General features: G+C 38.2%; 2 protein-coding genes and 1 non-coding gene across 7 annotated transcripts; all 3 read right to left on the bottom strand.

Moving 5' to 3' along the window:
• Positions 1-163: 163 nt before the first annotated feature.
• On the bottom strand, positions 164-252 carry TRNAY-GUA (transfer RNA tyrosine (anticodon GUA)). The gene is given in 2 exon segments: positions 164-199; positions 216-252. It is a non-coding gene; the product is annotated as a tRNA-Tyr (tRNA).
• A 19,418-nt stretch (positions 253-19,670) lies between these two features.
• On the bottom strand, positions 19,671-29,804 carry TMEM214 (transmembrane protein 214). The gene is made up of 17 exons (XM_051976308.1): positions 29,565-29,804; positions 28,768-28,964; positions 26,331-26,481; positions 25,940-26,074; positions 25,655-25,737; positions 25,207-25,312; positions 24,402-24,483; positions 24,021-24,122; positions 23,648-23,789; positions 23,071-23,162; positions 22,640-22,688; positions 22,309-22,422; positions 21,920-22,037; positions 21,599-21,695; positions 21,250-21,418; positions 20,993-21,138; positions 19,671-20,848 (listed from the first exon to the last, which is right to left on the bottom strand). Exons 1-17 carry the CDS (start codon positions 29,710-29,712, stop codon positions 20,722-20,724), a joined length of 2,058 nt encoding a protein of 685 aa, XP_051832268.1. The 5' UTR covers positions 29,713-29,804; the 3' UTR covers positions 19,671-20,721.
• Positions 29,805-37,607: 7,803 nt separating this feature from the next.
• Positions 37,608-118,875, bottom strand: MAPRE3 (microtubule associated protein RP/EB family member 3). 5 transcript variants are annotated; one of them, XM_051976314.1, is made up of 7 exons: positions 118,741-118,875; positions 42,548-42,675; positions 41,982-42,127; positions 40,645-40,846; positions 39,038-39,192; positions 38,733-38,885; positions 37,608-38,579 (listed from the first exon to the last, which is right to left on the bottom strand). In XM_051976314.1, exons 2-7 carry the CDS (start codon positions 42,666-42,668, stop codon positions 38,511-38,513), a joined length of 846 nt encoding a protein of 281 aa, XP_051832274.1. In that variant the 5' UTR covers positions 42,669-42,675; positions 118,741-118,875; the 3' UTR covers positions 37,608-38,510. The 5 variants fall into 5 exon arrangements, with proteins under 5 accessions (XP_051832274.1, XP_051832269.1, XP_051832273.1 ...); XM_051976309.1 differs by lacking the exon at positions 118,741-118,875 and adding an exon at positions 95,841-95,945; XM_051976313.1 differs by lacking the exon at positions 118,741-118,875 and adding an exon at positions 75,776-75,896.
• Between the last annotated feature and the right edge of the window lie 13,690 nt (positions 118,876-132,565).

The raw sequence follows: 132,565 nt of genomic DNA on the forward strand, positions 1-132,565 counted from the left end.
CATGTCCTATGTTGTTAAATGCAAACAGGTCATTTTTGGCAAAACGTTGGGGTGATGCATGCAAATGCATACTTTGTATACACAAACCCGATTAAATGAATTAAGTTAATTAAGCTGCCAAAAAGTAGTCAAGGAGGGGAAAAAAAAAAAAAGCTTTGGGAAGTCCTTCGAGCCGGAATCGAACCAGCGACCTAAGGATAACCAGAGTAATTCCACTACAGTCCTCCGCTCTACCAACTGAGCTATCGAAGGCCTCGCTGGTGTAGGCCCGCTCTTGATATCCTTTAACTTTTCATCAGCGGTGTGCTCATTCCGGTTTATTTTTTGAGATTTAATCTTCCTGACCGGCCCCACGGACTCGAAATAGCCCGTCTTGAAGGCATTCCTGGCAGAAAGCTCTCGATTTTACGGGCACTGCTTTCTCTAAACTCAGCAGTAGCCCTTAGGAAGACCTTTCCCTTACCATCTACTGAATTGCACATCCCTTTACTTTCTCTTCCTCCCCCATTTAAAACTGTAATTAATTGCAGCTCAATCCAAAGTCACAAGCGCATTAGCGTTTTTTTTTTTTTTAAATAATGCCAGCAACGATTTACCAACTCTGACTCGCGCCCCACAAATGGAGTGAGAGGCCACGTCAGGCCGAGCCAGGAGACGGTCAGTCATGCAGTGAGCATGCGGGACGCAGTTCCGCGGTATGCGTGGATACCAGCGAGCCGTAGCACCGCAGGAGGTGCTCCCCTCCCCCGCCCATTGAAGGAAGAGTGGGGATGGAGAAGCTCAGCAGAGGACGCGGATCCCGAGGGGCCCGGGATCCCGAGGAAGGCGACACTGATGGGCTGCGATCTGGTGGCACACCGGACGCAGAGCCCGCATCGGCGAGGTCGAGGGCGCCCTGTACTACTGCGTGCAAGTTAGCCAGTAAAGTGGGGCGAGGGGAAGGATTGTTTTATCTTTTTCCTGCCACGGGAAATCCTATACCTTAAATCTTTTCTGCTGTCTTTACGAAACATAAATTAACATCCTTAGAATAAGAATGTGCAATCAAAAAGCCAAAATTTGCCTCTTTGCCTCCAGCCTCTACCTCTGTTCCTTGGATCAAACCGAAATAGTCCAATCCTTTCATATGGTAGCCTTTCACCTCGGCTGAAGACTGTCTTCTTGTCTCATTTAATCTTCAAACAAGCGAGGACTTCAAACCCTTCAACATTCTAGTTGCAGTCCTCTGGACATTTTATGACTTAAAAACGTCTTTAATGAAATGCAGTGGCCCAAACTGAACCTAATCTTATAAAGTCTGACCCCAACTATCACTTCCTTGGTCTTATCCCTGAAGGCTACACCTCTTAAGTCAGCAACAGCCTTTTGGACTGACAGAAAACGCAGTTTGATCTTGGTTCTCTAAGACCTCCGGATCTTTTTCAAACGAATTCAATCTTAGTCTTGTGAGATCACTTTAATTCTAAGCATAAGAGTTTACCCGAATACTTATTTTATCTTATTTGAATCAGCCCAACCCCACAGAATAGTTTCGTGTCAATTGATAAATTTGCTCAGCATACCTTATTGATAGAAATGTTTTTTTTTTTTTTAATATGCGTTTTCTGTGCAAAATACCTTACCAAAAACAATATGTTCATCTTCTGATGGTATATATTTGAAACAATTTTGGCATAATTTATTATAAAACATACTTTAGCAATAACTTTGGCCAAGTTCACTCTTGTAGTATTAATAGACATGGATTTCTTTGTAAGGCAGTATATTGGGCTGTTCAATTTAAGAGACATCTTTAAGGTGTTCCATTAAACGAAATATACTTCCACCAAAAAATATCTTGGGAATTTATTGATTTTATTATGTTTCTTTCAGATTTATTTTTGAAAATTTTAGTATATATAAACTGTCCAGTCCTAAAACTATATTTTATTAAGTATTTTGGAGAAATGTTTCTCATTCAAGTTACTTTCAATAGTCCTGTTGTAGCTTCTGGTATTGGTATTCTGTTCCACGATTCCTCTCACTAGCATTGCTGCCACAATTATTACACATATAGCCAAAACCATGAAGAAAAAGAAATATAAATTGCTGAAAGCTGGACTTATTGATTTTCTTCTTCTTGGATTTGATTCTGAAGTATTTTAGTTAAAAAAAAGACATCAGAGACAGGGAAAAAAAGGTTTTTTGGGGGACAATGAATTGCTAGTAGAGTTAGAATTTTTCTAGCAAGAATGACAGTCTATAAATCTTAGGTTCATTTACAAATGCTTATGCATATTTATACCCACATATACATATATGCACATGCATCCATCTATCTACCCAGTAGGGTCCATGCATCCATCTATCTACCCACATAGAGTAGTGAGATGGATAGAGTGTCAAAGATTGATCTTTGTGAATTCAAATCTGGCCTCTGGCACTAGCTGTCACTTGACCCTTTCTTCCTTTTTAAAATGAGCTTGATAAATGGCAAACCACTCCAGTATTTTTGCCAATAATTCGAGGAGAGTCAGTTATATCTGAACAACCACAAACTTTTGAGTTCTACCATTCAGCGGTTTCCAAACCTGGAGATCATATCTGAACCATATCTCTCCAAACTTTCCAGAAGATACTTGATGAATCACTTTGCCAAAATCTAAGTAAATAAACTATGTTTATTTTGTGATCTCTTCTAAAAGAAATTAAGGTAGTTTTAGTATCACTGGTTATTGATGAAGCCATGTTGCTTATATGCAATTATTACTTCACTTTCTAGATCTCTTTGATGCTAGAATTTTCCCAAAATCTGAAGTCAAGCTCATTGGTTTGCTGTTTGTAGATTTATCTACCTTCCCTGAAATTTGGAAAGTTTACTTTTTTCTATTTTTCTTTCCCATTTCCTAGATTCATGCTTCAGGAAATTCACTTTGGCAGCTGTATGGAAGATGGAGAAGAGAAACGAAGCAGGAGACTCATTATGAGGTTATTTTAATAATTCAACTGGGGAGTAATGTGAGTTTCAACTAGGTTGGTGCCTGTGTAAATATAAAGAAATGAGTGAATATTTGCTAGGAATGTTATGAAAGTAGAAATGTCAAATTGGTATGTGAAGTAAAGGAGAGTGAGAATTCAAAATACCAACCAAAATAACAAACCCAGGAAAACAGAAGGATAGTAGTGCCCTTGACAAAAATAAGGAAGTTCAGGAAAGGAGAGAGTTGGAGAGAAATTCAGTTTTGGACATGTTCAGTTGAAAGTGCCTTGAAGAAGGCCTATGTGTGATTGTTATTTACATACCCTCCTAAGAATCCAATGATTCCTGAGGGTGCCTCTGAGATATCCAATTTGAAACGTCTACTAGATGATATGACCTAAGGAGCTCAGGAAAGAGACTAGAACTATATAGATAGATCAAAAAGTTATCTACATAGACTTGGTAACTGAACTCATGGAGAAGATGGGGTAACCAAATAATTATGGAGAGAGAAGGAAAAAAAAAAGCTGGTGAGTCTTTCTTCTTTTCTCAAACATAGAAACAAATCAAAATCCAAACACCTTTTTGTATCCTTAACTTGAATCCTAAGTTTTAGAATGTCTGATATTTTATAGAACCATGATGCACTTATATTTACTTTGCCCTCTTTTGTTCACATCTAAAATCCAAGTTGGTTGGTGTATTTCTTTGGATGCATATCAGTCACCTCTGATAATTTTCACTCTCTTATTGGAATCATTTCCTCATAATTAATATCTTCAGAATTTAATTCTTAAGAACTTCTCATTCTTCATGGGTTAATTTCTATAGAATTTTAGTCAGTGGGATTGTTATCTGTGTATGTGTGTGTGTGTATGTATGGTGTATATCTTGTATGGAAGTGTGTTTTAAAAAACTTCCTTTTTAGTAAAATTTAAAACATTAAGAAATAATATTTTTCTCTAACATCCTTTTCCAGGTTCCTGGACAAAACAAATCCTTTAGAAAGGTGAATGATAAATTGAGGACAAAAAGGCCTTTCTTCTTAAAGAAATGGATTAAGGGCAATAACAAATTTACTTCTTGTTTCATTTACATTATTTCTTTCCCCACTCTCCTGAAGTGATTGGTTAACACAAGGAGCAGAGAATCAATCCATACTTTGTTGCATCTCAGCTTCAGAGGCTGCATTGGGTGCACAATCATCTGCAAACAAAAAAGCATGCTCCAACACTCCCTCCACTTTAGTTTTGGCTTATCAAGTCTTTTCAAGTTGAAGATTCACCCTAAGTGCTGAAGCTGACTTTGATTACATGTTTGTCCACATCAAAGGTGTTTGCCAACATGGCTGAAAACTTCATGCTAAAAAGCATGGGAGCAAGCACACAGCTTGCGTCACTGCCCTGGTGACCGCGAAAGCTGTAGAGCATCGTCCATTGTCCAGAACCTGGACAAGCCTCCTGTCGCGAAACTGACATACTGTACTGGAGAACTTCTCTGAGTAACCAAATCTTGACAGTTTTCCATAAGCCCGTGTGACTGACAGTATCAAAGGCCCGGGCAGGTGCACAAATGTTGTGTACAGACCTCTTCTGCTCCTGGCAGAACAAGCATTCCAACTCTGCGGCAGAGAGCACAGCCCTGCTGGGCCGGTCACATTGTTCGAAGGCTGAATGTATCCTTGCCAAAAAGATTATTTTATGGAGAACTCACACAGGGCAAGCGCTCACAAGGTGGACAGACAAAGCGATACAAGGATCCTCTCAAGGTCTAAGAATTTCAGAATCAATTGTATGACATGGGAAACCCTGGCCCAGGACTGCCCCACATGGTGTGCCCTCATCAGAGGAAGTCTGTGCTTCATGAGCAAAGCAGAAGTGAATTAGCCCAGAAGAAACTCAAGATGCAGTTAGAGAAGCCACCCCAAATGTTCATAGGGACTATTTGTGTCCAACCTGGGCAGAGCATCCTGAGCTTGTACTGGTCTGATCAGCCACAGTTGTAACTCTTAACATAGTGATGTCATTTTGGTCCTCTTAGGGAATGAAAGACAACCAACCAAAGAGATGGCTACTAGGATCCACCCTTATCCATTGAGAAATGATTAAAATAGTGATCAAAGGAAGAATACCACTTTGCTCGCATAAAGAATGAAGTGAAGTGATTTTATTACTCTTATTACTTTGGACTGTTGATCTAAAATTGTATTTTCACATATTACTATGTTTTCCTTTAAGATTCCTATAAAATTTACCATCTTGGGGACAGATAATGATGTTAGATGGCATGGACAAGACAGAAATGGCTTAGATACTAATATTAAATAAAATTGTTTCTTCCAGACTATTTATTTTATCTTCAACATTATGGACTCTTTGAAATTTGCTAGATAAGACGAACCCCTGATTGATCCACTTTGAGCCTCTTAGGATAACAAACTACCTAAGAAGAGTAGACTGCCTCTTCATGATTTAAAGAGAATGGTCATAAAGGAAATGAGTAGTATATAGAATTGTTCTGGATTAATGAAATAAAATACTATTTTTTATTTTATCTTGACTTTTGGAGTTATGTTTTATTATGAAATTTCCTTGAATAAGAATCTCATGTTATTTTGGGTAAGAAAGACATATCCAAGGACATGAGGAGATTCTGTCATTGTGCATATTTCTCTCTCCAATTAGAATGCTTGAATGAGAATAATTTAGTTTCAGCACCAAAATCATGTGGATGATGTAGACAATTTTGTGGTCCGAGCACCAACATGATGGAGGTGATGTAGACACCAGATGATGGCAGGCACCAAAAGCTGGCTTCCGTATGCTCTTAGCTGGCAGGCTAAGTCCTGAAAGGGACCTAGCACCCTAAAGATTTAGATATAAGGAGAAGTGGGCTGGGAAGCCTAGTGGAGTTAGGAGAGACACCATGAGGCATTTGGGGGGGGATAAGGAGAAGGACACCACAAGGCAGAATGCCATGGCAGACTGACCCAAAGGAAGGCTGTGGCTACAGGATGTCCCTGAAGTAGATTTTATAGGAAAATTTAACCTCAGGGACATGACTGAGATTTCTGACAGGGCATGGGAAGGTGAGACTGCTTGGAGACCCCTCCAGAGGGTGGGTCTGAGGGGTTTGACATAACTTGGATTTCAGACTGGATGACCTTCAGAGGGTGAGACCATGGAGCTAAACTGCTCTCTATCAGAGCCTTCTGCCTGCCTCAGGGATTAATTTTTATCAGTTCCTCTGCTAACCATACTTAATGGTGAAGACCTCATCAATGATAAACTCATTAACATTATTCCTAGCATGCTTGTCCATTATTGATATTTTTCCCCTACACCTAGCTTTTTTTCTCTATCCTACATTCTAGGAGAGCACGCTGTGCATAAGTGCTTCCAGGAGTACCAGCCTTCTGGTATAAAGGCTTGCCAAGCCCTTTTCGAGGCTGCTCATCTGCGTTGGCTGTCCACCTGTCACCCAGTTCTCACCTGTTGTTTCAAGAAGCTGTAGTGACACAGTAGCCACATCTTGGCAGATGGGTTAAATCAGATGGAGCGTAACAGAAACCCTTAGTGAGTTAGGAGGGAGTCCTAACGTGAAGAGCGCGTGAAGACTTTCCTGGAGGAATGGGCTGATGAGAACAGTTTGTTCCAGCGGCCATGAAGATGACTGAAGCAGGTGTTGTGGTTCCCTTAGAGCCTGGCCATACACGAAGACCCAAGGTCATCCACTGCATCCTGGGAACTCAAGTCTCTTGACTTTTGTCCTGCCACTGACTTCAAAGAGAGATTGAGGCTGAAAAATTTGTGCAGTTCTGATTCACTTAAACCCAGTTCATGCCTGAATCAAGACATCACCCTGTGATATTTACAGTCCTTTTGTAAATAAAGGAAAAAAACAACAAGAAAGTGGTAGTTAATCCCACCCAGCATGGTTCCTATCACTTCTCCTTCACATCCAGTTTCTATCTGTTTTTTTCTGAGAATTAGATATAGAATAGCATTCCCTCCTGTTGATTCTTCTACCTTTTGAAGGCTGAAATGATCATAAAAAGGGGATTTAAGAATTAATTATCTGCTCTGCTTTTGCCAGAGATTTCCAGGAAATGTCTAACTGCAAAGCTCTCCATTACTATTATATTATGCCTCTGTGCTAGGTTTCAGACATTTTCTTCTATTTCATTTTTCTATAGAAGTAACAGCTTTTGCTTCCATTTGTTTCTCTACTGCTCTCTACCCAAATGTTCTGTTCTGATTCCTTTCTACGTGAGTAAGGCACCTTAACATGTAATGATTCCCTGCCATCCGTTTTTACCAGTCCTATTCCATTTGAATAAGGTAGCCTCATCCAGAGTCATACCCAAATCATAGTTCTCATAACAAGTCTCCAGGGTCTCCATGAAGACAAATTTGCTTTCTTACTTTTCTTGCCTGTTCATCCTTCTTGAGGTTATAGGCTTTACTCTGGGCTCCTCTCCTAAGGAGTTTCTAGGATACTTCTTCCTATAGTTTCTTTCTGTGGAATCTAGGTGGGTGATTATGTAATTTGCAAGATATGAGGCAAATATATTTTCACCAGAGTTTGTCAAGGTAATTTTACTTAAGAAGGCTATCATTCCTGTCTTTGAAATTATGGTTCAGAAATAGAAGTCTCAATTTTCAGATACTATCTTTTAAAACTGGTTGTTCACCTATAAAATTAGCTTTAATCCGATCTTTTATGTTGCTGGCCTTCAGTGGGCAGTGGTGATGAAAATATTACTTATGCCTCCATGTTTTTTTTTCTTGACCAAGAGTCAATCAATCATCTTTGTCAATGCTGTGCAAGTTCTTTCTGGCGGTTTTATTTATGCCCACAAGGTTCACCAGAAGAGAGCAATATTCATTCATGATTACAAGTCTTGGGAGGTTCTTTGATTTTGTCTTGGATGTGCACTCTGGGAAAACAACAGACATTTCTTTTATGAAAAGGCTGATAACTAACCACTTTTCTTCTCTCTTCTAACCTTTACTGGGTGATCTTCCACCTGATGATACTTGTGGATCCACATTGTTCTTCCTTACAGAAGTTCCAATTCTCTCAGACCCTCAGACTTATATATGTGCTCTTCCCTTCTTCAAACCTCCTCTTCTCTTCTGGAAGGTAGACTGACCTGAACTTTGAATAGTCATTAGGAAATAGCAGAAATGCAAGTACTTCATTCACACTTAGTGAACGTCATTGCAAAACTTATTCTGCTCTTTGATCTTATTAATAGTTTATGTCTTTTATTACCTTTTAAACATTATTTTTAATCATCTTCTTACACCTTTGTTTCCCTTCATCACCTCTAAACAACACCATGACAACATTCAACTTCATTTTTCTTCTCTCCAACCTTTTTTCATTACCCAGACTTTTCTTCCCTTCATTCTCTCTCTAGCCTCAAACTTTTTCCTTCGTCAGGTTAAATCATCTTCAAATTTTAATTTTTCCTTAAATTCTTTCAGATTACTCCTCAGATTAATCATCTGACTTTTTCACAACTCCTAAACCCTCCAAATTCTTTATCCAATTTCCTCCTTATTCATCTCAAATTTTCTTCTCTAGCTCCTTCTTCTATACAATTTTCTCTTATGGAAGATGGAAGAAGACTTCTGCCTTTTGTTATTTCTGTATATCTTCTCTTCTATTAGATTTATAAGTTTCAAGGGAATGGACTTTTATCTTCTTGTTGCCTATGTCATTTCAATCCTGTCTGACTCTTTGTGACCCCATTTGAGGTTTTCTTGGCAAAGATACTAGAATGATTTACTATTTCCTTCTGCAGCTCATTTTACAGATGAAGAACCGAGGCAAACAGGATTAAGTGACTTGCCCAGAGTCATATAGCTAGCGTCTGAGGCTGAATTTGAACTCTTGAATGAGTCTCCTGTGCCAGTTACTTATCCTTATATCTCTTAGAATTTGGCAAAGTGCTTTGTCCACAGTGATTGCTCAATGTTTACTGGGTAACTTAAGTTTTAACTGAAGACATATCATTTCCCTTTTGGAATATCATATTCCAAATTCTCTGCTCCTGTAAAGTGGTGGCTGCTAAAGCATTGGTTGAGCCTGATAAGCTCTTCATTACAAGAATTCTTTCCTCTTGATTACTTACAGCATTTTTATTTTGACTTGAAAGTTCTGGCTTTTGGCTTTAATATTCCTGAGAGTTTCTCAAAAAGTGACCAGTAGATTCTCTCTGCTGAGTATAATCTTACAAGAGAGAAATTAGATCTTTATGAAATAGAAGATTTCTAAGCATTTCTGGACCTGGGGCAGCACACTTAACATATGCCTAATAGTGGAGTCTCTGTGTCAAAGGGAATGGACATTTTACTTTTACAATTCCAAAATGTTTTCCCAAATGGCTATAATGATTCATAACTCCACCTACAATATACAGATATACAACAATACTCATCTTCCTGCAAGATAATACCAGCTATTCACATTTTTACCATCTTTGCCATTTTGGCAAGTGGAATCTCAGGATTTTTTGGATTTGTATTTCTTTTCTCACTGGTGATTTGGGATATCTTTTCTGTACCTATTACTAGTTTGCAGTTCTCCTTTTGAGATCTGTCTACTCATATACTTTAACCACTTATCTATTGGGGAACAGTTTTTGTCATGTGTGTGTGTATGTGTGTATACATAATATATACATGTATGTATACATAGATGCATGCATATAAATATGGTATGTATATGTATACACATTCACTGTCTATCTTTTATACCAATCCCTTACAAGAAAAATTCATTGCAAAGATTTTTTTTCTCCATTCAACCACTTCTCTTCTTAATCCAAATGCATTAAATTTGTTTGTGCACAAGAGTTTCAATTCATGTAATCAAAATCATCTATTTATCTTTTGTAATTGCCTTTACTCTTTGTTGGGTTAAGGCTAAAATCTTTTATCCATATTTATAAAAAGTTATATGATCTGTATCTATTTTAATTTTTTTGATATATTAAGTACTTAATAAGAAATTCTTTCCTAAATATATTTTCATTGCTAACCATTGGGTTTTTGTCCAGTTAGTTTTATTATATCTCTTTTAAACTAAAACAAATTATTTTGATGACTATTACTTTGTGATATATTTTGAGATCTGGAAGTGTTATTCGTTCTTCATTCCAACTTTTTCACTGTTTCTCTTGACATTCTATATCTTTTATTCCTCCGAATGAATTTTGTAATTTGTTTTGCTGTTATTTTATTGAGCTTTATAAAGTATCACTAGTAGTTTAACTGACAATATTATTTAAACTGTAAATTAACTTTGGTATTATGATTTTTTTTTTATTATCTTGGCAAAGCCTGGCTAGGAGCATTGAAAATTTCTCTGGTCATTTAAGTTATTCTTTATTTCTTTAAGCAATATTTTATAGTTAATTATTTGTAGTTTGAATACATATATTATTTCTTGTGCTTTGGTACAGCCTCAAACTATTTCATGCATTTTTGTTATATTTTTTCAGACTGAGATAATATTTTTCTAATGTACGTGATAACTTTATTATATATTTAAAAGGAATAAAAAGTTGTACATAATGGATTTGCAGTTTCATGTGGAATCAACTTTTTTTTAGTATGTTATGTTTTTGAAGTGTTTTTTCTTCCATAAATTAATTTTAAAAAATTTTTTTAAAGCTTTTTACTTTTAAAACACATGCATGGTTAACTTTTTAACATTTACCAAAATTTTTTTCTCCCTCCTCTCTCCTCTCTCCTAGTTGGCAAGTAATCCAATATATGTTAAACATGGGCAATTCTTCTATACATATTTCCCACAATTATCATGCTGCACAAGAAAAATCAGATCAAAGAGGGAAAAAATGAAAGGAAACAAAAAACAAGTAAACAACAATAGAAAAAGTGAAAACACTTTGTTGTGATCCACACTCAGTCACATAATTCTCTCTCTGGATGTAGAAAGCACTTTCCAATTCAAGTCTATTGGAATTGCTTTGAATCACCTCATTGTTGAAAAAGAGCCCATCTATCACAGCTGATCATCATATAATCTTGTTGTTGCCGTGTACAATGATCTCCTGGTTCTGCTCATTTCACTCAGCATCAGTTCACTTAAGTCTCTCCAGTCCTCTCGGTATTCATCCTGCTGGTCATTTCTTACTGAACAATAATATTCCATAACGTTCATATACCACAGTTTACTCAGCCATTCTCCAGTTGATGGGCATCCACTCATTTCCAGCTTCTAGTCACCACAAAAAGGGCTGCCACAAACATTTTTGCACACGTGGGACCCTTTCCATTCTTTAAGATCTCTTTGGGATATGAGCCCAGTAATAACACTTCTGGATCAAAGGATATGGGTAGTTTGATAACTTTTTGGGCATAGTTCTAAATTGCTCTCCAGAATGGTTGGATCTGTTCACAGTTCCACCAGTTTTCCCAGTTTTCCCAGATTCCCTCCAACATTCTACAATTCGACATTATCTCTTCCTGTCATCTTAGTCACTCTGAGAGGTGTGTAGTGGTAACTCAGAGTTGTCTGGATTTGCATTTCTCTGACCCATAGTTATTTGGAACATTTTTTAAAAATATGACTAAAATGGTTTTAATTTCATGTTGAAGTTATTTTGAATATTTCCCTTTCTGTTATTTTGCTGAAATGCTGTTAATGTTGATGGATTAAATTTGTAGGCTGCAATTTTGCTAAAGCTATTAATTTCCTCAATTAGTATCTTTTCCTGATCTAGTAAGATTTTCTAAATAAGTCATTATTTCATCAGCAAAAGGGGAAAGTTTTATCTTCTCTTTGCCTATCTTTATGCTTTTGATTTCTTTATTTTGTTTTATCATTTATAGTTTCTAGAACTATATCAAATAGCAGAAAGAATTCTTGTTTTAGGGTTAGGGTTGTTTTTTGGGAAATTTTCTAGTGTATCTTTATGCATATAATGCTTACTTTTGGTTGTAGATAATTTTTAAAATATTTAAAGTGATCCCTCTATGCTTATATTTTGTAGGATCTTTAGCATGCATCAGTAAAGCACTTTGTCAAAGTCTTTTTTTTTTTTTTGCATCTGAGATAATCATGGTTTTGGATGTGTTTGTTTTTGATTAATTATACTGACTGTTTTTCTAATGTTGAATCATTCTTGCAACCTGGATATAAATCCATTTTGGTCACTATGAATGACTGCTTGGCTAAATTGCTGCAATCTCTCTGGTAGAATTTTATTTTAAATTTATATTAGTAATAACATTAGTCTATATTTCTTCTTTGCTTTCTCTTTTGCTGGCTTAGGTATTAGGTCTAAATTTGTCTCAAAAAAGGAATTTGATGGAGATTTTTCTTCTTAAATTTTGAGAATAATTGTACATTATTTGTATTGTTTAAAATTAAATCTATCAGGAGCAGGATTTTTTTTTCTTTAGTAGTTCCTTTGTTACTTCTTTTTCTGAGGTAGGATTACTTAAGATCTCTATTTTGTCTTTTATTAGTTTGAGTATTTTATATATATTTTTAAGGTAGTACTCTACTTGTTCTTAGTTTTCTTAACATAGAGCTGTGTACAGTAGGGTCTGATAATTTTTCTAATTCTGCTTTTGTTGTGGTTTCATCCTTGTTTATGCTGTTTGGCAATTTGATTTCCTGTCTTTTAAAAAAAAATCAGTCTAAAAGTTGATCAATGTTTCTAGCCTTTTCAAAGAATCAGCTCTTAGTTTTTTTTGAACATTTCTCTATATTTTTTCTTGTTTCCAGTTTATTTCTCTCTGATTTTCAATATGTCCTCTTCTGTGATAATTTTAGATTAGCATTTGGGCTTCTAATTTTTAAAAAATTTCATTGATTGCCCCTTTTAGGTACATGCACATAAATGCATATGTACATATATATATATTTATTACACCTATAATTTGTAATATATGTGTGTATGAATGTATATACATTTCCCCTCTCCAAGACTGATTTTTATATTCATTTGCATTATATGTTTCCTGGTATACACTCAGTTTTTGTTTTAAGTTCCATGTGGTATTGAGAAATATATTTTTTAACAGTTCTGAGTCAAGATGACCTGAGTTCAAACCCAGTCTCAAACATAAACTGTGACCTGTTTACTTGTTTACCTCAGTTTCCTCTGCTGTAAAATGAGCTGGAAAAGGAAATGGCAAACTACTCCAGTATCTTTGCCATGAAAACTCCAAATGGGGTCACAAAGAATTAAGACACTACTGCATAGCAACAACAAAAACGGGAATAATCGTAGCATCTGCCTCTTTGAAGATCAAATAAGATATTTATAATGAACTTAGCACAGATCCTGGAACATAGTAGGTGCTATATAAATGTTAGCTATAATTATATGTACTTCCACTCTAATTTCCCCTGTAGTTTCTTCAGTTCTATATTTTTCATTTTATTTTTCTATTAGATATATTCAAATCTCCCACTATTATTGTGTCATTTTCAAATGAGCTAAATGTTTAGATAACTAAATAAAAGGAAAAAAAATAAGTTAAATAAAACTCCAAAGCTAGGAAAAAAGGGAAACAATAAAAAGAGTATTTTAGTGATGAGAAGAAAGCCTGGGAGTAGGAGGTTTTCTTAAGGCAAATTAAGCAAAAACAATGGTAGGAACAAAGCATTGTATTAAAAGAGGAAGAGAAACAAACACTAATAAATCCTGAATTGGAGTAAAGGGAAGAAAAACTAGAAATACAAATGGAGGAAAATATAGATCTAACTCACATAATTTTTAATGCAAATGAATTAAAAAACCTAATAAAATTAAAATGATAGATTGCATAAGAAAATAAAATCTCACAATCTTTTACTTATAGGAAAAACCTGAAAAGCAGACACATATTCAATAAAAATGGGAGGCTGGAATAAAATCTACTATTTATAAGGTGAATCCAAGAAAAGGGAGGAGTTACTGTCAGGGTATCAGACAAAACAAAAACAAAAACTCACAATATAGAGATAAACAAGAACACTACATTATGCTAAAAGAACTATAAACAATAACCCAACATCAAAATTACATTCCAAGTATAATAGTATCTAAATTCATAAAGGAAAAATTATCTGGAAGAAGACAAGGAAAGGAAGGAAGGAAGGAAGGAAGGAGGGAAGAAAGGAAGGAAGGAAGGAAAGAGGGAAAGAAGGAAGGAAGGAAGAAAGAAAGGAAAGGAGGGAAGGAAAGAGGGAAGAAAGGAAGAAAGGAAAGGAGGGAAGAAAGGGAAAGAAGGAAGGAATGAAGAAAGAAAAGAAGGAAGGGAGGAAGGAAGGGAGGGAGGAAGGGAGGGAGGAAGGAAGGAAGGGGAGGGAGATAGGCAGGGAAGAGAAAGAGGGAAGGAGGGAGGGAGAAAAGAGAAAGGGAAAAGGAAGGGAAGAGAAGAGAGGGAGGGAAGGAAACAAAAATGTATTAAGTGCTTTCAATTTATGTGACTTAAAAAATTGTGCTACTCTTGTTCTTTTCTTTAATTCTCTTCCTTTTCTGTCTTCTAATCTTTTGATTTATGACTTTTACATTTATTTATTCCTTTGTTAGTGTCTTTGTGTTCCTTGTGAAATTAAAGTTTCTAAAGTACCAATTTTTAATTCCTTCTACGCAATTTCTATTATTGGTTTGTAGAACTTGTCTTCTTTTTCTGTTCTTCCTTATTTTTAGAAGTATCAGTAATACTTTTAGAGAGATAATAAGGATCTAAGTATTGCCCCACGGGAGAGATTACTCTGATAATGTGGTTCAATTCTACTCTTTGTCCACTCCATGATCATTTGCTTTCCCCTGTAACATGGACTTTTCTAAATCCATACCCTTGCACTTTTTCTGATGCCAGTTGCCCCAACAAACTGAATTTCCTTCTTTTAAGGAATAACACTCTCTCAGAAGACCTGAGCACCAAATCCCTGCAGATCATGCTTATTATCAGGTCTTCATTTCCTCTTATAGACTATATTTCTTAATTGCCCAATTGACATGGTGTAAGGATGTGAATAAGCAATTTTCAGAGGAAGAAATCAAGCTCACAATACTGCCTTAGAAGAAAATACTCTAAATCAAAACAACTGTAAATACTAATCTAACACGCACAGATTTTTTTTTTTTAAATGTGAAAATGACAAATGCTAGAAGGGCAATGGGAAAACAGGTACTTGAAGGCACAGGGCCTGTGAATTAGTCTGCCATTCCAGGTTTTGGAACTAAGCACCGAAAACTATTAAACTGTGCATGCTCTTTGACTTGGATTGCTACTAGATCTATAACCCCAAGGAGATCAAGAAACAGAAAAAGGATCAATATGTAAAAAATATTTGTAAAAACTCTTCTTGTAGTGGCAAAGGAGCAGAAACTTGATGGGATGCTTATCCAGTCAGGAATAGCTAAACAAATTATGGTATAGAAAAGTAATGAAACACTATTGTGTTGTAAGAAGTGAAGGGGATGGTTAAAAAAACAAAAACAAGGCTTGTATGATCTGATGCAAAGTGAAGTGAGCAGATCCAGAATAAGTGATACAATAATATTGTAAACATAAATTAAAGATTTGTGAACTCTAATCAACGCAATGACCAACCACAAATCCACCAATTCATGATATGCTGCTTACCTCCAGATTGAAGGCTGACAGATTCAAGAATGCAAGTTGAAGCCTATTTTCCTTTTTTTTTTTTTTTTTGGACATGACTAATATGGGATTTTGCTTGACTATTCATATTTGTAATGGGTTTTATTTTTCTTGCCTTCTCAATGCATGGGAAAGGAGAAGTTGGGAGGGAGAAAATTAAAAAAACAAAATTAAATTAAATAATAAAAAAGAATATATCCCTCTTTCCATGAGAATCTTGTTCCATTGGTCCTCTCATTAGTGATTTTCCTTTAAAATCTTTTCACTGTTTCAATATCTCCCTTTGTCACATCACTCCAGAGAACTATTGGAAAAAAGATAATGCTCACCAAAAACCATTTTCTATTTTCCATGGGTCTATTTTCCAATTAGGTACTGATATGTCTTCCCTTCCATTCCCTAGATGGTACTGCTTCTATATGCTATATGCTACTTGTAAATTCATTTAAGACTTTGCCACCATTGCATTTCTCCAATCTGTTTTCTTCAAGGGTAGTCTTTGGTTGGTTTTCTACTTCTCTGACGAATCTTATGGTGCCAGAAATATGAGCCACAGCTCAAACCATCTCCCACTGAATAAAGTTCCTCTGGACTGTTTTTTGTCTGTACTTTTGTGTGTACACTAGCTTAGGCAATGCAGTAGTTAGACATATGATACTTTAATTAGCACATTTTTCCTTTATATCCCTATGTCTAATCTCTCAGAGCAGGCAAACATCATCCTAATATTTCAAAAAGGAAACATCAGGCTGGGGTAGAGCTGGGTATAATGTGATGGTAAAAAGCAAAACCGTGTGAAAGGTCAAGAGTTTATATGAAGTGCAAGAGCAAGAACTGATACAGAAGAATTAGATGGGGAGGAAGGCTGCTAGTTTTGGAATCCTGTTCATATCAGGAATGGATTAAAGAGGGAATAGTACATATATATCTAGATGGGTATAAGACTAAATTTATAAAGAAGGGGAAGGAATAGACTAAGAGGGTACAAAAGGGTCTGTAGTTCAATAGGAATAGGATAAAAGAGGGAGGGAAAGAATGAGGAGAGCATCAAGAAGAGATCTTTGGAGAAGGGTATGTTAAGTAGTAGCAAAGAAAGGCAGTGGGTAGAAGCAAAGCAGAGGAGTCAGTAGGGATAGGAAATAAAGAAATATACATAAACACAATGATCTGGAGGAGTAGAATGAGAATAAAAATAGGGATAGTAATCATTGATCTCAAAGTTAAAGCTAAAATAGATTCAATCAAAAGAGGAAAAATGGAAACTATACTATGTGAGCTATATTAATATTGTTGTAGAATGTTTAAAATAACTAGATGATACAAGGTTGGAATATTGCTGTGGTGTAGGCAATGAATTGGTAGATTTAGAGAAACAGAAGAAGACTTGGACTAATGAAGGATGTCACCATCAGAGAAACAGAGGCCCAGCAAGAATAGTACAGACTCGCATAGATATAAATGAATGTATATGTGTGAGTATATTGATATATATACATATACATCAATCTTTATGTAAATATATACACATGTATAGATATATACATATATCTATACATGTGTATATATTTACATAAAGATATATGAATATATTCATGCTTAACTTTAGCCTCCTTGAGGACAGTATTGGGGCAAGGGGAGAAGGAAAGGAATAAAAAGGAAGAAAGTTTTAAAAAACAAATGAAAACCTACAAGGAAGCAAAAATGGACAGCTCTGAGCACAATGTATAATACATACAGGCTTTCTTGAAATGTAAACTTATTTTCTCATATTTTCAATCCTATCATGTTGTTCTATACACATGGCAATTTTTTTTTTGCTTTTTCTAATATTTCCTATTTTGTATTTGTTAAATTAAAAAAGAAATTATGTAAATAAAGTGACCAAAATGTCCAAGTCCTTTAGTCCAGAGATTCCATTACTAGGAATATATCCTCAGGAGTTCATTGATAACAAGAAAGTTCCTATATGGACTAAAATATAACAGCAATTGTATTGAGAGTTAAGAGAAATATATCAATTGTTAAGGGGGAATAACTGAATAATTGTGGAACATGAATAGAATTGAACATTTCCTCTGCTCCAAGAAACACATATGATGAATACAGAGAACATGGAAAGATGTGCATGAATTGAAGCAGAATGAAGTAAGCAGAGCCAAAAAACTCTATGTATATCTTGACTACAATCACATAAATGGAAAGAACCATGAAACAATCAATGAAAAACAAATGTTGTTTAATTACCAATAACAAACAGCTCTAAAGAAGTAATACAAGAAATCAACTCATTGTTGATGTGGGAGGACCATGGATGTGGTACATTTTACACACACACACACACACACACACACACACACTCTCACATGCAAACACTTTTGTTAAATTGATTAGTTTTGTATTTTTCTTTCAGAAATATATAAGAAATGGCCCTGCAAGGGAAAAGAGTGAGGGGATACAGGAAGAAATTAAAAAATTAAAAAAAAATTAAAAAAAAATTCTGGGCTGACCAAGAAGATATTATTTCTGTACTCTTAACAGCAATACAATAGTAATCCAAATATAGTAGTTATGAATCCCTAACTCCATTTTTCAGTTGTGCTTTCAGTACCATGTTCTTCAGTACTCATCTTTTGTAGGATCACAACACTAAGTTAAAAGCTTACCTGATCAGTCATTTCATTTTACGTGGCATTATGATTTTATTTCTTATCTGGCTCATAGTTTAACAAAGTTAATTTAGTTTTAATATTAAAATGTGTTGTCTGTGACTCCAAAGTTCCTGCATATATGTTAGTAGTAGAGACTTGACAGTTTCCAACACGTTTTTCACGTAACAAAAAGTCTTTAAAATAACCCCTATGATCCCAGCTTAAAAAGTGTTTTTGACAGATGTTAAATTATGTCCAATTCTTCCTGACCCCATTTGGAGTTTTCTTAGCGAAAATACTAGTTTGCTATTCAACATTAAAGGACTGCTTGCCATCTGGGAGAGGGGAAAAATCAGAACAGAAGTGAATGCAAGGGATAATGCTGTAAAAAATTACCCTGGCATGAGTTCTATCAATAAAAAGTTATTTAAAAAACAACAAAAACAAAAACAAAAATACTGATTTGCCCTTTCCTTTTTCAGCTCATTTTCCAAATGAGGAAACTGAGGCAATCAGGGTGAATGCTTGTTCAGGGTAACTGCCCTGTTTTGACAGTAGAGGAGTGTTTTATGAGTCTCCCAAGATTGGTTTAGACAGCACCAGGTCTTAACACATTTAAGGTAACATCTTTTTCTCTAAGTTAATTGATTAAAAAAAAGATGAGCCAATTTATTCTATAACTGAAACTCTTACTATAATTGACTTCTCCATTCCAATCTTCCAAGTTGATGTCTCCACGTCTGTAAAGTTACACAAGAAACCAAACCACCACAATACTGCTTGGAGTTGAGTCTTGAAAGTTGATGTACAAGAAGTGTACAGCCTCTATTTCCAACTCATCATTTATCTTCATGTATGGACACGGAAAAACCTCAAGCTCGGTTCTCTGGAGCTCAGACGCTTTCTGCAGCACCCTACGGCAGCAGATACCCCGACGGCTATCCGCGCCAGGTCTGCCTTTAGCAGGTGGGAGTGCAAGGACTCCGGGCCTGCCCAGCTCCAGAGGGAGAACTAAGGCTGCCTGACCAAGGGCACAGTCACCTGGCGAGCAGCTCTGGGGCTCAGGCCACTGGTGACATCTGTCACACAGCAGGGTCTTGGGGCCTCAGGCAGACATGTGCCACTGAATAGTTCAGGGCTATTTGGGATAGGTTTCGGCTTAATCGTGGCCTTCTTTACATAAGCTCATTGTTAAATTTTGTGCCTCTCTTCCAAGCCTGGGCCTTCACCAGGTAAACCTGTAAAACACAGCGCTGAACCATCAGGGCACTTTTCAGCCTGGCGGGGCACTACCCTTCCCTCCCACACACTACTCAGACAATGGAAAGACACGGTTTCCTAGAGCAAGCTGGAAGAGACACAAAACGGCATAGGCTGAGTATTTAGGCTAAATTAAGCAGAAATCAGGGCTGCAATACATCGAGCAGATATATTTATTCCACCGACCCAAAGTTCTTGGTGGTCACCAAAACATAACGGGGAAACGAGAGGTCAAACGTGTGTTCTTTATTCTACTCAGTAGGCATACACAGGACCCAGAAGTCGTTCTGTTGGGATGCTTGAGAGAGAGGTCCTTGGGCCTAACTAAGGTGGGGAGCAGGCACATGATCACTGGAACTCTCCCGAGCCCTGGGCCTGAGGGGCAGCTGGGGACAAGAGAAAGGAGCAGAAGCCCAGGAGAGACCCACCCTTCGACAACCTGCTTTCTCCTTTCTCCTGCCTCACAGTGCTGGGCTGGAGATGGAGCTGGTGGTGGAAACACCATGGACACGGAGGGGCCTGGTGGAGCATAAGGGGAGCTTCCCAAGGGGAGAGGAGTCTGTTTCCAGGGCTGCCATCGGGCCAGGGGAGAGACCTCGGTGACCTTGTCCGGAGTGCTAAGGGGTGTGTGCTTTCTGAGGCCCCCGCAGCTCTTGCTCTCGCGTCAGCAGCCCGCTATCATGTAACAGAATAGGTACTGAAGTCCACTGATCTCTTCTTGCCTTTTCCTCTGGCTACCCAGCTTTCCAGGTGCTATTTCCTTGAGGTCCAGGAGATCAGGAACAAGGGAGCCATGTCAGAGGAGCCAAGAAGGGGACTCTGTGAGTTTAGTCTCTTTGTGATTGAACTGTTTGTATGTTAAAGACACAGGGCAGTAAAGAAAAGATTCCCAGAGGAGCAAAAACTGCCAGATGAATGCATGGAGAGACATAGAGCTGTGTGATACAGGGTCAGAGTTCTGTGGGTCACAGAGAGGAGGTCGAGGCCTGCTGGAAGTGACACTCTTCAGGCTCATGCCTCTGCTGGGGTCTGCTAGGGCAGAGGCAGCAGATCACTTCGAGAATGGGATTAGGCCGGAACAAGGGACACCAAGTTAACAACAGCAAATAAGACATTCATGCAGACACATACTCCCATGCATATCCCCCTGCCCCTCAACAGTCTTTGCTGGCCTGTCCAAAATGGAAACAAGTGACTGCTCGGGCAGGGCCTATTGCTGGGATATCATGGTTAATGCCCAGTCCACAAGGGCAATGGTGGTGTCTTGTAGGCAGAGCCAGATCCAGTGGGCAAACTTACTCAGCTGTATCTTTATACAGTCCCAGGTCACATCACCTCTGTAAGAAGAACGTATAGGGGAGGTTCAGGTGGAAGGACACCAAATAAAGTAAACCAAAATACAAACAGTAACGTGAATTGCTAGGACAGAACAAACAGAAGGAAGGAGTGGGACAAGAAGTCTGAAGTTAAGGGGGTCTCACCTGCAGGCCTCCTGGCAACGCTCCTGGACCTGGGACAATGCAGAAAGCAACACATGCCACAGAGGGAACAGAAAGTCCTGGTACAAGAGCAGCAGCAATTCCTTTAGCTGTAGTAGCAGATGTGACAATGAGTCTGTGAACTGGGTCTGCAGTTGGAGCAGAAAGAGGAGGAAATTAGTTCAAGATTCTCCTGCTACTCTAACGGATAATAGTCTACCTGTCCAAAGGACTCCGTTCATCTCTGCTCTCTAGCTTACCCCGTGGAAAATGTCAGGGAGGTTCTCATAGGCCCAAGAAAGACAGGACACACAATAGGTAGAGATAAAGGTGACTGTTGTGTTGGTCTGGGTCCAGGCCAGCTGCAGGCTGGGTTCTAGCACCGCCATCAGATGGGAACCAAAAACAGGCAACGTCTCCTCCAGCCAGCTGTGGAGGTGGAGAAACAGTCGAATTCCTTTGGACTATTCCAACATTTTATGATGTTTATAAGGGTTAGGGGGCAGGCAGGGGGCGGGGAACAGAGAAGGAAATGCAGTCTCCCTCTGCCCCTTGGCTCCATCACACTATAGGGAAACCCCTCCAATCTTAACCCTTTGGGAGACTCACCTGTAACCCTGGAGCCCGTAGTAGTGGAGCCTGGCACAGGCCTCCTCCCCAGCAGGCAGGAAGCCAGATGACTGCAGCACCCGGGCTGACAAGGAAGCTGGCAAAGGAAGCAGAGCTGGCTTGGTGGGGGTGGTGAGAAGGGGGTGCCTGGCTGACACTGAGGAGCGAGGCCTGCAGAGGGCCAGCCGGAGGACAGCTGGGCAGCACGGCTTGGCCCAAAGGGCCGCCGGGGGGCTAGGCCCTTGGGTCCAGGTCTGACCCAGGCCCTCTCTTGCCTCCCTCCCTCTCTTTCCTTTGCCAGCCCCATCCTTGGGCTCTTACTCTGGAAGGAGCCATGTGACCGGAAGTCATGGAACAAGAAGCCAGCTGCAAACACCAGGAAGACGAGGAACAGCTGGACCCAGGGCAGCTGCCGACCTCGAGCCCGCTGCAGGAGGCCCTGGAGAAGAAAGTGTGGGGCAGTGGGGTCAGAGAGCACACGCGGATCTGAGCACGCTCTCCTAGCTATACCTTGGGAGGGGCAGGAGCCTAAACGAGGCAGTGACAAAGTGCAGGCAGCCTTGGGATTCCTGGGGAGAGGCGGCACAGATGGGGACTGGGGATACATCCTGAGTCAGGGAGCATCTGGGGTGGGGGCACAGGGACACCAGGACGGAGGAGGGAGGAGCCTGGGGATATCTGGGGGTGCACCGATCTCTGAGCAGGGTTACCTTACAGATGGTGTTGCAGGCTGTGGTGTCTTGAGTGTTACTTCCTCCTTTCCTTAGGAGCTCCTCATTTGTCATTTTGAAGGACTGAATTATTTCTTGCAAAGACTTCCTCATCTGGTGGGAAGCAAAAGGCCAGGGGCTGGGAACACAGGGTTCCCTCTTTTTTTCAGTTTTCCCTATTTAGCTTTCCCCACTTGCTGACAGCCCTCCTAGCTCAGCAGCTCTTACAGGAAAGCCAGTTGCTCAGAGAAGGCGCCATCTTAGGACCAGAACTTCTCCCGAGGGGCCCATCCCCCAAGGCAAGCTGGTTCCATCCAGCTCGGCGCCTCACCTTCTTAGGAGTTTGGTCCCAAGTCTCCAGGATATGTCCCAGCAGCAAGCTGTGGAAAAAACAGTCATTTCTCAGTGTGTTCTTGGCAAATCCAAACTATAAGAGCCCACACAGCTTTTCACATTTTCTTGCCCCTTTAAAAACCTGGCCCATCTAATTAAAAGCTCTAGTTCCAATGCATCTTTCTCAAGTCCACAAGGGAAGCTCTGAGACCCAACTTCACTACCCAGAGACAGAGGATCAGGAAAGCCTCCACCCCCAGGCCTCTTTGATTGAAAAGGGATGACTGGGAGCCCCGAAGGCGGGAGAACGGCTTTGCTCTCTGAATTGCCTTCTCCTGGTCCCCAAGACAGAAGGTAGATCTCACTGAGGGCCCCGGAAGGCAGAGGCCGCCAGGGCTCGCTTGGGCTGGCTCACTTTGTCTAGCCCACCTGGACTGTGGCAGGTGCTTGGTGTACAGCTGTCTCCAAACACTGAAGCTGAGGGCATCTAGGGCTAGACACTCGGTCAGGCTTCTCAGGAGCTGTGTGGGGAAGAGAGCAATTGCTAGAAGCACAGTTGGTCTCATAACTCAGTATTCATGGACAGTGGCGTACGAAGCCGGGGGGGATACCTCCACAACGTGGGGCCAGGCCTTGCAATGGATGCTCCAGATAACAGTCAGGAAAGTGATCCTACGGGGGATGCATCACAACTTAGAGCTCTTAGGATCGTCTTTAGATAGCAGCAAGCCCCAAAGAGCTGCAAGGATAGTTATGGTTCTAGAGCCAGCACCCAAGCTCAGTCACCGAGGCACAGAAGTAACACAAGGAGAGGGAGGTCGGAGCCACATATCTGTCAGAGTGGATAGGCAGGTGGGGGTTCGGTTACAACCGCTTTGCTGAGCGTGTCACACAGGCAAAAGGGAGTTATCAAAGGGAAGTTAAAGGCAGGCTTTTCAGGGTGAGGCAGGAAGCATTCCTCTCCAGAATTCTCAGTGATCTGCCTTGGTCTTTTTTTCATTCTTACCTCTTTCTTCATTTCAGGGGGACAGCTGGGGGTGGCTCTGGACAAGAAGGAGGGAAAGTAGGTGTGCAGAGTAGTCTCTGGCTTTGCACCAAATGCCAGCACTTTCAGTCTGGGGTAGAGCTGACAAAGCTGTTCCTGGAGGCTGTGGACAGAGTGGGGTGGAGTCACACACAAGGTATGCAGTCAGACTTTTTTTGCCCCCCAGACTTCCTCAAAGTTTGTATCTTCAGGTTAACATGACCCCGAGGGCTCACTGACTGGCAACTTAAAAGTTCTGGAGTGGGGGAAGGCATCTTCCAATCCTATGACTCTGGCTTTCCTGGGCTGCCCTGCTAGCTCTTTTGCTAGTGTCTTAAACATACAGCTGCCATACCTGGGTGCCAGGGAGTTGTTGGGCATGTAGGCAAAGTCCAGAAGTGGGAAGAAGTCCTTGGGGCCAATCATGCCAAAGCCTTTGGTGAGGTTGGGATGCATCCTGCAGAGAGTGGGGAGAAGAATGTGCAAACTTCACCCTGGACCCAACTTCCTGAAGATTTAAGTCCAATGTCTATGGCAAACGATCCCTGATCCCATCCCACTGGTCCTTTGCTTCCTCAACCTTCCACTGAAGGGATTGGGGTAAATGGCCTATTCTGATTTTCCCCATGTCTCTAAAGGGATCAGAACTTTAACACTCTATTCTGTTGCCTCAATCATTCTGTGGCCATTGCCAGACTTTTCTTAGCTCCCTCCCTGAATCCTCGAAATCACTCACAGAAGCAGTCGATCCAAATAAGCAATCGAGAAGGGAGACAGAGACTTGATTCCCAGGACAGGCAACATGATCCCCAGCCACACTATGGGAGAGTGATGGGGTAAGGCAATGTGATACAGTAATGACAGCTAGCATTTTTATAGCATTTTAACATTTGTGAAGTGCTTTACAGATTATTTGGTCTGATCCTCAGAACAATCTATGAGGTGCAAATATCATTCACATTCTATAGTTCAGGAAACTGAGATTGAGAAAGGTTCCGGGACTTGCCTAGTGTCATACAACTAGTTTTAAGACAGGGTTTCTACTCAGGGCTTCCAGAATTTAAGTCTAGTAAGTCTAATAACTATCTAGTATACTATCTAGCTAAAGAACAATCACTAGAAAATCAGGAGATCTAGAATCTGGTCTTCTAGATTCCAGTTTGGTCTTTAATACATCCAAAGCAAATTCACTTAATTTTTATAGGGTTGTGTCTCTATTTGTAAAATAAAGGGATTCAAAGAGATTATTACCACAAGCTCTTCTTATTCCTAGGACACTAAAGTTCTAAGGCCCTGTAATTTACATTTTCATAATGACTTGGACAGCCATGCTTATCAAATTTGCAAATGACTCAACCCAAGACAGATAGTCCTTAGATAAATGAGTTTTTAAGGCGCCTTTCAATTCACATTTGGTGAAAGATCAGTTCTTTTAAGTAAATACTTATTTCCACTAAGATTCTGGCTAAAGCTGTTTTGGGTTTGGAGATATACCTGAGAGGCACAAGGCAGGGAGGGGAGATCAGATGCAGTCTCATTACCTTTAAGTCCCTCGGTTAGGTTGACAAAGCCTGCCTGCCCCAGTGCCCACATGATGGTCAGACACTTTGCTGGTCGATTCTGATGGGATCTCAGTAGCTCGAGATACTGGGGAGACCAATGGAGGAGGCAGGTTATCAGTGGGGGAAGGGAGTGATGACAAATAGATGTCTAAGTCAAAGGTGAAGCATAATGAGTGCCTGATAGGTGAGAAGAGTGACAGACTAAAAAGAGACTTGAGAAAGAACAATATAAAAAGGGAACTGGAAACCAAAACTGAGTTTATAGGGTCTTACTGCAAGTACAGTATTAGCTCAGTTTAGAATTATGATAGCTGCTTTCTGTTACCATCCTTCATGTTGAACTGAAGAAAGGAAGAAATGGCACGATTCCCCTATCCCATCTCTCTTCTCAAACCTGTAACTTCATGTCCCACCACTTTGAGCTCACCTTGCCTAAGTTCATGGTGGCAATCTTGGGCTTATCTTGTAGAACTGCTTGGATACAGATGCGGTAGCCATGGAGTGACTCACCTACAAAAGTATGAGGTCCCACATCAATGAAGATTATATCTCCCCAGTAAATCTAGATTTTGCAGCTGAACCTACAGGCTACCCTATCACTTCTTGACAGATTTCACCCACAATCCACTTCTGTCCCAGATGATTTTCTGAGTTTATAAATTTCTTTACAGATATCCTTCCACCACAGAGCATTCTTTCTGGCCCTTCTTACCTGGAGTCTTGTCCATTTCCTGCAGCATGGTATAGAGACAATGGTCAAAGAAAAGTTCCAGGACACCAACTGCTTTCCCCAACAATCCTCGAATGACTCCACGAAGTTCTCGGCCCACCAGACAGTAGGGGTAATCTGGAACCGGCAAGAATCAGTTCTAGGCTTGGGGCTCATGGCAGTTCTAAGACTCTTATTTCCCTCCCTGGTTATACAGATGTGGTCTTCCTGAGCAAAATATACTCTTAATTATGGCAGAAAACAAGCTGGAGGCCTCACAGGACTGGTAAGCAGAGTTAGGGACACATTTTGGCTCTGTTACCAATCAATAAGCCTCGAAATGACTTTTTCAGAATTTTCTAGATTTACTGGGTGCTCAGGAGGGTAGACTAACCATGTGTGTGCTGGCTTAATGTAGGTTCACTTTGAGGTGCTTGCAGCTTGTAGTTGAGATATCCAGCCAAGTCCTTCACCCACACAGAGGGGTTTCCAGGGAACATGCTCTGGCTCTTCTCCATTTCCTTTTGCAGTGCTACCACATCTAGCTGCCAGGGACACAGGAATCCCAGGGTTAGTCGTTCACGAAATAGGGAAAGGTAGCCTAGGACTAGTAAGGAGTCCACAGAGCACAAGGAAATGGCAATTATTAAGAATACCATTTATGTGGCATGCTACATTTTTGTTAATTCATAACTCCAGGACATGTGAAATGAGGTAGCTATGAATGAATTATTCAAGAAACATTTATTTTTAAAACCTACAAATGCAAGGTACTGTGCTAGGAGATGGGGACATCAAGAATGGAATAATGTCTATTAGCAAAAAACTTACTTTCTAAGGAGGTCGGGTAGAAAAGTGCATAAAGTATATTTAGGATAAGGATAATAACTACAAATAGAGCCAAAGTAGTAATATCCAAGATAGTTTGGGAAGAAGGATGCTAGCAATTGAGGGGATCATCATGAAAGGCTTTATGTAGGAGAGGTCTGAGCTGAGAACTGAAGAGAGGAATTCTGTGAGGAAGAAATGAGGAGGGAGTGTGTCCTAGATATGGACAGCAGTCAATGCCAGTGTATGGAGATTGGGAATGTGAAGAACAGAGAAAAAGCACGCTCAGCTGGACAGTGGAGGACAGAAGGGCAAGTACTATACAACAAGACCAGAAAGACAGGCTGGAAACGGAATGTGACAGAATTTAAACGCCAAATAGAGAGATATATACTTGGTTTTTAGAGGCAAGAGGATACTGCTGTAATCTGAATTAGGGACTGAGAAGCTGAGATTTGTGCTCAAAGAAAACCACTTTGACAGTAATATGACTTGAGGCAGGGAGGCTAATTGGGAGGCTGTTGCAATAATATAGATAAGAGATGATTAGAGTCTGAACAACGGTGGTAGCTTTGTGAGTAAAGAGAAGGGGGTAAAGAGAAGGTGTTGAATATGAGATATATTGTGAAATAAGAGATATATTTGGTAACTGATTGAAATGGAGTGAGGTAGAATAAAGAATACTGAGATTGGAAACCTGCAAGACAGGAAAAATATTGATGCCTTCAACCAAAACAGGAAGTTTGGAAGAGGGATAAGGATTTTTTTTTTTTTTTTTTGGTAGGGAGGAAACCAATGAGTTCTCTTTTAGACCTGTTGAATTTTAGATGAATCCAGAATATTCAGTTTGAAATATTCAAGAAGCAATTGCTAAAATGGGAGGCAAGTTCAAGGGAGAGAAAGAAAATGAATATATAGATCTGAGTCAACTGCAGAGATAGTAATTAAATCCATGAGAATTGTTGAGATTACTGAGATAGAATACTCAGATAGAAGAGGACCCATTAGAGCCTTGGAGTACACCCACAGTTAGGAGGTATGAGCTAGGTGATAAACTAGCAAAGGAGACTGAGAAGTGGTTAGACAGGTAGAAGAACCAGAGAGAGCAGTGTTACAAAAATCCAGATAGGAAAGAATATCAAGAAGAGGGTGGGGTGGTCCACAGTATCAAATGTAGAAGATCCTGAATGATGAGGGTTGAGAAAAGCCCATGACATTTGGCAATTGAGAAATCACTGATAATTTCAGAAGGCAGTTTCAGTTAAGTGATGAGACTGCTGAAAGCCAGATTACAAGAATGGAGGGCTGAGTGAAAGGGGAAGTGAAGGCAACAAGGAGATATTTTTCTAGGAGTTTATAAGACAGTAAATAAGATGGTAGTATTTAGTGAAATTTTTTTTAAGGATAAAGGAGATGGGACCAAAAGAAATAGGGAAGAAATCAGCAGAGAAAAGGGTTAGAGAGAGAACAGGAATGACTCAAATTACAATAATTTGGAAAAGAAAAGGAGGAGGGGTTCAAAGGCATATACAGCAGTGTTGGGCCCAGCAAGAAGGGCTACTCTGTCAGAAACTGGTAGAAAAGTATAAACACCTAGAAAAGTGATTCCTAGGAAACATTTATTTTTAATTTTTTCACTCAAAGAGGCCACCCTGCCTCTCATGCCCTTTACAGATGTCAATGAGGAAACTGCTCTGATGATCACTATGTCCATGAAACGTAGTGATTTTTAGGCAATCAGGCTCTCCAGCCCCTGTTTCTTACTCCCTTCTTCCTTTGGTTTCTGGGCTCTAGGGGCTTTCTTCATCTTTCTCCACTAAGCTTTCACCTCTTCCGACGAGCCCGGAAGCGAGGTCCTGGCTGGAATGCCGCCTGTCCCTCTGATAGTAGCCGAGTCCATTCTGGACTCTGTCCCTCCTTCTCTCTCCCTCCTTCCAGGCCCCATTTGTTTCATGTTCTCCCTGCAGGTGCCCCCTCCCCTCCTCCTAGCCCGCACCACTCACCGCCTTCATGGCCTCCTCCAGGCTGCGGAAGCGGCCCTGCTTGGTGCTCTGGTCGGCGAGGGCAGCTGCCTTTTTGGTTTTTTTGGCCGTTTTCTTGTGCTCGGTGGGAGCCGGTGGGGGCACTTGCTCCTTGTTGTGCTTTTTCATCACCTTCTGAAAGCCCAGCTCAAAAAGAGTGCCTGAGGGCTGAATGGCAGCTGCGGAGCGGGGTTAGGGGAGGGGGCGGTAGAGACAGAGAAGGAGAGGCAGACCTGAGCCAGGGCAAGCTCAGCGGTCGGGGCCGGGGTCAGTCCTCCCTGGCCAGAGTTCCCCTCGGCTCTCCCGATGGCTCCCGGGTGCAGCCTGCGGTCCGGGGCCGGCCGGGGGAGGGGGCAGGGGGCAGCTGTCTCTCCTTTCCTCCCAGCTGTTGGGCTTTAGCCTCCGTGGGGGCAGGGAGACAGGCACACTACACTATGCATGCATGTAAGCATATGTGTATTTCGGGGGAGGGGGTGTCACGTTTCTGAGACCCGACTGCTCCCTCCTCCAGTGCAATCCCGCAAGCTTTGTAATTCAGCGGTCCCCATGTGCCTAGCACAGGGCTGGGCGCTGGGGTAATAAGAATAAAAATGAAAACGTTCCGCCCCTCGAGGAGTTTATATTCTCCGGCCCGGGCGGGAAGGATGGAGGGTCCTATGTCCCGGCCGGGAGCTCCAGCTGCATCCACCCCCGATGGCTCCGCGCTCCTCCCGACGGGGCTGTCGGTTCGGGTCCCGGAACGCTACGGCCAGGCCCTACGGCCCAGGATCGGTACTCACGGACCAGCTCGATGCTCCGCGCTCGGTTCGCTTCCCCGAGTGCCCGGCGGCTCCCGCCGCCGCCTCCTCCTCCGCTGCCGCCGCCCCCAGGCCGCCGGCCCTTCCTCACCACTTCCCAGCGACCTCCGCCCGCTGCTGTGGCCGCCATGGTCTAGTCTCTCCCTCCGCCACTCCCAAGACAGACCGACAGACAGACTGACAAGCAAGCACTTCCCCCCGAAGCCGGCCCAGGCCCCCAACTCTACGTCCGCGCCTGCGCAAAGAGCGCGGTGCCACGTCTCTCCCAGGCGATAACCGCCCGCGCTGTATGCTGGGGCTTGTAGTCTTGACGTAGGCCTCGGTAGGGGTGGGGCATCGGCCTAAAAGGAGAGGAGCCGTAACCTCCTACTGGAGGGACAGCAGTGAGTTTGCTGGGTTGAACCCTCGAGTCTCCAGGTCACGAAGATGTCACCCCCTTCCCACCCCCCCACCCTCCTGGTCTCCCTCTCCTCCAATCACAGCAGGAGTGCCGTGGGAAGCCGGACTTGATGTTTGCGGAAAGCTGGTGAAAGACTGCCTGCCACGTGCATCGTTTCCTTGATGCTCCTCAGTCTGATGAAGCAGGCGGAGGGGGAGTCTGTCAGATCGGAGTCCCCATTGCCCCAACGGAGCTCAGAGAGCTCACGTGGCTACTCCAGCGCTCCCGCCTCCACTTCTGGGGGTCAGGGCAAGTGTGACGGAGTAGGGAGGGCAGGGTTATGGTTCGGGGCTGGACCTGCGCAAAGGAGGCCGAGCGAGGTCCTTCCCGTACCTCCCCGCCGCGCCGTTGCCTCTGCCTGGCCGTCCCGTTCTCCCTCTTCGTTTGACACATAAGGACGGCTAGCCTCAGATGGTTGTGGCCGGGTAGAGACTTCAAAGGCCGAGCTGGACCCCAGATCCGGCTCTCTTTGCACTGCCCTAAACTGCTCTCCCTCCCATTCCCTAAATAGAGGAAGAAAATGACCTCCCGAAGGCCACACGGGCAGCCACTAAGTAGCCAAGTTAGGGTCTGAATCCATTTCTTGCAAATTACGTGCTTTTGACCCTACCTCGGACGGCCTGATTTTAACTTTTCCTTCGATAGCCTGAACGTCCTTCTCCTGTACAGCTACTATGCAACATACGCGCTGGCCCAAGATGACCCCTGACCCTGCTGAAAGCAGCTCTTACCGCGTCTCCGGGTGTTCCAAGAACAAGCTGCTCTGACTAAAGGTCTGTTGGGAAGGGGGGGGGGGCGCTTATGTCAGCGCGCAGGGGTCAGCGCCCAGCAGAAGCGGATCATTTTTTTACCACTGGGCATCAGTCGTGCCCCCCATTCGGGGTTAAGTGACACAACTAGTAAGTGTCGAGGCCGATTTTGAACTCAGGTCTTTCTAACTCCAGGCCTGGGGCTCTATCCACTGCCCCACTGGACTGCCCTGTATTCTTTGATTACAGTTCTTCTTTCCTGAAGTAGGCTGTATATTTGAGATTAAAGTTCACGGTTGGCTCAGCCAAACTCAGGGGCATATAATGTTACTCCACTGGCCTGGGAATCAGATGATCTGGGCTGTATTTAGTATCAGCTCCAGATGTTAGAAGTGTGACCTTTACTTCATCTCTTTAAACCTGTTCCCTTGTTCCTAAAAGGAGGGCAGCCATGCTTGTGGTCATTGCCTTAAAGGGTCCTGAGGAAAGCATTTTGCAATTCTACAGAATTGTAGAAACACGAGAAGTGCCTACACAGCATAGAAACTGTAATACCGGGGAAGGAGCTCAGCTTCTGGAGTCAGAAGTCTTGGAGTTCAAATCTCTCTGAAACTCACTTGACCTCCTTCAGTCTCAAGTTCCTCATGAATAAAAGGAAGGGGGTGTGCTAAATGGTCTCTGAAATAACTCCATTTCTAGGTCCATGTGCCTCTAATCTAGTCCTGCAGTTGGACTCTTCATTGAATCCAGAAGAAAAGAATAGGTTTTTTTTTTTTTTTTTAATGGCAGTAGGACAAAGAGCACCTAGACTGTACATTCTGTGAATTGAATATGTGTAGGGCATCCAGAAAAGCCATTGTGACCTTTGGCTTTATCAGGAGGACCATACCTTTAAAACACCCCAATTTATTTTTTTAGGATAATCTAAGCTTTGTTTGATTAAGAATCTTTCCCATATCTATAGTTTTGAAAGGTATCTTTTTCTCCTATAATTTGTGATATTATTTCTTACATCAGTTTCACATTTTTATTGACTAGTTATAAAGAAATAAATGGGATATTCATCAGATTTGCAGATGGCACTATGCTGGAAGGAATAACTAATGTATTGGATGTCAGGATCCAAAAATATTCTGATAGGCCAGAGCATTGGACGGAATATAATAAGACAAAATTCAACCAAGACAAATGGGAAAGACATACACTTGGCTTCAAAAATTCATCTTCAGTACAAGATGCAGAAGTTGCTGGAGAAAAAAAAAAGATCATGTTTTAGCATGCTGCTAGCTTAATATGGGTCAGCAATATATGTGGCTGCTGAGAAATGGATATGACCTTGGGCTTCATTGAGAAGTCTAGCTTCTGGTGCTCGAGCAAAGAAGGTACAACTATGAGATTCTGTAATCAGACCACATCTTGATTAATGTGTTCAGTTCTGGGGGACACAATGTAAGGAGACTATTGATAAGTTGGGCAGGGGAAAATCTTGAGTCCTTATCACGGGGAGGATAAGTTGAAGGAACTGGGAATGTTTAAGCTTGTGAAGAGAAGAGCTGGTAGAGTATATGATAGCTTTTTATTGTGTTAGAAGGACTGTCCTATGGATGAGGCATTAGATTTGTTCTCTTTGGCTCCAGAAGGCAGAGGAGGGCCTACCCAGCGTGAGCATCTTGATGTCTGCCCTGCATATAGAATCTCAGAATTGGAAGAGATTGAGGAGGCTGCCTGAACAAGAATCCCCTAACACAGCACTAGGTTGTCATGCATTCTGTGCTTGAACATCATACATACAATGATGGGAAACCCACATGCCTTCCAAAGGGACCCAAGTTAAATTGACTTCCATACATGGTGTTAGGTTCTTCCCCCCAGAAGATCTTCAAGCAAAGGCTGGAAACCACCTTGTTAAATGTGTAGCCACTGAGATCATGTCCATCTCTGAAATCATGTGGTTTTGCTAGTCCACGAGCTTTAACAGCAATTTAAAAGTATTGTTTGTCATATGGCAATTACAGTGGTGAAGAATATTCATGTGAGAAAATCTAGGAATCAGAGTAAAGATACATAGGTACGTGGGGAAAGAACAATGGAAGAAAAAACAGGAGTAATTTTAATCATTGGAGTATGCTACAGAGTATCTAGCACAAATTAGAAATAAAAGAGAAGCTTTAGAAACAAATCATGGTCTTCTCACAGAAGCTGGATATAATAAAAATGAATAACTTCAATTATCTAGATATCCTCTGCAGCTCTCTTTCTACCCAAACCAGCAAGTAATAATAGATAACAGGATTACCAATACCTGACTAGGGCAGGATAAATCAAAACCATCACTTCTCTATTCCTGGAAATTGTGCTTCCCTTAATGAAGCCCCCAGTTATATTAGTTTTCTTGCTTATGGTTTTCCTCTTCACTCATATTGAAATTATAGTCCACTAATATCACAGATCTTTTTCAGAATTGTTATTTAGCCACTCTTCCCCATATTATACTCATGAAAACATTTTTTATAACTTGTTTTTGTCATCTTCATTTCCTATTTCTCTCCCTCCTCCTCCTTATTTTAAACTGAGAAGAAAAAGAAAAAGCAATTTAATAAATCTAACCAAAACATAAACAACCTGATAGTTTATGTAGTATTTTATAATCATAGACTCTCATCTTTTCAAAGAAGGATGATCTATTCAGTGCTGGAAAAGACTTTAGCAGGCATTACCTAACTTTTATTTTACAGATGAGCAAATTCTGGGGCTCTGAGAGTTTAAGTGATTTGCAGGTAGAAAATGGCAGAGTAATCCTTTGACTTCAAATTCAGCATTCTGGACAAAAGTGCATTTTTTTTTAACTTAAAAAAAAAGGATTTTTTTTCTCCTTTTTTCTTACCCTCTCCACCTTGGGAAAAGAAGTAACCCTTGAAACAAATATACATAATCCAGCAAAACAAATTGCTATATTTACCATATCCAAAAAAAGTATGTTTCTGCATCTTATGTTTATTATCAAAAAGTGGGTAGCATCATGTTTCATCATTGGTCCTCTGAAACCATGGTTGGTTATTACATTGATCAGAGTTTTTAACTCTTTCAAAGTTGTCTTTACAGCATTCTTGTTACTGTAGAAATTGTTCTCTTCATTTCACTCTGCATCAGTTCATGCAGCTTAGGGTTTTTTTTGAAACTGTCAGATTCATTTTCTTATCCAAGACTAAGTTTGAGCTGATTGTTTGAACCCTATCAGAAGAATGCAGTCTTCTTTTTAGACTTCATCTTAGTTTTTGGGTTCAAAATTTGGGTCCAAAATTTTAGCCTATCAACTTCTTTTTGATTTCTTAATCTCTAATGACATGTGTGCTAACCTGTTAAGTTCTGTTATCTATATATTTGAAAATCATGCCCTCTATGCCTTTGTCCATATTTTTAAAAAAGCACAGAATCAAGGTATTGAGATCTCTGGGATATACTTTATTAAAGACCACCTTCAAATTAATAGGAAACTCTTTGACTCCAGCCATTCAACCAATTTAAAATATAGCTTAACTATACTATGACCTAGTCCACAACACCACTTTTTCCATGATTTTTGTGGAATGTGACATGACTATCAAATGCTTTACTAAAATCTAGCAAAACAATGTTTATCACGGTTCCCTGAAGTATTAGTCTGATTATACTGTCATATATAGCTTTTTGCATATTCTGTACCTGTAGCCTGTCATTTCACTGCTAAGAAAGAGTAAGACATATTTTGTCATCAGGTTTCCAGAACCCAAGTTGCATGGGTTTGTGAAGATCTATTGACTTTTTGTGAACATTACTTCTTTTTCTACACATTTACATTTAATAAGTTTGTCAGGAATCAAAGTTAGTTAAAACATTAACCTATAGTTTTCTCCTATTTGAAAACTGGGGTATCTGGGGGAAAATCTGGCTTAATGTTGCCTGTTTTCTAAAAAACTTTCAAAGATCTCTGATAAAAGTTGAACACTCACAAATTTGATAATTTGAGAACAGATTACTATTTAGGATCTAGTAAAATTCATCCAAGGCAGCCAGGTGCTTTCTCACTGAATCCTAACTTACCTGTGGCATCAAATATCTATTGGTCTTTTTATCTTTTCTATTCCAAAGAACATTTTCTTTGGCAGATAAATATGGCAAGTAAAAATTATTCCAGTTACCCAAAGCTTCTTTGGGTCCTGTCCTTTCTTTGATCTTCCTCTTTGTCCAATATAGCCAATCTCCCCTCCAAAAAAGAAATCCAAACATGGTCTCATTTGTTATTTCTGGATTTACTCGGTTGCCTTAACTCCATTTGAGCTTTAGCCACTTCAAGACTCTGCCATGCTTCTGTCTTCATCCTTGCTTATTTATTCTTGCTTCCTCTCCCCTTCTGTACTTGACTCACCCCCCCCCCCCAATTACATGTAAAGATAATCTTCAACATTCATTTTCGTAATATTTTGAGTTCCAAATTTTTTCTCCCCCTCCCCCTTACTTCTCTTTTCCCCAAGACAGCAAGCTGGTTATACATGTATAATTATTTTAAACATATTTCCATATTGTTTTGAAAGAAAAATCAAAATAAAAGGGAAAGAACCATGACAAAGAAAATCGACCTTTAAAAAATTGTTTTATTGATGCCATTTGCATTTTATGTGGCAATCATGTTGAGATATACCCTCAACAACCTTTAGTGGTTCACTACTGTCCATACAAATGGCAGCCAATACTGAGATTCCTTCCAGGCACTTCATAATTTCCATCCCTTATATGAGAGATGTGATAATCCCTCCAGATGCTTAGAAACTATTGTATTCCCTGGGTTTTTATATACTTTTTTTTTGTTGTACTTAAAAATACAAGATTTCCCTAGGAAGCCATATTGGTTTCTTTAAAGAACTTCCTTAATTCCTCCCCATTGGGATGTTCTTTTGACCTCTCTATAATGTCACTCTTGAAATCTCTTTCTTAGGCTCACTTTCCTCCAAGAATTTTAGGCCAGGGAATCCTTTTGTTACTTTCTTTTCTCTGAACTCTTTGAAATTTGCTCTCCTATCTATCACAAATTCTAAGATGAAGTGATCACGGCCTCCCAGTGTTCCCATCATTTCATTCCAGCAACTCTTCCTCCGTTTATGATAATCAGATCCAGAATAGAAATTCTTCTCATAGATTATTCTACTTTTGAGAAATGAAATAGCATTAAGGCAAATAAGGAAGTTATTAGTAGTTCTACCTTAGGCAGAGCACTGCAGCAGATGTCCAGATAATTGAAGTTCTTACTACTACTACTACATATCATGTCTCTATAACAGGCTTATGATGTTTCTCAGAAAGATGCCTCATCATTGTTCCCTTTTAATTCATATGACTGTAGTATGCTCCATTGACAATACTACTTCTGTTTTTGCTCTCTGTGCCTTCGATGATCTTTGAGGGCTGTTGTAATAGAAAAATTCATCCTGCAGGCACCTTGGTGATGAGCCTTTCCAGGAGTAACTAGACAGGCTCTCAAACAATTTTAATCATAGCTAGTATTTATAGCATATGCTACATGCATATGCCAAATGATGTCATAACTATTTTATTTCATTAACCTGTGAGATAGTTACTATTATTATTGCCATTTTTTAGATGAGGATGCTGAGGCTGAAAGTGATTTTCCTAGGATCACATAGATAAGATTTTCCAGGTCAAACACTGCACTATCTAGAGTTGTCACTTTACCTTTCTAAGCCTAAGTTTGCTCATCTGTAAAGTAAGGATAATTTTTTTTTTTTATAGTTGCTGTGGAAGCAGATTTCTTTCATTTTACTTTAATAGCTTTCCTCATAAATATATCCAGATATAGTTTTCAACATTCACCTTTGCAAAACCTTATGTTCAAAATGTTTCTCCTCCCTTTTCCTTTCCCCTTTCCCATAGACATGAAGCTAATTAAAAATATTTTGAACTTAAAATATATAACTACAAAAAAAGAACATTTCCATATACATAGCACAACATAAAAAGAGGATTCACTATAAAAACATTTCAGACTTTAAAAAAAAACTAAGTTTTACATTTTCAAAGCTACTTTGCTATGCTTCCTCCATTTGTTTATTTTCTGCTGTGCACTTCTTTACTTTTTTCTCTCCCTCTATAGCTTGCCCTAGAGAGGGCTACCATTAGATAACAAAATCATTTGACAGACCTCTTTGCAATTTCCAGTTCTTTGCTACCCCAAAGAGAGTTATATTTTAGAACATTTAGGTTCTTTTCCTTTCCCCCAATCAAGTTGGGAAACAAACAGACCTAATAATGGAATTGCTGGGTCAAAGGATGTAGACAGTTTAATAACTTTTTGGGCCTAATTCCAGATTGGTCTTCAAAATGATAATTATTAAATAATGGTTAAGATGTCTAGTTTGCTCTTTTATTTTGTGGCTGGATTTTGATTATTTTCAAATATTCTCATCCCCTAGTTTTGCTCAGCCTCAAGAACAGCCATCTTTGTCTCCTTTTATCCATGACAGCTGTATATCTGGGCCCCTCCATCTGTGAGACAAACACCTCCAGTGATAGCAGCTACCATGAAGTAGTAAGGGGTACTTCCTCACAACCACTTTCCTATAGATTTTCACTTGCTTTAGTTTTGTGGCTTGATTTTCTTTGCACTGTTCTCATACGTTTATTTTGCCCAGACATTATTTAGAGGTCTAAGATCCAGGTCAGAGTTGAAATTTTGAACTCAAGGATAGATTGTAATTTCTGGGCGCTGATGAATAGCCAGGATGTTGCTTCAGGGGCATGAAGGAAGCCCAACCCATGGCTCAATGGAGGAAGACATGGCACCAATCTTTTACCACACAAGTTTATTTTAAATAAAAGTGAACACAGATGCAGGCTGGGTGGCCCGAATGGGCAAGGGAGAGGGAGGGAACGATGGGAGGGCAGACATACAGCAGGATCCAGGCAGAGTCCGTGTGGTATGAACTAAGCTGCAGGAATGGGAGAGTCTGGGGGTGGGGAAAGGGACACAGGGGCAGTGCCAGGCTACAGTGCCAGGAGCAGAAGATTGAGGGTGGGCCCAGTGTCAGGTGGGAATAATTCCACCCCTTAGGTGCTCCCCTCCTCCCTGGCCTCCCAAGCCCTTGCCAGTCTGCTGCAAACTTATCCTGTACTCCCCCGTTCCCCACCCTGGACCTGCCCTTCAGCCACTGGGAAGTCAAATGACAAAATAAATAAGGATCTGTGAGCCCTAACCTGGCCCCCTGGCAATGGAGAAGGGGAGCCAAGCCAGGCTCGATGCCCCGGAGCCCCTGGCCTTTATAGCCCTGGGAAAAGAACAGGTAAAGTGCAAGGAAAATCCAGTAAGTAAAAATATACCAATGAATTTGTCTGTCAAATATACAGCTGTGGGTTGTTGGAGGAGCAGGGCAGGTGGAGTGGATGGGCAGGTAGTACCACCTTAGAAAGTGTTGACCAACACAGCAAAGAGACAACGGAAATAAATAGAGGTGAGGAGTGAGCATGGGGTCCTGCCCACTTGGGCCAGCGGCATATTATGTACAGGGCCCCGTGCCTGCTCACCTGTCCCCCACCCACCCTTGCTCTCTGGGGCTCCCCAATGCTGCGGCACTGACACAAAGCACCTGGCCGACTGGCTATGAGGGAAGGGGGGATATAATGTTTTGGGTTGGGGGGGAAGCACGGGGAAAGCCGTGCAATCAACCAGGGCTGGCATAGGCTGTGCTCTCCTCAGTACTCATCCTGGTCTTCTGGTTGATGCTCTTCAATCTCATCATCTTCAGGGGGAGCAAATCCTTCCTAAGCAAAGGGAGAAAAGAGAGTCAGACAGCTTGGAGCAGAGGGAGTGTGTCAAGGACGGGGACTTTTCCTCGAACCCAGGACTACCGCAGGACAGGTGGGGCGGGCCCAGGACCACTGCAAGACTAGGTGGGGTTGGTCCCAAGGGCTGACCTCTGTGGCATAGAGGATGCCGATGATGCCAGAGATGACAGGGCTGTTATCGCTTTCGTGTTCCTGGCAGATGAGCTCAATGTCACGGAGCTTGCTGAAGTAGAAGTCACGCTCCTTCTCCAGCCCATCCACCGTCAGTTTCAAGTCCAGTAGCTGTTTGGAGAGACACTGATCCTCACACATGTGGGCCCCCCTTCCTGAGGCCGGCTTTCTCCCTCCTCCATGATCTTGGCCAGTCCCCTAAGAGTGGAGGGGGCCAGGATCGTGCCTTTGGGGCAGCGTGACTCTACCTGGTCTGTACTAACCTGCTGGTTGAGTTCAAGGATCTGGGCATCAGCCTCATGACCGCCGTTGCGTGTGGAGGGAGGGTTCTTTCGGAGGATGCAGGGCGGCGCCACGTTGCTCAGCCGGCCAGGAGTCTGCATGTTTTTAGGGCCTGTGGGTGACGTCCTCTGGGGAACTGCCCAGAAAGAAGGATCAGAACAGGCCAGTTGTGCCCAGTGACTCAGCTCGGCATAAGGTGGCCTCATGTAGCAGCTGCAAGGGTACAGGCAGCCCATGCAAGAGACAGTCATTTCCCCCTCCCTTGCCTGACTAGGGAGCCAGGCAGAGGGATCTGAACCCCAAACTCTTAACTCTTGTGTTTTTATTTTATGACAGCCAGGGAAACCCTTTTGGAGACTTTTGGAATAAGAGAAGGCAATGAATGAGATAGGGAAAAGAGCTGGCCTGAGAGTGAAGGGGAGAAGGGAGAAAGCAGGAGAGTGGGGAGAAACGAGCCAGGCCCTCCCCTACCAACAGCTGGAGCTCAGGGAGGAGCAGCCAGACCCAGGAAGTAGGGCTCCAGATGAGTAAAATTTTGTCTCTAGTTCTTGACTTTCCTAATTCCAAACCCATCTTTCTGCCTGGCCAGGTCCTGATCAGGAGAGACCCTGGGATTTCCCTCACCCAGGGAGATGGGACTGCCAAAAGAAACTGGGCTCATCCCCATTCTGTCCCTTTATGCTGGCCCCCTCCTCTTCCTCTCTTCTTTCCTGCTGTTTTGCATGCAATAGTTGCTCTATCAGCATAAGAGCTGGGTTCTGGACTGCTGTGTGCCACCATCAGACTGCTCCTGTCAAACTGATGATGTGCCCATAGGCTTTCCCCATTCCTCTGCCCTGAACAGCCTGTGGCTAGCTTTCTTTCTACTGCTGCTCCCCAGGTGGATTTGGCTGCTGCTGCTTCTGTGCAAAGCAAGCGGGTAGGAGGTAGGGAAGGCAGTGCAAGCAGAAGAGATGACTCTGCTATGACGGAGTCAGATGTGGACTCAGGGGAGTCCCTGCTCTTTTTCCGTTCTCATCCCTCTCAGTTCTCCCTTTTCTCTTCCTCCTCCACTACTGGAGCTCATTCAACTTCTTATTTCAAGCTGCTGCTCTGATTAAGTATTCAACACATTAGGCTTTGGGGATGAGTGAAGACAGAATGTACCCAAGGGTGGGCCCCTATGCACAGGGAAAGGGAGAGAAGCCACAGCTGTATTGATTGGGTGGATCAGCCTTTGACACAATGGTGCTCTGGGCGGCTACGTCCAAAAGGGCAAGATGTTCTGGCTGAGGAAAGACAGAGGACCGGCTGCCACCTCTATCTATTAGGGTCCACACAGATCAAGCCCAGACAGTTGAGAGAAATGCCTCATGTTTCCTACCTTGAATCTGTAAGCCACCTTCCAGGTGAACAGCTATTTTCCGGCACCCACCCTTATTCCTGTCCCTTAATCACCACCCTACTGTTGGATCTCTCCCATTACAAGTGTAGATGACATCTGAACTCCGTGATAACAGTCTCCTCCAGGCTGGTGGGCATGGGGCCGGCCCCACAGGCACTCTAGGCTCGGCCCCCCATGTTCCCTCCCCCGGCTGGGGCACGTTACCTGCAGTGCCAATGGGTTTCTTGGGTTTGTTGAAGATCTGATCACCTGGGTTAGGAGGTGGCGCCACATCCTGGCCCTGCCGTGCCAGTAGAGGGTTGTAATCCTTTCCGTCATAGTTCGCATCAAAGAATTTCTTAAACCACTGAATAAACTCAAAATTATCTTGAAATTTTCCTTTCACTAATTTCTCTACAGGAATTATCTGAAATAAACCAGATAGGCAGAGAGTGTTCACTATGGGCCACTGGGCTCTTTCTCTCAGGGGCAAAGTTTTTGCATCATGGACCACCTCCCTGAGGCCATCATGCAGCCCTTGTATTCTCTGGGTTTACTCTCTCCCCACTGCCCAAGCTTCTACACCCCAGTCCCCATTCCACTGACCTCCTGCCCTTCCCACACCACTGGAAGAGGCAAGTCTGAGACAAAGAGGGATGTGTGAGAGAGGAGAGTGGAAGAGAAAGGGAGAGATACACAGAGAAAGAGAAAAAGAGAAAGAAAGAAAGAGAGACAGAGGGAGACAGAGACAGAAAGATACAAAGAGAGAGACAGAGAGATAGAGAGAGACAAAGAGCTAGAGACAGAGAGAGAGGGAGACAAAGACAGAGAGATACAGAGAAACATGGAGACAGAGACAGAGACACAGAGACAGGGAGACAGAGAAAGACATGGAGAGAGAAGGAGGGAGGGAGGGGGGGAGAGAGAAGAGAGAGAGAGGGAAGAGAGAGAAACGAGAGAGAAAGAAAGAAAAAGACAGGAGGGGGAAAAGGGGGAGAGAAAGAGAGAAAGAGAGCGAGAGCGAGAGCAAGCGCTTTCTCCATTAACTGGAGAGCACGATTTCCTATCCCTTCCCAATTAAAAACTCATGTGACCCGCGGGCCCCCCCCCCCCGGCCTTCCCCCCCCCCCCTTAGTTATGGAGGAAGAGGGTCAGACTGAACGAAAATCAATACTCTAGAGAAACAAAAGAGTTAGAATAAGGGTCTGAATTTCAGCCTTGGGCTAACCAAGAAATGACAGCTAAATGGAACCAAACTATAGAGAGCTTGAGTTTCAAGGATATGTTGAGGTCAGATAGGGGATACAGTGGGATGGGGAGTTTGAGTGTCTCAGTATGTAAAGAGGTTTGAGGTCCTCAATATGGCCCTCAAGGCTGGATTCTCTTCCCAGGGAGCTGGGGTGGGAGGGGAGGAAGGGTGAGGGAGGGTGAGGGAAGGGCCAGAGCAGGTTGCAGAAGGACCCAAATGGGTCCCTCAGCCCCTGCTGTGGTGGCGGCTGCCGGACCGTCTTCTTCCCCAGGGCCAGACAGCTCCTCAGGGTCTCCTGAGTGCAGACACCTACTTTGTCAACACCCATCTTCTTGAAGGCAGCTTGCAGCACCTTGAAGTTGTGGATATATTCATGCTCTAGCTTGGCCTGGAACTTCACCTTCCTCAAGTGCACACATCCAGGAAAGAGCATATCCATGAACTGGCAGTAAGCAGCCCCTGTGAATTGGCATGCCTGACCTGAAGGGTGTCCCCATAGTCTAGCTCCTGTCCTTTCCCCACTCTTTCTTCTTCTATCCCTCAATCCATGCCTTTTGAGCCCAAGATTTGAGAGCCAATTTGGTGCTGAGAATAGAGACCATTGGTACCATTTTCATCTTCTACCTATTCTTTTGAATTTTCCCCTTGATCCTGCAGCTTTTCTGACCCTTTTTATCTTTCCTTAATCAAATACTCTATATGCTTAAGTTCTATGAGCAAATGGTAAATTAATTCAGATTTCTGCTGCTTGATTCCACCCCAACCATAACTCTATACCCTTTTCCTCTAATTCTCAAGTTATTTTACTCTCACAATTCCTCTTCCTTCCTTCTTTCTTCTCTACCTCCAGCTCAGATTTTTGCTTTGTCATTTTCTTACCTGAACATAGCTGTTCTATCTTGGTGTAGTTGAGATGCAGGGAATCATTGACCCAAGCAAGCATGTCATGGCGACTCAGGTTCTCACTGGTCACAGATGTGGAGTACACATTGACGGCCATACCCCAGCTATGAGGAGACAGAAAGGAGGGAAGGGAGGTCATTATCTAGAGAATTTCACTCTACCTTGTCTCTGCTTTATCCAGAGGAAAGAGCAGTATATTAATCTCGAGAAATGGAAAGGAAAAAGGTGGTGTTGCCCCTAGGTCACATATGCAAAATATTCTGAGGAGACAAGCTGGGTAAATTATTAATTCAAGGATATGTTGAGTGCTTACCATGTGTCTGGCATTGTGCTAGATGCAGTATGATACAGAAGAGAAATCCCTCCCTTCAAGTAATTTGTAGACTCATTCTACAGAAAAACAACATGACTGAACATAAAAGTGCCAAATGAGGGTCAAAGCCAGTGCTAAAGATTGAAGGGTAGAAGAAGTTGATGGGAAAGCTTCATGAAGGTAGGATTACCTTTGACAGGATGGAAAATCTGACAATCTTCCTTTGTTTCCTAGAGGTTTGTAATACCAAAATATCTAGAACTAACTGAGATAACGTGGCAATGGTCAAAACACAACTGGCTGAGATGTCACAAAATGTACATAGGTTTGTGTAATGATGAAAGCACCAAAGGTATTTCTAATCTATATTTCTCAAGACATGTTCTAGTGGTTGCTCTACTGCTATATATGTTTGCACTGGAGCAGGACTCAGCAAAGATTGTGACGGGGCATTTTGATCTAGTCCTAGGCCCAGAGAAGGGGCTAAGGAATAAGGAATGATTATATTGACTAAGTACCATTGTGCTATATATATACTAAGATTACAAAAACAACAAAATGAAACAACCCCAGCTCTTAAGGAGTTTGCTTGTATTCTATTGAGGAAGACAACATGTACTTCTATAACGACCTAGTCTAAATATAAGCTGGTCAGAGCAGATATGAGCATAGCGATCCGGACAGACTTGTTTGCAAGGTGGTACATCCTGGAATATTCAGAGGCTGACAGCTCTTGTGTGGTATGTATAGCAGGAAAGGCAGCAGTCCTAGATGGAAGTGGATCCACTAAAACTGGTCTTCAAGCACCCTCCAGCTTGAGACCCCACCTTTATTTAGAGTTTCTACAAGACTAGATTAGATTTAGGCCCAAATGTCCTCTTTTAGCAGCAGATATGGTAAGTAGCCCCATGAGGCCCTTGCTGTTGCCTGGAGTCTTCAGGCTTATGTTGGGACTTCCCAGGGAATGTGGTGGGGAGCCAGGGAAATTTTACATCTCTATTTACATCTTATATCAAAAATCCAGCTTCTTTTTTAGGATACAGCCAAAGCCTTTGAAAGTAGGGTTCTCAGAAAGGCCACCTATGCTGCAGTGTTCTTAGGAGAGGTCTTGAGCAACCTTTAATGGGAAAGCCTGATGGGAAGCCTGGGATCCTATATAATGATGTCTGGGGTGGAAACGGAGTGCCTGGACAAACACAGTTGGAAGAACTGATGCCTCCAGAGCTCAGTACCATCACTGTTATATTACTGAGGTGATTTTCTCAGGGACACCAGCTAATGTTAGAGCTGCAGCCTCAGAAGCAGCTCTTGGGACACTTTGGTAGATAAGGGTCTGCTCTGCCTGGTTTTGGAAGAAACCATCCCAGAATCTTAGGGGCCTTTCACAGGAAGAATGAGAGTCCAGCTTTACTTCATGATCGGGCCTGACAGGGATGGGAGTGCCTCAATTGTCTGTCTTCTCCCCCTTTGTTCTTTCCTGGGTTCCTAGGAGACCTTGGCTCTGAAGACAAATGTGCTGTGACCAGCAGATGGAGCTTTATTCCTTAAAAACAGACTTTTTGTGGCTGCATCTGTAATACAAGATTGTTCTAATTCTGATATCATCTCCAGTCATCCTGATCTCTATCTGGCCATTGGATCCACAGGCTCTGGAGGGGAAACTGAGGCAGGTGACCTTGCCCACCCCTCCCTCACTTGCATGTCACGGCATCCCCTCTCTGATGTCATGGTGGTCTTCGAGAAGGAAGGATCACCAACAACAACAGTGCTGGGAATTTTGGCAGGGGGAGGTATGAGAATAAAGAAAAAGAAGTTCAGCATGTTGGAATAGGGGAAGGCATCCCTGATTCTGAAGGCTTCAACAATAAATGTTTCTCAGGTGGCTCCAAAATGTAAGATTTTACAATTTGCAATCAAGTGCAATTATTGAACATCTTTTTTATTGTGGGGCAGCTCCTTTTAGGAACAGTCTTAAGGGTCTTTTGGGTTAGAGATGACTCAAAATTACAGTTCCCAGGATCATTCTTGCCCAGAATGCTCCATCCTTCCTTTCCCCAGCCCACCTTAGTCTGGATAGTTATTGTCACAGGTGTATTAAGACAAGAATAGTTTGAGGTAGAAGAGATTAAGTAATGGTTAGTGCCATACAGGGAGGCTGCTTCTGCTTCTGTCGTCATTGGCAGTGCTGCCTATCCTTTGACAAATGGTGGATGCTGTCTGGAAGCTGTCTATGCAGTTTGGGGGAATTAAATTTTCCATGGAGGTTGACTTTGATTCAACAGCAGTAATACCAACGGTCCTTCTGTTGTGGGTCCTGGATTTTTTTTTTTTTTTTAACAATCACCTGATGGTACATGGTGACTGTTACAAGTTATGACAGATAGCCATTGTATCGTTATTATTACATTGAGAGATTGATACTTAGGAACTGTACTCTAGGATTATTAAATCCTGCTTTATAGTTTCATGATTCCTAAGAACAGGCATAAAGTGGAAAAAAGGAGCAAAAGATTTGGTTTATAATTATAAGGTTCTATGCAACAGGGCACCCTCTGTTCTAGTACTTTTTGTAACTGATTCACTGAGTATAACTTCTTTACCGGTATTAAAAAAGTTTAACCCTGAGAGAGCCCAGACAAGAGGTAGGAACATAGTTAAGGCAGATCAACTGAAACTTGTATGTATGAGTACAATGAAGGATATTTAAATTTTTAAAAAATAGTTGTTCATATTTTTGCATGCCTAGAAATCCCATACTCAAAGCTGGCAGATATTTATTTTGTGATAAATCAATTCACAGATATTATAGTGAATGTTTAAAGTTTTCTGTGGACAGTAACACCTGGGAGGTACAATGTTTAAACATTATCTGGGGCAGCTAAAAGGAGGGGGGGAAGAAATGGGCTTCTGGAATAGTCTCTAAGTAAAGAATTTTAGAAATGAACATTCTAATAGATTTTTGGTCTCTTTCCTTAGAATCTAAGGTGGCTAACACCTAAGTTTAGATATTTAAATTCTTGATTCATGTGGCTTGATTCATGATTTAGAGGCTTTAAATCATTGTTCTGTTCTTTAAAAATACTCATGATCAAGGATATCCTAACATTTTACCAATCTAAAGCCCTTCAGGTACAAGTTCAACCCAATTCCTTTATTCTCTTTTCAGCAAAAAAGGAGAATAGCTTAGTCATCATCCTCCATAGACTAAATCTTCACCTATTTGAAAACAGTTAAAATGTCCTTCATTCTTCTCAACTTTTATCAGTAATTTTCTACGCTATACTTCCCAGCCTCCCCTATGATAATTCTATGAAGAGCATGATTAAAGTCCTCTATTCCAAGGGGCACATAGATTTCTGACCCTTGGCTGTATATCTAAATATTTCAGTCTTGAAATGGTCAGAGAGTAGCATTCCTCCGCAGGTTAGGGTAAATAAGATCAGACTCCAGAGAGTAGAACTCATGGGCTCTCATGTATGAAACAAGGGCTTCATGCAGCTTTAGTTGTTATATAGTATCATGAAGCACAAAGCTTTGAGCCTAGGGGGGAAAATGGCAGCATCTTGGGCTAGCCAAGTGGATGATAAAAACCTATGGTAGTTCTCACTTTCTTGCTGTCTCAGGAAGTTGCCAGATTTTTTTTCAGCCTATAGAGGTGGTTTACCAATTTCCTTTCTCCCCCCTCACTTCTGAATTTCCTATAGGCCTTGCTCTATAGATCTCGTCCTACCAGGTAGGAAGGCTGGAACCACTGATGCTTGTTCAAAGAAGTGAGACCCCTGTACAGCACACACTCAATCTGTTGAATCTGCCAAAAAGTTTCCAGCTTCTGATGTGGGACCATGCCCCATTGTCACAGGGCTGTTGTCTTCCTGCTCAGACACAGTTTGGGCTGAAGTAATGTTTGGAAATTTTATGTAGCCACCACCCCCACCCCTTTGGGTTCCGTCTAGGTTATTCTGGGGTTGCATTAGGGGAGTGTGTGTAGGCCAGGGATGGGGGAGGTTCAGAAGGGCCGGAGTAGCCCTTTCAACGGGTCACAAAGCCCTGGGAAGACACAGCCAATCATCTCCCTCTCTAAGCTGAGCAGTGACCTGACCAGGAAAGGATTACTCTGCCAAATGGGTAAGGGAAACAGGTACAGTATCCTTTAACCCACATTTATTCTTTCATCCACCAAACATTTAAGTATTCAGTTATGGGAGATAATTTTAGATGTGTTTGAATACACAAACAAGTAGACACAGTTTCTGTCTTCATAGACCTTATGATCTCAGGATGTGCCTATCATGAGCTCAGTCTGATACCACCCTACTCGTTTTCCAAATCTAGCACAGGGAGCTAAATGAAGAGACTTAAATGGCTGTTCCAGTGTGCAGTTCTGCCTAGGTGCCAGGGAAAGATGATTGGTGCTGGAACTTATCTGGGTGCTCTTGGCTCATTCTTTCAATAGCTATAGGACAACTTGCCAACTCAGTCCCAAGAACCCTGGAGAGGCCCTACTCATTGCCCCCAACCCTCCACCCTCTTCCTTTTGCTGAAGTTTTAGTCATTAGAGGGCCTGTGGCAGTTCTCAAGGGGATGCTGCCGGACACAGACCTGAACTATTAAGGGTTTTCTCCTAGTTCTCAGGATCAGGTCCTAATGCTACTGCCAACAAGAAACTGATATTATATAAGCCTTTCGAATGGAATAAGTTAATAAACTTAGTAAAATTGGTTGAGTTTTCTTTTTTAGAAAGGGAATGTGGATTGTAGTGGGTAGAGGGACAGCCTTGGGGTCAAGGAGTCTGGGCTCAAGTCTTGCTCCAACACATAATGGCTTTGTGATCCTGGCTAAGTTAAGAGATCAGTAGAAAGAATTTCCATACAACCAGGAGACTCCATAGTAATGAATTCAGAGGTCTGGATCCCCATCCCACTTTCCCCACCTCTCTAATTGCCTCTCTTTCAAACAATGTGAAATAAAACAGGATGCCTAGGAAGGCCTAAAGAATCTTTTACCAGCTCTGCATTTAGTATTTTTAAACTCATTAGATGCTTAAAGTCCAGGGATGACAACAAAAGTACCTTCTATATTAGTTCCACAACTAATCCTTTGCTGGGAGGCTGAGAAAAAAGATGTAATAGAATGATAATTTACACCTATATAACTCTACATTACAAAACAATTCATATATGCATAATTTCACATAAGTTTCTCAACAAGTTAATATTAAGAGCATTTATACAGTGTTTTCAGGTTTGTAAAGCACTTTCCATGTGATATATCATTTGATTCATATGAGAACCCTGTGGGGTATATGCTATTATTATTCTCTGCTTTGCAGATAAGGAGACTGAGGCTGACAAAGGTTAAGTGTTTGTTCAGGATCACACAGCTCTTATGGATCTGAAGCTCCAAAGTCCAGCATTCTATCTGCCTAAGGCATTGGTAGATAGTGCAGATAATGTATCTAATTCAGAGTTAATGAATGAAGGCACAAAGATGTTAATTTTTTCAAAAGTGGAAGTAGAAAAGTTGTCAGTCAGATCCATACTCTTTCCATGACACAATGCTCCCTCTCTTCTTGGTTGCCACCATTGTTGCCCCCTCTTCCAATAGATCTTGTCTAGAATTCTCCATTAGGCACTTTGTAGATACTAGGATCCATCATCTTTGCTCCAGACTTTGTAAAATGTTTTATTTGCCAGGGAGTTACTTTCTTTTTCTTTTTCTTTCTTTTTTTTTTTTTAAATATTCTCTCTTTTGTATTGGCTTCCCTCATTAGAACATAAGCAATTTGAGGGTAGGAGTTGTCTTTTTGTATTCCCAGTGTGTATTTGTATTCCTTAACACAGTACCTGGCACATAGTAGGCCCTTAATAAATACTTGCTGGATCTATCTATCCATCTATTATTCTGCAACAAGTTTCAACTCCAGACCAACTACTCAAATTATCAGTGTTAATTGATTCTCCCCCTTTAACTTCCAACAGGGCTGTTACAGACCTTTTCTTTTCCCCCTCTCTCTTTTCCTAATTTTCAGTCTTTCCCTCCCCTGCCTACAAATATGCACAAGTCTTGCTCAAGTTTAAATGAAACCTTCACTTCACCTTAGCATTCTCTAAAGCTATCTTCCTATATATCTCTTCTTCATTTCACAAACTTAAAAAAAAAATCACTTTCTTCTTATTTAGCAATCTTTTGCAATTTGCCTTCTGACCTTCTCACCCAATTGAAATTGCTCTCTTTAATGATCTTTTAGTTCCCAAATCCAGTGATAATTTTTTTTTTTCAGTTCCCACACTTTTGGACTTCTCTGCAGCATGTGACCCTTCTCCTGGCTCTGGATATTCTATTTTTCCTGGGTTTCTGTGACACTGCCATCCATTGGTTTTTTCTCTTCTTCCTCTGGCCACTCCTCAATCTCAAGTGTGGTTTCATCATCATTCATGCCCCACCCCCTCTAACAGGGAGCATTCCCTACATCTTTGTACTGGGTTCTCTTCTTTTCTCAGTTTATATTGTCTCTCTTGATATTCCAGGTATTTCATTATTGCAAACCTCTAGGGATATGGGAAGATGGTCAAATTTTCCACCCTTCCAAAGGCTAAATCCTTCATGAAACTTTCCTATTAATCTCTTCCCTTGGTTGGCTCTTTTAACATACATTTTAGCAGTTGATTATAATCTTTTTCATAGTTTTGCAGTTCTTCTCTCTAATTGTCTTTTTTCTTTAATAAGATTGACTATGTGAAGGTAAGGATTTTTAGTATGTGTCATGCTACTTACTGTATATGATAGATACTCAATAAATCCTGTTCCAATAAATCCAACAATTCACCTGTTCCTCATGGAATCAGACTCTAGGGAAATGACTCATACTTTTATATATACAGTCTTACTCTCTCACCTAAAATCCAGTTCTATATAATCAACTACCTGTTAGGTAATTCCAGTTAGATTTCAAATTTAACGTGTTCAAAATAAAACTGTTTATCTTTCTCCAATCCTACCTCTTCTTCCTTTATTCATTCATTTTCTTTAAAACAAGGTAATCAGGGTTAAATGACTTGCTCAGGGTCACACAGCTAATAAAAGTCAAATGTCTGAGGCCAGATTTAAATTCAGATCCTTATGTTTCCAGGGCTGGTGTTCCATCCAATGTGCCACTTATCTATCCCATTATTTATTAAAAGAATTTTCTGTGTATTTATTGTTTTAGAGCAGAATGACCAACACAGATCATCATAAATGACAAATATTCAGTTGTATAAAATTGTATATATATTTCTTAAGCACAAGTAGGAGAGAGAAATTTAAAAATACTTAAATATATATTTATGGTCTAGAAAAATAGGATTTAAACTAGATGAGTCTAAGTTGCTTTACTTCCTTGGACTCACTAATTGTTAATTTCCCCCATCCAACTGAATCATCAATTTCACTGTGTGAATAATAGATCACAATAAATGAGTTCTCTACATATATGAATTGACCTAGAAATTCCCTCTCCCCCAAACAAAACAGGAATTTACTGAAGATCAATAGACTAAAATGCTAAGTATGGTTAAGTATTCTGCAAGATCCTTATTCACTTTCTATTTTTAGTTAGGATGTACTTATATAACTTTCTTCAGTTCATCATATAGGACAAGCATGAAGGCTCCATTTATTCCTCTAAGAACATTAGACCAGGATCCCCTGAAAAAAGTTTTTTTGGAACCATCATCTTTGGCAATCCTCATCTAACAGTCAGTTGTCCCAGTATACATGGTTATCAGCTCCTTTGTAATCAGACTGCATCATCATTCCTCACCTTACTACATCAAAGGGTTAAGAGAACACATTTGCCGGCTTCTGAAGTCTCTTGTTCCAGCTTGCACTGAGTGCCCCTCCCTGCTCTTCAGATGGCATAGAATCTAAATTCTTAATAAAAAGCTAACTGGATTGCAAAAAGCATAAGATAGTAACAGTTATGGAAATTTTAATGTTCTTTTTTCTTTTCCCTGAGGTAGTTGGGGTTAAGTGACTTGCACCCAGGGGGTCAACAAGCTAGGGAGTGTTAAATGTCTAAGGTCAGATTTGCACTGACTTCAGGGCCGGTACTCTATCCACTACCTAGCTGCCCAAAACCACGTTTCTTGATCCTGTGTCCAAATTTCTTATGACTTCTACCATGCCATCTAGGAACCACTTATGTTGTCAAATGAGTGGGAGCGAATGGTTTACCATCATGGAGGTTGGAGACCCCTGCCAGGTGATTCAGAGTCATGCCCTACTGGATTAATAGGGAAAACCTAGCTGTAGAATAGGAGAAACAGGCACAGTACTTTTCTAATTATGAGGTAGGAAAGACCAGTGGACATGGAATCAAAGATCTGTCTCTGGCATTTGCTGTGTGACTTTGGTCGGGTCATGCCTACCTCTCTGATCTCCAGTGTCTTTACCTATAAAAATGGGAGCTACTCCTGCTGCACTACATACTTTCACAAAAGAATTAAGAGAAAAGTGCTTTATAAAATTTAAACCTTCTCTATGTATATTTTTAGTAATAGTCTAATGGAAAGAAGAAACAACCAGAAACTTAGATCTGGATTTATTGTTCCCAGGGTAGGTTTATAGGCTTTGAAGGAGTAAGTAAAGGAAAATGGGAAGAGAAGTGATCCTATACCTCTGAACATACCTAAACAGGGATGTTACAAATTGTACAGAACTTAGATTCCAATCCCAGCATCCTTCCAAAGGAAGGACAGCTTAAAATACTTCCCTCTGATTCCAGTCTACAAGAGAATGGGGGACATGGTGGTGGCAGATTTGTTCACACACTACAGGATTTTAGCACAATATTTCAGTGAGTGGAAATTGCTGATGAGCTGGGAAGAATAATATCTGGGTCAGACTTGCTTCTAACAGGGGAGGAAAGGGCATAGCTTCCTGGTCAATTGGTTGGTTCTTGAGCATAGAGAATGGTTTAGCCAAATAATGGAGTTAAGATTACATTTTTGAGCTTTATGGAAGCTGGGCAGAGTCTAAGGACTTCGAGATAGCATGGTTATCCTTCCATGAAAGAAGAGAGATCTTGGAATGGCTTTCTGTTAAGACTTCAGAGACTACATCTGTATTTTTTGAGGGAACAAATAGGTCAAGTCACCATCTACATTTCTCTCCATTACTATTTTTTCCATATTTTGAGGCATCTTATGTCCTATTATTCCAAATTAACCATGCTCTGCAAAACTCTTTGACTAGTTTAAACTTTGTCTCATATCCTGAGGTCCAATTCAATTCAATTTAATCGAATCCATTGTAAATATTTGGTAAGGCCCAAATTGTGCTAGTACTAAAGAAATGAAGTGTAATCTTTGTTCTGAAATTTACAATAGATGGTGTGAGATATGCATGTAAATAAATCAGAGTAAGAAAGTAATGTCAGATGGATGGATCTGAGAGATTCAAGAAGGGATATATAATTTCAGATCTTAGCTTTGCTACTTATTATCTATGGGACTATAACAAAGCAAGTTACTGAATTTCTCAAGATCTCAAAATGAGAAGATTTTTTTTTTCTATTCCCAAATTGATGATTGTAGAGTTTGGATCTAGCCATTCCCAGCTAGGGGGAATCGGGATAAATGATATAGAAGACATGGCACATGAATTGGGCCTTAAAATAGAAGGAGGTCTAATAAAAGGTGTTTGGACATGGGAATGAAGTCTCATATGGAGAGAACAACTTATATCAAAGACTGGAATCAAGAGAGACTAGAATGAAATTAAGAGGCCAAATAATTCATACTGGCTGGAAAGAACTATGAAATTAAAGCTGAAAAAGTATATAGTAGGTTAGATTACCAGAAAGTAATGAGATAGGAGAAAGCATAATAAATCATACTTAACGGCACCATTGATAATAAACATAAAATATTTTACATACATTTGTGAATTATATTTATCACAATTATAGCATCTTAAGGTGTTCAGTAACCATCAAGCAACCCATATCCAGGGAGAATTCCCACAATAACATATCTGACAAGTAATCCTCCAGATTCTCCCAAAGGACCCAATGCTTCTACAAGTAGAATGGGTAGCCTGAGGAGACAATAGTTACCCAATGCTGAGGTAACTATTGTGTCCTGAGGCTACCCATTCTACTTGTAGGTCATTCTAATAGTTAGGTCTTCTTTCCTGAGAAGTTTAAATTTGCCTTTTTGCAATATGTCTCCTTGCTCTGGGTTCTGCCCTTCAGGGACAAATAAAACAAGTCTAATAACTTCTGTCCACATGACAGTTCTTAACATCCTTGAAAACTACTCTCATGTCCGTCTCTCTTGGTCCCCCCACCCTCCAGCCCTTTGAATTCTTTTTCGTTTGGCTAAGGATCACCAGTTCTTTTAAATGATCCTCTGATGATACAGACCCAGGCCTCCTGAGCATCCTACCTGTAGCTAGCTGCCTCTCTCTGGATGCATGACCCATGCGGTCTGACTAGAGTATCTGAGGGCCCTGACTGCCTTCTTATTACTGGAAGTGATATCTGTCTTAATGTAATCTCCAAGACTGCATAAGCTCTTTGGCTGCCACATTGTATAATGACTCAGGAAGAACTTGCAGTCACAACATTCTAAAGTGCCAGATATTTTTCAGATGGATTGCTTCCTTCCTCCATCTTGCAGCCGTATAATTGACTTTTTGAATCAAGTGTAAGACTATATCTATCCCTGCTGAATACTTGTGAGCCCACATGGTACATTGGATGGTTGGACTTGGAATCAGGAAGATCTGGGTTCTAATCCTCCTTCAAATAATTGCTAGCTAGTCACTTAACCTCTCTGGGTTAAGAAGTGGTCTAATTTCCTCAGTTTCCTCAGTCTGTAAAATTAAAGGGCTGGACTTTGTGACTTCTAATAACTAAATCTACAACCTCATGGATTTCATCTTTGTTTTAGTCCTCTAAGAGTCTACCAAGTTTTTCTTGGATCCTGTCAACCAGTATGGTACCTATCCTTCTGAGCTCTGTGTCATCTGCAAATTTGATGAGCATATGCCATATATACAAATATAACCTGCGTTGTTCTCAAACTTGGAGTGTTCAGGCACCTAGGGGGCACCTGCTGAGCTCTAACTACCCATACTGGCAGAGAGAATACTGACACGAAGCAGTCTGCATGGTTTTCGGGTTCTCATAGAGACTCAATCTAGAAACAGGAATGGTCCTAATCAAGCCCAGGTCCCTGAGCATTTTTATCTCCTTTTTACCTTGCCAACAAAACCACAACTATTCCTTGAGTGGCTATTTGATTTATCTGGATTCATATAACTGTATTATCATAGAGTCCACATCACTTTATCCACAAGAACTATGATGTACATTTTGTTAAGAACTAAGTAAATTATATCTACAACATTTTCATGATATTAATTTAGTAACCCTGTTAAAAAAGGAAATAAGATTGGTCTGCAATCATGGCTTCCTTTTCTAGATATTCCCTATCCATATCTTAAATTAAAATCCACAACTTTTCAAGAATAGAAAATTAAATATGAGAGACATACAGCTGGTAGAATGATAAAAATATAAATGATAAATAAGAAAAAAAGTTACAACCAATATTGAAGAACCAGAATTTTATATATTATATATATATGATTAACAATAACAAAACAGGGAATATGTGTGTGTGTATGTGTGTATGTATGTATGTGTATTTGGAACTTAGGAACTATTTAGTTTCAAAAATTACTAAATTTGCAAAATAATTTAACATTTTGCCTTACTAGTGAGCTAGTGTTTTAAAAGATTAATTTTTTTATTATTATAGGAAATACACATTCTTTTTGACAAACTATGGTTTCTTTTAAAAATAAATTTATTTACACAGCATTTATAATCTATCTCTCCCATAGTTTCCTACTTCCCCAAATAAACAAAACTGAAAAATAAAACCCTCATCAGAAGCATACAGAGTTCAGCAAAACAAATTTCCACATTGGCCATGCCCAAAAATGTGTCTCTTTTTTGCATTTTAAGTTCATCACCTCTCAGAAAGGAGGTGAATAACTTATTTCATCTTTAGCATATTTTTTCCAAATGTATATTGAACATTCACAAAATAGAGCGTGTTTTAGATCTTAATGAAATCCTTTTGAAAGGGAGAAATTTATGAATCATAACACAATAAAACTAAAAAGTTAAATATGTAATCAAAAAGTAAAGTTCTATAGTAAAAATGGTCTACTAAGTAAAATGCCTGAGTTAAAAAATTATAGACATAACAGATAAAGACAAGGGCAATATTAACAGAAGTACATCATCAAAATATAATGGCTATAGCCAAAGTTGCATTAGTAGAGACAAATCCACACAATGCCAGGGGTCACCCTCAATGTCATGATCGAGGCATTGAAGTAGGACTTTTGTGAAAATTTTAAAACAATGTTAATTGCTAATAATAATTTTTGTAGTCTTTTAAAACAATTGTTGATTTAACATTTCAAGTGTTCTTTTATTTCATTTTACTAATTTATACTGTAAACTCAATCTTTTTTCTTTCCTTTGATATGGGATTTTCTTTTATTTTAAATGCCAATATAAAATCTGAGACTCTCTTTTTTTTCCTGTTAATTTCCTCTCCAATTTTTCCTGTTAAAAAAACTCCTGTTTTTTTCCTGTTTTTCCTGTTTCCTTTTTTCCTGTTTAATTCCTGTTAATAATACAGCATTCAGCACTATATTTTTGCATGTAAGTGTAGAACCACCATCTTGAGGGAGCTTATTTATACTGACTTTCAAGACTTTCAGAATAGCTGTCATTTTCTTGAAGCACATGACATTTTAGTGTGGAAAAATACATGAATTGAATTTTGAAGAATTATCTTGACTGCTAAATTCTCTGCCATTAGGATAAGTGAACCATCCATCTTACTATTGTGAAATTTTGTTACAGTGACTTTGTCTACTGATCCACTTTTGTATATGAAACTGCAGTTCAATTTTGTTCTTTTTTCTTTAAAAATATTGTTAGTTTCAAAACATTTGTGTTTTTTCTTTCCCTTTTTAACTTCCTTATGTTTTCTCCTGTGTCTTTTGAAAATGCTTCAATGATTCCTTTATCTTTTTAGAAAATTATTGTGGATGAAGTGCTGGACCTGGAATCAAGAAGAGTTGAATTCAAATCCTATTCTCAGATACTTACTAGCAAGTCTGGGAAAATCATGTGATGTGACCACTTTCTGCTTCTGTTTCCTCATTTGTAAAACGGGGATAATAATCACATTTACTTAACAGGTTTGTTCTAAGAATCAAATGAGTTAACATGTAAAATATTTTGCAAACCTTAAAAGCACTATATAAATTCTATCTCACCTATCTAATGACATCACTACTATACTTCTCCCTTTCTTTCATTTGTCCTGAAAATTCTAAACAAAACTTCTTTCTTGTAATCAATAAACAAAGTCAAACAACAACAAAATCTACACATTAGCCTTTTATGAAAATGTCTCATTCTGTACTTTTAGTGCTTTTCTGTGTTTTTAAAGATTCTTTTCTGTATCATGCGCCCTGGCAATTCTGGTGAAGTCTATGGACCCCTTCTTAGAACTATGCTTTAAAATGTATAAAATAAAATACACGGAGTTACATAAGCAACAGTTATATTGAAACAGAATTACAAAATTATTTTTAAAATCCACCATTTCAAAGCTCCCAGGCTAAGAAACTCGTGTGTTGAAGTTTCTCATGTCTCTGTCAAGAGGTAGGAAGCATGTTTTATTACTTGTCCTTGGGAAGTTTGTGTTAGATGTTACTTTTGTTAAATGAACTTTGGCTCTTGCTTTCAGTTTTTGATGTGCCCTTCATACCAATGAAGTACTGTTCAAAGAGAACTGACTCTAAGAACAGAAGACCCTAGCTTCAATTCTACCCCTCATGTTTATTACCAGTCCAATCATGGCAAAGTCACCCCATCTCCCAGCTTCTTTCTTCACATGCAAAATGAGGGGTTGCACTGGATGGTTTGTGCTCCATCTTCTTCCTAGCTCCAAATACATAAACTTTTTGCTACATTTTCCCCAAACTATGACTAGGGGAGTTGAAGCCAATTCAGTTTGATTTGCAATGCACCATATCAGTGGTCAATATGGTACATGCCAGGCATGATTACTCTTGTATCCTTTCTATGTATTATCTTCCTCTATTAAGATGTAAGTTCCTTGAAGACAGGGCCTATCTAGCTTATGCCATGGCACTTAATAAATTATTTTTCATTACATTTCATATGCACTCTGTTTTTACACCATTCTTTGTCACAAAGATCTCAACACTAAATTAAGCCAGTATTCTCCAAGTGATGTTATATGATTGCATATCATGAACTACCAGGATTTCAGAAGAATTAAAGTCAGAAATAACTCAAAAGACATTAAAAGATGCATAGTAGATATAGGGAAGCTAATAATCTGTGTATAAACACATATGTATAAAAATATAATTGAAGATATATATATAAACTAGCATATATTGATAATAAAAGACAACAGAAATCTCTAAAGATACTAAAAGAATAAGATAAATGCCTTAGCATGTAGGGAAGATCTTTTATGGAAGATTTGTGGGAAAACAGACAAGAATCTCATAAGATAAGGAAGCATGGAGGGCTGGCAATTTACTTTGATTGAAGGAGTATCAAAATATCAAGGGAATTCCAGCTTCATCTACAGAAGGTTATTTATAGGATTTGGAGGTAGGGTGACTCAAGCACTACAAGAACTATGAACCCTTCATCAATCTATCAAAGTACCTGAAATCCCCATTAGTCATTCTAATGGGGAACATGAGTGCACTGAGCATCTTTGGAGTAGGGAAAGGAGGGATATTAGGGAAATGACTAAAAAGGTAATGTATTGCATCAAGACAAACTATATAAAATAACAGTCTAACCTTTCCCTGGGTAGGAGAGAAAAGTTCACTTAAAAAAAAACCCTACTTTTCTGACATTTCTCAGGTAAGCATTCAGTTTAATGTCTGAAAGGAAACTTTAGATAAAGTTTACTTTAATTGAATCTCTTCTCTCCAGGCAAGTACAATGTTGCTTTGATAGTAGTAAAATGTGTTCTGAGCATCTAAACAGGTGCTAACTTCTTCTCTTTGTGGGTGATTTAGAAATAAAATATCAACCTTGCCTTTAAAGGGATAATTGTGTAAGTTCAGGAGATAAGATTAATAAAAAAAATCAAAGGGGAACAATATGACAACAGGATATAAGTGAGAATTACATGACATGGTATAGATTAAACATGCTATAAAGGGTAGACACTGGTGAAGACTAGAAAAGTCAGAGAAGACTTCATGGAAGAACTGGAATTTGAAAAGTGACCTTAAAGGATGGAAGACCTTTTAATACACAGGAGGAAAGAGAAATCATTTTGCAAAAAGGGAACAACTTATACAAAGACACAAAGATAGAAATAAACATTTATGGGGCAAGTGAGTGAGCAAGTTAGAGAGTAGTGAGAAATAAGGTTAGATAGGACAGGTCCAGATAATGTAAGGTCTTGAAAGCTTAGGAAAAGGTATTTACATTTGATGCAGGTAAAGAATAAGAAACCATTATAGACTTTTGTATGGAAGAATAAAGTGAAGAAAGGAGTACTTTAGGAAAATTAGTTCTGCAGTACCATGCAAGTTTCATTGGGATGGAGAAAACCTGGAGTCTGGGAAGTCAAATGTTGTTGGAATAAAGGTATAGGTAATGAAGCATGAATCCACACAGATGTGAGTTTGGATTTGGGTGGTACCGGAGGAAATCTCAACAAAAACAAAGGACAGAGAAATGTTAGAGGAATTTTAATTTTAAAAAAGACAAGATTTGGTGATGGAATAGATGGAAAAGATGAAGGAAATAGGCTAAAGGGGACTGTAAGACTATCACTTTAGGTTACCAGCAAAATGTAAATGAGAAGAGTTAAAGATAAAAACTTGGAAGACATCAACATGGAGTTGCAATCCCACATGACATGGATGTGCTCTACAAGTAAGGGAGTGTAAAGAAAGGCAGAAACCAGTAATGAAGCCTTGGAAAATGCTCAAAGTTTTGGGGATAAAAGAAAAAGAGAAAAGCTGCAGGGGAAGCAGGAAAGAACCAGAATCGTGCAATGTCATGGAACTCAAAATGAGGGAAAATTTTAAGAATGAAGAAATGACCAACTGTCATATGACAAAAAAGAATAAGGACAGAGAAAGCCATTGGATTTGACAAAAAAGTCACAGATGACTACAACGTATTTCAGGAGAGTGTAGAGATGTATACTAGATTGCAGGAAGTAAAGGAAGTATAGACTACTTGCCCATAACCATGGTGACACGCCAGACCAGGAGTTTACAGTGAAGGCCATTTTCCTCTGCTGCAGTTTTGTTGTCTGACTAGTTTGTATCTCTGCCTGCAGTATGAAGGACCAACATGCTGCTTTGAGTAAAGGTTGGAAATAAAATATAGATGTTATATTTCTCCCCTCCCAAACCCTTTCCATCCCTGTTTATCTTCTTCCTCTAAAATCTATATCTGATTTGCAAATAAGTGAGAATGGCTGTCAGTTCTCTGTAAAAACCACTTTCCCCAGATTCCTTAATCACACACACACACACACACACACACACACACACACACACGCACACACACACACACACACACAGTTGTATATGAAAACTCAAGCCCACAGTGAAAAAAAAATTAAGATGACTGAGAAGTTTTCATAAGTAAAATAAATCTCAGCTAACTAGAATGTTTAGAAAATGGAATTTTAGTTTAATTTTCCAGTTAACTGAAGGTTAATCAAAAATTTCTTGTTGAAAACCTGGTTTCTCTGAAATATAAAAGTTTCCTTTTGTATCTCAATAACATAATAGTTCTTGAAGTGATTCTGAAAATTGTCAACATGAATTCTTATAACCCATTACCATAGATATGGAAGATATAAGATGAGCTGAATTTAGATTTAAAAAACACAAAATTTCAAAATTTTCTCTCACAATTTCTTTTAAACCTAGAGCTCAAGAAAAGTAATGTTTATTTGTGAATTTTGGTTGGTTGTTTCCAGTTAAAGTTTTACACTGAGATGAAGGAGTAAATAAGAAATTTGTTTAAAAAGTAGCTAAGATAATTGTAAAATAAAAACAAAATTTTATACTGTACCTGCAAATAACTCAAAATGTACCAGGAAATAGAAAGGAATAAAAAGAATCGATCATGGACATAAAAAAAATGGAGCATTATCATAACTGGAAACAGAGAAGGCTAAAAATAGGATGGCTAAATGGTGCAGTGGATAGAGTATTCAACTTGGAGTCAAATAGATTAGAATTCAAACCTGTCTTCAGACACTGTGTGACCTTGGGCACTTAACCCCGTTTGCCTCAGTTTCCTCATCTGCAAAATGAGCTGAAGAAGGAAATGGTAAACCACTCTAATATCTTTGTCAAGAAAACTATAAATTGGAGTCACAAAGAGTTAGACACAACTGGAAATGATTGAACAATAACAACAAACAGAAGATTTGAAGATTTTTCTTAAGATGCTATTGAAAGAAGTAGAACTAACTGGCCTTAAAGGTAGAAAGTTTAACAAATCTAAGAAATGAGATATTCTAAGAAATGAGGCACTCTAAGAACAGATAGGATTTACCAATGAATTAAAATGTACTGATTGGTTAAACAAATCCAACATGGAATACTAGCAAGAGAAGAAAATATCAAAGTCTATTTGACAAGGGTCATTGACTTACTTTAGAAAGATCAAAGATGAAAAAAATTGAAAAATCTTACTACTATTGACTTTAGGTTGTAAAATATTTGTGGTAATTTCACTGAAATATTATTAACTGACAGATTAAAGTATCAAGCTTTAAACCAAAGAATAAAATTCTTTAATATTTAGTATTAGTAAAATAATGTTTAAGATCCCTTAAACAATGTTTCTCAAATTTTAGGTGACAATTGTCAGGAAGTCACTGCCTAAGTAAACTGATTGTTGAGCTCTCAGATCTATAGATAAAAGAAATTAGACCCTTTCAAAGCAAAACAATCTCATGAGGTCCATTCCACAAAAGCCAAGTTAACTTTCCCCATCAGTAATATATTTTTCATCAAAGTAGATAGAAGTAAGCTGAAATAATGGACAGCTCCTGTGTTGAGAAGATTAATACCCACGCTAAACACTGGGGGCACAATGGAGAAATAAATTGTAGTATACAGCATCATTTTGCTCTCTGGGTGGAAACCTACCTCACTGTGCTTATGAGAGTAAATTCCTTTCTGGTAATTCTCACCTGGTAAGATCTAGCTTTCATGATACACAGTAAATTTCTGTCAGTGATCCTTGTGATAGGGGCCCAGCTGGAATCAGATTTCTTAATCTCTAAACTTTTGTTCTCCTAGTCTAGCACTTAACAATGATCCCAATTACTTAACACATATTAAAGTCTGAAAAGAGATGAGGGTCTTGAATTTAGTATGATGCTAATTTCTTACCTTATTATTCATAACCTAAAACATTATTTCTAGAGGAGTTTTCAAGAGTCTAATAACCATGCAGGTCAGGGAAATCAAACAGGAAACCTTAAATTCTCCTGATTTCCCATGACCTTTTGGCTTAGGCAGGGGGCTTTAGTCATGCTGCCCCTTTGTAGGAAAGAAAAATAACTTCATTAGTTCCCTATTGACAATGAGTAAATTTCATATGCTTTTATTTGATATTTGAGCTATTAGCCTGATCTTATATTACTCCTTCAATCTACACTAACCAAAATGGACAAAGTGTCTCCCAGACATGCCTGGTACTTTCTTATCTTTGCTTCTGCTTAAGCTGCTCTCTGTGCCCGGATTTTTCTTTTTGACTATTGAATTTCTATTAATCACAATTCAAACACAATCTTCTTCATGAAGTTTTTTTCTTTGTGTCTTCTTCATCATTCTGAACAGTGCTTAGCACATTAGTATTTAATACTAACTGAATTTTGTTGAATACGAACTGAATTTTAACTTAATAGAATCAGGAAATTGTCTCTTTCTGAATCACTGATGGTATTCTAGGACTTGTGACTTAGCCTAGACTTATGGCTTAGCAAAGTAATTGTGTCCTAATGGTAAAAAATGTGAAAGGGAATCTGAATATCTTTGTAATCTTAATACTGTTCAGAGCAGCCTGAAGTAAAAGATAGACAGAAATTTACCTGACCCTCAGGAAGAAAGGAAAAGAGGGGCACTAGAGGAGATGAACTATGATAAAGTTCTTTTCCCCAGGTTTATTCTTACAAATGCCCTGAATTTCTACCTTGTCTACTCTTTTAGTTGAAACCTGTGTAACATCCCTAGAGGAAGACAGACTGAAGACTACCCAAATCCCTGTGGTTTGGGTATATACAAAATAGAAAACCCCAAGCATTGGATTGAGGCTATCTTCTCCAGGGAAAATTCTTATAATAGGAAAAAAATGAGGTTAGAAGAGTGGCCTGGAAAAAGTGGTCAAAATAAATGGCAGATATTAGAGGTAAAAGAAACAATAGAATGAATACAGAAAGAACTGCCAAATAAAGAATAGATTAATCCTGACCAGTTAGGTTTCAAACACTTTTGGTTATTAGATGTTGCAAGTGTTTTTATGTTGCTTTGATGTCCACTTTTTTTTAAAGGTGATATTAATCTCTCTCACTTCTGGTAACACTGCAAGTTAAAGTCACTCCTTTAAAATAGACTGAGAATATTATTAAATTTATTGCTTCCCTAAAAATAATGTTTTGGCTCACTTGTTCTGGATATACTTATTATAGAGTCTCCATTAAAGTCTGTATTTTTGTGATTTAAAAAAATCACATATAGTTTATAAAGAATGTTTAGTATTTTTGCAAATGATCTTTTTTTCTGCCTTAGTACATATTCAAGTTTGTAAAAGTACTTCTTAATGGAATAGAAACATTTATCCAGAAGTTGCCATAAAGCTTTTTCTAAGACTTAGAAATTTTTTCCCATAATGTCTGAGTAATTTTATATTTTTCTTCTTATACTTGTCAGAAATATCTATCCTTGAAAAATAACCATTAAGGGGCAGCTAAGTGGTGCAGTGGACAGAGCACCAGCCCTAAGCTCAGGAGGATCTGAATTCAAATGTGTCTTCAGATACTTAACACGTCTTAGCTATGTGACCTTGGACAAGTCATTTAACCCCAACTGCCTCAGGAAAAAGAAAAAAAAAACCATTAAAATTTCTACAACTGTTGTTACTATCATATATATTTTTTGCAATTCAGTTAACTTTTCCTTAAAAATTTAGATCCTATGCCATTTGCTATAGGTATAATACATACACATTTATATGCATACATATGCATGTGTGTAAATATATAACATATATTGTTGCACCATAGTTGGTGCCTTTAATCATAATCATAATTTGCTTGTTTAATTATTTCACTGTCAATTTTTGACAGCTTTATTTGTGATCTTGATTGAAACTTCTGCTTTTTAGAATCCTCTAAAGCATATATTGTCCTTGACTCATTTTCACCTGTCTTTATGCCTTGAATGTGTTTCTTGTATGCATCAGATCGTTTCATAGTCATATTTATTTTGCCATTCATTGACATTTTATCGGGGAGTTTAGTTTATTCATATTTAGGATTATAGCTGTTAAATTTCTATTTTCTGCTAATTCTATTATATTGATTTTTCTTCTGTTTTCATTAGCACTAAAGCTGATTTGTTTTGCTTATTTGCTCTCTCTTCCTCTTATCACACCTTAGCTCAAATCCCTTGAGTTTACTCAATTGTTATATTCAGTCTCTCTTAACTTAAATTAATTGGATTAGTTCAGAATCCTACTGGCCTAAAACCACCATTCTCTCTTTCTTGACCAAGAAACTATGATTTATGGTACTCTTTGCCAAGAAATCCCCATTTACTTAATCCTCCCTCCTTCCTTGCTATTTTCCCTTTCAAGTCTGCACTGGAATCTTATTTCCTCTTCAAGGTTTTGCACTTACAAGTTTTTTGTTTATTTTTTTTAGAGTTTTCTCCATGAAAATACCAGGAGACCTTGAGCTTCTAGAAGACAAAAGTTTTGATCTCTTCCTCTATCCAACCCAATGATTCCATTATGTATTTTTACCAGTGCCTTCTTATTATCATCTCTTTGTTGTTGTTTTTTTCCCAAGTTCTTCTTCTGAAAAGCCTCAGTTCTAGAAAATAGAAACTAACTCATGAAAGAAACATTGTAGTATACCAGAAAGCACTTTGTATCCTATTATCAAGAGGCCTGATCCTACACCTCAAGCCTTTTCATTAACTACCTGCCCATCTGATCTCTGGTTGTTTCTATGGCTTGCCTATCTTTGACCCATGCACCTGACGCCCCGGGAGCTGAAATACTTATTTCTCTTTCAGTGGAAGTAGTCCCAGGGAACACATCTGCTTAAAAACAGGTCTCCAAGAATGCCTACTTTCAGAATGTAATCTATTGGAAGATCTTGCCATTGAAAAAGCATTTGCTTTCCAATAGGCAGAGCCAATTCTCACTTCCTACTGCCTAATGTTCTTTCTTCCTTTCTTCAATCTCTTAAAGTTTCCCATGTAGAGTGATTCAAAAACAAAAATTCCACCCTCCTCTAAAGCCCAGACCATGTGGGAATTTTTCACTAAATTCTTCTTGTTGCTCCCCATATGATTTTCATCTATACTTCTCATACTCCAAAATATTGACTCATGAGACAATGTAATATTACTCGAAGAAATTTTGATTCAATTTTCCTCCTTTCCTCTTCATTAATTTTTTTTAACCTTAGCTCTTTTGACTATAGATGTCTCCTTTATTTTCAATGACTTAAAAAAAAAAAGATAGCCTTTTTTAGTATTAGAAGCATGAAAAGCATTGATTTCATTGCTAAGCCTTCTCTTACTAGCTTACTTACTAGCTATGCATTTACATACTTTTATCTCTTTTGATATGTTTAATAGAAAATATGCTGTTAGTGAAATAACTGTATAGATATGTACGCATATATTGGATTTAACATATTTTTGCCATGTTTAACATATATTGGATTACTTGCCATCTGGGGGAGGGAGTGGGAAGTGTAAGGGTCCAGAGCTGTGTCTTAGGGTGCTCTGTTGGATTTGAGAACCACCGATGGAGAGATGGTGGCCAGAGATCTCTGAAGACCTCTGATTGGGATAATATTGATAAAGACCACTGTATGAGATAGGGGGCCAGGGATTTCTGAAGGCCTGGGAATTAGGCATGATTGATAATCAGTAATCTCTGGGTGGGAGGTTACAGGGGAGGAAAGTGGAATACAAGATTTTGCAAGGGTCAATGTTGAAAAATTATCCATATATATGTTTTGAAAATAAAAAGCTTTAATAAGAAAAAAAGAAAATATACATCTTTTTTTTTTTTTAGGAAATAACTCGAAATATTCCTATTTTCTAGAAGTTAACATTTCCTGTTAGTAATGATTAGAAGTACAAACAGATCTTCTTTGCTTTTTAGAATATCATATTCCAAAACTTATTCTTGTCTCTCATAAATTAGTAAACTGTCTTAAACTATTTGAATGTTTCTCGTTAGTAGTGGACAAGCTTTTTTCTAGATGCCTGCAATATTGTTGCTTAATAAATGAAGTTCTTAAGCATAAATCAGCACAATGGTGCTTCTTTCTTTTAGTGTAATGTGGATTCTAGCCAACTATCTTTTGCTCTCTGTTCCCAATATTTTGAGACAATTTGCTATATGGTAATGAGATACAGAATTCAACTCTCTGAAGAATTAAAAGAATTAAAAAATTCTCTCTGAAGATAACAATGGAGAGGTACATGGTGGGCATGAGTAGGCTATAACATGTAATCAACAAGGGACTCTAAAGCATAGGAGTAAAAGATCGTTAATGAATTTGTATAGTAAGAAGATAAAATGGGTTGGTATCATGGCAAGAGCAGTCAGAATGCTACACTAGTACTCTTGCAATGTCAGGAAGAAGGAAGGCCTGCAGTATGAAGTGAATACCTGAATAAACTCTCTACAGTAAACTTGGGGGGTGGGGTAGGATCATGGAAAAGAATCACACAGGATGAATAGGAAGGGATAGATTGAAGGGTACAACATTGGAGGGAACATCTAAACTGAGAAGAGATTTGAGTAACTGAGAGAGTACCTGGTTTAGCCTTTTAAAAAATCATATTCCATTTTTTCCCTAGAACTGTGATCATGACGATATGTGAACTTGTTCTCAAAATCATTCATTTTGACTTCTATACTACTCATGTTTTTCAATATTTTTTATACCTTTTTCAACATTTCAACATTTTCTAGTTAAAAATTGTCATTTTCTTTTTGTAGTTCCCACAGCAGCTCATAACATTTTTAGCAAGCTTTAATTGCTTCAAAATTTTTCCTTATACCAAATCTATATTTGCTCCTTTGCAACTTTTGCCAATTGTTCTCAGTTCTTCTTTTCTTGAACAAACAAAACAAATCTAATCTCTTTTCCATGTTGTAGTCCTTCAAATACTTGAAAAGGAAGCTATTATGCTCACATCCTCATTCCTTAATGATGAACCAAGGTGCTCTCTTACTATGATCTTATTTATCTTTGATATCAATTCTAAGTTGGAAATGTTATATCCTTTACAATCCAAAAATCATCCTCCTTGGCAAAAAAAAAATGAAAGCAAAACCCAAATTAAGCATCTCTTCATCATTAGTTTATTCTCAGTTCCTAATACACCTGAAACCAAACCAAAACAAAAAACCCTAACACTTTTTCATTATCCTTAACATTTTATTATGAGCTTTTAATACTTCTGACACTGTTTTCATAGGCCATGCTATAATTTTCTAGCACAACTTTTAATTTAAACTTAATTAAAATTAAAATTAAATTTTAAATTATAACCTTAACTTAAAATTATGCTTTTGCAGTACAAATACAAATTTTGTATATTTGCTGTTAGCTCTGATACCAACTTTGCTTCCATTTTCTGTGCATATCTTTACAAAATCTAAAATTGTTGAGTTCTCAGTGTATCCACATCTTCCCTATTTTCTTTTTATTGGAATTCTTCAAAATTTCATTCTTAACATCTTATCATCCCTTCCTGGGCTGACTACACCTGTAAAATATTATTCCATGGAATTCAACTTATTTTTTATCTAGACTTTTTGCAATTTGTGCTGCCAAAATCTAACAAGCCATACCTAGCTTGCCTCTCTATGATAAATTCTAAGAAAAAGGAGTCAGGCTTCCTTGAAATGCTTCCATCGTTTCCATCCTAGCAACCTATTCTTCCCTGTTGATGAGAATCATATTCAGAATATAACTTCTTTGTTAATTCAAGTCAGATAAAATTATTAGTAAATCTATTTTTGAAAGATTGTAAACTCCAGCTGATGTTTGGATAACTTAAGTCTCTCACTACCATTAGATCACACCTTTATGCCAGGCTTTTGATGTTCCCCAAATAATTCTTTCCCCAAGTAACTCCCCCCCCAATATTAGGTAAGAGTTCCCTTTTTATCTCCATGTGTTGTCTTCCTTTTCTGAATGAGATTTTTCCAACCTCCACTCTTCTGATCTGTCAAAATTCATCTCTAACTCTTCAAATCTTTTTTTCTTCCTGGGCTTCCCTTTTTAAAATGAACATTATAGTGTCCCCCTGATAATTTAGTATGTTAAAAGATAGCCCTTGAATCTCTTCATCTAAATTGTTTACTCTATTTGTTTTTTTTGATATCTTTTCTGAGAGCTGCTTTCTACCTTAATTTTCATTCTTATCTCTTTTAATTATTTTACTTCTCTTTTGAACCATTTTGGAAGCTTCTTCCATTATTATTTCAGGTGTCCCACAAAATTTATTGCCTTACTTTCCTTTTCATAGTGAATTTTAAAATATTTTTCCTTTATTCTGTTAGTTAAGTTAAGATTTAGTTAGTTAAGATCTAACATTTACACAGCATTTTAAGGCTTATGAAGTATTTTATGAAAATTATCTCATTTGATCCTCACAACTGTTTGGCAGGAGTTATATGTTATTTCTGTTTTGTAGAGGAAACAACTTATTTTGGGAGATGTTACAAGTGACTTGTCCAGGGTCATATGGAATGTAAGTACAAAGAAAGAGGATTCAAAACCAGGTTTTCCTAATTTGAAGTCCAGAATGCTGTCCATTTATATTGTTTGCTTTCTATTTCAGCATACTGTATCCCTTTCCAGATGGATTGCTTTTTTTTTTTTTTTTTTGCTCCCCCACCTCAAGGCACAGGAAATTTTAAATTAATATTTTTTATTAATATACTATTTGAAAAATAATCATGACCTACCATCTTTATTAACTCTTTGAATAAGTCTGTTGATTTAGTCTTTCTTATTAAAAGCATCTCCACTTTCTACAAAATGTGGAGAAAGATAATTTGAAGGGCAATAGGAAGTTGCTGAAATTTAAAAATATTATCAACAATTTTATGAATCAATTACTCCATGCAAATACTTCCATATGTACCAAGAGGTTTTTGTAATAAGGGCATTATCAAACAAAACAATAAGCTGTTTCTTGATCTTGCCATAAATATGTGTAATAACTGGACTGACAGAAATAACTGAGGAAACAAAGGTTCACGTGAACCACAATTCCCTTATATGTTAATCGAACAAGTCATTTACAGATTTCAGGCTTAAGTAATACCATTTGTTATATGATTCCACAATCATGAAGAATGTTAATTGAAATTTTGATAAGTTTGATAATTGTCACTGAAAATATGACACTTAAAAGCTATAGTATCTCAAGTACTTCTGAGGCTGATACCCTTGCTCTCCTTGATTCTCTATCACAAAAGCTAATTTATTAGGATTCAAAAGGTTCAAAATAGGTACTTTCTTTTCAACCCATATTAATCAGGAAAATTTTACTTTTGTATACTGGACTATATTTTATGACAAGCTTTACATCTTTCATAGTTTGGGGAAGTTTTTTTTTTCTTTTTAAAGAAACAACTTCTTTTAGTTTAGCAAAGGTTTTTCAGAAGGAATTCTGGAATGAATGGCACTTTTTCCCCCATGTTCACCATAATTCCAGCTAGAAGAAAGGAAGTGTGTACCTATTTTTTTCTTTATCAGTTTTACTGCTTTTTTATCTGTGTTTGCTCTTTCTATAATGAGTTCTTTTCTATCTTCTCTTTTCCATTTGATCTACTGCTTGCTACTTTGAGGTTATAGAAGGATACTAGGGCTTAGATATAACCATAACCTTTTATTCAGCTATCTTGCCAGAAGTCCCTTTCCTTTCTTTTCTTGTAATTGTTCTCCATCCCATCACCCTACTACCTTGCCTTCTTTTTAGCTAGTATGTTGATTGATTGTACTTATAACTTTTTTTTTAATCATCTTATTTCAAGGTCCCTCCCTTTTATTTCATACTGTTAGATCAGGCTTTACACTGTTCTTGGTCCCTTCCCAGTAAGAGCATTAGCCAAATTCAATGACTTTCCCTAATTAAGAAATTGGGATATCTGGCTGGACCACTGCTAAGGATAAATATTATAGGAGTTACACCTGTAGTCTGAAGCTTTGAGTATGGGCCAGGGGAGAGGTAGGGAATACTGGATTAAGTTGGACCTGGAGGTTAGTCATATAAAAATTTTTTTCTTCTATGTGAATTACCTTTTTGGGAAATGTTTCTTTTCTTTTTGTAGGCTTTATTGATTTGATGTTTCTTGCTGTTTTGAGTGAGGAGGATGGGAATAAATTTGGAAACCATCTCCTTGCAAAGTTTAGAATAATGATTTTTAAATGTTCCTTCCTTGCCCTCTACCAAAAAACATCTGATGAAGAAAAAAGCAAAAACATCTATTTAATTATTACAAATACTATTGAGAAGTAGCATAGAGGAGGCAGACTGTTGAACTGAATATGAATCTTGCCTCAACTTGCTACATGTGAGTCTGGACAACCCATTTAGTCCCTCTGAATCTGTCCCTTCATCTATAACATGGGGATAGTAATAGTACTTACCTTATAGGGTTGTGTATTAATGAGTACAAACCTTAAAGTGCTACAATTTTATAGAAAGGAAGAGAAGAGGAAGATAGCAGGACAATGTCAAAGTGAAAACCCCATCACCAATTTCTGTAGACTGGTTGGAAAGTCTTAATTTAATTTGAACAAATATCTGGGATTATTTTGGTGAAAACTGATGAGAAAGACTTACAATTTTTATTTTTTAAAATATTAACACTGAATGAAGTGGCAAGCAGAGACCTATAAACCACTCTTCATTTATTTCTATTTCAAATGATCTTTTTTTGCTTTTAACTCTACTATATTTAATTGCCTCATCACAAGCCATTAGCCTCTTCTAATTTGTTTTACTACTAACAGTCTTGATTCTCTTCATTCGTGATAATACTATCTAAATAAAATATGTACAGGTTACCATGCATTTTCCAGACAAATAAAACTATTGTATAACATGTATATCAGTCAATGAAGATTAAGTCCTCAGAAGATTTTTTGCACAATCTCTAAGACTGACCTCATTATTCTCATGTTAGCATGGGACAAAGAGACAGAAGAACTAAGATAGGCGCTCTAATCCCAGATTTACTCAGAAGTTAGTTCACCATGGAAACTGTGTTGAATAATTATACATGTTGGATTTATTAAAAAGCAGGAACTCAAAAATACACACACATACATAAAGCAGGAAAAATATACAGATGATCTACCAAAGAGAAGGAGGCCAGAGAAATTATTCAATAACTGTAACATTCTTTCCTGGGCTAGGAAAAGATAGCACTTGTGTGTACAAATTTCACACTTAGAAACTGCTCCTTCTACATGTAAGCCATCCTGAATCATACTAGGATGCTAAGTATGATGCTGGGAGGACATTTAATTTCAGTTTAATCCAGGAAAGACTCTGAATCTCTAGGCATCTGGTATAGGAGCAGGTGTTAGTTTCTGATTGGTATAATGGGCTATTGCTGTCTCCAAAACTGGAGATTTAGCAGCTTGATGATGTGACCTGTAGAAGAATATCCAACCACTTCAGCTACCTCAGCAGCAGATCTTACCCCATGGGTTAGGATACCTGAGTTGGACCCCCTCCTTTAGATTCTGGGGAAATGGGCAGGTACAGAGTTTTAAGACTGCTAAAGAGTAAAGGCTCTCATAAAAACTTGAGGTATCATCTTCTAAAAGGGATTCATCTTTCTGGAGGGCAATACAACAGAACCTATAGGATATACCTACATGAACTCCTAATGTGATGAGAAGGCAATTTTGTATCAGCTTGGTGTACAGTAAAATCCTAGAATTGACTATTTAGGATACTAAGTAGTTTCCATGTGGCTATCTGGTTTCTTAAATAATAGAACTATTGTTATAAAGTTCAACTAATGGAAGTCACAAAACTTCCCTTAGTTGAACTTGTTAGAAAAATTCGCATCTGGATTGTTGAATTGGAGGAAGGGGAAGGTGGTTATAATTTTTGATAAACATGAAATTATGGGATCCAGAATGGTTATGTGGGCATTCAAAAAGAAGTTTTCACTGGATTGTGATGGAATGGTCTCATTCCTTCATTTACAAAGAAGGAAACTGAAACTCAGAAAAGATGGAACTTTCCAAAGATCATAGTATATTCAAATCTAAGTTATCTTCAAATGAAGCATTCTTTTCACTATACCATGTAATTTTCTCTAACTTTTTAGCTATAATATATTCTGTTAGACATTTATAAATTTTCTTTTAAAAAGTGTTGCTCATATTTGCTGAAAAATAGATAGATTTAGATTATCATTTTCAATGTCTCCATAGAAGTGCTGGCATTTATAGATTACACTTCAAGGTATTCATTTATAGATTACACTTCAAGGTATAGAGCCAGACAAATCAGATGTTATTATCAATAGATGATTATCAATTAGTACTGGAGTAAATAATTTTATTTCTACTAATGACCAATGATCCATAGAAAAATATCATTTAGAAGTCACAAAGATATAAAAGCAACTTAGTTGACATTTGTTTTTAAAGGAGAAATGTAATATTCTATTATCTGATTTTAAAATAAAATATGCAAGGTTTTAAAATTAATCAAACTAAAAATAGGATAACAGTCACTCATCAAATAAAAATTCAGTTCTATATTACTGTCATTAAGAAGCTTAAGACACACAGGCTTCTCAGGAATATTTACTTTAATACACCTCAAAGAACACTGCTAGATATCTTCTGACCCTTAGGAACCTATTGTTAAAGACATTTAAGTATTAATGGTACTATCACTTCATTGTACTTGTCCCAAAAGTCAAGTAGATTTGAGACAAAAGCTTTTTTTCCCCTTCTCAATAGTATTTTATTTTTCCAAATACATGTAAAATAGTTTTTAACATTCATTTTTGTGGGACTTTGCATTCCAAAATTTTCTCCCTCTCTCTCTTACCTCTTCTCTGTCCAAGGCAAAAACAATCTGATATAGGTTAAATATGTGCAATCCTTGATAAATGGTCAAAGGATATGAACAGACAATTTTCAGATGATGAAATTGAAACTATTACCACTCACATGAAAGAGTGTTCCAAATCACTATTGATCAGAGAAATGCAAATTAAGACAACTCTGAGATATCACTACACACCTGTCAGATTGGCTAAGATGACAGGAAAAAATAATGATGAATGTTGGAGGGGATGTGGGAAAACGGGGACACTGATGCATTGTTGATGGAGTTGTGAACGAATCCAACCATTCTGGAGAGCAATCTGGAATTATGCCCAAAAAGTTATCAAACTGTGCATACCCTTTGATCCAGCAGTGTTTCTATTGGGCTTATACCCCAAAGAGATACTAAAAAAAGGAAAGGGACCTGTATGTGCCAAAATGTTGGTAGCAGCCCTGTTTGTAGTGGCTAGAAACTGGAAAATGAATGGATGCCCATCAATTGGAGAATGGCTGGGTAAATTGTGGTATATGAATGTTATGGAATATTATTGTTCTGTAAGAAATGACCAACAGGATGAATACAGAGAGGCTTGGAGAGACCTACATGGACTGATGCTAAGTGAGATGAGCAGAACCAGGAGATCATTATACACTTCGACAACGATATCATATGAGGATGTATTCTGATGGAAGTGGATTTCTATGACAAAGAGACCTAACTGAGTTTCAATGGATAAATGATGGACAGAAACAGCTACACCCAAAGAAGGAACACTGGGAAACGAATGTGAACTATTTGCATTTTTGATTTTCTTCCCGAGTTATTTTTACCTTCTGAATCCAATTCTCCCTGTGCAACAGGAGAACTGTTTGGTTCTGCAAATATGTATTATATCTAGGATATACTGCAACATATTTAACATATATAGGACTGCTTGCCATCTTGGGGGGGGGTGAAGGGAGGGAGGGGAAAAAACGAAACATAAGCGAGTGCAAGGGATAATGTTGTAAAAAATTACCCTGGCATGGATTCTGTCAATACAAAGTTATTATTAAATAAAATAAAATTAAAAAAAATTTAAAAAACTAAAATAATAAAATAAAAAAATATGTGCAATCCTTTTAAACACATTTCCATATTTGTCATATTGTACAAGAAAAACAGACTGAAAGGGAGAAAAAACCATGATATAGAAAAAATAAACAGACAAACCAAAAAAGAAAGTGAAAATACTATGTTTTGATCCACATTCAGGCTCCATAGTTCTCTCTTTGGATGCAGGTTGCATTTTTCATTCCAAAAGACAAAAGCTCTTATTGATATCATAAGCACAGAAATAGGGACCATGGAAGCACCAATATAATAATAGGTCAGGATAGTTTAATAACCTCAAATGTTTTTCAAAAGGAAACAGCAAATAAATAATGGAATCATTCTTCCTAGTTGGCTAAAAGAATGTATATAATTTAAGTAAAGAACAATTCATTAAGAGACACATAAATTCTAGAATAGAAATTTTGGGTGATTTATGAGTCCATATCAACAGTGAGTAATTAAAAAGAATCTGACAAAAAAGAAGCCTTGACCAAGTAGTGCTAAAGACCACTTTATTTCTCTGTTACTGGAAACATGGTACTACACTCAACAAAATCCTTTTTAGCTTTATAAAGCCTTCCAGGCAAGTTCAAATTTCTCATTCTTAGCTTCTAGAATTTAATTGTCTTAACTTTCTTCTTTTTTTCTATGTCTTTCCCCCTCATTAATCAAGTGAATATATCTTGGGTTTTTCTCTTTTATCACTTTGAAGAACAAAGTCAGGACTAAGCAAAATCTTGACTTCATTATTTCTCATCAAGCTTCATACTGAGACTTTATGGTGGTTCTAAACAGTACTGAATATTATCAACAAAGGTCATTAATAGGCACCAAATATCACAAAATACAAAATAAGACATTACACAAGATCAATAAACTCACAAGTTATAGTGTTGATAGACTTATAAGAAAAGTTAAATATCAAGTAAAGAGGAAAAATAAAATGAGGCAACAACAGAATGAAGTGACTACTGAGGTGGTAAAGAAATTGAGCACCAGATAATTTTTTTTTAAACGATAGAAAAGGGAGGGAAGTTTGGGACTCTTGTTGAATTTGAGGAATGAGAGCTAATTCATTTAGCAGATGTTCATTAAGCCCCTGCTAATTAGGCACTGCACTAAGTACTGTAGGTTCTAAAATGAATAATAAATGAATTAGTAAGGCACAGTCTTAAGTAACAACTTAAAACCTAAAGGAATTGTCTTTACTTCAGAAGTTTCTGAAATATACTGTGACATTTTTTGGAAGATAGCAAACACCAAAAAAGATAATGTTTAAAATGGATTCAAAAAGGGAAAGAGAAAAATTTCCAATTTAGCTAAATGGGAGAGAAGGAATAGGAACAATGGAGGGAGGCAATATGATGTAGTAGAAAAGCTCAAATCTCAGCTCAACTTAACTACCCCTGCCACCCCGGGGGAAGATGGCTCAACCTCTCTGGAGTCCTTACATCTGTAAAATGAGGGCGCTGGTTCTCTTCCAGTCGAGAGCTGGAAAGGACCATGGAGGTCCTCAAGCACAATCTTATTTTACTGATGACAAGACAGATTGTGTAAAGAATAAATGGCTGGTTTGTTAAGTTTGTTAACCCCGAGCCTCTGGCAGGGCTCTTCCACACTGCCTCCTAATGGGTCTATAGATTTAAAGGTGAGGAAAAGAGAGGCAGGCTGGGAGATCGATTCATTCTAAGGCCCAGTATTGGAATATACTCCACTAAGTCTGGAACATATCTCTGTTAAGTGCAGAGCATGTCCTTTCCATAGCTTCACCTATCAAAGTCTTACACTTGTTCTCTGATTCTTCTAACCTGATACAGTCTCTAAACCTTCATGCCTTAAACCACCAGCCTTGAGTTAATCCTTCTAGGTATTAAGTCTTAGAGAGCAGGGGCTGAACCTTATTTATTATTCAATTTTATAACTCTTAGAATTTAACATAGTGCTTAATATCTGTTGAATGAATTAAATCTCATTCCTCAAATTCAACAAATACAAGCCCAAACTTCTTTCCCTTCTGTTTTTTTAAAAAATCTATTTGGAACTTAGTTTCTTCATTTGTAAAATGAGCCAAGTTGGATTAGATGATCTCTAAAATCACTCTTACTTTAAAACGCATAATTCTAGATGCTTATGTTCTGATATAGGCACAAAGTCTGTCTATTCTTCTAAAATGCCTCTCATTTCCATTTCTATATGATTTAAATGTTTATTAGAAACACAGAAAAGCTTACTAAGAATAGAGCTGTTAAATTCTGAAAAGGTTTCCAAAGGGAAATAGGGAATCTCCTTTCTTGGGCATCTTTAAATTCGAAGGCCATTCTTACCTTAGGGATAGCAGGGTCCATTCCCACCAGTGTACTGCTGGAGGTGTTGATGGTTTCCTCCCTTGTTCCCCAGCTAGGGTTCTACTATATGTGGGCTGGCGGAGAACTGAGGTGCCACCACCTAAAATGCATGAGAGCTGCCACTGAGGTCAGAAAACAGTAACCTAAATTGGAAGGCTTACATTTAAACAGCTTGTAACTAGGGGCATGAAATAAATTTCTGAGGTCACTTTCTTTTCTGTGATTTCATAATTCAATTGAACATACAACTATTAAGCACCTATGCTAGGTATTAGGGACTGAAACTGAAAAATGACATGATGTCAGATCTTTAAAGACAAAAATTATTAATAAAGGAATATTAATAGTGGTGATGAAGAGAAACAGAAATGTATAATACAAGATAGAATGTGACAAGTGCAAAAGAGCGATCTAGAAAAAAGCTATGATAAATCTGAGGCAGGAGAATGGTAGTATCTGGTGGTAAGAGGTGATAATAGGAAGCAGCAATCAGGGAAAGTTTCATGAAAGACACAAACCTAAGCTGGATCTTGAAGGAAGATAAATGTTTCAACTGGCAGATATGCAAAAGAAGTTTGTTCCAGACCTAGAGGCTGGAGTACACAAATGTATAGAAGCTGGAGAAAGCATGATGAGACAAGGGAACATCTTAGTGGTCCAGTTTGTCAGTACTATAAGACAAATAGAAGGAACTTTGTAAAAAAGGAGCAGGTAGCCCATGACACTGTATATAGAGTATATCTTTGGGATGCTTTTATCATACTAGGATATTTTGGGGGAGCCAGGTAAATCTTGGATCATAATGGTAGTGAAAGTAAGTGAATTGTGTGAAGGGGAGAGAAACTGGATAAGATGAGAAATAGTATGTAACTGTAGCTTCTTTAGTGGTTGATCCTAGGTCTTATTTTTTTTGTTATTAAAGTGGTTAATTTGAAGGATGGGACAAGGGAGCTATACAAGGGAATCTCAGATAGATGGTATAAAACATAATCTATCATAAAAATATTTTTAAAAAATAACCACAAAAGTATTTCTAAGACTCGTAAGTCCTGGGCAAAATCAAAACAAAACAAGAACAATAATAAAACCCAACCTGAAGTCCTTAAAAGGACACAAGTAATATTTTCATCACCATTGCTTAAAAGCAAAAACTTCAGAAAAGATAGATCTAATAGGTGGCTGACTGCATGAAAACAAGATTTAGATTTCTGATCTATAGCTTAAAATATAAGCATAATAAACTTTTGACTAAGGCATGTAATAACAACAAGGCTGGCAAAATGTTTTGGTCTGGTGGCTTGCTAAACTAATCAAAGCGGCTTTAAAAAGGAGGGAGGGAAAATACTGCTTATATACATCTACTAAGCCCAAAGAACAGAGAGAGTATTATAACAGCAGGAAGAAAACATAGAGATGGTAACAGCCAGAAATTCACAGGAGACAAAAATCCAAGAAAGGAACCAGCAATAAAAACCCATGGCCTCGAGACTTACATGAACTGATGCTAAGTGAAATGAGCAGAACCAGGAGATCACTTTACACTTCGACAACGATATTATATGAGGATGTATTCTGATGGAAGTGGATTTCTTTGACAAAGACTCAATTTCAATTGATAAATGATGGACAGAAGCAGCTACACCCAAAGAAAGAACACTGGGAAACGAATGTGAACTATTTGCATTTTTGTTTTTCTTTCCGAGTTGTTTTTTACCTTCTGAATCCAATTCTCCCTGTGCAACAAGAGAACTGCTCAGTTCTTCACACATATATTGTATCTAGGATATACTGCAACATATTTAACATATATAGGACTGCATGCCATCTAGGGGAGGAGGTGGAGGGAGGGAGGGGAAAAATTGGAACAGAAGCGAGTGCAAGGGATAATGTAAAAAAAAAAATTTACCCTGGCATGGATTTTGTCAATATAAAGTTATTATAAAATAAAATAAAATAATAGAAATATAAAAAAAATAAAAAAACAACAACAAAAAAACCCATGGCCTCAATAAATCCTTAATTGCACCAAGTATATCTAAACAACCTTTGGAAACTAGAGATCCTAGTACAGAAAAGCAATAACAATATAACAATAACAATTCTACTGAGATTGTGAAATAGTAATTATGATTAAAATATGGCACTACAAGTGATTAACTTAGCCCAAAGAGACAGAAAAAATAAAAAGGATAGCTATACTCATGTGAGAAAGTCTATGAACCAGAAGGATCAGGGAATCATTGATTTAGAAGGGAATTTAGGAGCCATGTAGTCTAAATCTCTCATTTTACAGATGAGGAACAAAGGCCTCAAGAGGTTAAATAACCAAGGTTTCACAGGTAATAAAGTAGCAGAACCAAAAGAGAAAAGAAAAAGTGATGAAAAATAGGGGAGTTGTGTGGCCAGGGAAATGTGTTTTGGTCTGGGAAGTCCTAGAGATGGTGATATTATATTATAATTATTATATTATTATTATTCATATTATAATATCCTCACAACCATCTTGGGAAGTAGGAGCTAGTACTCCTTCCATTTTACAGATAGAGAAAATGAGACAGAGAGGTTGAGTGACTTTTCTAGGATCAAACAGCTGGTAAACACCTCAAACTGGATTTGAACTCAGGTCTTTGTGACTTGATTACATTTCAATGGGGAAGAAAATGAAGATGGGAAAGGGATTGATGTTGGCATGTTAGAAAATGGCAAAAGTAAACCAAATGCAGAATAGCTGAATGAGGACCAAAGGAAGAAGCAGAACCAGTATTGTGGTAGAAGTATGCTAGCTATTACACACTCAGAAGGGAGAAACATATTATTCATGGGGGGGGGACACCAAACTCTAAAACTCCTTCAAGGAGAAAGTCTCCTTGAATCCTGGCCTCTATAAAAGACCCTGCCAGCTTCATTCTGTTATTCTGAGAGATAGGCACCACTCTCACTGACAACACTCACTACTGATTAAGCTTCCCATTGAATTAAAGATCAGACTAAAAATGCTCATTGAATTCTAAGATTCTCTATTCAAATTCCAGCTCAAGCTGCACCCAGCCCTCATCAAGAGCAAACCCCAGCTTGTAGCCAAGGCCTCAATTATAAAATGAGCCAACTTGGGGCTCAGTCCTTGCAGAGGACCTAACATGCCACTAACCTTATCATTTAACCCATTGACCACCAGGAACCCTGATCTCATCATTATTAGTTCAAGAAATTCATCACAAACCTATCATGGAGCAACAAAAATATTGAGGCAGTATGTACAAGGCAAGTCAAACCACCATTTCCACCTCAATTATCACATCCTTTCAGTTGTAGTGAATACACCCCAGAACTCTAAACCAGAGCTCTTGGAATAACAGGGCTCCTCACCAATCTTCCTCCTAGTTCAGGCCTTTCAGCCATCACTGAGAAGAGCAAACACTGTGAAGAAAGGGCCCACATACTTTGCCACCACAAGCACCAACCAACAGGCAATTGCTATCAATGGCATAAGCTCCAAAGCTTCAGGATTATCAATAACATTCTCAGACTACTAGTCTTGCTACCAGCATAATTCTGAGAGGCATCTGGACATGAGAGATTGGAGGTCAGCAGAAAGTTTAGGGCAGGATAGTAGGTTTGAGAATCATCAACATAAAGATTGTAGTTAAATCCAGGAGAGCTTATGAAATCGCCAAATAGGAAAAGGTTCAGGTCAGATTGTGGGGATAGGAAGATCAAATGAGGGTTTTTTGAGAATAGAAGAGATACAGGCATATTTGTAGGCAATAGAGAAGGAATGTGATGGGGGAGATGACAGGGAAAGCAATCTGTTGGAGCAGAGGGAATGGAATGGGATCAGCTGAACAAGGAGAGGGATTTGTTTTAGTGAGGAGCTAGAGGGAGTGAGCTGGATAAAGATCCAGCTAAGGAGACAAAGCAATTGTCTAATAAGTAGGAGGAGAACTAGGAGAGAATGGTATTTTGAAAACCTAGAAAGAAAGATAGTATCAAAGACAAAAAGGCAATCAACTGTATCAAAGACTGAAGAAAGATCAAGGGGAATTGAGATTTAAGTAAAGACTATCAGATTTGGCAATTAAAAGATCATTGGTAATTTTGGGCAGATAAGGTTAGAAACTGGATTGTAAAGGGTTAAAAAGAGAGTGAAAGGAGAAAAAGTAGATGCCCCTATTATGGATGGCCTTTTCAAGGAGTTTAGCTACAAAGGACAGAAAAGATACAGAACAATTGCAGGAATAGGAAGATCAAGTAAGGGTTTTTTGAGGATAGAAGAAACATAGATATATTTGCAGGCAATAAAGAAGGAGCATGATGGAAGGGGGCTGACAGAAAAAGCAATCTTGGAGGAGAGGGAGTAGAATGAGATCACCTAAACAAGGAGAGGGGTTAGTCTTAGGAGTACAGCCACCTCTTTCTTCATGAAATGGGTAAAGTAGAGAAAGTGGCAGAAGATATCTGAGTGATAAGAGATGAAGAAGAGGGAAGAAGAAAAAACTTTTGGTGAATGGTCTCAATTTTTTTTCTATAAAATATGAGACAAAGCTCTCAGTTGAGAGTATGGAGGGAGGGGGGGCTCTGGGAGGATTGAGGAGGAATGAAAAGGTTTGGAAAAGTTGCTGTGGTAAGCAGATGGGAAGGTTGAGAACTGTTTATCAGCAGTAGAAGGTCCTTAACTTGCCGCTGAAACCTCTTATTTGTGTTTCCTCTATTAAAATGTGCATTCCTTGGGTAGCAGGGATTATCTTCCCTTTTCTGTTTCTATTTTCAGTGTTTTGCACATAGTAAGTGCTTTAGTAAATATTTTTACATTAATTCATGGATGCATATTATAGCATCAAGGAGGGATTTCAGCCATTTGCATATCTACTATAATTCATTGCCAAAAATAAAGATGTGAATAATTTTAAAATTTCCTTTAACAACACTTTTGTTCTTTAAAAAGTACCAGAAACAATAAAATAAACTGATATTCTGAATCTGATTCTGACCAATAAGGAAATTAATAAGTATTTGTTAATCATATTAATTATATGCCAAGTACTATGCTTTAAGCACTATTGAAGTAAAAATGATTGGGAAAATTGAGTAAAGCAGACTTCAAAGAGTTTAGAGAAAACTTAACTGTAGGATCTCATAGCCTAAAATTTTTCAAGGGAAGTTGGCGCATGATGGATGAGAAGTGTTGAAATTCTGTTGACAATTTCTATGAGAAAATAAAGGAGAACTATCTAAAATTTGATGTAGATATATAGACAACTCATTAACCAATAAAAAAAACATGTAGAGAAGATGGAAATAATGGCACATAACTGAAAATGACTACAAAAGAGTAGCAGCTAAGTCACAGAATGAATTGAAAGTGGATGAGAAACTGTTAAAAGAACAGTTATGTTGAGAGCAAATGAAAGTTCAAAGAAGGGATATAGAAAGGCTGCTCATAGTGGATGATTTTTTTTAAATAGTCAAATTTGGAAGGGCCTTCAGTGTCAACTTACTGCCTTGGTACTTTGTCCTATAGGCAATGGGGAGCCACTGAAGGTTTCTTATCTACCGAGGAAACATGCATTAGGCATGTGATTGTGATGATCATGCAAAAAAAAAAAATAATGGGAAAAATTAGAAACAGAGAGTCCAGTTAAGATCCTATTACAATAATCTAGGTGCATGGTGATTAAATCCTGAACTAATATTATGGTAGTATGAGAAGAAAGGACAGATTTCAGAAGTATTAATGGAAATAGAATTGAAAGGATTTGACAATTGGTTGGGGGAGCCAAAAATTACTCTGAATTTGGGATGCTGGAGCTATTAAAAGAAAAAAAGGGAAGCTGAGAAGAGGTTTGGGGTTTTATAATAGTCACTTATACAGAGATCTTCACTGAAACCAAAGGAATAGATGAGAAGGTAAAAAACTCTCTAGAATTCTAATCCTTTTATTTAAAATCTTATTATAAACTTATTAACTCGGGAATGATGAATTCTTTTACTCTAAACCTGAGGCTGATTTAAAAGGGATTCTTAACAACTCTCTTATTGCTACTAACCTCTTGACTAACAGGAATTGAGACCACTCAAACCGCATCCTATTGATGATTCCTTGACCCGGAAATCCTGAGCTTCTTTTGTCTCACTCTTATCTCTAAAGAGAGTGGACACCCAGATTGGGTTTGGACTGTGAGTAGTATTCTCCTGGGGAGAATATCTGCATTTTCTGACAAAAGGCCTCCTTTTGTCACACTATCCCTAGTGATAGTGGGACCAGGAAATCCCGAAACTCTGGACAAGGTAAAAAAACTTTTTTTTCTTTCCTATTCTGTAGCTGACACCCAAGCACCTGGGTTAGACTTGAGCCATCGTGTTAGAGCCCTAGGCTCCAGCACAATTCTCAGGGGATGCCCCATGGGAATTGCTGTGGACTGACAAAAGGCCTCCTTTTGTTGCTTTCTGTTTCTAGAGACGTCTAGACACACAAGAGTTGCTGCCAGAATTGGGGAAAAACTAAAAGCTTTTACCTGTCCACAATGAGACAAAACACCTCTGCCTCTAAAAATCCTTCCTTGAGCAGAAACATTTGGCTTGAGAAAAATCCCCTAACTGGAAAGCTTAATATGTTTAGATTTTTCTGGAAGGGAATCAAACTCCCTCTATCCAGCTCCTCCAGAGACAAAGGAACCTTCCTTTGTATCTCAAGGCCTTCCTAAATTCCATTTTCTCTCACCTGACCTGAATCCTGGGCCTTCCAGCTTTTTCAGGATTCTGATTTTAAGCCCTGTCTTCAGGCAGAAACTCTGAAACACGAGAGGAAGTGTCTCTTTAAGAAACCTGAACACCCCCCAGAACAAGGAGAAACCTGGCCATTACTCTGGGGACCCCACTCAGGGATCCAAGGTCAGCACTCTCTTTGATCTATCCTGGGGAGATAAACAGAGAAACCTAGAGAAGCCAAGTTTGAGCCCTCAAGCTTCTTCCATTCTGCTGTTACATATACTGCTACTGGAGTCTTTAATGATCACACTTTAGCCATGAGGAGAAAGGTCATGGAATTAAAGTGCCTTTGGAAATATGTCTCTACCCTTATCGGCTACTCCCAGGAACTACAGGGATTGAGCCATCTCCTTAATGTCCTGCTGTCCAGTGGGAATTTAGGGCTTGGTCAAGCTCCCCATCTCTCAAGTTCCAAAGTGGAATCAACAGAGGAACCTTCACTATTCAGAAAGTGGCTGGGTAAGAGAATTGCATTTCTTTCTCCTTCACTCTGGCTCTGCACCTCTGGTCTTTCCTCACCCTCCCCCACAGAGTTGGGGTTGCAGAGGAACCCAAGACCTGTTTCAGACCTCTCCCATATGGCTTAGTAACCTGTCATTTAAATGCTCCTATCCTGTCCCCTTTTTGGGATACTGTACAGTGGGGAGATTGGGGACTCAATCTTATCTTCTCAAATTTCCAGAAAAAATTTTCACCAACTTTTAAATCAATAGAAGTTTACCGGGAATCTGGACGAGCGGGTCACGCTCCTCCCAGAACCTTTGTCTGTCCCCTAAAGGAGCTGAAGCTTCCAGCCCTCTTAGGAAGCATGCATGTTCCATATATTTTAAAACTGGACTTGGTTTCCTTAATTTGGTCATCCTGCTTTAGAGCAGTGCCTCCTGCCACAGCCTTTTAATTGAAGAGACCTATGCTTTTGCATGTTCATGGGGCTGTCTAGAAGAACAGGGGATTCCAAACTGCTCTCAGTTTTTTTTCCTAGTCTCAGGACACTTGCTTAAACCTGCCTAAGCTCCTTGCAGAGAGATATACAGCCTAGCTTTCAAAATGAGCACATTGGGGAAAGCAGACTATGTCCTTTCTATCACTCTCCTACCTAACTTTAAAGGTGGGAACTTTTTGCTATTTTTCTGGATTGGCATTCTATACTCCTGCCAGCAATTAAAGGTTTCTTTCCTATAAGCTCCAACTCTGGCTAAAGTTACAGCTTTAGGAAAGTCCATTGGAATGATGGTTGGGGAAAAAAATTCCAAAGCAATTCAATTAAATTGTTAAGGGAGTGAAGATAGTTTCTTTCTTTTCTCTTCTCATTCCCTGACTGCAGCAGGGCAACATGGAGTCAGAGGAAAAGACAGAAACTATTTGAAAACTCCTTAACTATTTTCAGCTAGGGAGCTCTGAGGGTATTCAGTATTGTTAGGTGGGCTAACAGCATTCTTAAGGCAGTCTGCAGATGGGATGATGCATTTTTCTGCAAAAAGGCCCCATTTCTAAATGTCTTCATTTCCACCCTGGATGACACCCCACTTTTAATCTGCTGAGATCTGTTTTCTTTAGGCCTCAAGCTGTGAATTTTCAACTGCCCTCCAGCTTGCACATGGGGACTGATTGGGACACATGACACACAATCAGATGCTCTGCTGCTGCTTCAGTTCTCACACCTCTCCTGGCTTGGACCCCACAATGTCTCTATGACCCTTGTCAGCTTGAAGCACCTACATGAAGTTGAGATCTTCATCCTTTTTTCCCTAAATGAATTTAAGTTTTAATTGCTTGGGGGCGGGGGTGGGGTGGGGTGGGGTGGGATGCAGTAGGAGGGAACTGTTTACTAAGTTGTGGTTCCTTTAAGAAACTGTATTTCCTTTTGATCTGTGATCCCTTTCAAATTCTCAGCTCCTCTTGGGGAAGGTATATCCTCCCCAGACAAGCTATCTTTCCAGGATGATTAAATTAGAAATCCTGGTCAAAAAGCACCCCTTTGAAGTTTGTTAATTCCAATAAGAGATCCTGGCTGTCCCAACTCCCATCTGGTCTGATCTGCTCAGGATGTCCTAATCACCACCAAGATATCCAATATAACAGCTTACCTCAACCAAGATCTTTGCAGATGGACTAAGCAATTTGCCAGGACCATTCTGCCCACTGAGAAAGCATTCTCAGTACCCAAACTCCATTTTCCAATAGATCTGCCACTATAGAAGTCAGCCTCTTGGTAAATTGATTTCTATTCAACAATAAACTTTCATTTTGCAACTAATAATTAGGGAATGAGTAAATTCTTTCACTCTAAACCTGCGGCCAATTTAAAGAGAATTCTTAACAACTCTCTTATTGCCACTAACCTCTTGACCACCAGGAATTGAGACCATTCAAACCACATTACTACCATTCATCTTTGCTCCTAATACTAAATCACTGTGGTGTGGGGAACCTTGAAACTGACTTTGGGGGGAACATTTGAGTAATTCCTTGAACCCTCGGGAGAAGCTCTCCCCGGAGAGACCCGCTCTAAAGAATCAAAATAAGTAGTTTCATTCTGTTATTCTGGAGAAAACTGGCACACTCCCCCCATTGATAACACTCATTACTAATTACACTCTTTATTCAGTTGGAGATTAGTTCAGGGACACTTATTCAATTGGAAAATTTCTATTCAATTTGCAAAGATTTCGCTCTGATTTCAACTCAAACTGCCTCCAGCCTCTAGCCAAAGTTTCAAATTGTAAAAGGGAGCAACTATGGGGCACATTCTTTGCAAAGGGCCAAAAGCAGGAATCATACTAAGCAACCTCTCTGTCTCCTTGGCATAGCTGCTTCTGCTCACTGAGAAGATATTCTCTTTTCAGTGTTAATCCCTCTCTATCTCTCTCACCTATTTCCCTAACAAGATCACACCCCTCTTTACCACTGTATAGGGATTTCTCTGCCAGAAACTTTATCTCTCTATCTGCCAGGACTCCTCTGCTAGACTTTTACTTTTCTGTGGGGACCTTGCCATGAAGGAAGTCAGTCTTCCTAACAAAGGCTGACTTCTCAGTGCCAATAAACTTCTTTTTTTCCAGTCTAACTTTTTGGGTTTGCAAATTCTTTTATGAAGGACCTGCACCAACCAGAAGGGGTTCCCACAACTCTCTGCCCTGTGCTGAACCTTATCAACTGAGTGTTATTGGAAAAAATCACAAAAATCAGTCTCACTGAGTTCACTGGAAAGACACACAAACAGGACTCTTATAAGCTGAAGTCATCTTTTTATTCATCTCTCATTTAATGCTAATCACATTCCCTATTACAATTTTAAAAAATCTTTCTTCTCTGTTGAAGATCTCTACTTGAATGCTGTACGCCATTCTCTGTGGATGATTTAATTTCCCAGATTGAGAATGACTTGAGTGCCCTCCTATCTCTTCTTTCATATCTCAAAACCATTTGTCTTCACCTATTTATTTTTCCTTTTCACTGGTGTCTAAAGATGAAATAGCCTTAAATCAAGCTCAAACCTACTTGTGCCTTTGATTTTATTCTCTTCCCTTCTCCACTGATCACTCATATTTAATTTTTCTTCTCTGAGTTCTTCCCCTCTGACTATAAACATGACCAAGTTTTTTTTTTTAAGCGTCCTTATTTCCCATTATCTTCTATGCTATCATTTATCCTTCCCTTTTCCTGCCAAATTTTTATAAGGAGTGTTTTACTTTTGCTCCCATCCAGATAGTCTTCAAATCCTTACAATCTTGCTTCTATCTCCAGTCTACTGAAACTGCTCTTTAAGGATAATAAAAATCTCTTAATCACCAAACTCAATAGCCTTTCTCATGTCTCATCCTCTATGTCCTCTCCATAGCATTTGACCATACTTATTGTCTCTTTATCATATTCTTTTTTGCAACTTCTGTGACACTGCTCTCTCTTGGTATCCTGCCTCTTTGAACACTCCTTTTCCATTTTCTCTGGTTCACCTTCATCTTTCTGTTTTCTAACTATAGATTCTCAAACAAAGTTCTGCTCTTGATCTTTTTATTTTCTCTCTTTTTCAACGTCCCACTTCCATTGCTTCAATTATTACTTCTATGCGTTTTACTTCCAACAAATATAAGTATTCCACCCCAAATTCTCTTCTGAGGTCTAATCTTACACTTTCAACTGTTTGATAGGCATCATAACTTGGCTATCTCATCAACATTCTTGAACTCAGTAAGTTCAAAATCGAATTCTTTATCTTTTTCCCTCAAATTTGCTCTTTGTCCATGCTGGGCTTTATAATCTTGAGTCATCTTTGGTTCTTTTATCTTTATCATACACACATTCTCCACATCCAATCAATTGCCTAAATTATATTCTATTTCCACAATACTCTTGTACATATTCCTTGTTCTTTATTCTCACTACCACCATAAATGGGCACAAAACTTTTAATAGGTAAGATTATAGATTCAAGATCCAAAAAATCTTGATAAGTTAGAAAATGTATTTGAACCAAATAAAATGAAATATAATTGAGGATAAATGTGGTCTTAGATTTGGTTATAACAAATAGACTCCACAGGTACAAGAGAGGTGAAGCATAACTAAAAAGTAAAGTGGTGCTTTAAGGAACTCGGTATGATTCAAGAATGTGATATGTCAGCCAAAAGCATTAATGTGATCTTAAGCTGCATGGAGAGGCAAGGTCCAGGACTAAGGAGATAACAATTCTTCTCTACTTTGCTCTAGTCAAACTACATATGAAAAACTGTATTTAATTCTGGAGTTTATATTTTATACACTGATATTTCTGAAAAGTGTTCAGAAGAGGGACTACACTGCTTGGAATATAGCAAGTACTTAGTAAATGCTTGCTGATCATCTAATGAGTCTTGAAATCATGGGGGAAAAAAACTTGAAAGAAGAGGGAATGTTTAATTTGGACAGACGTGATCACTATCTTCAAGTATTTAAGGGAATGCCCTGTATAAGAGCCAAATCAAGAAGCATTTGTTAACCACCTATTACATGTGAGGTATTGTACTAAGCACTGGGGAAACTAAAAGAAAAGGTAAAAACAGACCTTGCTCCTTTGGAACCCATAATCTAAAGAGGGAGACGACAGACAACTATGTTCAAACAAGACATATATAATATATAGGGTAAATTGAAGATAATCTCAAAGGGAAGGCACTAGTACTAAGGGGAGCTGAGAAAGGCTTCCTGGAGAAGATAGGATTCTAGCTGGGACTTGAAGGAAGTCAGGGAAACCAGGAGGTGGAGATGAAGTATTAGACTTAGTGTGCTTAGCCTTAAAGAGAAAAACTAGAGGCAATGGATAGAAGTTAAGAGAATTAACTGTAGACTCAAAATCAGGAAAACTTTCTAAAAGGTAGAGCTTTCCCATGTAGTAAACTGAATGGAAGACAGTATGTGGAAGCACAATAAGGCTGAAGAACTGAAGACTTAAAAGTGGACAATAGTGTCAAAGAAGCTAAGGGAAGAGAATATAAATAAGGAAGGACTGCTCAACAACATCAAATGCTGCAGAAAGGTCAAGAAGAATGAAAACTGGAGTTCAGTGACTTTTAAAATTAAAAGCAGAAGTTAGACTTGGGAAGGGAATGTAATGAGTATTTATTAAGTATCAGCTATCCAAAATATGATCTCATTTTGTCCTCAAAACTACTCTGGGATATGGATACTATTATTATTCTCACTGAGGCAGAAAAAGGATTAGTTACTTCTATAGGGTCAAACAGTTAGTAAAAATTTGACTCAGGCTTTCCTACCTTTAGGCCCAATGCTCTCTGGACAGTTTTGGCAGTCAACGGCATTTATTAAGGACTTACCATATATCAAATATTGTGCTAAGTGCTGGGGGTACAAAGAAAGAAGTCCCTGCTCTCAGTAAGCTCACATTTTGAGGGGACAAGTAGAAAATCTCAAAAGGAAGCCCTAGTGACGGGGAAACCCTGAAACTGTTTCTCTCTCTCTCTCTGACTTTGGGGGGAACACCTAAGAAATTCTTAGAATCTCAGAGAAGCTCTCCCCTGAGAGATCCGCCCCAGAGAATCAAGATAGAATAGTTTCATTCTGTTATCTGGGGGAGACTGGTTGAATCCAGGACCACTCCTACTTAGAGATCTAGATTTTGAACTTTATTGAGTTGGAGATTAGTCCAGGGACACTTATTCAATTGGAAAATTTCTATTCAATTCAAAGATTTTGGTCTGATTTCAACTCAAACTGCCTCCAGCCTCTAGCTAAGTTTCAAATTCCTTATAAAAGGGGCAATTTGGGGCACTTTTTTGCAGAGGGCCAAAAGCAGGACATGCCATGCCAAGGAACCTCTCTCTTTCTCTCTCTCCTTGGCATAGCTGCCTTCTCTTTCTCTCTCTCCTTGGCATAGCTGCCTTCGAGGATCCTCTGCCTGCTGAGAAGAGACTTACTTCTCAGCTAGGGAGTCTAGCTGACTAGACTCTGGTAGAGCTTTACTTCTCTGTTGAGACCTTGCCACTCAGGAAGTTAGCCTCCTAGCAAAAGTTGACTTCCCAGTGCCAACAAACTTCTTTTTGCCAGTCTAACTTTTTGGGTTTGTTAATTCTTTTACGAAGGACCTGTGCTGACCAGAAGGGGTTCCCACAACTCTCTTCTCTGTGCCAAACCTCATTACTAGGAATGGAAGTAAGAGAGCAAGCTTGGGAAAGGTCTCTTGCATTGTTTGAGCTGAGACTTGAAGGATGTTAGAAAAGCCAAGAAGCAAGGAAGTAGAGAGAAAGCAATCCAGGCAGCGGACACAGCTAGTTAAAAAAAACACCTCGTTGGAATTTAGTGTGTCCTTTTAGAAGACAGAAAGGAGGTTGATGTCAGTAAATCACAAAAGATGTACTGGGAAATATGAGAAGATTTAAAAAGTAGAAAGGGATCAAATTGTGAAGAGATTTAAAAAAGAGAAAAATCTACATTGGGTCCTGGAGGCAATAGGAAGCCACTGGAGTTTATCAAGTAGGAGACTGACATGGTTAAATCTGCTCTTTAGAAAGATAGGTCATTTTAAGACAGATCACTTTGGCAGCTGTGTAGATGATGACAGGCTGTAATGGGAGGAACTTAAGGAGATCATTTAGAAGGTTTATGCAGCAGTCCAGATGATGAGGGCTTGCAGCAGGATGATGGCAGTGTCAGAAGAGATGGAAGAGTATATGAAAGATGCTATGAAGGTTAAGCATGACACAACTTAAAAATAGTTTGAATATCTCTACAGAGTGTGAGAAGAGAGTCAAGGGTGACAATGAGGTTGCTAATCTAGATACCAAGTAGGATGATGGCCCCCTCAACAAGAACAGGGTATTTTGGAAGAGGGGAGGATTTGGTGGGGAAGATAATGAATTCTTTTTCAGACATACTGAGATTGAGATGCCTTCAGGACACCCCATTAGAGATGTCTAAAAGAAGGGGAGGAAATTGGCATTTATTAAGCATCCACTATAGGTCAGAAACTTTGCTAAGTACTTTGTAAATATTATTTCATTTGATACTTATAACATCCCTGAGAGATGGATGCCATTTATTTTTTTCCCATTTTATAGCAGAGGAAACTGAGGCTGACTTAACACAGCTAGGAAGTTAAACTCAAGTCTTCCTGATTCTAAGCCCAGTGCTCTATCCACTGTACTATTTAACTTCTTAATTCATAAACTAGAGATGGAAAGAGAATGCATTTAGATCTGGGAACCATCTGCATAAAGATGATGACTCATAGGAGCTGATGAGAACACCAACCACAAGAGAGGGAGAAGAGGACCCAGGACAATGCCTTGGGGACTCCCAAGGTTAGTGGGCATGATCTGGATGAAGATCCAGCAAAGGAGACTATACAGTTTCTCTGTAATCTAACCTATGGGCCAGAAACTAGACTTGAAGGCCAAATCCCATCCATCTGTCTGTCTTTAAAGCTAAGAAGAGTATTTATATATTCAAATACAATAAAACTTTGTTTTACAAAAATAGGCTAAGCAATTGGCTGGCCTTGTAGTCTGTCCAACCCCTATTTTGCATCCTTGTCTTTCACCATTCTGCCTTACTGAGATATGGAGAGCCACTTCATCCTCTGAAAACAAAAGGAAGGTAAAAGAAGAACATAACTGATGTCCAAAATCTTCTCTATAAAGGGGTGAGATCTTCTACAAAGATAGCACATGGTATGTATTGCTGTGTGTATATATTACCTCTTCTCCATGCAATTATAAGATCTTGAAAGCACAGCTGGTTTTTGCTTTTTCTATTTCCAGTGCTGAGCATTGTGTCTGGCTCTCAGGAAATACTTAGTAAATATTGATTGAAGTAGAATTGGAAGTTTAAGAAATTAAAACAGTTGCTATGGGGAATGTCATAGGAAGTCAATCAGAGGTGAATAAAAGAATTACTATTCATTTCTAAGGATCCAGTATGCTTGACAACATAAATTTATGGTATATCTAATCAAAAGTTTCAGGAGCATTCAGTTAATTCAGTAGGAGTAGAAAGTAAGATTGTGGGATAACCTAGGACTGGAAATTAGCAGAATATGAATAAAAGGACAAGAAGGCAAAAGATTCAAGGGTGGAAAATTGTTGAAATGGTTTGTTACATGTCATGTAGCCTCTCATGCTCAATTTTTTCATCTATAAAATGGGGGCCATACTTATAACATTTAATTCATAGGACTATTGTGAGGAGAAAAAGAAAACAGATTATTTTGTAACCTTAAAGCTATATATACATACATTTACACATTTGGCTATTATAATATATTTATATTGTTAATAATTAAAATGTAGAAAATTAAATTAATAATTATTAAATAATAATTACTCAAATATTGATTAGTTATATATATTATATAATAGTTCAATATATTCTTACATAAATAATAATATATTTCACACACACACACATATATACACATACATATATTGTTATTAACAGTACACCTAGTCAAAGAGAACTGAGTTTCAAGAGTCTCATTGCAAAATTAGAAGAACTTTGCTTTCCCAAACTTTTCCAGCTTCTTCTTTTCCTTTCTACTTTTCTGCATCAGCATTTCATTTTGCTTTTTTTATGCCTTTCATCTGAGTGCTTCTAAACTTGAGTTCATGTGCAGACAATAGGAGCAGGTAATAACTCTATTTTATAGAGAGAAATTGAGACACTGTGGAGTCAAATCCTTTTTTTACAATGGTGAGTCAACAACAGGTTGAGAACAGAACCCAAGATTACTGATTTCCAGATCTTTCTGTTATTCAACCTGACTGTATAAAAACCATAATGAATCTTTTTTCCCTCGTCTCCTACAAAGTAGGGGCCACAGAGAAACCTAGCTGTAAACCAATTAGGTTTCGGTAATATTTCTTATAGTTATTTTATATCAAAAATATAAAAAAATTCAAAACTGTTCAATATATGCAATTTCTTCACTGGGTCAACAACGATGAAACAATCATTGCTGGGGCACTTAGGTGGCGCAATGGTTAAAGAACCAGATTTGGAGTCAGACCCAATTTCCTCAGTCTATGTGACCATGGGCAAATCATTCAACCTGTTTGCTTCAGTTTCCTCATCTGTAAATTGGGGGTAATAATGGTATCTACCTTCCAGGGTTATTGTGAAGATCAAACGAGATAAAAATTGTACTTATTAGCATATAATAAGCACCATATAAATGTCAGCTATTATCATTAACCAGAATAGCAAAGAAAGCTGCATTTCAAGGCTCAACTGATGCACTATAACAATTACATATATGTTTGTGAGGAATTTGATATATTAAGCCAACTGGCAAAGACAGAGAATGAACAATAAAGGTAAGACCACAATATAATTTGATGTTTACCTAATATCCCATTCAGCTATTTTCAGATCATAGGGAACACACTGAGAGAAATAGGCTCCATCCTCCTACTCAGAAATTCAAATTGTAGATTTCTTACTGGAAGCTTCAGATGAAGCTGTGTCCAATGAGGGGTTCATTTCATTAAATTGAAGGGGGAAATGGGTGATTCTCATTGTATAGATATGGAACAGGATGCCTTTTCACTTTTGGCAAATCCTCCACATAATATTGCTTATTATGATAAAAAAGTCATTGTTTTGACTCAGAAAAAATTTGATATGTAGTAGAGAAGTAGAAGTACATGTGCTTTCCCCTGACATTTTAATTTCCCCACTATCTCTTAGCCTCAGTCGTCTCTCATTTTGATGCCTAGAATTAAAGGCATCTGGTTCTGATGGAGGCAAAAACAAAGCAAATAAAATGATGAAATATATGGATCCTGAAAAGTGACATTCAGTGAAGAATCACAGTTATTAGTGACCAATAATCTTTTCTATTACCATTCAAAGACAGGCTGAATGCATAAAGCACATAGTGTCCTTTCCTTGAAAAGTCAATCACATGCAGAGAATTAAAAAAAAAAATCAGTATGGATTCCTGAGGACAGAGCAGAAATGACCTCTCACACTCATGGAACATGAAGCTGGAAGATATGTAGAACTTTCCATACATCTAACAGAAGACCTCACATACCAAAGTTAGAACCCTTAATATATACCTAGTTTTTAAGGAGATCAATTAGTTTTTTCCTAATTCCTCATTTATCAGGCCAAATGCTGAAATGTCTTGTGTTGGAGTCAATATCTATGATAGGAAATGGCAAAGAAACCATGCAGAGATAAATGGCTTTGAAATGAAAGAGCAAGTAATAATTTCTATTATGTTTCTCCCTGTTCACTACCTGTTTCCAGCCCTTGCATTCAAGTATATAAAGCAGATAAAACAAATTTTGTTTATATGTGTTTTGTAAGGATAAGGTCCAAAATGAAATTAAATCATTAATTATCAGGCAAAGTTCTAGGAACCTTGTAATAATAATATATATTATTACAATATATTATACATATAATTATAATGATATATATAATATAATATAATAAAAAATGTATCAAGTGTGCAGGATGAGCTATATCGGGTGCTGGGGATGTGTAGACAGCTTTGTTCAAAGACTTGTCCTAAGAAGTCTATTTAAGAGATCAGTAACACAAATCCTTAAGAGGACCTGATCCTCTCACATTTCAGGTGTCCTCCAGCAATTCTGCCACCTGATGCTTCTGTTCTGCTAGGAGAGCTCTTCCCTTTACATTTGACTGCAAATCAACTATGAAAAATTCTGCCAACACCGAGAGCTTGGCCTTTTGTGAGTGAGAATAGCAGACAATTTTGAAGCTCATATTATCAGCCTTCCCCAGATCCAATTCTACCTCTTTGAAGTTAGAGTGCCTTTAATCTGTGGATATGAAAATACACACATTAATAATTAATGCTTGCTCATCATCTAGCAATTCTGGAGTGGGAGATGAGCATTATTTACATTTGAGAAAGAAAAAGATTTTTAAAATGTCATTTCCGAAAATCATAGTTAAAAAAAAACAGAGGAGGAATTAGAACACTGGCCTGACTGCCAATTTGGGTTTAGAGTACTTAATCATCCTTTCATCCAGTAAACCACACACTGATTGTAAGATTGTAAGTAGTCATTCTTCAATGCCCAAGTGGGATTCAACACTGAGAAATAGATTACAATTACAGCATATTAGGTTTTTTTAAAATTACCCCTATCCCATGATGCCCTACGAGTACCTTGATATTACCTCTATAGTATCTGTTTCTTTTATTCTCATTTAACAAATAGACTAATATTATCATTTTTAATCTATATTATCACAATCTTCCTGTGTCCCTTTACTATGTGATCTATGACACCTGATCTCACAAATATGTTTTATCACCCCAATTCTAGTATTTCCACAAATTACTATAACTCTTCTTGGGTCTAGTCTTTGGGCTTGCTAGCACCAAGAATAACATACGGATTTCAATAAAAGTAACGTCATAATGAACCAAGTCCAGTCCAATCAGTCCTATATCTAATAATGACACCAAAGGATATTAGGGAAGATCATGTGGCCCTCCAAAAGTTTATCTCAACAGGTTTAGAATTTCAATATTCCTAGTTCATCTTAATGAAATTCTAATTTATCACAGGAATTTGTCCAATCACATTTTGAACCTATGTAATTTCAACAAGCTTGAACAAGCTTTCATATTCACTGGAAATGAGTTATCTTCTACTATCTCAAATTCATGAAGGCCAAACACAGATTCTAGCAATTGGCAGGGGCCAACCTATTTTTGGCTAAGAATGTTTTGGTGTAGGACTGGTCTAGGGAAGACATTAAAAAAGTGGAATGGGTTAAGTGGATAGGGCTTATTTCTGGCTCTAAAACCCAATTTATTGATCTTAGTAAAAGGGACATTCAGTTTTTATTTAAAAAACACCACACTACTACCACCACCACCATATTTTTCTTTTGTATCATTATAAAAGAATGAAATGTAAGAATTTTGTTTTATAAATGGCTCATGAACTGGGGGAGATTGCCCCCTATATAGCTTGCTATGATCACGAAAAAGATCCAGACTAATCTGTGTTCATGAAAAATAATGTGGTACAGTGGCTAGAGACTTGGAGCTAGGAAGACCAGGATCCAAATCTATGTGATCCTGGGCAAGTCATCTTACACTTTAGGATTCAGTTCTTTTGTTATGGAGGCCACCTGCTAGTGGCTGGGGATCTAATTCTGACCAGCAGAATAGATCCCTTCTTGTGAGAGAATGATAACTATACAAAGAGACTGAGAGGCAGTTGCATTTTCTAACCTCTCTCTCTTCCCTCCAATTTATTGCATTCCCAATTCACAAGCAACATCTGCATCAGTAAAGGCTGATTTGGAAATCCTTCAAGAGTGTTATGATTCACAGCTGTGGGGGCTTTCTGAGAAATAACCTGTCCCTTCACATTTAGGCATGGTTCTCAACAGTTTCTCATCTGTAAAAGCAGTGAGTGAGCTTGTTGAACTTTATAAAGCTATTTATAGCTCTAAATCTATGGTTGATCCTTCAATTTAAAGATAAATTAGAAGTGATCCTGCATATACTATTGCTACCCCCAAGCAGTAAATATAATTCAATAAGTATTTGTTAAGTACCTATTATATGCCAAGTATGGGGGAGTGAGGGAAGACATACAAGAATACCACCATTTCATATTTGTGTAATGGGGCACTGGCTGGGGAGTTCAGGACTTATGAGCATGAGCAGAATGCTGCTGAAGCAATTCCCCAGGTGGAAGAAGCTGGGAAGCCTACTTCCAGGAGAGTTGTGACGACATGTAATGGAAGTGCCTTGGAGAGCTTTAAAGCGTAGGCAAACATTCTATACCTGGATCTTATCTGCTAACCATGAGGCTGTAGCGGAATGCCCGGGACTGGCAGGTATCCAAATGGCACTAATCACCCTCTTCCTCTCTTGGTTTGGCTTCTTCCAGTATGACAACACCTGGGTGAGGAGAGAAATGCTATGAGGCAGTAGGCCTCCCATGAACATGGGTGCCGGCTTTTGGTTTTTGTTTTTGTTTTTTTCATTTTAGGTGAAAGAAATCAGAGGCTATAACCTTTTGTATCAAAAGATCTGTAAGGTCAGTCAGGAAAGTGGGCCACTTGGAGAGGCTGAAGTTCTAGTCCAGGATGAGTTTCACAGCAAGCCCAGCTTCAGGGCCTGGAGCAGCAAGTATGACCTTTAGGAACCCAGCTGGAATTGAAACAAGTACTAACCCTGGTAGGGCCAATGATATGTAGAAACTATCAAGAGTTGAGAGAAAATGCTTCTGTTTTTGCTGTATTTTCAAAGTAAATATCCTTTTGTAACAGTTAATTGATATGGTTACCTGGAACTGGGGAGCTAATCTGTGGCTAACAGTGAGGGGAACACAGCATGGGGACTCAGGCATATAGTCCCAAGGAGATATCTACACCATCTTGAGAATGTTTCTAGATCCTCAGGGGAAGATGTAGATGGCTGTGCTCTGACAGAATAAGGCCATAGAGCCAGTTGCTCCATTTACATATGTTTTAAATTTTACAAAGCATTTAAGTAGTAATACTATTTTTCCCCTCATGATGAAGAAAATGAGACTCTAAGAGGTTACACAACGAGCCCTGTGAGATGCTATTCTAAGTCTAGCATTCTTTCTAATACAGCACATCTCAATTTAAAGACTCTTGGTGTTGAATGATTTTATCAAAGTACAAAAGAGCCAAGAATCTGATTTAACAAGACAATTTAATCAATTGTTCCACAAATCTAGAACCAACCCCTCTTCCCATTTCCAAATATTCCAGTAAGGTTTAAGTTAATTTAAATAAATTCAGGGCAGCAGATGGAGTAATGAGACTCAAATCCCAATTTAAGTATAAATTCACTGTGATTGACAAATCAGTTCCTTGCCCATGTTTCAGTTTCCATATGTGTTTGTGGAAATACAATTTAATGTCTACCTTACATGAACTGATGCTGAATGAGAGGAGCAGAACCAGGAGAATATTGTACATAGTAACAACATTGTGTGATGATCAACTACGACAGGCTTGGCTCTTCTCAGTGATTCAAGACAAATCCAAAGGACTTATGATAGAAAATGCCATGCACATTCAGAGAAAGAACTATGGAGTCTGAATGCAGATTGAAGTATACCATTTTCACTTTTTAAAATGTTTTTTTTCTTTCCTATGAGTTTTCTCTTTTGTTTTGATTCTTCTTTCATAACAGGACTAATATGGAAATATGTTTAACATGATTATACATGTATAGCCAATACTGGACTGCTTGCTGTCTTGTGAAGAGAGGACGGAAAGAAGGAAGGAAGAAAAATTTGGAACTCAAAATCTCACAAAAATGAATGCTGAAAATGATCATTTTACATATAATTAGAAAAAAATAGTATTAAAGTATCAAAAAATCTCAGGAGTTGGGAAAAGATAGAAGTTGCCTGACAAGTGATTTAAATGGGTTGAAAATAGGACTAATGAAACACAAAAGTATAATTGAATCTGACAGCCAACTTTTCCTTCACATCTTTCAATGAAGATTTAAAAAGAAATACAGAACAATAAAACATTGGCCTGTTTTATCTTACCAGCATTTTCTTATACTCTTCTAGACCTCAAATTGGACTCTAACTTGCCACCCCCCACATGGCCTATGCTTTCTCATCTCAGTGCCTTTAATCATAGTGTAGTGGAAAGGATGGTGTCAGAATCCTAGTTCTGCACTTTTCTGTGATCTAGAGAAAGTCATTTAACTTTCTCCTCCAGTTTTTTCATCTGAAAAATAATGGAGATGGAATTGATAACATCTGAATGAGCCCACACTTAGAATAACTATCTTCTCCTTACTAAACAAGTAATCATGCATTTGTTTATCGACAGTCAACTATGCTAGGTTTTGGAGGATACAAAGACAAAGGGACAATGCCTGACCTCTAGGAGGCCATACTTTGAATAAGGACATGTCATATATACATGGTAAACACAAAATATATACAGAATAAATATAAGGAAATTTCTTGAGGGTGAGGAAAGAATTAGAAAATGCTCAGGGAATAAAGAAAAGTCTCATGCAGGAGGCAGAATTTGAGATGAGTTCTGAAGGAAACTTAGGATTTTAAGAGGCAGAGGAGAGAAAGAAGCATATCATAGGTTAGAGGATAGTCTGTACAAACCCCTACAAATGGAAGAGAAAATGTCAAATGAGAGAAGCAGGAGGAAGGCCAGTTGGATTAGGCTTGACTCATAATGGGAAATACTAGTGATAAGAGGGAACCACTGGAGTTCACTGAGTATGAGAATGATATAGAATATCACTCTGGCATTTATGGAGAAAAAGTCTTGGAGAGGAGACAGACATGAGGCAGGGAGTACAATTGGGAGGCCATTGCAATAGTCCAGGCAAAATGGTATGAGGTGGTGGCTGTGTGATATTTATCATATATGTGTCCTTTCTACACTATTCACTCTCTACCTCACAAGGTGGTGGTAAGGAAAACACTTTTTTAAACTTTAAAACACTGAATCTGTTAATAGTGATAAATAACAATATTATGATATGGACTTGTGTGATTTCATTGATGCACTGGCATATGGGGAACTCCTGCTATGGAAACTCTGTCTATAATTTAGATTTTATTTTTTGAGACAATCAGGGTTAAGTGACTTGTCCAGAGTCACATAGCTAGTAAGTGCCCGAGGCCAAATTTTAACTCAAGCCCTCCTGACTCGGGGCCAATATTTTATCCACCATACTACCTACCTGCTCCTAACTTAGAATCTTATAGTTACTTAGATCACTACAAGATTAACTTGCCTGTTGTTACATAACTAGTATGTATCAGAGACAACACTCAAATCCAGGTCTTCCTAACATCCACTGTGAAACATGTATCACATGTTTGTGATAATTTTGGACCAAAATTAATTATGGGAACTCAAACAATCTGCTCTCCCAAACCTCCTGTTGAGGTTGAACAGGAAGAGAATTTATCATCATTATTAATGATAATACCTAGCATTTATATAGTGCCTACTATGTGCCAGGCACTGTGCTTTACAAATACTATATATTCAGATTCAGTTGAGGAAGCTAAGGCAAACAAAGATTAAGTGACTGCCCAAGATCACACAGCCAGTAGTTGTCTTAAGCTGGATTTAACTTCAAGTTCTCCTATTTCCAAGTTCAGCATTCTGTCCACTGTGGCAGCCAGCAGTCTTTGCTGATTAACAGCAAGCTGCATGATACTTTAATTTACAAAACAGTTAGTAGTAGTTTAAAGAGTTTACACTGTGACAAAGAGTCACAGAGGAAAGGGACAAATTGGAAAGAAGGACTTTTACAATATTCTTTAGTCACAATGAGGAAATACTTCTCCAGAGTCTCCTCCCAACATATCCATTGGCACATAATGGAATAGATTGTTGTTGAATTTGTGCAAATTGATCTATTCCAGCAATAGGACCCTGCTCAGGGAAATACTGGCTAGGTCAGATCACAGTGAAGATCCTACTGTAATCATAGAAGGGGAACTTCTTTTGGGCTAGAGCAGTTCCAAGGGCATTTGGGTAAGCAGATCAGAAAAACTCTGGAACTTAGACAATTTATTTGTGCAAGCTAGTCCCCTGTATGTCACTAGCTACTAGAGATTTAAGGTATCATGTAACACACTACCATCACACACCAGGAATAGTAAAATTTTCTGACATCAAAAATATATCCATTTTAAAAATCCCCTTGTATATCTGTGTGTACTTTTGGTGGTTCAGTTTTCTCTGTGATTATGAATGCTTGTTGACTATTTCACTGGCTCAGCCAAAATTAATTTAATTCAATAAACATTTAAATGTAGCCAAGATATTATATGTGGTTCTTTTTTGTAACTTCAATAGTATTTTATTTTTCAAAGACATGTGAAGATAGTTTTCAACATTCATCTTTATATTCAAAATTTTTTCCCCTCCTTCTGTTATCTCCCCTCTCCCCAAGACAGCAAGCAGTATGATATAGGTTAAAAATGTGTAATCCTTTTAAATGTATTCTTACTATATTTGGTCTGCAGAGAAAAAGATACAGACCTTCAAGAAGTTTAAGTATTGATATATAGAAGAATAGGACAGGGGAAAGGAATAAATAAAAGTGATTTATAAAAGTCTGAGAAGAGATCATTTTAAGCTGGGGAAGAGGAATAGTTAAATCAGTAAAGGCTTCATGGAGAAATGAGTTGGATCTTTTTTTTTTCTTTTTCTTTTTTGCTGAGGCAATTGGGGTTAAGTGACTTGCCCAGGGTCACAGAGCTAGTAAATATCTGAGGCTGAATTGAACTCGGATCTTCCTGACTCCACGATCAGCATTCTACCACGGCACCATCTCAACATCCATGTGAATACATGGAGGCAAGATTTTAGGAGAAGGGGCTAAGAGAAAGCTCTACTTGATAAGAAGAGTGTTATTTTTTTCTTGTAAATAAGATTTTTTTTTACTAGGTTTAGCTGTTAATAGTACTTGGAAAAATTTGTAAAATGGCCTCTTAAAAGGTTACCATCCTGATCTCACAAGAGTTGCCTGTGTTTTTCCTGGGGCAAAAGGCACTGATTGGAACCTGCTGTTGGGTCAGCTCTGCTTGTAGTAAGGCCACACCAAAGAAAGGAGTTAGATTAGGCCATTCGTAAGACTTCAGAGATAAAAATTCAGCATCCAATTCTAGGGCCTTTCTGGGGATTCTTGTTTTCTTGGGACAGGACTCAGGGGGCTGATTCATTCACTGAAGTCTTTCTAGAAAGGTTATATGACTGCCTGTCAGAAACACTGTCAGAGATTCATGTCCATATATAGGATTGAGGTGGGGAAGATTTCTGAAGTCCTTTCTAAAGCAGATAATCAGACTTTTTCTTACAATCAGAGCTGTTCCAAATTGGGATGGGCTGCCTCTAGGGGGAGTGAGGTCTCATCACACAAGGGCTTCCAATGATGGTTGTTAAGATTATAAATCAAGGACATTATTGAAGGAATTCTTGTTCAAATATAAGTTTAACCTGGTGCTTTCTAATGTATCTTCTAGCATGGTGATTCTTTGAAAGAAGATTTAACCATCACATTCAGGATTGAATTGATCTGAGCTGCCAGGAGTTTTCCAGACCTTTAAGGTCAGACTGACAGGATTTGATCTTTCAGGATAATCAAACTTTTAAGAAGTAGTTTAAGAATGCTGAGGGGACTAATGTATGTATAAGGTACTCTACAGCAAGATATTCCTAAAATATGTTGTTAAAGAAATTGGTAGAGCAATCACAGGCCTTGAGCCCCAATAAGTCCCAAATAAATAAGTGATTATTAGTAAATGAGAACTTGAATGGTACTCCTGGCCCTAAGACTTGGGCAGACAGAAAAGAAAAATGCCTCTGGCCCTTTTCACAGTAGATATTTTTAACTATTTCTATCAGGATCAAAGGAAATCCATACACAAATTCCCATAGTAGAAAAGTTCTACATGGAAAGCAAGGGAATCCTACCCAATATATAAGGCCACTAACAACATGGGACTCAATATTGATTTTATGTAAGAGGAACTTGGAAGGGGAATCTATCTCTGTCATGCCTTCATTCACTACTTTCCCTTAAAAAAATTAAGCTGCATTTCTGCCTTTGGTTCCATTATAGTCATTTCTGTAAATAACCTGTCCTGGATAATTGAACCTTCTTTTGTAACAAAGAAAAACAACTCAACAGACATCTGCTAGAATGACTGGGTCTGACAACAGGTACAGCATTCTGTCTTCAAATTAACTTCTGATCTTATAGCATTCTACCTACTTGAAGTTGCAAACGTATTTAAGAACTGGATCTACTTAGATAGCAATTTTCTTTTCCATCCTCTTCCCCTACCCATTATAACTATAAATCATCCCTCCTCTTCTGATATACCAAATCCCTTATTTTCCATGTTGGTACCTTTTCGTCTGTCTCACCGATAACCTTCACAAGTCACGGATTGTATGAAAGCTTGTGAAAGGAATAGGCAAGTATGGGTTACAAAATAAAAAAAGAAATTTCTGTTTTTTCTTAATTTTGGATATGATCATATTTATTAATTTTTTGTATACTATGGTCAAAATAATGTTTTTCAATAGATTGAATTAAATATTTTATTTTAATTGACCTAATTTTATGTACATGAGAGAAATTGATTCTTTCCTATGCATGAAACATCCATATTAGAGGATTCTGCTTGTAATAAGTATTCTTCAACCCAAATTCTCTTACCCTTTGTGGTCATTCCTAATTCTCTTCAGTGCTACACTACTTGAGCCTCTCCTATTCTCACCATACCTTTTTGTTGTGCCTTCTGGAGTCTTCTTTTCACCATGAGTAAATTCCCTTTTCTGGACTTATTTGACATGTCTTTATGTCAATGCAATAATGAAAATATTACACTCCTGCTGTCGTATCTTACTGATGTCCAACCTATTCTCATTCCCTGTAGCTCTAGGCCAAGGATTCATTACAAGCTCTTAAATGCCCATTTCTGGAAAGCAAGGACTCCAATTCTTATGTCTTTACTGCCAACTTGTCCCAAGAGCTTTTTCAGAGAACTATGTAAAATCTTGAGCCTGGAAGAGATTTTTGAGATCAGCTGTCATGAACCCTTCCCCTACTCAACAACTGAGGAAACAAAGCCCTGAAGAGATGAAGTGACTACAGAGGGGGAAACCAGACCTAGGTGTCTTTCCATGATGTGACCTTGCTTCCTACTCATGCCTCTGCAGGTGTTCTATATAGGGAGCTAAAGGGAATTCTGAACTGCCTTTCTATGGACCTCCTGGAAGAGAAAAATAATAGGAACAGAGGCAGGAGGTTTCTGTTTATTTGACTCTGGGTATAAAATGAGATCTCTTAGTTTTTGTTCCAGTCAGAAGTGAATCTGAATTATTTGATTTATTTGTCTAACCCTGAAAAAACCAGTGCAGACCCATCATCAATTATCTTACCTAGTTTTGTAATTATGGAAATGACACATTTGTACAGTATCACAGAAGGATTCAGGGGTGATCTGTGACCACAGGAAAGAATGAAGGTCACTGGTCATTTTTTTCTCTCTTCTGAGAAGATGTCAACACCTGGCTCACATTTTTCCAATATTCTGTCTCCTGCCATCAGATTCTGCAATGTTAATATCAGATCCCTCAATCTCTTAAGGTTCTTTTGTCATGACAGGCTCATGTAGGTGTAAGAAGATATAACAAGAGGACAAGTGAGAGCAGGGCAGCTTAACATGGCCTTACAATCAGGACACTGACCCTGTAGAAGTGAGATGGTCCTTTTAGGGTTCACTTCATATGCTGAAAGAAGAATCATTCAGAATTATCAGGACAAACTGAAATAAAAAGGCCAGGTATGAACCTTTAGTAGGTACACCTAGGCAGGCCAAAGGCTTAGATCAGGAAGCAGCACATAAATGGAACATAGACTAAATATTCATTGGGGGGGAGGGGGAGAGGGGTCCAGCATTCTAACTAGATAGGAGGAAGAGAGTCCTAAGAGGGACTTTATAAAAAGGGTCACATTCCCCAAAAAATAGGTAACTGGGGACAAAAAGCAGCTGGCAGGTGTGTAGCTCCTCTTCAGAGTCAGAAAGAGAAGCACACGTACTTATTGCTAGTGACCAAATACAGGTAGAAGACATATCCTTTGTGAGAATACTTACAATTCTAAAACCTTCCCAAGGCCTTATTCCACTAATCCTTATCTGTCACATATCAATATATTTTACCTCATCACCAAAAGGCACTACTCTACTTTCAAAATCTTTAATTCAATATTATGCCTCCCCCTCCCAAAAAAAACCTCCCCACCTTCATCTGAAACCACAACTGCTTTACCTGTCTTCTTTCTTACACAAATAATGAATTTTCTTTCTGTGCTCACTGGGACCTATACTTGCTCAGTTCCTCTTATTTCACTTGTACCCTTACTCCATCTTTCTAGATTCACAAGACTATCTAACTCTGACAACATGATAAGCTAATTCAATGTTACTACTCTCTCATTAAATTATTTTGATTAGGCCTACCATAGGACTTTTAAATCAAACCCCCAACAATGAATTGCCATCTCCACTCACCTCCAAATACATTATAGTCAGTTCTGTTATAACTTCTCAAAAAGTCCTTGCTATGCAAAATAGTACAATAAAAACCATAGAGTTTATGGGGGGAAATGGGGTTAAGGGTACAATGCTCACAAACTTGATCAGTGATTTTTAAAAAATCTTAATTTTTAAAATGGTAGCTTTTTATTAGCATTTAATAGTAGTTTTATACATGTTAATAATAGTTGAAATACAGCTTCTGCAGCCCCAGGCTACTGCTTATTCTCACCATGGCCAGAGCTGATAAAAATCTTCTGCAAGTTGAACAGCTCATACATAACTCTGGAAGTTGGGATTAGAGGCCATGATAGAAAATGGGAAGGAATATGGGGTATGAACCAGCTTTCTCTTTCAAGAACTCTGACTGCACTAGAAGATAACACAATAAAGGGCACTTTATCTTAACAAAGAACTCAAGTTTGTTTGTGGAAATAGTGTCAGAAGGGTTACAGTTTGTGAATTACTGTGAAGTGGTGCAATTTTCTGTATTTTTGCTATTTCTAGTGGAAGAAATTGAGTATCAGTAAATTCAAAATTTAAATTATACTCAAAATGTTCATTAATTAATTATGTTAGAACAAATTTGAATTTTCCAAGAGAGATGTTATAGAAGAACTGACTGTATTTGTTCCCTGGGCATGAACAATGGTGGAAAGAAGATGCATAACTATGCAGACTAGATCCATTACAAAGTCAAGCTGTCAAAAATCAACTTGCATTTATCCCCTATTCAACAATCCCTTTATTAATCTCTTACAAGTTTTAAAACTCTTTTCATAATGACTGTTTTAGATTTACTCAAGACTACTATCCCATCTTTCCTTACTGTTGGTTATTTATTATGTGATTGAGATCAAACAAAATGAGATTTCTTATTTTCATCTTAACATACCTATCATTACATGCATTTCTTCTTCCTTGCAGCTAGTCTTAAAGAAAGAGGTAGTCTTTTTCCTTTGGGAAGCTAACCCCTTCATCCATGTCCTAAATATCATCCCTTCTTGCCCCTTGAGGCAATGAAACTTGATTCCATGCTTATCTCTTCTCTCTAGCATCTTCAATCTCTTCACAGCTTACTTTGTCCTTCAATTCAAATAAGAAATATTCATTAATTGATTACTATGTGCAAAATGTTAAGAATACAAAGATAAAATACATAAATCTTGTCCTCGAAAAGCTTAGAATCTATTTGCATATGTATATATATATATATATATATATTATATATATATATATATATATACGTATTTACAGAGCGTGATGATATAAGGAAGATATACACACACATATTTACAGAGAGTGATGATATAAGGAAGAATATAATTGACTCAAAACGTCTGGATCTTTACAATCTGAGAAGAAGAAATGTTCACTTGGGTCACAGACACCTGGAAGAAGTAATATCTGAGCATGAGGAAAGGCAAGATGAAGGGACAGAATATGAATGGGAGGCATTTAGTAACCCAATTTGGCTGGAACAAAGTACATGAAGAAGAAGTAGTGATACTTAAGTCTGGAAAGGTAGATTGGAGCCTTGACTGATAGGAGACAGAGTTCTCTTTTACCTTTATATGTGCTACCTCCCAATCTTTAAAAAAAATTCGATTCCTATATCTATCACTTCCAAGAGTAAAAAGGATCTCACCTTTGATCTCCTTGGCCAAATCCAATGACTGCCAAATCCTTTTGAACTACTCTGTAGTAGTTGATATTGCTTACCACTCTTTATTCAGGAAATTTTCTCTCTTGATTTTCATGATACTGCTCCATCTACTGTTTCTTCCAAGAAGCCTATTCTGATAATGCTAGTTCTTTTTAAAACTATTTTTACATTTAACTGTTTAACACCATATATATTATCTTATATCTATAATGTTCAATTATAATTTAGCATTTTTATACCAATAAGTACATATGCATAAATGTATATATATGTAAACACACACATATATAAATGCTATTTTGTTCACTAGCCATTTTATTCTCATTTCTAACTAAAGTTCACAGTGGGCAGGGACTAACATATATCTTCTGTATCCCATATTGTCTAGCACCAGTTCAAAGCAGGGGTTCAATAAGAAGGACCTATGATCAAATATACAAATTTGGATGAATAATTCACAAATTTGGGTATCTCTAGATTTGATGCAACAGAGATTTAATGCTTAGCCCCACTACCCCTGTATTCTGCCATTTCTGGGGCCAGCACAGAACAGCACATTTAAGGGCAGGGGAGAATGCCAAGAACTGAAAGGTATATCAAAGGAATACCAAAATGAAATCAATTTCTATCTTGGGAACTTCTGGACTATTCCCATCTAAAAATCAGAGCAACCAGACAATAATTCCAAATTGCTGATAACCTGAGGAGATCAACAGGAATTCTGTGGGCTGGTTGATAAAAATCAGGTGCCTGAAAAAAAGTCTGACTTTGCAGTACACATAAAACCACAACAGATACAGATTCAATGAAGAACTCTACACATGGGAATCGCTATTTAGTTTCACCCAGCCTTCCAAGCCCTACCCTTTCACATATACTCATTAACCTAACTGGTCTCACTGACTCAGACGCCCACGAACCAGTCAGCAAACATATTTTAGATCACTCAGGAATAGGACAGTAATTCCCCTGGGGCTGGGTGAATCTTGCCTCGTAATCAGTCTACTGTAAGCTGCCATCACAAACAAATCCACAAAGCTACTCACTAATAAGCACATGAAGCAGAGGAGGCCTTTACAACAGCCTAAACAAAGAGTGTTTGGGTAGTCAGATCAGTTTAGAAGACAAGACAGATACTGCTTAGAAAACATTTACGGCAGCACAAACAGAGCTGCATGACAGCCCATATGTTCTGTATGCTCCAAGCCCTGGATCCCGAAAATGATGCCAGAAATGTATTCCCCTGTACTCTGGATTAACAATCCAAGTGGACAGTCAAACATATGTCTAGGAGGCTAGCCAATCAAGGTAGTACATATGGCAGTGGGGGTGTAGAAAAATTATTTAAGGGTAAATAGAATGATCTCTGCTATACCAGTGGCAAAAGGAATATTGTTGGTCTTGTCCCTTAATAATGCTATGGTTGCAAAGCTGATAGCCAGGAAGAAACTATCAGTCTAGCCCTTTATAGATATCATGGATGTGAACAACAAGAATGTGTTTTGTATAGATATCATGGATGTGAACAATAAGAATGTGTTTTGTTTTGTTTTGTTTTGTTTTGTTTTTTTAACCTCTTTTTGCACTTGTATAAAAATGGGGCCAGTGGTCACAAAGGATGTGGCAGGGCTCAGCATTAGCAGGCAGTGCCAGAAATTCTAAGCAGATTAATGCATGGCAAAAAATTTGATGCAGGCCAAGGCTGGATTTTTGGTTTAGATGGGATATCTTTCAAAATGAAAAACAAAAACAAAAATGAAATCTTGAAATATAAGACAGAGGGAAGAAGGTCTTCATTAAGGTTCTTTCTTGTGAAATGCTTCTTTAAAATTCTAAGTGACACAAGTTAGAAGGTAAAAAAGACACTTTAAGACTACTTTTTTTTTTTTAATTTTACACCTACGTGTAATCTCACATCTCAGAATAGAAAACTATTTTACTTGGTGGTATTGCTGTGAGACACTTTTAAGCTACAAAAGAATAAAGGACCATAGCTTAGGGCCCTTTCTTATTTCATCACCAAAGAGACCTCTACAAAGGCAGTTTGAAGAAAAGTGCTTGGTGTGGAATCCCAGTCATGACAGCATAAAGACTATAAAAAGAATGCCTCAGAAAGGATTAAACACTGTAGGCTCCCCTGGTAGAGATACACTGTAGAGGCTACAACACTGAAGAATCATTGTGAACATTTGAAACCATATTTGTTGCTCAGTTGGTTTTAAACTGAACAATGGTGATTTTATATAAAATTCACTTTAAATTCCTGCATCTCCTATTATTACCTTTTTTTCTTTTGTATTTTCTTTCTTGTGGTTTTCCCCTTGTGTTCTGAATTTTCTTCCCCAACACGACTCATTTGGAAATATGGTAAAAATGAATGTACAAATATAGCCTAAAAATTAATTAAATTTTTTAAAAAGAGAAAAATGTAAAGTCCTGTATCTCCATACAAGTGACACTGACAAATTAATACATGTAAACATATATATCTACATATACCAAACATTATAAAGTGTTTTTTCAAATAGAGAAGTTCTCAAGAGAGCATAAATCTTCATTTCATGGGCAAATGAAGCATTCAAAGACCCAAATACTGCTCATAGCTGTAAATGTTCAGAGGTTAGATAGCAATTTGTCAGGAATGTTGTGGGGAGGATTCATGCATTAGGTTATTAATCACAGTGTTAGAGTTCCAACTCTATGAATCTATGAGACCATGTTGCAAAGTTGTGTTAGAAAGTCTGGGCTGTTTAGTCAGTTAATTAGGATATAGTATTTAGCTAACAAAATCAAGACTATGGATTCAATCTGGTTTAAAATAGTAAGCTAAGTACAGAAATTTTCCCATCATCATCTCAGTCTAGACATACTATCTTACAAATAGATTCCTGTGAACAAAAGGAGGGTTAGGATTAAGATGTGGTTAATGTAGCAGTCAGTTTTTCTGAGGTATTTTTTTTGTATTATGAGAATTTTTAAAAACAAGATTTAAAAAATATATATTTTTATATTTTATTTGTAAACAAGACTTCCTCCTGTCTCTCCCCTATTGGGCAACAAAAACAAAAAACAAATCCCTATCAAAAGCATGCATAATCCAGCAAAACAAACTCTAAGGTGAGAAATTTAAAAATCAAAATGTATCAACAGAATTTTTCTTTTTTTTTCCCACCAGAATTTTCCCTAAAAAGATGGATTAGATGACAGTGTTTTAATGCAGATCACTTAACTGATCTATTACTGATTGTCTAAGAGAGTTGCCAGGGGACAATGACAGGTTAAGTAATTTCTACAGGGTCACACTGCTAGACTGTGTCAAACAGGGATTTGATCCTAGGGCTTCCTGCCTCAGAGACTAGTTCCCTTTCCTAATATTTGATATCACAATGCCATTATCAGAGTGAGTAACCCTTGGAAAAATGAAACTAGCAACTGAGGGTAGGAGAACTTGTCCCTATGTCTTCAACAGTGAAAGCTGCTGGAGACCTGGAAAAGAAAAATCTTGTCACCAAAGTTGTTGCACTTTCCAGTGGTTCAATACCAAAGCTGGCCATGATATTATTAAAGGAAATGACATTGAAAAAGATGCATTACCATGTACTTTGCAACAATACCCTAAGAGTTACTGGCGGTTACTATCTGAGTGCAGTTGAGACGTCTATATTTCATCTCCCACTTTTAGATTGTGAGCTCCTTGAGAAGAGACTGTCTTGTTATTCTCCAGTGCTTTGCGCAAAGAAAATATAACAAAAGCCTTTTTTTCACTCGTTCATTCATTCTTCATTCATTCACTAAGATTACTAATAAAAATGTTATTTTTAGCCATGCATCTCGGTCAAGGACAGATCCTTAGAGTGCTCCATTTAAGATGGATCTATTAGTGATCATTGGTCTACTTATTCAACTAGTTCTGAATTCACTAAATGTATTATTATATAATCACCCAAAGCACCTCTCCATCTTGTTCACTTATTTCTAATGCAGCTTTCTTGAGGTTGTCAAAATGAAATCACTAAAGCAAAATTCTAACATGTCACTCCCCTGCTCAGAAAGCTTCAATAGCTCCCTGTTGATTCAAAGATCAAAGGCAAAATCCTCTGGCGCTTAAAGCCCTTCTGGCTCCAGTCTATTTTTCCAGACTTATTATATACACTAATCCCTTCCATACATTCTAATTTATTAGGATCCCTTATATATAACACTACACCTCATTACCCAAGTTGTCTGTCCCCCAATTCTTGAAATGCTCTGTTCTCATTTACACCACTTAGAATCCTAGCTTCCTTTAAAGAGTGGCTCAAGTACCTCAACCGCTTAAGTGAGGTCTTTCCCAGTGACCACACTTAGTACTTTCTCACTCCTGAAATATACATTGTACTTATCTTGTATATATTGTACATTAATTTATCTGAGTCCTTGATGTTTATCCCTTTTATGTGTGAGTTCCATGAGGGCTACAGCAATTTTATTTTTGCCTTGTATTAACATCTAACACAGTACCCAGAATATAACAAACACTGAATAAATGACCACTGGCTTAAATGAAACATGACTGAAGCCAGTAGTCTGCATTTGATAAATAATAACTATAGAAAAAATATCAGACTGGAAGCTAAGACCCCAGTCCCAGTCTTGAACTAATTGTATGACCTAGGACATGACATTTTATTATCTATGAATTTCAGTTTCCTGCATAGGTCAAAATCAATACCTGATTACAAAGTCTAATTGTTGTGACATGCATGGACCTTTTCCTTTTAGAAAGAGGTCCAAAAACTTAATTTGAATCCCTGCCCTGCCTTTTTTTTTTTTTTAAGCTGTGTAATCTTGAACAAATGAAAATTTTTCTGAGTTCCAGTTTCTTCATTTATAAAGTGAAAATAATATTTGTATTACCTGCTTCAGTGCTGGAAAGTTCAAATGAAAATATGTAAAGTACATTTAAAAATTTAAAATCTATACAAATGTAAGTTATTAGTAAGAACACTAATACTATTTTTAACATTAAGCTAAAAGATTCTTCAGAGTCTGCATGTTAGTTACTCTAATACAACAATTTTCAAACTTTCAAACTAAGAATCCTAAAGAGTGTTTACTCATGTGGTTTTATATCTATCAATATTTACTATATTAAAAATTAAAAATATAAAAAACAGCTATTTTAAATATTTAACTTATTTTAAAATAACAATAATAAGCATATATTAATATAAATAACATTTTTAATGAAAATAACTATATTTTTCCAAAAGAAAAAAATTAATGAGAGTGCCATTGTTTTACATATTTTTGTATATCTCTTTATTGTCTGGCATAAAAAGAAGATAAATGGATTTTTCTAGCTGATTCTGTATTCAATCTGTTATATTGTTTTGAGGTAAAATGTTCAAAGGAATACTTGAGGCACCTAGATGGCTCAGTGGATAGATGGTGGCCAAAAGTTAAGAAGACCTGAGTTCAAATCAGATTACAGACATTTACTAGCTGTGTGATTCCAGGCAAGACATTTAACTTCAGTTGACCTTAATCTACTGGAGAAGGAAATGGAGACCCACTCTAGTATCTTTGCCAAGAAAACTCCATAATGTGATCATGAAAAATGATACATGATTGAACAACAACAATTCAAAGAAAATTCAGCTTTATGCAGACATGAAGTTGGAAAATAGGCAAATCATATCTTAATATTTTTATAAAAATGGTTTTGACCTCTCAGATCCCATGAAATGATCTCAGGAGTACACAGACTACCCTTTGAGAACTGACATTCTAATAACAATAGTAAACTAAATAATAATAAATTAAATAAACATTTACCTTAACAGATTAATAGAACAGAAATAAGTTCAAAAAAGACATGAAATGACAGGAAAGAAGTGGAATAGAGAAAGGTACCTGGCCCCTAAAGCTTTTTTTCTGAAAAACATTAGATGCCCTGGATTGTCAGGTACACAGTCATCTTGAGACATCTTATTCTGGAAGCACTATTCCCCCCAAATTTCACTTACAGGCCTAAGATCATGATCATCAGCCTTAAAGATGTAGTCCATCCCATGATTTTCATATCTCTGCTTTTAGCCTTTCTGGAAGTTTGCTCCCCCTCCCCCATAGTAGGACGTAACTCCACAAATAGATTTAAAGACAAGTAAGTCTGATGTGACTGTATCCTTTGCCAATCCCTTTACTCCTTTCCATATACCTTTAAAGCTGAAACACAAGTCTGATTATGTCACTTCCCAGCTTCATAAACTCTATGGTTCCCCTACTCACCTTTAAGACCAAATACAAATTCTTCTATTTAGCATTCAAAGCCCTTCACAACTGGGTTTCCACTTACCTTTTCTGGTTTCATTACATATCATTCCCCTTCATATAATCTACTCACTCTCTAGTCAAACTGCCCTTTTTTGCTCCTCATATATGACATTCTACCTCCAAGCGCTATGCTTGAAATATACTCTTTTTATTACACTCCTTTGTCTTGGGATTTCTAGCTTCCTGAAATGCTCAACTCAAGCATCATCTTCCACAAGAGGCTCTTTTTGACGCATCTAGGTGGCGCAGTGGATAGAACACCAGCCCTGGAGTCAGGAGGACCTGAGATCAAATCTGGTCTCAGACACTCAACTCGTCCTGGCTGTGTGACCCTGGGCAAGTCACTTAACCCTAATTGCTTCAGGGGGAAAAAAAAAGCTCTTCTTGATCTTCTCCACCATTAGTGCCTCCTCCAAAATTTTATCTTGTTATACACATATATATGTTGTCTTCTCATTTATGTAAGCTCCTTGCAGGCAGAAATTTTTTTTTCATTTTTATCTTTATATCTCTAGTTCCTGGCACATAGTAGGCCCCTAATAAATTTTGGTTGATTAACTGACTGAGTAGGTGGGTGATAGGATATAAATTCTTCTGTTTGGCTTTTAAAGGCCTTCACAGCCTAGTCCAAAGCCTGTCTTTCCAGTCTCATGACAGTACTTCCCTTTCCTGCACTTTATTGTCCAGTCTAACTGGCCTTCTCTGGTCCTCACATCTAGCATTCTGTTTTCTGTCTTCATGCTTAGGCACTGACCATTCTCCACACTTAGTGTATACTTCTTCTTCCTTATCTCTGCCTTGTGGAAGCCACCTCAGAGGTCCAGCAACACTTTTTATACTAAGCCTTTTTTTTTTTTTTTTTTTTTTTGGCTTCTATAACTACTAGGGCCCTTCCTTGCATTGATTTTTTAATTATTCTGTATTTACTTAAAAATGTTCATTTTATCTCCATGCTCTTGAGAGCAGGGATTTAAAAATATATATATACTATTATAGCTTAGCACAGTGCCTGGCACATAGTGGTGTCTGTCCAAAGACAATAATACAATGGACATTTATTAAGCACCTGCTATGTGCCAGGCACTGTGCTAAGTGCTGAGGATACAACCATTAGGGCATGATAATGGTAGATTCTAGCTCAAGCAGAGCAGCCGGAGGGAAATACAGAGTTGTCTGAGCTGAGCTTTCTTTAAATGGGGGGTTTGGAAAGTTTTTTTGTTATGTCCTCCACTCTTTAACGAAAGAGGCAGAGATAAGTGAGGGTACTGCTGAAGTTAGAATGCCAGGGCTGTGATCACACATTACTGGATGCTTGCTGATTGATCCAATACAATCTTTTATTATGTAGACGAGGAAACTGAAGCCCAGAGTGTGTCTTTCCCAAATGAATCCTGGGTCCAAATCCAGCATTCTTTCCATTAGACCATGGTACCTTCTTAAATGAACAAGTCCCTTAATGACTCTGTAATCTCTTTTCTGGCTTCTCATGAAGCAGTTGTGAACCAGAATGACTTAAAAAAACAACAAAATTTTTGTAAATTTCAGGCTTGCCTTCTTTGCTTCCCCTTTTGATAATCCTTTATTACTTTACAGAATTTCTGAGTTGGAAGGGACTTCAGTGGTCAACTAGGTCAACTCCTATATGAGAATCCTATCCTATAAATGCTTACCGGGCTTCTGCTCAAAGACCTCCCAGGAGGGGAGCCTCCCACTTCTCAAAGCAGCCCATTCCATTTTGGGACCGATCTCACTGCTTGGGAGTTTGTCCCAACATCAAGCCAATTTTGACTCTGCAATATTCACCCATGGATCCTGGCTTTGTTCTATGGTGCCAAACAGAACAAGCTAATCTCTTCTTCCCATGCTAACCCTTCAAGTACATGAAGACAGTTATCATAATTCCCTCGAGTCTTTTCTTCTCCAAGTAATACAAGCTTTATTCAGTGTTTGAATGCCTGATACATCTAATCTGGGCAAGTTCACATATTAAAACTATACCCACATCTAGTGGAGAAGTCGGAGAAGTCAAATGAAGCCTTCATTCTTGAAGCAAAAGCAACTAAAATTGCTTAAAACTTGGATTGCTCTTCCATTAGAAATTACAGGCACTAATCAGACCAGCCTGAGTTTAACTGCTTTGAAGACTAGCTACTCCCAGAAAATACAGAAACACACTAAGCCTGTGCTCCAACAGCCAAATGCTGCATACACCAGCCTTTCAGATAACCAGGTCAGCTGAAAATCCAGAGACAAAGGGCCAGTTCATATATTCCAACTTTGGCAGTTGCAACAACATTTCATATGCCAGATCTTTATGGGATAAAATTTTCCCTGTACTTCTGACCAAAGTTACCCTTGAGGGACTGAGAAACTACCTGAAAGAATCATGTCTTACTTCTAGCATTTTAGTATGGAGTGAGGTTATTACACTAATTTTCAAAAGGCTCTTTTTCATTTTTTTAATTTGTATAAATGTAGCCTGGAGTTTGGAGGTTTCTTCTGGCTCCTAAAAGAAGGAAGATGGGCTAAGTAGCAGCACAGAACAGATATCCTTTTACTTTTAGAGAGAGTCTGAGCAGACCCCAATACTCAACTCTCCATTCATTCTTTGTTATTGTCATCCAAACTTAAAAAAAAAAAAAAGAAAGAAAAGAAAAAGAAAAACTAGTAACCATCTTCTGAAGTCAGATTGAATGAGAGGAGTTCTCTTTTTTGGTGGCAAGAATGAATGTTTTAAGGAGAGGTTCATGCTAAAAAGTTCCTGGCTCTGCAATATGCCAAGAGATGAAATAATCCATATCTATAGGGATAATTATATAATAGCAAATTATTTTGTCAAAGTACCCTGTAATAGCAGGGATGAGGCAGCATAATGTAGATAAAAGAATACTGAATATGCATTGTGGGAATGAAAAGGCTTCACTATATCACTGACCAGCTAAATAACCTTGGGCAAATTACTTTACCTCCATGCCTCAGTTTCTGCATCTATAAAATGAAGGGACTAGCAGAGGGGCCTATATCAGGCTCTTGTCAGCTCTGATATATGATTAGAAAATATATTTTAAGAGTTCTGTGCACATTAGTTTTTTATATGCATATCCTTAATTCCTACTCAAAGGAGACTAAAAAATTTGGGCAGGATCCATTTTGATTTAAAATATAATCCTTTTGGGGCAACTAGGTGGTACAGTGGGCAGAACACCAGCCCTGAAGTCAGGAGGATCTGAGTTCAAATCTGTCCTCGGATGCTTAACACTTCCTTGCTGTGTGACCCTGGGCAAGTCACTTAACCCTAATTGCCTCAGCAAAAATAAATTGTGATTGTGTGTGTGTGTGTGTGTGTGTGTGTGTGTGTGTAAAACATTTTATGTTTCAATCCAGTAAAATGTAGCCTATTTGGCTAAATTCAGGTATAGCAGATGCTCGGTGTTCTGCCAGCTGATTAAGTCAGCTGGTTTGAATACTATACTAAGGCCATAGATTCAATCCCTACATTTTCTCTGTTCTATTGTCACAACGTGAGCTTCTTGACCCTGAATAGCAATTATAAGGGGGATTAGGTGAAGGAGGGTGAATGGACTAGTGCAAATTCATCACCACTATTAGAAAAACAACTTCAAGGGGATTCTTCACTGATGATGCATTAGCTATAAAAAACAGTACACGTTATAGGAATGGAGACTAGAACTGTAATTTCACTGGTACAGGGAATTCCTGACTGAGGAAATTTCTTCTCCCAATGCAGACTTATAACTGTGCCTGAACCTTAGAGGGTAAGAGAAGGCCTAAGGCACTGAAAAATCAGTAGATTTGTCCAGGATCGCACAGTAAATATGGTTAGAGTAGGATTTGAACCACTTTTTCCTGATTGAGATTGGGGCTGTATCCATTTTACATGTTGATTCTCAGTATATTTAATGTAAACCTGTAAAGCAAATATATAGGACACAGCTTTCTACATGCAGAGGCAGCTAGGTGGTGCTGTGGACAGAGCACTGGGTCTGAAGTAAAGAAAATGAGTTCAAATCCAGTTTAAGACATTTACTAGCTGTGTGACCTTGGACAAGGCTCTTAATCTCAATCTGCTTCAGTTCCCTCATCTGTAAAATGGGGCAGATACCCAGTGTGATAACAGTGATAATAATAGTACCGATCTCCTAGGGTTGTTCTGAGGATAAAATTAGATAATGCCTGAAAAGTGCTTAGCACAGTACCTGGTCCATAGAAGCTGCTATATAAATGTTAGTTATTATTTTATTTATTTATTTATTATTTCATGTCCCTCAAAGCACAATTAGATATAGAATAAGACTAAGATAACTGGGTTAGCCCATAAGATATTAGTCTAGTTTTCCAACTTGAGGATTTTTATGATCTCAATTAATGTGATTATTTTCTCCAGTGATATAGGTAAAAGAGGTTTGTTCTACTGTAGTTCTTAAAACTTAGATTTAAAAGACTAATTAATTCATGTAAATCCAGAATGATGTACTGAACTGCACAGAAAGCTAGTAGCATCTTTTTGACCTGTCATAATCATAATGCATTTTTTCTTTCCATTCCCAATTAACAGATGATTTTCAAAATTTATCCAAGGCAAGAGGAACAGTTCTTAGACCAGCTACTTTTTCTATTTCTGTTCAATCAGATATTTTCTCAAGTTGTCTAATGTAGAAGTCAGAGAGGGAAAAACAAAAGAAATGCAACCTCTCAGATCCCATGGTCACTATCACATTGGAGGAAGCTATATACCACCAAATGCAGTCTGACATTTGACACAAGATCCAATACTGTTTTCCCTGACGCTTCATATCTGAGTTTATACAACACTGGAAGTCACCTGTTCTATTTTAATTTAATCTGATGTGGATCAGGGAGGTCTAAAAAAGCTGCTAACAGGCTGTGGATTGGAAAAGTTAGGGTCAAATATATCATTATTTATTACTTTCTGCAATCAGCAAATCCAAATGAGTAGAGAATTTGCCATATTTTCCCATTCTACTTACTGCCTAAACCCATTATTGTCAAAGATCAACATCTAATACGGTGAAACTGGACTAGTGAAACTAGCTTATGTTTATACTTGCTTATAATAAAGTCATGTAATAAAATTTATAAGCAAAAAAAAAAGAATCAAAGGAAAACGCAGATGTGAAAGTGAAGTGGTTGGGGAGCGCTCATGTTGAAGCGTATTAATTAAAAGGCTTTAAAAATCTTGGCTTTGACCTCAATGCAGATTTTGACTATTGAGAAAACTAAAGTTATTTGAAAACTGCCCTTACTCTGATGGAACAAGAAAAAATGAGACAGTATATGTAACATGATTAGATGCCTTGTCAAGAGCATACACACCCAAATGTACTGTAACTCCTATCAACATAGTCCTCATGCACTGTCACTGCTGAAAAGCTGGGTGCTCCGGGCCCTGGAGCTCCATGCTTCAGATATACATCTTATAATCACTATATTTTTTTTCCATCTCTTTCCCCCTATGCAAGTATAGTAGAATCCCTATGTAACAGTTGCTTATGGATTTTGTTATACTGCAGATTAAATCGGACTCCTACCATATCAGAATTGAAAGGTAGTATGGAGATTTTCTTATCTAACCCCCTTGTTATCTAATCATAAATACAAACAGGAAAAAAAAAAAAAGAGGTTATGGTAGACTAAAACATAGGCTTTCCAACCATAAATATATTTTAAAGAAAATTTGTTTCAGGTATCATTTACTCACATCATCACATCTTAAAAAGGTCTTCACTATACCAACACCTTAGCTACCAAATGCAGACCTTTTCTCTCATCCCCTCCACGAACTCTTAAGATCACAGTAAACAGAGCAACACAGGACATAAAGGGTGCCCCACCTAGAATAGCACCATGTCTCTAGTGAGTGCCCCACAAACATTAGTTGAAAATGATGGGAAGAAAACCCTTTCCTCACTTCCACTGAGCTACCCCCCATCTCCACCCCAAGCTGTTCTGAAATCTTAGGATTCAACAGCCAGTTGGGATTGTCCAGACCTGTTTCCCCAAACCAGTCCCGGCAAGAGGAAGTGAGTGAGCAGGAGTCCTTGCCATGGCCTCAGGTTGATTCTCGGCCAGTAAGATGGGGACCCTTCAGCTTCCCCTCCCTTCCTCCCTTCCTTTCCATCTCTCCTGGCTCACAGTAGAAGAGAAAACCAGAGAAGATAAAGGATGTCAGGTTCAGGAGAGGTGAGGGGTGGGTAGCAGTGTGGACGAGGATGGGCTCGAAGGGGAAAGGAAACGATTCCCAGAAGACCAGAGGTGTGGAGGGGCCACACGTGGTGGGCGGGGTAGAGACCCCCGAGAGAAGGGGGAAGGGCCGGCGCCCCCCGATTTCGGGGCGGCCTGGAGAGGGGGAGTGGCTGCCGGGGAGGCCTGCTGGCAGAGGAGCTGGGCCCCTGGGAGCAGCGGCCCGCAGGTGAGGGGAGGACACCTTAAGGGCGGGAACACCTGGAGATCCGTCCCTCCCCCCACCCCCCGCAGCCCTCCGTCCCATCTCGTCCCCTCCCCCCGCCCGGGCCCGGGCCTCTCGCTGACTCAGCCCCACGGCGGCTCCTGTCGCCTCGGCCCCGACTCACAGTGCACGAGGCGATGGCTCCGGCGGCGGCGGCGGCGGGGAAAGGGGACGGGCGGCGGACGGGGGAAGGGGGCGGGCGAGGCGGCTGTATCTGAGGCTCCGGGCCGGCCGGGCGGACTGGGGGCTCCGGGGCGGAGGGTCCTAAGCAAAGGCCGCCGCTGTCTCCGGCTCCAACGCACAGAGACTGCGGGGGAAGAGAGCACTGCGCAGGCGCGATGCGGCCGCTGCTGTCAGAGTCCGAGGGGGCGGGGCTAGGCCATCCGCCGTCTCCATGGCAACCGAGCACAGGGACAGTGGGACAGCCCATACCTCCACCTCTCCCTAGCAACGGAACAGGCCCCCTATATTGCCATAGCAACAGGGAACCACACCGTCCTCCTAAGTCACTTAAGGAACGAGGGAACACTTCCACATCACTATGGCAACTGGGAACAACCTTTCCGTCTTTTCTCTTTAGCAACCGGGTGACAACTCCCCCACCTTTTTTTAAACTAGTCGCCTGGAAGAAGGAAACAACACATTCTTATCCTATAGGAGCCAGGAGAAGATGAGCTCGGATACGTAGCAAAACTAGGGAGCTGAGATGGACCCACATTTCTTCTTCGTGGTCTATGATGGGATTCCCCACCATGGCCTAAGCTCATGATGACTGAGTTCTACCCCCTTTGCCTGCGATTTAAAAAAATATATATATATATTCATACTCTTCTTTTCGTAAAAGGGGAGGGAAAATTTGATTCTACTACTCTCCAGGTGATATAATAATAAAAAGTAAAAAGGTAGATAACAGAGATATTAATTAATGTGCTATTGTTCAGTCGAATCCAAATCTTCATGATCCGATTTGGGGTTTTCTTGACAAAGATACTGGAACAGTTTGCCATTTCCTTCTCCAGCTCATTTTACCTTTGAGGAAACTGAAGGCAAACAGGGTTAAGTGACTTACCCAGAATCCCACAGCTAGCAAGGCATCCAAGGCCAGATTTGAACTCACAAATAGCAGGCTATCTTACACAAGACCTGGTACTCGATCCAGGGCGCCACCTTGATGCCCAGGTTTATATAGGAGTCAGTCTAGTCTTCCCTTTAAAAAGAGTGAAGTGGTTCCCTGATTGTATTAGAATTCAGAGCCAGCCATTGGGTGGTTAGATATTTCGAAGGACTATGCTCTGGCTGCTCCTGTTCCTAGATATATGCACTGAAAATACATGGAGCTGGAAGAGGGGAAGCTTGGAAAGCCAAAGAGGCAAAGGCAACCAAAGGAGTGGGTCATGACAGTGAATCATAAGATATATCAGGGGATCAGTCCCTTTCTTACCCAAGACTCCCCTATAAAATTCATGTGATAATTTTTTTTATTTTGAGTCCCAAATTTCCTTCACCCATTGAGAAAACAAGCAATAATGACATCTATTATACATATAAAGTCATGCAAAACATATTTCTATGTTACCCATGTTGCAAAAAAGCGAGAAAAATAAGGAAAGTGAAAAATAATATGCTTCAGTCTACATTTAGAGTTTTATCAGTTCTCTTTCTGGTGGTGCATAGCATTTTTCATTATAGGTCCTTTGGAATTGTCTTAGATCATTGTACTGGTCTGAGTAGCTAAGTCCTTTGCAGTTGATCATCCTTAAAATATTGCTGTTACTATATATAATGTTCTCTTGGTTCTTTTTATTTCACTTTGCATCAGTTTACATAGGTCTTCCCAGATTTTTCATGAAATCATTCTTTTCATCATTTCTTATAACACAATAGTGTTCCATCATAATTATATACCACAACTTGTTCAGCCATTCCCCAAATGTTGAGTATTCCTTTAATATTCCCCTCAACCCCTTCTCATTCTTTGCTTTTCAATTTCTTTTTCGCCTTGGAATTCCTCATAGAAGGTTGCACCCTTGCCACTAGACATAGGCAAGTCTGTATCTTAAAACTGTATTTCCTTTATTTGTTGGATATGCTCATTAAGAATGCAGATAGGAATAGGTAATTGAAAGGAATATTCCAGGAGGGAGAGGGAAGTACAACTATGATATTTTCCAAGTCTTTGATTAGGGGTTCAGAGCTAATTAAAAGCAAAAACAGGGGAGAGAAAATTATATATTCAACTTCCCAGAGCAGAAAAAGAATACTTATTTTGGAAAAAATCATTTGGCAATGAGTTAACAGTAGAGGGGACAAATAAAAGTCTCTGACACTGGAGGGGACAAATAACTCTGACTTTGTGCACCACCCCATTCCAACTACATTTTTTTTACTTTTTTTCATCACTGTAACTTCCCAACAAATCCCTTCTACCATACTAGAAGGCTTTCTTGTAACAAGTAAGCATAGTAAAGCAAAGAACTATATACTATTACTCAAACATTTTCTTCTTTTCTTCCATCTTCCAGCTTCAAGTCCTTCAGGATTCTCTTGGAACCTCTGTGATTTTCCTAATATAATACTACCTATATTTCCTTTTAAAAACATTTTTATTACAGTTCTGAAGTACTATCTCACACCTATCAGATTAGTTAATATAACAACAAAAACAAAAAAGAAAATGTTGAATGTTGGAGGAGCTGTGAGAAAACTAGTATATTAAAGTTCTGTTGGTGGAGTTGTGAATTGATCCACCCATCCTAGAGAGCAGTTTGGAACTATGCTCAATGAGATATAAGACTGTATACCCTTTGATGCAGAAATACCATTTCTAGGTTTTTATTCCAAAGACATCCAAAAAAGTGGCAATGACCTAGTTGTACAAAAATACTTTTTGTAGTGACTTTTTGTGGTGACTAAGAATTGGGAATCTAAGGGATGCCCATCAATGGGAGAATGAATAAACAAGCTATGATATACAATTTCAATGGAATATTATTATGCTATAAGAAATGATAAACCAGTGGATTTCAGAAAAATTGAAAAGTCTTACATGAATTGATGCATAGTGAAGTGAGCAGAACCAGGAGAATATTTTACACAATAACATAATATTGTTCAATGAAGAACTGTGAATGACAGTTCTCAGCAACATAATAATCCAAGACAATCCCAAAGAACTAATGATGAAGCATACTATCTGCCTCCAGAGAAATGATATTTTTTGAATAAGACTGAAGCATGTTACTTTCACTCTTTCTTTAATTCTGTTCTTTTAGTCTAGTCTTCTTGTATAAAGTAACTAACATGGAAATATTTTATGTAATTGCATATGTATAATCTATATTTGATTGCTTACCATCTCAAGGAGAGAGGGGAAGGAAGAAGGATGAAAGGGATAGAATTTGAAACTCAACACTTTAAAGTGTTAAAGATTTTAAAAAGGATTTATTGATACTTTTTTTTTTACATCTCATTCATTTTGCAATATACTTCCCTTGCCTTGCCTTTTAAAAAATACAGTTCAGAAAAGCCTATTAAATGACTATCATCTGACATGACATGCAACATTCTATATCCATAATACCCCATGTCTTTATCAAGAAGAGAGAGATATATTCCCTTCAATTGTTCTATTGGATCAAGAATATTTATTACATTTAATTTAAGTTTTGTTATCTCTTGTTGGTATTTTCATTTACATTATTATAATCATTATAAACATTGTTCTCCTTGTGGATCTTTTCACTCAGTTCATGCAAGTCTTTTCATCTTTCTATGATTTCCCTACTCAATACTATTCAACTATATACATGTGCCACACCTTATGCAGCCATTCTTCAAGTTGACTGGCACCCAGTTGTTTCCACAAAAAGTGCCACAGTGTTTCAACCTTAATGAACTATATAAATATTATGATTATCATTATTGCAAGTAGTGGCCTCTTCTGGCATTCATGATGTCATATTAAATTCTTATTCCTCATAGTATTTTTAAAAATCAATTTACATGGTATGAAAATAATTTTCAGATCTTTAGCTCTCTAACTTAAACTTGCAAAGAATGCCTCAAGGTATTCAATGTGAGATCAGAGCTTCCTATCTTTTTTTTTCTAAAACCTTTTTATTGGTTAGTTTCTCCATAGCTTTAGTTATTTTTGCATCTTTCTTCTCAATAAGTCATATGTAAGATCACAGATTTAGAGCTGAAAGAGACTTTAGAAGCCATCAAGTCCAATATTGATGAAGACTTGAGACCAAGAGGGGTTAAATAGTGCCCTAAGCAAATATCAGTTCCAAATCCAGGTCCTCTCACTCAAAGTATTGCACTCTTAATACTTCTTTTCTTCTTGTTGTTCTGGCCTATTTTCATATTAATTTTAATGACTTTGTATAACCAAGTCTATGTGTGTGTATGTTCAATCCTACTTTGTTCAGTTCAGATGAAAGTGAAGTTTTATCTGACACTCATTTTCCACATCCCTTCCATCATATTTGTTAAGGACAGGTTCTGACTGCTCCTACATATTTGGATCGGACAGTGAGTCCCTGTTCTACCACTGATTCTGCCTTCCACAGGTATCTGTTAGGCACAAAGTGCAGATAGGTCCCAGACTGGCCTGTATCTTGGATACAGAGCATTGAGTTCTTCAAGGTGATAAGAGTTAGAGGGCTCATAATCAGCTTTCTACAAATTTTCGGAGTTCCTAGAGTGTGTCAACTGATAACTGACGTCCTTGGAGGAGCTTTGCCTCCCATCTGGGTGCAGACCTCCCTGAGTTTAACTGTCCTGAGGCCCTTTCACAGGAGAATTCACAGGTTCTTTTATTGGCTCACATTTTAAGGCTGGAGCACCCTTAGGCTAAGGGAGTTGAAAAACTTCCAAATAATTACTCCTTGACTCTTTCCAGTTTCTCTGACTGTGATTCTGATCTTAGTGCCTGCAACTTCTTTAATATCTCCTTTTGCTGACCTAGGCTGAATGGTGGTATTTAACTGTAGTTTCTGTTTATTTTTAAAAATATTCTGCCTAATTTACTTTTCTAGTTCAACTGGTTAATAATTATACATTCCTAGTATGCAATATAATTTATAAAATGTTTTATATATACAAACGATTTCACTTTTTTTTTTTGCGCAACTGATAGCATATTTTCCCCAATTTCATGCAAAGGTCATTTTCAACATTCATTCTTGTTAGGTTTTGAATTCCAAATTTTTCTCTCACTCCCTTTCCTCCCCTCTTTCCAAGTCAATGAGTGATTCTGATGTACATTATACATGTACAATCATGTTAAACATATTTCTACCTTAATCATGTTGTGACAGAAAAATCAGAACAAAAGGGGAAATCACAAGATAAAAAAACAACAACACAAGTGAAAATAATATGCTTCAATTTGCATTCAGACTCCAAAGTTCTTTCTCTGGATGTGGATAGCATTTTTTATCATGAATCTTTTGGAATTGTTTTGGATTACACTGTATTGCTGAGAAGAGCAAAGTCTGTCATAGTTGATCATCTGACAATGTTGTGACTGTGTACAATATTCTTTTTTTTAAATTGTTTTTTTCTGTCATACATGTATATTAACTTTTTAAATACACATTTCTTTATGAATGCATGTTGGAAAAGAAAAATCAGAGCAAAAGGGAAAGACCTGGAGAAAGAGAAAAAAAAAAAACAGAAAAGAATAGCATGTGTTGATTTACATTCAATCTCCATTGTTCTCTTTCTGGATGCAGATGGTATTTTTTATCCAAAATTTTATTGGATCACTAAACCACTGAGAAGAACCAAGTCTTTCATAGCTGATCATTGCACAATCTTGCTGTTACTATGTATAATGTATTCCTAGTAATGCTTATTTCACTATCAGCTCATGTAAATCTTTCTAGGCCTTTCTAAAATAAGCTTGCTCATCATTTTTTTGTAGAACATTAATATTCCATTACATTCATATACCAGCCATTTCCCAATTGATAGGCTCATTTTCCAATTCTTTATTACCACAAAAAGAGCTGCTACAAACATTCTTGTACATTTGGGTCTTTCTTCCTTCTTTATGATTTCCTTGGAACACAGACTCAAAGGTTATGCACAGTTTTATAGCCATTTGAGCACAGTTCCAAATTGCTCTCCAAAATGATTAGATCATTTCACAATTCCACCAACAATGTGTTGGTGTCCCAGTTTTTCCACTATCCCTCTTAACATTTATCATTATCTTTTCCTGTCATCTTAGTCAATCTGAAAAGTGTGAGGCAATATCTCAGAATTGTTTTAATTTGCATTTCTCTAATCAGTAGTGATTTGGAGCATTTTTATATAACTATAGATGGCTTTAATTTCATCATCTGAAAATTATCTGTTTATATCCTTTGACACTTTGTATAATATTCTCCTGGTTTTGCTCACTTAACTCCATATCAGTTCATGTAAGTCTTTCCAGGTTTTTCTGAAATCCACCTGTTCATCACTTCTTATAGTATTCCATGACATTCATATACCACAATTTGTTCAGTCATTCCCTAATTGATGGGTATCCCCCCAGGATCCAATTCTTTGCCACCCCAAAGAAGGCTGCTATAAATATTTTTGTACACATGGATCCTTTCCCCTTTTTTTATTATCTCTTTGGCATATAGACCTAGTAGTGGTATTGTTGGGTCAAAAAGGACACACTTTTACATATGGAGCACAGTTTTATAGCCTTTTGGGTATAGTTCCAAACTGCTCCAGAATGAATGGATCAGTCAGTAACTCCACCAATAATGCATTAAAATTTTGATTTTCCCAAATCTTCTCCAACATTTATCATTTTCCTTTTCTGTCATATTAGCCAATATGATAGGTGTCTCTCTTTATTTCTTAATCATTGTTTGGACAGACCTTTTTTTTTATCTTCTCAAGAGTACACGTATGGAATTTGGGCTGTTTTGTTACTACTTTGCCAACTCAACTGAACTTCCCACTCATTTCTTTTTCTTTTTCTTTTCTTTTCTCCCAATCAATCAACAAAAATTTATTTATTGTCTACTATGTGCCAGGCACTTGGGGAATACAAAAACAAAAGTGAAAATAGTTCTTGCCTTCAAAGAACTTTCATTCTATTCAGGGAGATAACATGAACATATATGCAAAAAATATTCAAAATAAATATAAGGGTTTTTTTTTTGAGGAGGGAAGAGAGAAGTATCAAAAGGACTCATGCTTTTATATAATGTCAGATAACTTTATCCAGAAATTTTCCCTCTTTCTCTTTACAAAGCACAAAGTTCCTTACTTCGTTCCTTCCATTTTACTTTTTCTCTTTAGCCTTTTGCCTTGAATCCCAGGGAACAATAGAAATGGCTGATGAAGACTTGAGTTTTAGTCTGTGCACCTCCCTCCTCAATTATAATCCATTTTTGCTGCAATCCAATATCTTCCATTAAGTTGGTAAGAGTCTAACTAGAATATATATAGGATAAAGATTCTTGTTTTTTCCCTTTTTTCTTCCTTGGGACTAGTCGATTCAGAAATAGGGGATTGAATCCTGAGAAATAAAGTTCAGTTGATACAATTCCTTGCTATTAATCAAAGAATGGAAATTTATCCTGTTTCTTACCCGACCTTTCTTTTTTATCCTCTTAGGTTTTGGGTCAATTCTCCTGTTTCAGGGGGCCTCATTTCATTGCTTTTTCCTTCTCAATGATTCCAATATCTATTTCTCTAACAGGGAACCAACTAGCCATTGTTCTTCTATCTAAGAATCTCTTCTTTGCTATGAAGTATTTGTTTAAACTGGAAAAAATCTCTTGGATTCCATCTGGAGAATTACCTTGTTCATTTCCACCATTGCTTTTCATGATCATCTGGTATGAGTGGCTAAACTCTTTCCCTTTCAAGCTGAAAGCTCTGGAAAAGATCTGAAAGGAGGGCTAGGAGATGTCTGTAAACTAATAGACTAATGCCTCTATACATAAATGTTTGGTGTAGTTTGCCTTTTCAGGTTATTCTCTGTAGAATAAAAATATGATCATAGCATGCTAAGTCCTTGAATGTCTGCAGTAAGCAGTGAATTGAGACGTGGTCACAGACAGAATGGGGTGCTGAGCTAGATACAGATGGCATATTTCATATTTTTATATTTTAAGTAATATTTTATTTCACCCCCAGGATAATTTCAGATCCAGCTAGGAAGGGATTAATTCAAAGCAAGGGCAGGGGCTTGCCTGTAGGAAATTCTAGATGTTTGTTGGCTGAGTGCTCTCTAATGGCCAAAGGAGATATTGCATGATTTAAAAAACAAAAATAACCCAACTATCTTGCCTGAAAGAATACTGTAATTTTCAATACTAGGCTCCACTCAAGTACTTACTTGTAGACAATTCATATACTGTACTCTCTTGCTGGATAGTTAACACTGTCTTTCTGTAGCCTTATGAAAGGTGACGTTTTAATCACTACCAAGGAACTACAGTGTTATTATTAATAATCTAATTTTTTTATCTCCTTCCCCTCAAGAATGTGCAGTCATATTGAGGAGTTTATAATCTATATTTTGGATCTTTGTTTCTCTTCCTCCTAATGCTTAATCTTAATCATTCCAAAAGTCTCTCTCAAAATAATTTTCTTTGTTAGCTATTGACTAACTTACCTACAATTACATGTACCATTCTCCAAACCAAGTGTAAAATCCTAGAAGCCTCTCACTCTCTATTTGTTCTCTTTTTTGGTAACTACCATTGACTCTTTCCTCTTTGCTCCAGGAGATATGTAAGAATCCCTGAAAAAAAGGGCTATATCTCCTCCTACTACATGCTGTGCTCTTCTAGACATATCAGGCCAGGGATGCCACAAAGAAAAACTCTGAGTAACTTCTCAGAGAAAAAAAATTCTTGGAGCCATTGTTTTTCCCTTAAAATTATTAATATAGTTATCAGACAATAAGAACCCAAGGACTGCTCTATTTAAGATAAAGCATTCGATTTAATTCAGAGGCATTGCAAGATTCAAAACAAAAACAAAAGTCTCTGCCATTAAGGAACTAACATTTTGCTGGAGGCTTAAAGCAAAGTAAAGATTCTGAAGATCTAGTGGAAGTGTGAAAAGAGTTCTTCTATGGCATAAGGAAAAGGCCTGGAGAAACAGAAAATGGAATGCAGAAGCCAGTTGGACTGGAACATGGAATATGTAAAAAGGAGAAATAGGAAATGTGTCCAAAAAGATGGAGTTCAATTGTAGAGGAATCTATATTTTATGCTTTTTGAACAGGAGAGTGACAGAGATTATTTCCTTATATAGAATTATGCTATTGTTATGTGGTTATGTGGAGTTATGTGGAAGACGGATTGGAGAGGGAAGAGACTGGAAATAGATAGAACAAAGAGAGAGCTAAACTACAATAATCCATGTGAATGGTGATGAGGGCCTGAACTAAAGCTTATCCCTGCTGAGGTAATTTGCTACTACGGAAGAAAAACTCATGATGGATGAGGTGGAAGAAGATCTAGGAGAAGTAGAGATCATTACTTGTAGGAGAGGGTCAAAGACCTAGGAATCAGTGTGGAGGCTGAGCCAAAAAGCAAAGAGGGGACTTAGTTTTGTTTCACATAGAACAGGATCATTTTGAGGGAAATCTATCACATAGAACATGGAAATGAAAATTCAATACGTTCCTAAGCTATGTTCTTTCCTGGTCAAGGAAAAGATGGCATACAGAGACCTGTAAGTTGTATCCCTTCTTAGGATGTTCAGAGATGGCCTGTGGATTCATAATTGGGATCCAATGAAGTACTGGATATATGCAAAATCCATAGGTACAGCTTATTTTAAAAAATACTTTAAAGGCCTGCCCAATTCTAAATCAGATTCTATGATACAGGTTCAGACCCAAGTGACTCTAGAGAAAAAGTTATAATTTAAAATAGTCTCAGAAAAGTTTATTCAGCTTAGTTTAAAAGATCCATATGATCCCCAAATGGTAGGAATAATGTAGAAATGAACAAGATATATGTCCAGTTTTTGTAATCTGCCTTAATATGCATTTAATTTGTGGCTTTTGTAGTTTTTTAGGAAGACTAAAAATATGTAGAGAGATTCAGTGGTATTCTGTGGTTCACTAGAAATTGAGATAATAAAAATTTGGAATAATAGAACCATATTCTACCTCCATTGTGGCCTTGGGTCTTAATTCTGCACATAGCTAATTATGTGACCGTGGACAAACTCTCTTGTTTCTTGGACCTTAGTTTCCTTATTTGTAAGGTGAGAGAAGTAGGTTAAAATTCTAATATTCTGGGAATTTTAATATACTGTCAAGCTTCTAGAATGACAGTAGTATTTGATGAGTTTGAAATATATATTTGATTTCTATCTCCGAATTCAGTTAAAAATGGGAAAAGGGATTGATTCCATATGTATGAGATATCTGACAATTGTTTTCTAGAAGAGGAGGAATTTGCCTATTTAGTTTGACTGAAGGAATTTAGTGTAGAAAGTCAACATGTTGAATGAATGTGTCAAGGATAGTCGTGCCATTGTGGTTTGAATTTATCCTTGCATGAACTGAGATGCCCTTCAAACTCCCAGGTTGGATGACTCAAGAGCCTAAGATAGAGTATACTCATCTATTCAGATTGGTCTTGGAAGTGACATTGTATTGGGGAAGAGGAACTCTGAATGAAGAGAGATAGCTTAAGGCTATTATAGCCTTTCCTAATGTGACAAAGTCTGTGGAGATGGGAGTCAAGATATTCTACATCTACCTTGTAGATCCTATTCTCTCCTAAGAACAGAGCGGATCCCAGTGAGCTAAGGGTACTGATAATGCAGCTCCCTAAGAGGCTCCAAAAGCTTCAATCCTTACCCCAAACAGAAAAGGAAACCTTGAGGAAAAGGAAAATAAGAGTAAGAGCTGTGTCCCATAGGTTGAAATAGGGTTGGAAGAGATGACTGGTTAAAGCCAAATTGGAAATAGGCAGTTCTTGAACATGGAAAAAATATAAATTTTTTTCTGGGCTTTTTCTTCATGCATTCAGTATTTCATTGGATAGTATATGGACTGAAGGTCTTGCTGAGATATAGTCCATTGGGAAGGGATATTGTTAGGGGCTTTATTTCCTCAGTGATCATTTTATTTGCAAATTTATTGTTGTGTGAGAGACTCCAATATAGGATAGGTGAGGGCTAATGGCACTCAAAGTTCAATTTTAAAAATAGGTTCTAGCGATTGCTTCTATTACTCTTTTAGCTATCTATCTTATGAAGATACGCAAATCCTTGAATGAAGTCAGTATCATGGGACCACAGATTTAGAACTGAAATAGAGGTTAGAGATCATCAATTCAAATCCTTCACTTAATGAATGAGGAACTTGAGGTCCAATGATGAAATTTTAATTTTGAATAACTTCCCACTTCCCCTCTCTTTATTCTCCCACAAGGGTCAAGGAGATTCTTGGTTAGATATTTTGGTTGCTTAAAATCTTTATAGTAAAATCTTAGAGGATTGACACTTTTATCCAGAAGAGACAGAGAAAGGAAACAGATGTAATGATGTTTACCTCATCTCCTCTTTTGGGCTCTGGATGGAAAGACTTTTAAAAACTTTTATTTTTAAGTATTTGCATTTTTATTTTTTGCTTCATGAGGTGACTTTTTTTGTTTCGTGATGAATCCTTCACAATTTTTATTAACAAATCTCGAAGGTTATTATGAAGTTATAGGGAAAGAACCTAGATTACCAAACTCACAAGTAACTGAGCTATTACACATAATTTATATTTATTCAGAGAGGTTTCTGTTCCCTCCTTCACTATATACAACAAGGGTTATTGATCAAGAAAGAGCAGAGCTTTCCTTTGTGTTTTCTTCTTCTCTATTGTAGAGCATGCCTGAGCCATTGTGGAAATACCTATCCTTGTAGCTCACCTTTTGGATTGGTAGATAACACCAAGCTTTCCAAAGAACTATCCTTCTGAGTAGCAGGACTGCAAGAAGCCTCAGAATTATTCTTCTGAGTGGCAGGACTGCTGGAAACCTCACCATCTTTGCCAGATTGGGCTGGAAGGACTGTCTCTTTTACCTTTCTAGGTAAACTCTTTGGGGGATCATTAGATCATAAATTTAGAATTGAGAGGGGATGCTAAGGCAGGATTGACATCACAGCAAAACTCACCAAAAAAAAAAACACTGAAAGTTGGTCTTAGGGCAATATTGCTGTTACTCTATACAATGTTCTCTTGATTCTGCTAATTTCATTCTTTATTATTTCAAATGCAAGGATAAGAGAGACAGTAGTCAGGTTTTTTGATGTGAAGTTCAGATTTCCTTTCATTACAATACTCTAATTTTTTATTTGCTTAGTTTCATGATATATTCCTCAAGTCTTAAGAGTAATATGTAGCATTAAATAGATGAAATAAACTAAAGTGCTTGAGGGATTTTTTTTCTTTTTTTACAATTTCAAGCTATCTAAATGAGAGGAGGGGGCAGAGGATCAACATTGGTGCTAGTCAAAATATAGATCACTAGATTGTTGTCAGCTATTACTTGAAATTGAAGAATCAGGATAATGTAGGTTCAATGTTTGCTTCTGACATATTTTGTCAAGTCACAGCCTTTCAGTGTCCTAGGTAAATCAGTAAGACTATTAATTGCAGAATGATTACTAGATTGATAGAGGACATTTTCTCTTTGGGAGTTCCCTATAATGGTGAAATCACAGATCTGGACAAAAATAAAATCGAGGACATCTTGCAATACTGCAAAATCAGCATTGGGAGTAATTGCCATAGAATATAGAAAGGAAACTGTCTTGGAGGCTGGTTTCTAGGTTAAGTTCATAGGATCATAGATGTAGAGCTGTAAGGAAGCTTAGAAGCCATCTAGTCCAATCCTCTCAGTATACAGAAGAGGAAACTCAGATCCAAAGAGATGTTATACCCAAAGTCCCATAAGTAGCAAGTAGCAAAGTTGAGATTTGAACTCACGTTCTGTGACTAGGTTCAGTGCTCTTTATATTGTATCATGGTGTTTGAAAAATAACAAAAACTCATACTTGTCACATTTTAAATTTGATGCTTTGTCAGCATTAGCCTATTTGATCAATATATCTATCTTACTCATGATTACATGGTTGGATAGAACTGAGGGCAGAAGGGCAATAAAAGGAAATGTGAACTGGTTCCTTTAAAACCATTTAATGATCATTTGAGAAGTATGAATGAGTTTTTAAGGACGAGATCAACTGCCTCACTCATGCATCAATACCAATAAATTCTACAAACTCACACAAGTTCTTTGTGTTGCACTCTGAGAATAGCCTTGAAGGCTTGAGAGTAGTTTTGTATCAAGAGAGTAATGTTCTTTTGACACTTTTTGCATTTTCCAGTAGAAAATTTGCTCATAGTGAGTCTCATTTTCCTATATACAAAGTATTTGTGTTGTGGACTGTCACTAAAAAATTTGATGATTACATATATGGAGTTCATTTTCAAGTATTGACTGTCAATAATTCATTTCCATTTTGACCAACACTAACTTGGATTCTGATTTTTAAAAAATGGGAAGTGGCATTAATCCATCATGAGCTTATTGTGAATTATAGGTCAGGAAGACTATGGATATAAATGCTATGTTCTGTAGACTGTGTGATCATAAAGTGATGTAAATAGCTAGTGAAGGAATTAAGGTGATTGCTGACATGAAGGGAAACAGACCTTTGTCACCTGAAAGTATAATTGAAATTTCCTAGTCCTTCAATTGCCTTAATGCTTATGACTTACTCTTTGATTCCACTTCAGCCCCATCCCAGATGATGACAGTTTGCTTTAACCATTACTCATTTCCATGATTAAGAATTCTGAACTTCTTTTGTCTGAGCCTAATCTCTTTTCATTCCATCACTTCCTATTGATTGCATCTCCTAAAACTACTTTTCATCCTTCCAGTGACTCCAGTCATTTATTA

The sequence above is a fragment of the Antechinus flavipes genome, chromosome 2, assembly GCF_016432865.1.
Source record: "Antechinus flavipes isolate AdamAnt ecotype Samford, QLD, Australia chromosome 2, AdamAnt_v2, whole genome shotgun sequence".
Taxonomy (NCBI): Eukaryota; Metazoa; Chordata; class Mammalia; order Dasyuromorphia; family Dasyuridae; genus Antechinus; species Antechinus flavipes.

Bases quoted from the DNA above. Each gene is read 5' to 3' on its own strand.
- MAPRE3 (XM_051976314.1), bottom strand. From the start codon at position 42,668: ATGGCCGTCAATGTGTACTCCACATCTGTGACCAGTGAGAACCTGAGT. The intron at 40,847-41,981 runs GTAGGTGTCTGC...GGTTTATTTCAG, and splicing joins AGAAGATGGGTGTTGACAAA to ATAATTCCTGTAGAGAAATT. The intron at 38,886-39,037 runs GTTAGTACAGAC...CTCTCCAAACAG, and splicing joins TCCTTGAACTCAACCAGCAG to CTACTGGACTTGAAACTGAC.
- TMEM214 (XM_051976308.1), bottom strand. From the start codon at position 29,712: ATGGCGGCCACAGCAGCGGGCGGAGGTCGCTGGGAAGTGGTGAGGAAG. The intron at 25,313-25,654 runs GTGAGCTCAAAG...TGGTCTCCCCAG, and splicing joins CCACCATGAACTTAGGCAAG to TATCTCGAGCTACTGAGATC. The intron at 22,038-22,308 runs GTAACCCTGCTC...TTTCTTCTCCAG, and splicing joins CCTGCAACACCATCTGTAAG to GGCCTCCTGCAGCGGGCTCG.